We start from the raw sequence: 144,179 nt of genomic DNA on the forward strand, positions 1-144,179 counted from the left end.
TCAGTTCCCGTCTTCTATTGGGTTGATCAAGTTTTTTCAAGGGAATTTTTTAATTAAAAAAATTTTTTTTTCCATTTTAAAATTTTTTGTAGGGGTGGAATTTCACTATGTTGCCCAGCCTGGTCTCGAACTCCTGGTCTCAAGTGATCCTCCCACCTTGGCCTCTCAAGGTGCTGGAATTACAGATGAGAGCCAGTGCACCCAGCCTTAATTTTTTTTTTTTTTCAGACAGAGTCTCGCTTCCAGGCTAGCGTGCAGTGGCACAATCTTGGCTCACTGCAACCTCTGCCTCCCCGGTTCAAGTGATTCTCCTGCCTCAGCCTCCCAAGTAGCTGAGATTACAGGGACCCATCACCACACCTGGCTAGTTTTTGTATTTTTAGTAGAGATAGGGTTTCACTGTCTTGGCCAGGCTGGTCTTGAACTCCTGACCTCAAGTGATCTGCCCGCCTCAGCCTCCCAAAATGTTAGGATTATAGGCGTGAGCCACTGTGCCTGCCGGCCCTAATTTTTAAAAAGTTTTAAGCATTCCATTACACCTCTTCTTTTGCTTTTTGGCTGTAACACTTTGCATTTTTTAGATGACCACGCTAGAGAAAGCGATATGCCCTGAGCTTATCAGTTTCTCCTGCTCTGTCCTCATGACAAATCACAGTAGTTTTAAGAAACTTACAGCTCACATCCTCTGTGTGACTGTCATATATTTTACTTCTATGTGCTATACACCCTGCAATATACCAATGTTATTTTGCTTTAAGCATTCAATGGTCTTGTAAAGAACTCAAGCAAAGAAAAAAATAGTGTATTTACCTGTGGGGAACATTCCCGTGTGAGACCCCCAAAAGGCGTGGGTCTCACTATATGGTGAGTTTGGTTCCGAACACAGTTTCCTGTTGGAGGCAGTCGAGCTATTGGGAAAAAGGAACTGAAAGATGGATGATCAGTTTCTAATATCAACCACGATATCGTTTGGGCCTAAAACTATGCAGTGCTGCCAGACCAAGTGACTCCCTACCAGCAACCAGTTTCTGCTTTTAACTTTTTATGACTCTTTCTTTAAGAATAAGCCTTAAACTTTTCTTCACTTGCCTGACTGCCTTGTACCCTAGATAATGGTTTAACTGTGGGGATATTTGCAAAGCAAATGCCACCATACGGGATGGCTTTGATCCCTGACTCAGAGACTCCTGAATGCGGGAGTTGAGATAAGTTGAGTCAGGAGCAGACAAAGGAGAATCTGTTTAAGAGATATTCTGATGAGCAAAACCAGAAAACCTTTTCACATCTCAGTTCTAAAACAAGATCAAACAGAAATACCTGCAGCCATGAGGAGTAATGTCTGGATGTAAACAAGCTTTGTGATCACAGGAAATTCTGTTACTTTTTGCAACCACTGATTGTGTATCTAACTTCTCTATCATATAGGCCATATAAGGTATAGATTTGCATTTCCTCTTGCAATGACGTAAACCAGAGCAAAGAAAGTGTATTTATTCCTGGCCTTTGAAAAATAAAATTTGCTGTTTAGGCATGGCCTATCCAGCCCTCCAGACGCCTCGCTTTCTCTGTCTCTCTTATTTCTTCAAGCGCACTCTCTCTTCCAGGTATTGGGACCCTCTTGCAGGTTGAGAGACCCCCGGCAGATGTGCCGTCCCGGACCGGTCCCCGACATTTACCCACATATTTACTATTTCCAGCGTTCTTCCTTCCTCCCTGGAGGCCTGAATTTCCCCCTTTTTTTTTTTCTAGCACTTTTTTGTAGTACTTTTCTCCTACAATGAACTCTGTCAGCATTCCATGAAGTCGTTTTTATTCCAACTTTTTTTTTCAGACGGAGTTTCACTCTTGCTGTCCAGAGTGGAGTGCAGTGGCACGATTTCGGCTCACTGCAACCTCTGCCTCCCAAGTTCAAGAGATTCTCCTGTCTCAGCCTCCCGAGTAGCTGGGGTTACAGGCACCCACCACCACGCCCAGCTAATTTTTGTATTTTTAGTAGAGACAGGGTTTTGCCATGTTGGCCAGGCTGGTCTTGAACCCCTGACCTTAAGTGATTCGACCGCCTTGGCCTTCCAAAGTGCTAGGATTACAGGTGTGAGTCACCGTGCCTGGCCCCAACTTCGCTGAATATTTTTTGTGCATATAGAATGTTAGCTCTTCTCTCACCAATTTATGGCATCACTCCACCGTTCCTGATGGAAAGTCAGATGTCATTTTTGTCGTTGTTCCCCTACACATTCGGTGTTTTTGTTTTCCTGCCTACTACTTTTTCATGATTGTAGCTTTAATTTTCAGCATTTGACTATGATGCATCTAGATGTGGCCTTCTTTATATTCATCCTGCTTTTAAGAGGAGGGAGTAGTGATTCCGTGAGGCCAGATGCAGATCAAGAGAGAAATGGTACATTTGACATGCTGTACTCTGTTCCCCGAGGAGAAACGGCACACCACGGACAGCCACTCAGTGGAAGCAACCACCAGTTATGGGGCACGACGAGCAGGGGAATATGGGTAAGATCCCTTATGGTGGTTTCCCAGGAAGGAACAAGTGAGGCAGGGTCAGCAGAGTGAGACTGACTGGAATAATCTCAGCAGGCGCTGGGCCACAGTGGCTGTCGCAGGTTGTCTGGTACTGCCCGGGGGTGTCAGGGTGCTGGCCTGGAGCTTGAGCCCAGGAAGGGAGGTTGCTATGTATGTAAACTTGATTGGCTACTCCAGAGGACTGACTGGCCTCTAGCCAGGACCTCAAGGCTAGGGCCTCAAAACTGGGTCAAGACCACAATTGTTAAAAAACCAACAGAATTTTGGCCAATATTTCTCCATATCTTTTTTTCCGCCACATTTTCTCTCCCATCCTGGGATTCTAGTTGTGTAGTTGTTACACTGTCTCACAGTTACTGAGTCTCTGCTCATTTATTTATTTTACAATCTTTTCTTCCTATTTTTGAATTTAGATAATTCTTTTTAACCTGTCTTCAAGTTCGCTGACTTTTCCTCTACAAATGGGGATGCCGATCAAAGAGTATGAACTCTCAGTTTAAAGATAAGTTCCGGGGAGCTGGGCACAGTGGCTCAAGCCTGTAATCCCAGCACTTTGGGAGGCCAAGGTGGGCAGATTATCTGAGGTCAGGAGTTAGAGACCAGGCTGACCAACATGGTGAAACTCTCTCTCTACAAAAAATACAAGAATTAGCCGAGTGCAGTGGCAGGTGCCTGTAATCCCAGCTACTTGGGAGGCTGAGGCAGGAGAATTGTTTGAACCCAGGAGGCAGAGGTTGCAGTAAGGCCAGATCGAAACACTGCACTTAAGGCTGGGAAACAGAATGAGACTCCGTCTCAAAAAAAAAAAAAAAAAAAGTTCTGCAGCACGGGCGGGGATGGGTGTGCTAATTCAGTGGTGATAATCACACAATGCACATGTATAACAAATCATCACACTATATACCTTGAATATACACAATCTTTGTCAATTGAATTAAAAAATAATACACATACAGACAAATTCAGGACATTTCAAAAGGCACTAAAAAGCATCCACTTAAGTCTAAGAAAAATGTTTATAATCATTTTAACATTCTTATTGAATGATTTCAACTCCTTGGTTTTCTATGGGTGGTTTTGATTTTGTTTTTTTCTTTGTTTTTTGAGACAGGGTCTCACTCTGTTGCCCAGGCTCGAATGCAATTGCACTATCACAGCTCACTGCAGCCTCAACCTCCCAGACTCAAATGATCTTCCCACTTCAGCCTCCTGAGTAGCTGTAACTAAAGGTACACACCATCATGCCTGGCTAATTTTTTGTATTTTTTGTAGAGATGGGGTTTCACCATGTTGCCCAGGCTGGTCTTGAACTCCTGGGCTCAAGCAGTCCATCCACCTTGGCTTCTCAAAGTGCTGGGGTCACAGGTGTGTGCTACTGTGCCCATCCTGATTTTTTTTTTTTTTTTTTTTTTTGATTACATGTCATACATTCCCACTTCCTCTCATGCCTACTGATGTGATTATATACTGGCCATTCTCAGTGATATACTATAGAGACTCTGGATTCAGTCCCCCCCCACCCCCAAAAAACTGTTCTAGTAGAGTTCGGTTACTAGTGATCACCTTGAATCTGTGTAGCCTTAATTTTAGGCTGTATACGGGTAGGCCTGTTTTAGTTTTGCCCTCAGTCCTAGACCCTAGACTTGAGTTCTGTGATGTGGTCCTAATCCTAAGGCCTACACCCTGCGTTTTTAATGGAAAGCCTGAAATAGTTACCATATCCCTCTAATATGATGGAACATGAGTTATAAACTTCTCCCTAGCACCAGACATATTCTGAAATCTCCGCTCAGCTTTTCCAGCTTTCCAAGTGTTGCTTTCCACTTGGAATCCTGCCCTGTTTATGTACAATACAGGAACTCGCCAAGAACTTAACGAGACTATACAAGGCAAAATTGGGGGCTTCTGTGGTTTCCTCCTTTCTGGATGTGCCCCCATGCCCGTCTGCAGGTGCCAAGAACGTCCCGACTTGACTTGGCGCCTGGGCCTAGTCAGACCGCCACCTTTTGCTTTACTCCCTGTGAGCCACATGCGGAATAGCGACTCAGATGTGGATCTTGCCCAATGTGCCTACCTTCTCCTGAAGGCTGCTCCCCTCCCTCTCTTGCCTGTATCTCAGCAGGCTGCAGTGCATTTCCATCATTTCAATAGCGTGTGAAATGATCAGGAGTAGGCTGGTCCGATACAAGCTGCTCTGCCCTTACTGAAAGCCAGACTGTAATCAGATGTTTAAGTGTTAAACTCCAACTTCCTTTACTTTATCTGGGTGATGGATATTTAAGAGCTCTCACTTTGTGAAAATCTACCAAGGTGAGTTTATGTACTTTTCAATTTGTGCTATAGATCTCAACAAAAAGTGTATTACAAGAAAAAAACCCATTGTGTGCCAGCACCCAGTGTAAACCCCCTCTGGGGCCTTCCTGTGCCCCCAAGATCAAACCCAGTCCCCCTCTCCTGGCCGTTTGCGGGTTTCCATGCGGCTCCTTCCATGAGATACCCACTAGCTCAAGCTCCTCCCTCTCTGCCCACCCCTCGCCCACAGGGACAGCCCCTACTTAGTCTTCAGGTTTCAACCTAAGCATCAGCTCCTTGTAGCAGCTTTTCCTGACCACGAAGCCCAAGCTCCTGAACCTCAGGGCCCTCTCTCGTGCCCTCACAGGCACCAGGTGCCCCTCCCTCCACTCTCCATCGTCACACGGAGTCCATGTCCTCAATGCATATCCACTCTGGAGGAGGAGCTCAGGGAACTGGCAAAATGAAAAGTCCATTGCCACCCTCCTAAGGAACTCCGTGGCAAGGCTAGGCCCAGGGGTCTCATGACACCATTCTTGCCTTGAGGTTCCCCCTCACCTCACCTGTTATGCCTGCCTGGGGTAGCTCCCAGAGGTTGAGGACCGAGAAGTGACCTAGGTGCCATCCTCAGAATCCAAAGAACTGGATGCAACCCAAAAGCCAGCCCCAGCAGCAGACAAGACTCAGGTAAAGCCCTCCTTCTTCTGTCCCGGAGGGCAGCTTCTGCTAGATAAAGCACTTGGACTTGGCACTCTATCAGTTTGCCCTTCTGAACACAAAAGCTGAATGACTGCGCAGTTTTCAAGAAGAGAGGAAAAGTTTATTGTGTTGAGCAGACCTTATTTTCATTACAGTACCAGGAAGTTCTTTCTCAATTTCCTTCAGATGCAGAGAATCTGCGGACATTTAAAACCCCAATGCTGTTCCCAAGCACGGGGCAGCACCTGAACACACTGTTGCGTTTAATGGAGCAGAATTACAGTAAAATCAGATGTTCATGAAGAAGATTTGCAAAGTAGTTTCCTGAAAAACTCTAATTTTCCCACCTTTATCTTGTTATTACCATGAATGACTGGTTGGTTGGAAAACATGGTACTTGATGATAATCTTTGCCGTCAACCTTAGGTTCATGTATTCTGCTTTTTGTTGTTGCTGTTAAAAGGCGCTCTGCCCATTTCTCTGGAAATCTCAATGGTGACGAGTAAGGCAAGGCATACAGTACACTCCTGTCCCACCGCAACCTTCCATGGCTGGCTCTGCGCGGCTGGGTACCTGGGAAAGACTCAGGAGAGGACCTCTTGCTTGCAAATCTTGACCATGGAGCTTAACCTTTATGTGCTCTTTCTGGGGAGCATGTGGCCACTTGCCACAGACTTTGTGGTTTGTTTTTAAAAGCTGTCACTGCTCAATGACAGCCTGAGGGATGGGGCCCTCTACTCAATTCATTGACTCCCTGCCACTACTGCCTTCCGGAAGTGTCATTTCTGTATACAGAGAAATGAAAGACTAAATGACGAATGAGAAATCTGTGTCCTCCAGGTATTTCAGGTATACACCCTGAAATATCAATACCACTGAAGTTCATGACATCTCATTTGCTTGAATTCAATCAGGTAATTACCAAAATCCTGATTAAGATCTCTCCCTCACTACCTCAAGGCAGAGAAAACATGAATTTAGAAGTTATCTTACCAGACTAGACACATGACAAGCTATATTTTAACTCCAATCATCCCACAAACATGTGCCCATAAAATCAAGTACTTACAAAACTAATTATTAAAATTATACAACAATGGGCCAGGCGCGATGGCTCATGCCTGTAATTCTAGCCAGCACTTTGGGAAGCCGGGGTGGGTGGATCACCTGAGGTCAGGAGTTCGAGACTAGCCTGACCAACATGGTGAAATCCCGTCTCTACTAAAAATGCAAAAATTAGGCTGGGCATGGTGGCTCACTCCTGTAATCCTAGCACTTTCAAGAAGGGCAGATCACTTGAGGTCAGGAGTTGGAGACCACCCTGGCCAACATGGTGAAACCCTGTCTTTACTAAAAATACAAATTAGCCAGGCATAGTGGCAGGTGCCTGTAATCCCAGCTACTCGGGAGGGCGAGGCGGGAGAATCACTTGAACCTGGGATGCAGAGGTTGCAGTGAATCAAGATTGCGCCACTGCACTCCAGCCTGAGTGACAGAACGAGACTCTTAAAACACACACACACACACACACACACACACACACACACACACACACACACACAGGGGCTTAAGGAGAGCAGAGTAAATTAAGTTCCATTTCTGGAAACTGTTTCTTAACATGCATCATGCATGTAATCTTTGCCCTTCCAAGATGCATTCACCCAAGTAGACAGGCAAGCATCTATGTGTTCAATCTGAAATGCAACACTGGTAGATGCACAACTTTATCCCTCTTAGAGAAACTAACATGTCATCCATTACTCTCCATGTGGTAAACATTCAGTAAACTTCTAAAACCAAACACAGTACCCTGGCATATCCCACAGCCCCAGCAGCAGGCTGTGACAGGCTTTGATCTCAATCGCGTGCCACTGTTCACAGAACATAAAAACAGGCTGACGGTGCTGCATGTCACTCTGACATATCACATTATTTCATATTACTCTGTCTCTTATTCAGAAACAAAAGTTTCCACTATGGCATGATTAAAAAGAAAAAACAATTCATTATATATAAATGATGGCTAAGAACAACATACTGTGAACAGTTTCCAGAGTTTGAACATTGAGCAGAATCAATTCTTACTTCTTGGAAAAAAATCTCTTACCTATATTTTCCATCACAGTATGCCTTCTTACAGACAATATTTTAGTGGTAACATCATTTTTGGGAACATTTGGTTAATTTTGAAAGATGATTATGCCACATGAACCAAAAAAAGAAACTGATAGGAGGAGGAGGGTCCTAGACCATTTTGGAAGCAAGCTGGGTCTTACATTATTCAGAGTCAATGATTAAGCGGACTTATGTCAGGGTGGTGACAGGTAAGAGGCAATGAGTGACACCAGGACGTGCACATCACACAGAGAGCATGGTCTACTCCTTGCTCTACACCTTCCTTGCATAGAATAAATGTTAAGAGGCTTGGTAGAAAGACATGGGGAAGGTTCCATGGGGCCAGCATTTGGAAAGCATATATCCCAGTAAAGCCTAGATAGAGTTCAACCTTCTGGAAAAGAAACTTAGAAAAGGCACACTTCTGCCCACAGTTGTGGACAGCAGCCATCACCTCTCTGAAGGTTTCATTCAGTGTGAAGATGCAGCTTGAACACAAGTTTTTTAATCTCACTGATCCCATCTCTCCAGCTGCTCTGACCAGAGGGGTAGAGTGGGGTAAGTCATGCTACAGACTGTCAACAGCGGCCATTCTCGGGTACCTTTTCAGTCTCTCTTACCCTCTTTTGAGCTCTCCTCTCCTTAATTTTTTTTTTTTTCATTGTACCATTAATCCCCTCCTCAATTTTTAACAGAATTATAAAAGCAAAGTCAAAAGGTCCTTCGGGATGAATGGGACGCTTCCTAGGCTAACTTTTGCATTGAAAATGGAAAAAAATAAATTACGTGATATTTGTGATAAGACTATGATTTCTTTAAAAGTCTGCACATCAATATATTACCTGGCTTAGAAGGGTGAGGGTACAGCTATCCAGCTGCACCCTCTCCTCATATTTTTTAAAAACAAGGAAATTATGTAAGAAAAGGCCAGTGTGCGTTGGAAGACAGAGCGTGTGCCTGTCTATGCCAGTGCTGCTGTGTCCTGCAGGCTGGCAGATAGAGTCGGATGCCAGGGCCTCATACCTACTCAGGCCAGCAACATATCCAAGAATCTACAGCCTGTTCACCAGCACAGGCTGCCCCAAGGGGCACTAATGACTATGGAAGTGAAGACACACAAAGCAGGGACTAAAGGCTAATGGGGCTTCATGATGCAACAACATGAAGATAGAACTGCTGTGGGCACCAAAGGTAACCTACAGTGCTCAGATATAGGAAAATAGGACAGGAAGAGAGTTCCATGGGCAGAATTGTTCCTGGTCTTAGATCTGAGGGCATTTGCAGAGAAAAGTCCAAGGCCACTTCCCCTGGGTATGAGAGAAAATCCTCCACAGGAGAGGACAGAAAATGTGGTGCTCGTCTTGAGGGGGCCTGACCCCTACGGACTGGATATGAGAGGGGCTTAGTATGGCTGTATCCAATAAGGAAATTGATAACAGACTTTTTTAGAAAGTGGAAAGAAAAAGCAAAGACATTCACAAATACAAAAATTGTTTACAAAACAATTACCTAGAAAGTTCACTGCAGTTGGTTGGGGAATAAGAGTAATGTTTTCATTTCAAATGAGCCATGATGCTACTAATGGTTTATAAAAGAGAATGGCCAGTTCTTGGTCTTCCTTCCCTTCCCATAACCCCCAGAACCTTCCTACTCCTGATATTTTCCCTACCCTCACTGCAACCTACCTCCATCACGGCCCTAAATTAATTTGCCCAGCCACTGCACCGAACCAGCCTTGACACACCATGTTGGTTGTATTTCACTTAATGCACCTAATGCTTGGGAAGAGAAGGTGGGAAGGGCACAAGTAGCACGTTGGCATAAACCTGGAGGTGTGTGGGCCTTGAACAGAGCTTCTCCCGGCCAAACCCAGGGCAGGGTGGGCATCTGCAGTACAGTGCAGGCTGCAGGTAAACTGAGGTAAGGAAGAACATGGCGGCTCCAGCTGGCCTGCTTTCCGATAGTGCAGCATGTGTGTACTCTTGGGTATAGGCACCAAAAGACTCATTTTCTTCCAGTTGCTGCTGCCATTCCATCTCTGGCTAGAAGAATGCTCCTTACAGAGTCCAAAAGAACAGCCACTTGGTCTTCCTCTGAGGTACAAATCCAACAGAGCCTTAATCCCAAAGATCCAGCGCCCACTGGAGTGCAGAAGTCAGAATCAAATGCTCAGAATCAAAAGGTATGGCACTCCTGCCCAGCCAGTTTATCAGCAGTTGTATAGACAGATCAGAAAAAACTAGCATTTCGTATAAAAACTGTTTTTCAAATGGGGTAATTTCCTATCCTTCTCCAGAGATCATAATTCTTCACGTTTCTGAGGACCTAAGGAAAAGAGGAACCACAGAAAAGAAAACAGATGATCTTCAAATTATAAACACCACCAAGTGGGCATTTTTCATCACTGTAACCTATTTTTTGTACCTCCACCTCCATCTTATCTCACTTAAATCTTTGGGAGCTCAACTGGGTGTTTTTGTACTCTATTTTAAAAGCAAAAACTAAATTAAGGATTTTTAAAAACCGGAAACTATCCGTAAATCCCACTCCAAAGGAATTGTTTTCACAAATACAATATTTACTGTAAATATTTCACAAATACAATATTTACTTTCAGCAAATACGCATGTATTTTTTAGTCAGGATTTTTATTTTATCATTTAATAGCATATGGACATTATTTATCATTATAGCTCATTCTTGGATGTTTAAACTGTTTTTAATGCTTTTGGTTTAGTAATAGTAAAATAAATTTCTTCATGTATATAACTTTTTTTTCTGTTGAATTATTTCTTGAAGGTATATTTTCAAGAGAGGAATTACTGAGGGTATAAATGCCCTAAGGGATCCTACTGGCAGATATACTGCCCCCCCCTCCCTTTTTTTTTTTTGAGACGGAGTTTCGCTCTTGTTACCCAGGCTGGAGTGCAATGGCGCGATCTCGGCTCACCGCAACCTCCGCCTCCTGGGTTCAGGCAATTCTCCTGCCTCAGCCTCCTGAGTAGCTGGGATTACAGGCACGCACCACCATGCCCAGCGAATATTTTGTATTTTTAGTAGAGACGGGGTTTCACCATGTTGATCAGGATGGTCTCGATCTATTGACCTTGTGATCCACCGCACCCGGCCTGTACTGCTTTTTAACAAGGGCTATTCTAATACACAAAGCTTCATCAAGGTTCACAACAGTTTCATCACCATCTCCCAAACAAATGGCATTATCACTATGTCTATTTTTTTCCATGTAGCAGATATTAGTAACAGACTGCTTTAATTTACTGTTTCCTCAAATTCATTTGTTATTTGTGTTTCCTCGTACTTGAACGTGTGTCCACATTCTTTGTCCATTTATCTATGGAAATCCTCAAGGTTTCACTGACGAATCTGAATTAGTTACTTTTATGGTTACTATATAACCTTCCAGCTATGATATTTAATATCATGGTACAGTCTGAGGGATGTATAGGCAAATCACTCAAGATCCATGTTCTGTAACTGCTTTTTTCGGTTGATTTCGAGACAGGGTCTTGCCCTGTCACAGTCTCTCTCTGTTACCTATGCTGGAGTACAGGGGCTCACTGCAACCTTGACCTCCCAGGTTCAAGCAATCCTCCCACCTCGGCTTCCTGAGAGGCTAGGATTACAGGTAGGAGCCACTATACCCAGCCACTTTTTAAAAATTAGTCTAAAGCAGAATAAATCTTAAAAATCCAGAGCCTATGTATATACCAAAACATCACTATGTACTCCATAAATATGTACAATTATTACGTGACAATTTAAAAGTAAATTAATTTTTTTTCTAAAATTTAGAGCCCAGCTTATTGATATGTTTAAGTCACTTTAGTATTCTAATGATTTTTTTCAAGTTATCATTCAAGACACACACAATAGGGAAAACATTAAAGACTAAATTCCTATTCTTACACTAAATTAAATACAAGCATTCCATTTCCTTCCCAACATGCTTGTTTTAAAGAACACATTTTCAGCCAGGTGCAGTGGCTCACGTTTGTAATCCCAGCACTTTGGGAGGCTGAGGCAGGTGGATCGCTTGAGGTCAGGAGTTCAAGACCAGCCTGGGCAACATGGTGAAATCCCATCTCTACTAAAATTACAAAAATTAAAAATAAGTAAATAAATAAAAAATTAGCTGGGGGTGGTGGTACATGCCTGTAATTCCAGTTACTTGGGAGGTTAAGGTATGAGAATCATGTGAGCCTGGGAGGCAGAGGTTGCAGTAAGCCAAGATCATGCCACTGTACTCCAGCCTGGGCGATAAAGTAAGATTCCGTCTTAAAAAAAAAGAGGCCAGGCACAGTGGCTCACAAGGTCAGACGTTCAAGACCAGCCTGGAGAAAATGGTGAAACCCTGTCTCTACTTAAAATACAAAAATTAGCTGGGCTCAGTGGCAGGTACCTGTAATCCCTGCTACTCAGGAGGCTGAGCAGGAGAATCACTTGAACCCGGGAGGCAGAGATTACAGTGAGCCGAGATGGCGCCACTGCACTCCAGCCTGGGCAACAGAGCAAGAGTCCAACTCAAAAAAAAAGAAGACCAACATAAAAGGAAAATGAAAAACATATACTGCTGTCAGAATGGAAGGATTAATGGGAGATTTTTCTCTTCCTTTTATTCATTATTCTACTGTCTTTACAAGCAGAAATCATAAATGGAAAGAAGTACTGACCTAAAGCCAATGATTTGTGCTTACCTTCTCGGCTTGGTTCTTTTGTCTTCTCTTTATACAGCGTTCCTGTTTCTTTCTCCTTTTGAAAGCGGATCTGTAGCTGTTTGATCTCTTGATCGTAGTCCTGCCACTCTGGGACAATTCGCACAGCTGCTTCCAGTTTGGGCTCTTTGGTCATTGGATTATTACACTGTGAAAGTCAAAAGAACACACTTCAGCTGAGTTGAAGAAAGGCTACATAATGGAGAATTCAAAGGTTCTTGGGTTATAAGTCCTAACTGGACAAAAAAACAACAGTTAGGAACCAAATGATACACTACCAGAAGCTATATGGTAGTGGGCTATGTAAAGCTGTATTTATGTCTACAAAGAACCTATGAGTGGCTACTGGAAGGCAGAAAAAGTAAAAGCCCAAAATCACAGGGCACAGAAATAAACTGGAAGCCAAGGAATGACTCAGCAGATTGTAAGTTGTGAAAACAGCCCCATTAAATGCTAGGGGATTTGGTTTCCTCATATAAGTGGGACGAAAAAAACACTGAAATATTCTGTAAGTCCACAGTTTTAGGGACAGGCTGCCTGAGAAAACCCCCTCTTAACCCGGCATAAGCTGACCCCCTCTTCCCCACTCTGAGTGCTCTGTAGCTGCATTTCTGAACTTCTATCTAGGCACCACATCAAGGCTGCCAGATGCGTTAAAATTGAGTAAAGCCTGATTACAGCCATTTGGGCAGCTTGGGGGAGGACAGGGAAAACAAATGTTTGTTATCCATACTTGTAAATTCCTGTTTTATACATACTGTAAAATCTTGTCTTTTAAAACTGCCACCACAAAGTCACAGGAAGTTAAACTATCTCTGTGTCTGTTACAAGCTAATGGATTATCTGAGTCCTAAAACTCCCTATGTCCCTCTCAGCCCACATAAACCCCTTGTTTTGTAAGCTCCAGACTGTCTCCTCTGATTGTTAACAGAGCAGCCTGGCAGGTTAATAAAACTTGCTTGCCTAACTTTGGGTCTACTCCCCTTTCTCTCGACTAATCTTACATTTTGGTGCCGAAACCTGGAAAGGGGTAGGCTCTGGCCAGGTATCCTTAAGGGACTCTCTCTTTCTTTCTCTCTCCCTCTCTCTCGGCCAACCCTCCTCCTTCCCAAACCTGCTGAAGACCCTGAGGATCTCCCAGATTCTCCCATTGCTGGCGACCTCACCCACCATCGGAGCCTCAGCCGGGGTAAGAGACACTCTTGCCGTTTACCCGGAACCCTTGACCATCTCTGCCTTTCCAAAAGACCCAGCGCTGGGCCTAGGGATTCCTCCGGCCTCCAGGCCTCCAGTTCCTCCGTCTCAGGGATGCCTGACTCGGTGGCTACCTCCTCTATTCCGGACAAGACCTGTGGGACAGGGGACACCCTCTCCTGCTGCCCCTGTCACAACAAGGGGTTTCCTTCCAAGGGAACTGGATAGTCAAAGATCAAAACCTCATCCTCCCTGAGAACAAACCAAAGAAAATCTAACATCTCTTCACCAATCCTTCCATATTGGTGCACACCCCCTGTACCTTCTCCTTTGCCTTTATTTCTCTTCCCCCCACCTATTTACCCACTCAAAGACATAACCTCAAACTGTCATATATGCTCTGCCACTTCCTCCCAAGGGGCTCTCTTCTCTCCTCCTATCCCTACACATCAGCTAAGAGGAACACTCCCAGGGAAGACTAGCAAATAGACTTTACCCATATGCCTCCTGTTAAAAAGACTGTTTCTTCTTACTCTTATAGACATCTTCTCCGGGTGGGTAGAAGCGTTTCTCACCTCCTCAGAAACAGCTGCAGCAGTCTCCTAAATTCTTTTAATAGAAATCATCCCTAGATTTGGTCTCCCTCACTCCATACAATCAGACATCTGCCCTAGCTTCATCTCCCAAATCACCCAACAAATCTCTTAGTTCCTTGGTGTCCAGTGACACCTCCATACCCCATACCAACCCGTCATCAGAAAAAGTTGAGAGGGCAAATGGGATCCTTAAAACTCAGTTAACCAAACTCATTCTTGAAGTCCAGAAACCCTGGACCTCCCTTCTGCCCACAGCCCTAGACCACATCAGAGCCAGCCCAAAAGCACCCTCCTTCCTCAGCCCATTTGAGTTAATGTATGGACGCCCTCTCCTCTTACAAAACAGGCCCCCTTCTAACTCTTAGCTACGAGAATATCTCCCAATACTTTTCCTCATCCACCGTCTTCTCCATGAAGGAGAAGCAGACTAGGCTCTCCCAAAGCTCCACAAAGGCCCTACCAACCAAACCTTCCTACCAGGAGAAATGTCTTCCTAAGAACTCTTAACCCAGCAAGGCTTAAACCAAAGTGGAAAGGTCCCTTTCAAGTTCTTCTCACAATCCCCACCGCAGCTAAACTGTCAGGACATATCTCTTGGTAGCATCTTTCCAGATTAAAAAGAGCTCCTGAAGCACCCACTGACCTGCCAACTGCCATCCTCTGCTGATTCTCCAGCACCCTCCTTATTCCAACCGAACTCCACCTATGCCCGTCCCCAAGGAAGACCCTTGAGCAGTAATTCCTTCATATATCACCTATGCCCCCGCTCCAGATGCCAAGGTCCTCATGACAAGGAACAGCCCCCCACCCACTCCCGAGAGCATACTAAGTATTGGAAGTCTTCTCCTCTCTCCCCATTCCCACACATAGAAAAGTCTTAACTCGCCTACCTATTCATTGCTCATTTGCAAGGAGAATTTGACTATCCATGGGATGCTAACAGCCACCTCATATACCCTCTAGAAGAGGCCACCTCCCAATACAGCCCCTACCAACTCCTTCCCCCAGATAGAGACTCCGATTCTTCCTCAAGCTCCTAACTCTTTTAATAGTCAACCACACTGCCTCTGCTCCCTCCAAATCCCTTCTCACTTCTACATGGCTCAGATGATCTCTCAATCTCACTCACTCCTTGTTATTGTGCTCCAACTCTACACTTGCTTCCCACCGCTGGACTGTTTTTCCCTTTCTTCTACTGCCTACTCAACCATCCCAATTTCTCAGCCCTGGGACCATATTCCCATTTGCGTTTCATACACCGTCCAAAAAGGCTCTGCCTTTGTAGACAGAGTCCTCACCCTCACTGGGAACTATCCCACTGCCCTCGCTAATGGAACTACCAAAATTCTCTCCATATACACGGCCAATTACAACCATACAAAACTCCCTCACCCTGCTATCCAAGGTCCCATTCTTATCTGTTACCTCTTCCAACAGACACATACATGTAGGCACCATCCCTCCCTCTGTCTGTGGCTCAACTCAAACCATCTCTCATCCCTCTTCCTATACCTCATTCCTAGTAGATTACTCAGTTTCCCCTGAAGCTAACTGCCTCTTTACCCAGCCCCTCCGCATGACCTCCCTTCCTGCCTCTCAAACATGGAAACCACCCCCCACCAGATAAAAGTTCTCAAAGGGGTCTCTCTCTCTTCCTCACTCTGAGTTGTTGAAGCTGAACCAAGCCCCTCCAAACGAGGAACCTACACACTCCAACACCTATTCTCAATCCACTTGTCTGTTTACATTAACACCACAGGCACCTTACCTTCTTCCTCTGCGGATCCACAACCTACTTCTGTCTCCCTACCAACTGGAGAGGTACTTGCACCCTAGTCTACCTTACCCCCAACAATAACCTAGTCTCCAAACCAAGAACTCTCATCCCTGCTACATTACATGCTTGCTCAAAAAAAAGCAATATAGTTCATTCCCTTATTAGTGGCCCTTGGAGTCACAACTAGTGTCAGGTTAAAAGCAGGATGCCTAGGAACCTCATTATCACATTTCCAGTCACTCTCCCAAGACTTCCAATCGTCACTAGAAGAAATAGCACACTCTATCACTCACTGCCAAAACCAATTAATCTCTTTAGCAGCAGTCATCCTACAAAACTGCAGAGGCCCAGACCTCCTCACTGCTGAAAAAGGAGGTCTGTGCCTCTTTTTAAATAAACAATGCTGTTTCTACCTCAATCAATCTTGGCCAGTATGAGATGCTGTCAGAAAGCTCAAAGACCGAGCATAAAAACTTAAAGACAGTCAGTTCACCGGGCCCCAGTGGTTCCGTAACTCCTGGGCACCCTGACGACTGCTCCTCCTGGGTCCTGCCCATAACCCTTTCCCTCCTTCTAGCATTTGGCCCCTGCCTCTTATGACTCCCCACCCAGTTTTTACAGGACCCATGGAACAATACAAGACATGATGCTGTTCCAAGAATAGCGACAGCTCCAGGAATGACAATGCCTACAATCTGGACTCTCCCCAAACATCAACCCTATCCAGCAAGAAGCAGATGGATGACAACAGTGCCCTCTTCTATCACCTATTAAAAGGCTGGAATGGTCTACTCTCCTTTATCTCAGCTAACCTTACACACAGCCCCAACAAACTATACAATCACAGAGAAAGTCTAAATAAGAAGCTAGGAAATTCCTAAAGAATCTACGTAAAAGTCATTCATCATGATTCAGTTATACACACCCACCGGACGAACATGCAGAAGTGCACCACAGACAGCTTACCAAATCAATGGTTTTTGCCCTTTTCTTAGAGGCATCGTCACACCACGTTTCACACCAAAGCCATTCTTGAGGGAGGGATTTAATTGGCACCTGATGAATCATGTTATTGGGCAGATCCTGTTTGGTAAATAATAAAAATAATAATAATAAAACACATGTATCTAAAGTTCTGGTGGTATTTATTTATTTATTTAGAGATGGGGTCTCACTGTCACCCAGGTTGGAGTGCAGTGGTATGATCTCAGCTCACTGCAACCTCCACCTCCCAGATTCAAGAGATTCTTGTGCCTCAGCCTCCTGAGTAGCTAGCTACGTCTACAGGCGCCTACCACCACACCTGGCCAATTTTTGTATTTTTACAAAACGTGGGGTTTTGCCATGTTGCTCAGGCTGGCCTCAAACTGCTGAGCTCGGTTCACTGCCATCACTGCCTCCCAGGTTCAAGAGATTATTGTGCCTTAGCCTCCTGAGTAGCTGGGACTACAAGGGGTCACCACCACACCTGGCCAATTTTTGTATTTTTACAAAACATGGGGTTTTGCCATGTTGCCCAGGCTGGTCTCAAACTGCTGAGCTCAAGCAATCCACCCATTTCGGTCTCACAAAGTGCTGGGACACCAGGCATGAGCCACTGCTCCAAGCCAGTTGAGGGGAACTTGAACAAATGCAGCGCATCAGTGATGCAGCTGCTCATTATGAATCACATGCCAATCACAAATCTTCAGAATGGAAAAAGTCCCCACCAAAGCCTTAGAGACATTATTTAAAACTATACATTTTAGAGGATCCATAAGATATCTGCCCATAATAAGCAACTGAAAAGCTCTGGCTTAAAACTTACCAAGAGCCTGCACGTAAACCTCCCTTCATTAGGGCAATCCTAAGAAAAATACTCCTACTGACTTTTGAGAGTCAACTAAATAGAGTGGTGGTTCGTAAATTTTACAGTCTCCTGTCAAGAAAGCTTTGAATAGGGCCGGGCGCGGTGGCTCAAGCCTGTAATCCCAGCACTTTGGGAGGCCGAGGTGGGTGGATCACGAGGTCGAGAGATCGAGACCAACCTGGTCAACATGGTGAAACCCCGTCTCTACTAAAAATACAAAAAATTAGCTGGGCATGGTGGCGCATGCCTGTAATCCCAGCTACTCAGGAGGCTGAGGCAGGAGAATTGCCTGAACCCAGGAGGCGGAGGTTGCGGTGAGCCGAGATCGCGCCATTGCACTCCAGCCTGGGTAACAAGAGCGAAACTCCATCTCAAAAAAAAAAAAAAAAAAAAAAAAAAGAAAGCTTTGAATCTACCTTGTCTATTGAGACTTGATCCCAAATAGATGACATTATTTTTTCTAGCCAATTCTACTTTATACTTTAAACCTTTTTTCTGAGGAGACCGTCTGACTTTGCCACAATAAAATGTTCCATCGTCCTAAGATTTACATGGAACAGAGAAATGTACAGAAATGATTAACTGTGATGCTTGTAAAAAATGTTCCATGATGGTACAAAAATAGATAATACTTCTCTACAAAACCCTGTCAACAAACTAAGAATTTAAAATAGCTGCTGAAGTTGGTAGATCACTTGAGCCCAGGAGTTCCAAGACCAGCCAAGGCAACATGGCAAAACCCCCATCTCTATAAAACATACAAACAATTAGCCAGGCCTGGTGGTGCGAGCCTGTTGTCCTAGTTACTCGGGAGGCTGAGGTGGGAAGATCGCCTGAGCCAGGGAGTTCAAGGCTGCAGCAAGCCACGATCGATCCCATCACTACACTCTGGCCTGGGTGACAGAGTGAGATCTTTTCTCAAAAAAAAAAAAAAAAAAAAAAAAAAAAGAAAGGAAGAAAAAAGAAAAGAAAAGAAAAGAAAAAAGCTGGATTAAGGTATCAAATACTCATCTTGATTTATCTTAATTTCACTTCAAGTCTTATAAACTGTTGACCTTGTGGCACTGCTACAGAAAGCTGAATCAACACAGTATCAGTTCCAACTCTGTGCTCTGCTTGAAAAATAGTAGAACTCTACTTTCAGCATTTGGGGACTAGATAAATGAGACTAGCATGCCTCCTGAGGAAAACTGGAATAGCTGAATGAATTACAAAAAACATATACCTTTTGAAGGCACCAGAGAACTAACAAGACAATAATTACTAAACGAGGGGAGAACAAAGACCAGAAAAGATAACCCAGGAATTGGGTTTTTCCCTCTGGATCTATGCTGCTACTCAGGCCTGAGGTAACGAAGATTTGTATATAAGATCTGCGGTGGTTGAAGGGAGTTCTAGTGAAACCCTTTGCTTTGGTTTGGTGTACCAAAAGAATACATATTACGATTTAGAGTAAGCCAGAAAAGGCCTGAGAAAAATGCAGCTCAACTTCCAGTCATCGGAATCCTTAAAACGGGTTCAAATAATCCTGGATAGCCAGGGCCCCCAAGTTTCTGAAAAAAAGTATGACAAAACAAAACAAATACTGTTGGATGATATCATTTTTGAACTCAAATTATTCCCCAAAATAATTCTGCAAAAACATGCCTGACACACTACAGAAAATAAACAGATACGTGAGAGACGGTATGAACAAAAGAGTAACAGAAATAATGCAACAGAATCAGATCCACAGTAGCTCCATCAATTAGAAGATACCGGGTATCACACAAATTTTAAAGTAAGTAGAGCCGGGCACTGTGGCTCATGCCTGTAATCCCAGCACTTTGGGAGGCCAAGTGGGAGGATCCCTTGAGCCCAAGAGTTCAAGACCAGCCTGGGCAACACAGGGAGATTCTAAGTCTACAAAAAAATAAACCAAAAACTAGCCAGGCATGGTGGTGAGTGCCGGTAGTCCCAGCTACTCAGAAGCTGAGATGGGAGCAGTGCTAGAGCCTGGGAAATTGAGGCTGCAGTGAACTATGATTGTGTCACTGAACTCCAGCCTAGGTGACAGAGTGATACCCTGTCTCTGAAAAAAAGAAATAAAGCCAATCTTACACGAACCAGTTACAAGTTAATGGAAAAGAATAAAATCCAACTTATTCTATGAAGTCACCATAGCCTTGGTAACAACGTGATATGGATAATACAAGCCAATGTCATACAAAAACATCAATGAAAAAATCTTAAATACTAGCACAAAGAATCCAGCAATATATAAAACAGGTAATAAATAATGACCAAGTTGGTATATAATACATGTTTTATAATTCAGAGATTATATTTAGATATATAATTTGTCGGCAAACACAAAGAAAATAACTCAGAAAGATATAGTAAAATTAAAATGATACACTAGAAAATACTTAACACAAAACAAGGCGGTAATGAAGAAACTGAGGAACAAAAAAGATGTAACACATGGAAAACAAATAAGAAATGACAGCTGTAAATCCTCCCTCATTAGTAATTGCATTAAATGTAAATGGATTAAACTCTCCAATAAAAAGCCACAATGGGATGTCAGCTCACACCCACCAAAATAAGACTGCCAATACGTATTGGTCAAAACATGGAGCAACAGGAATTCTTACACACCTGATGGGAATATAAATTAGAACTACTTTGAAAAACTTTGGAATTAGCTAGTAAGACACATATCTGATGACCCAGCAGTTCCACTTATAGTTGTATAAACAACTGGAATAGTACACACATGCAAGAGTAGTCACAGTAGCAATAGCCATGAAAATCAAAATTGAAAACAACCCAAATGTGAATGGATAAATAAAACGTACCACTACACACAGCGACACAGATGAATCACACAACATAATGCTGAGCGAAAGTTGGACTCAGAAGAGTTCATCTGGCCAGGCACAGTGGCTCACACCTATAATCCCAGCACTTTGGGAGGCCAAAGAGGGTGGATCACTTGAAGTCAGGAGTTCAAGATCAGCCTGGCCAACATGGTGAAACCCCGTCTCTACTAAAAATACAAAATTAGCCAGGCATGGTGGTACACGCCTGTAATCCCAGTTACTCAGGAGGCTGAGGCAGGAGAATCGCTTGAACCTGGGAGGTAGATGTTGCAGTGAGTGCAACCCAGATCACGCCACTGCACCCCAACCTGGGCAACAGAGCACAGAGTGAGACTCCATCTCAAAAAAAGAAAGAAAGAAAGAAAGAAAGAGTTTATCTTTTATTATTCCACTGAGATACAGGTGAAGAAAATGAGCAAATTAAACTAGTGTTTAAGGATACATGCTTATGCTTAAACAGTAAATCTATACACAAAGAAAAGCTAATGATTACCATAAAAGTCATGATGCTAGACACTTTTGTTAGGAAGGAAGGGTGGCTTCTGGGATGTTAATAATGTTCTATTTCTTGAACTAGGTTGTGGTATATGGGTATTTGCTTCATAAGAATTCCTGGATGTATGTGAATATGTATGTATTTGTTTTATATACTTTTCTTTATGGATGCTACATATCACAATAAAGGTTTGAAAAAATTTAAGCAGACTTCAGCAAAACAAAATGCTGAAAATATGTGAAATATGCATCTAAAACCCTTCAACTATAATCTCACCTCTGAAAAATGCTTAACATTAACAAACAGTAATTTAGCTAGCCTTTAAATACACCATGGTTTCTGACATAGAAAAAGGGGAAACTGTGATACTATACTGTGATTCTATACTATGAATCCTGAGCTATTTATTTCCTACAGTAGAAAAACAAATTGACCCTAGCATAGAAACTAATCTGTGAGATTAGTTTGAGTACAAAATACAAAGACATGGTAATGGTTCAGAGACGCAGCATTCTCCTTCCATACCTCTCCCCAACCAGCATCAGATCTATGACATTTTTCATGCTGATATGTCTACTCTTGAAGGCAGATAAAAATCTCTCTCTCTCTCTCTCTCTCTCTCTCTCTCACACACACACACACACACACCATGAGAAAACAAGACACCATCCTGAGAGAGAAGTGAAGACACAAGTAATACTTCATTTTCTGATGCAACACTGTATACCTGTCACTCAAAGTTAACCATAAAAAATGGATACTTACCTGATCAAGATTTGAAAGGCTGTTAGGATCTTGACTCAGACCTTGGTACTGTCCCCTGAGCCTGTCACCAGCAGCTATTTTCCTAAACTTCTTCAGATCCACAACATATAGTGCACTGAATAAAGAAGACCCACTTGTTACAATCAACCGTGGATTATGACAGGAAAACTAAACCCACTGAATAACGGAACAGGTCACTAGCCAAATATTCTGGCTTTTCTTTGAAAAGGTATGCTGCGGCCCTACAGTGGAGTTAAAGTGTGCTACTTTAAAGATCTCTAAGAAAGTCACTGTAAAATCTATACTGTGCCATGCTTTTGTCATTGTTCCATATTTGTCATCCAAAAGAAATAATCTCTGACAAAAGATTTCTAACAAATGCAGCAGTAATAATGAAAAGCCACAGTAACCGGTAAATGAGCATTATTCAATGATATCCTGATGTTATGAGGCGGAAACCCCAGTGTTATTATAGTCCTTATAGTTCTTTTGGACCAGGAACATAAAGAAGGAAACTGCAATCACTACACCCCAGCAGTGATCTCTGCATGTGCCACTTTCTACAGGTTCCTCTTCCCTGCACATCCTCCAAATCACACTTCTCACAGAGAAAATAATGGGGTGCTCACTAGAAATCTAATGCACACACTGTTAGACCTAAAAGGGTTACTTCTAGGAATTTATCCCACAAATATATCTGAGATATGAAAAATCATTTATTTAGCAGATTATTCATTGCAACATTGTAGGTCATAGGAAAAAACTATAAATAACACTGACACATTGGAATAATATGCAGCTATGAAAAGGAATAAGGTATCTCTCAATATACTGAGAAGACGTATATGACATTAAGAAAAAAAAGCCAAGTTACAAAATGTATAAATAGGCAGCATATTTTGTGTAAAACAAGAATACACATTCACAGCTGTTTATGTAAGAACATCTGGAAGGACAGACAGTACGTAAGTTGGGAGGTTATCTGTTGTGAGAGCAGGAACTGAGTAGGAGAGAGAAAGACAAAATTAGGAATTTTTTTCACACTGTATTTTATTTATTTATTTTTTTTGAGATGGAGTCTCACTCTGTTGCCCAGGCTACAGTGCAGTGGTGATCTCAGCTCACTGCAACCTCCGCCTCCTGGGCTCAAGCGATTCTCCTGCCTTAGCCTACTGAGTAGCTGGGATTACAGGCGCCTGCCACTATGCCTGGCTACTTTTTGCATTTTTAGTAGAGAAGAGGTTTTGCCATGTTGGCCAAGCTGGTCGTGAACTCCTGACCTCAGGAGATCCACCTGCCTTGGCCTCCCAAAGTGCTTGGATTACAGGTGTGAGCCACTACACCTGGCCACTGTGTATTTTTTATAATTTTTATTTTTCAAGCATACTAATGTATTGCCTATTCACAATTTTAACTACACAAAATCAATTTTAAGGAAAACTCCGTAACAGCGTTAGGAGTGCTTCTTTTCAGTACCTGATATGATACTTTCGCCCAGCTAAATGACTGGCCCAGTACCCCGACTTCCAGAACCTGTAGCCATCCATTTCTCTTCGGCTGTCACAGAAAGGAGTGTAACCATAAGGAGCACCGTCCAAATTGAAATCTCGTAACTCTTTCAGATCTGTTCGTACAATCTGGAGAACACCAAAAGTCATCTGTTAAGCAACCATGCAGAAAGCTCTAATGCAGTTTCCTTAAGATACAGAGTGGCTCACTTAAGGCAGCATGGAGGGCTGCTCAGTGGTTAGTGGTACAGGTTCCTCCACTTACTAGCTGGTTGACCTCACTAATATATAAGACACTCGGCAAGGTGTGTGGGAGTAGAAATAAAACCAATTTTAATTGCTTAGCCTTTCTGTGCCTCAATTTCTTCATCTGTAAAATGGACATAATGATAGTACCTATGTCACAGGGTTGCTGGGAGGAGTAATATGTAAGTTAACATACGGATGGACAGATGTAGAATAATGCCTTTTCCATCCTAAGTATTCAACAAGGATTAAATGTGGCTATGTTAGAGTTAGGAAGGCAAGCTTCAGGCTGAGCCAGCGGAAAAGAATTCCAAAGAGGGGAGTGAAGCCTCTGTCCCAGTGACTTTCACACACATTACATCCTTCCATTCAGGTGACAGACTCAGGTTTCTGCCCGCTTGGGCTGAAGTGGAAGGCTGTGGGCAGAAGTACAGTTATGCTGTTTTGAGTTTGCATGCTCTAAAATCACATGTTCCCTTTCAGTAAGTCAAATCCTGACAGCTGGAAGAATATCCGGAGGTTCCCTGTTGCCAAAGCCATGCATCCACTTGAGCTTCGTTTATCACCAGTGACAATAACTCTATATTTTGGGCAGATAATTAGAAATGGTGGCAAGCACTGCTAAATGCTAATTTTCTAATTTTTAGTTTTCATGTTAAATGAATTAAGTCAGATACAAAAGTGCACACATTATGTTATCACAATGATGTTAAAAAGACACAGAAAAGACACAAAGGAGATAAACTAAATGCACATTTTAAAAGTGATCACATCTGTGCAATACATGTTTCCCTATTTTCTAAATGTAAAATAAGCATGTCCTTTGTCATAACTGAAAAGAGATCATTTAAAAAGAAATAAGCCATTTATTGTTTTTAATACAATTGTCAAAACTTGGCCTTTAAGGGCCTACCTGATCAGCATCCACAAACAGGAACTTGTCAACAACTAGTGGGAAAAGTACATCCAGGAAAAGGATCTTGTAACCCCAGATGATGCGCTGCTTTTCAGTCTGTTGATGAAGCCATCGGGGCCACTTGTACTGAACAAGCTCATACTGGAAATTGTATTCATTTGCCATGTAAGGTATGAACTCCTATTTGTAGACAGGGGGAACAACAAATCATTTCTTCTGATTGAGAAAACTGCTTTCATAATGTAAGCCAACCACCATGATACAGGACGAATAAAACACATTTACCAAAACAGTGCTCTTACAAAGACTGGCCCTGACCCCACTCATAACAATATAGAAGAGTAGATGTAAACCTCTGTCAAATCACCATTTCTTTATGATTTCTGGTCACCAGATGAAATGACAGAATGTTCAAGAGAAGGATTTTAGATTTATGTCCCTCCGTGTGTGTTTTTATAGCACATGAATTTTAAGTCCATTTGTCTAAAGTTGATTTCAGTAAAGCACTGAGCTTGAGGACAAGCCTTCCTAAAGGTTAGATCTAACCCAGGGAATAACATGGCAAAGCCAGAACTCTGGACAGATGTGTTGCCCTTAATGAGTAAGTCTTTCAGATTCTAAGTACAAGCACCTTTAGGGGGCCAGCAGTAAAGTGCTTATCAAGGAGAATGGTTAATGAATATATTAAAAGTCATTTAGTAAATTCTACAGAAAAAAAAAAAAAAAAAGGATGCAAATAAATCAACTTAGATGACAAATACTGGCCGACATAAATAATGCAGAAAACATTTCAAGTACATGTTTTGCTTTGCACAGAGGAAGCATTACTTCCATACATCATCTGGGAGTGGTTCACGCTAACACCAATCATTCTCCTCAGTGTAAACCATTGTTGTGCTTTCTACATTAAAGCAAGCACGCAGGCTTCAGAGGAAGAGAACATTATCTCAGTAAGACATTGCTCCTAACAACAAAAGACTCTCCTACTATATTATCCAAGTTTCAAACAGGTCACAATTTAACTATTTCTCTCAAATAGACCAATCTAGAAGAATAATTAAAATAGAAATATGCAACCAAATTAGGGTATCTTAGTAAATGGAAAATTTGTTAAAGTATACAAATAAAACAAAAGTCATCAAAAATATATAGTAAATATCTCCTTAATAAGAATGCTTTCCCTTTCCCTGTGAAACAAACCTTAAATGTGGGAGACAAGTAATTCTTCAAGAACCAGAATTTCACAGGTGTCTTGGTATTCTTCAGCACAGATAGCATCATTATGCTGCCAAACAAAATAGACAATAGTAACAGCTTTCCAATGTGTTTTAACCTCAACATTATGTAGAGTCAATCACATGACACCTAAATGCTCTTTATGGCAGAGCTAACTAATGGCTCAATTAGGCAGATGCTCAGTGATGGAAAAGGAAAAAATGTACTATTCCAGCTTATAAAGTTATCACTGCAGAGAAGGGGCATTCCTTACCTATAAAACTACACTTAACTGACAGAGGCAAATGTTTTAATTCTGTCACACCTCTAAATAAACTGCTTCATGAACTGATATATTAATTATGGTACGGATGAACACTGGACATTGGCGTAACTGACATCACTCTCCAAAAACCCCTGTCAAGTGAGAGCAGCAACTGGTACTGAGAGAAGAATGTGTAATCACAGCACCTCCTGGAGCCTACAAAGAGGCCCTGCTTGAGAGAGGGAGGCTATCGGCTCAGGCCTCCTTACTCAGGAAATAAAACCACATTTTGAATTGAGGAATGTAATCAAATTCGGTTGTTACTAGTGTCACTATTTTAGGTAGAATATTATTTCTTGGAAATAAAAGGGCTAAAAATAAGACAAATGACATTTTTATTTCCTATACTAGATCTGCAGTGAAAAATTTAAGAGTGAACAGAACCCTGGTCATGAGAAAAGTCACTCTCAGGCTTTCCTCACACTGTTAACAAGGCACTCCCAAGTGCCTTTGGTGACCACTACATCAACCAGCCCTAGCCCATGGCCTCTTCTGGCTCTGGCTGTGTGACCTTAGACAAGCCCCTTCACACTTGGGGCCTCGGCTTCTTTATAAAATAGAAGTGTTCATATTTAAGAACTAAGGTGTCTCCCAGCTCTAAAATGCGGTGAATCTTTTCCATGGTTCTGTTCTCATTCTATTCTCTATGTCAGCCTCCTAACCTCTGGGTTAAGCAACGTCTGGCAGGCAGTAAACAGCACAGTCCATGAATGTGTATTATTTAACAGTGATGTTAAAGGGCTACAGCCTTGTGATATCCAGAGGCACTGACTACAAAGTTCAACTTCACAGAGCTGATGGGATCAAAACAAATACATTTATAAATGGCAAGCTACTCACAATGCTCAGAGTGCTTCAAAGACACAGAAGTATAATGAGCAGAATCCCACAAAACCTTTTCGCTTTAAATAAGAACACTGACAAATTCATACATATATAGTGAAATAATCAACAAGACTGACCGAAGAAATCTTTCGTAGAGGTGACCAGATGCAACGGAGAAAATATTAATTATGTCATCTTTATCTTGCTTCACTTCCTCAGTCTTCTGTCCTCCTGTAAAGCCCCTATAACAATAAGGGTAAAAACAAGACCACTTGAAATACTGGTACGGACAGAGTCTTTTAAAGTAAGAGGAAAGAGATGGCACTTCCCATCCTTCCCTAGCAGATAAGCTGCAGCAGGAGTGGTTATGAAGCTTCCCTCACATCCTAGAGAGAGCACAAGACCGACAAAACCAACCTATGGGGAAAACAAAAAGAATATTCACTCCCCAACAGTGTCGCTTTAGGAGGAGACTGAACCAGAATGCAACTTATACAACAGGAGATAAACTGAACAAGGAGCAGTCAAATTTCCAAAGAGCCGGCACAGGCAGTGAGAGTCACAAAGTATGGAGTAGAAGTAACTGCTGCATTAGGAGAAGCTCTTTTGGGTTAATCAAGTGTAAAATACCCATCTATGCCAAATTTAAGTGCAAGATGTAGCTGCAGAAAGTAGAACGTGAAAGGCCCAGACAGGATCACAAGATGCAAAAAGGAGGGATGGGTAGTGCTTCTATCTCAGTTTTTCTTAAAAACATAACTCTTTATAATGTCAATTTACCATTTGAAGGAATCCCAAAATCCAGATTCATTCTCATTCGTTCCATCACTCAGCAAGTCTTCATTCACCATGTCTGCCTTCTTTTGAACCTGCAATTAAATATGATAAACCTTACTCCCAGTATGTCTCACAGGCATAAAACTGCCTCTCACTGGATGTACACTGTGAGCCCGCCATTAACAGAGAATGATAAATCAATTCTCTCACAAACAGGCACAACCCCACCCAGAGTCTAGAAGGATTCATTAGAAGTATCTTCATCAGGACAGTCACACCATAACCTTATGTGAGGAGAGAGCAACCTCTTTTAATTAGACCAGCCCCATTTTCAGCTTGCAACATAGGCAAAGAACCACAAATTCAACTGTGCAAGAAATACAGTCTGAGTAAAACCAGAAGCATGATTCAATGACCAACAGCTAGTTCCAGGGAAGAGTGTGGCTGCTGGGGCTCTAGCTGTTGGGAGGGAGGTATTTCACATTATGACCAGTTTTCAGGATTCACTAGCACAAACAGGGGTTGCTTCTTGGCAGCACTCTGACCATTTTTCTGCTCAACAATGCATGGCCTGTTTTAGGTTTCACTGTGTGTAATGATTATTTATTCCAGAATATACTCTACTTGAATTTAAGGCACTAAGAACTTCAAAATTCTGAGAATGGAAAGTAGAAGTCAGAAGAAATTAAATAGGACTACCATTTTATTAACACTGTTGAAAATTTTCTTTGCCATTTCCCCCAATATCTTGAGGAGAGAATCATCAACAACACTAAGAATTGTGGCCATATAAACAACATAACATCTATGAGAACATTTTATATAAAATGGGACATGTTCTGCTCACTGAGATTACCCAAAAGGTACAAGCTTTCAGTTGAGGAAAGCCACAAACTCACTTTAAGAAGACATTTTGCCTTAAAGCAGTATCCCTACAATTGCCACAGCAAATTCCAAAGAGATTCTTGGGCTGGTTCCAAGATACATATTTTTACATGACAGCTGTCTAATAACCGAATGCTACTACTTTTACCAAACTCACCTTCACTTTAATAATTTTGCTTTTGAAGTTGTTGAGGACGATAACCACCTCATCAGCGTCAGGGGGAGAATCGGTGCCATCATGGCTTTGCAAGAAAAGAAAGGCAGATATTACAAGGCACAATTCTCAAAAGGCAGCAAATGTTCTCAGAGCATCTGAGTTCATCATCTTTCTCATAAAGGAGTTTTCCAGGTCAAACTATCTTCTTGCTCCTTAAGCTCTTTCCAGCTGCACAGAAGAAAGTGTTGAAATCTTCTCTCTTTATATAGGGTGCATGCCCAAACCTCCTTCATGAGTCCTCCCTCAAATTACCCATCACACAGTGAGAGGCATCTATGTGTAGCAACCACATGGTGAGTAGTCAACAAAACCACCTGTGTTCACAAGCTCTGCGCCGAGCACAGTGCCTTTGAGTGCAGAGGGAAGAGGCCCCTCTCAACTTGAACTGCACTGGAACTGCACTGCTTCCACTGTTTGGTTTTGTTTTGTTTTGTTTTTTAAGACAGAGTCTCGCTCTGTCGCCCAGGTTCGAGTGAAGTGGTGCAATCTTGGCTCAATGCAACCTCTGCCTCCCAGGTTCAAGTGATTTTCCTGCTTCAACTTCAAATAGCTGAGTTTACAGGTGCCCACCACCACGCCTGGCTAATTTTTGTATTTTAGCAGAGACAGGGTTTCACCATATTGGCTAGGCTGGTCTCAAACTCCTGACCCCAAGTGATCCACCCGCCTCGGCCTCCGAAAGTGTTGGGATTACAGGCGTGAGCCATCACGCTCAGCCACTACTCTTTAACTAGGATAGTGTTTTAAAGGAATCTCTTTCTGCTTGGAGGCAATAATCAGTCAAGAACAGGCCCTGTACTCAACCTGGTGTCTGTACGCTAAAAGAAGAACTATAAAAAACTCTATTTGCAGGCAGACAGGAGCAGAGGAAAAAAAATTAATGTTTCCCTACTAATCAACAGCAATGCCAAAAATTTCCACCAAAGTGAAGAAAGTCATAATTATAATAGGAATTCACTGCATTTGTTGTCATCTAGCAGAGAGTAGGGTTCTCAGGCAAAGTAACATTCTGCTGGGGGAGCCCTGAACAGCTAGGAAGAGGGGGCATCACGCTCCTGAGAAGGGGAGAGCTGGCAAGAGCCAAGGCACCCAAAAGAGAAGGAATTTGGAAGTGCATCCAAAATTTTTTAAAACCCTATCTGAAGAAGATGTTATTTGGAAGAAGACCTTCTACTTCTTACAATGATGTTATTATAATACAAAATTCTTCTATTTCCTGGGTAAGAACCAGACACTGATCCACTGTTTCACATGTGTCACTATGGAGCTAAGGCAAGGACATACTACTGGGTGCTTCAAATGTACTCTAATGGAAATCATCCCCTAAACATATTAGCAGGAAGTCTTTTCACACAGCTTAAAACTAATTTAAATTGTGTTAAGCAGAACTGATACCAAACTTTTTTAAAGGCAACATTTATTTTTTTTTTTTGAAACTGAAGAGTCTCACTGTGTCATACAGGCTGGAGTGCAGCAGCACGATCTTTGCTCACTGCAACCTCTGCCACCCTGGTTCAAGCAATTCTCCTGCCTCAGTGTCCTGAGTAGCTGGGATTACAGGTGCCTGCCACCGTGCCCGACTAATTGTGGTAGTTTCATAATCTTGGCTAGGCTGGTCTTAAACTCCTGACCTTGTGATCTGCCTGCCTCGGCCTCCCAAAGTGCTGGGATTACAGGTGTGAGTCATCATAACAGGCCAACATAATTATTTTTAAACTAATAAATCTGTGCAGTAAACCTTAAGGCAAAACCTGGCTATAGAGGGAATATTTTAGGAGTACTACCATACCACCAGAGATCAAGGAGGACCTGCACTAACAGCATGGCTTCAAGACCAAAGCTTATCTGTACTGTGCATTGCCAATTACTCAGGGTCAACATGCATTCTCTCTGGGCAGAAAAGTTTGGCTGTTCTTCCCTTCTTTTCTCCTTCCTTCAAGTTTCTCAACTGCCTATCTATTAGCAGCATCACAGTGACAGAATGATCTGATTCCGGGATATTGTTAGCACAAAGGAATAGTTAAAAAATAAAGCCTCACTATACTCATTAACATCTATACCTCTTATTATCTAATTCTATTCTAACAATTCTTCCATGTTCAATTTCCTGGAAAAACCATTGTTTCATCACACACACAACTGCAAATTAAATTCATGTTGCCTGGTTAACTGCCAGGGTAGTATTCGATTAGAGCTAATGCTCATTTCTAAAGGTTCTGGGAAAATGTACCTGCAGCACTTACTCCTACCTGTAGATTCTATAAATATCTTCAGAGCGTCCCTTCCTAAGTCTGAGGATCCAGGCTCCTGGGTTGGCTTTCAGCTGAAAGTAGCCCTAGGAAAAGAAGAAAAGTCCAATGTTAGCTCCCTTCAAAACACCAAAATCCTATTTCTGAGGAATAGTTACTTCTATTTCTGAAGTATCAATCACCTATATTGTAAGATAGTAAACAAATCAGTGCAACTCTTAAACCAAAACTACACATTAAAAACTCTTAGCACAGGCCAGCCTGCAGTGGCTCACACCTGTAATCCCACCACTTTGGGAGGCCATGGTGAGTGGATCACTTGAGGTCAGGAATTTGAGACCAGCCTGGTTAACATGGTGAAACCCCATCTCTACTAAAAAGGAACAAAAATTAGCTGGCATGATGGTGGGCGCCTGTAATCCCGGCTACTCAGGAGGCTGAGGCAGGAGAATCACTTGAACCCAGGAGGCAGAGGTTGCAGTAAGCCAGTAACACACCACTGCACTCCAGCCTGGGAGTCCACCTCAAAAACAAAAACAAAGAAAAACTACTCCAATAAAGGCCAGTTATGCCAATAAATCGTCAGCTCTTTAGCTGTGCATCAGGAAAGAATCAACGTGTGACATGTGAATAAGCACCGCACTTCTAAAGGCTGTCAGCTCACGATCAATCTATTTTCAGGGGACGATTCAGTTATAGCGGAGTATTCCACCAGCACGTTTTTTCTTGACATGTAATTCTAACCTACAAATTTAGTTGAACTAATGATTTCTGTATTGACCAAATTCAGCCCATAATCAATTTTAATCTCATTCTATGGTTAAGAATGCTAATTGCGGCCGGGCGCGGTGGCTCAAGCTTGTAATCCCAGCACTTTGGGAGGCCAAGGCGGGTGGATCACAAGGTCAAGAGATCGAGACCATCCTGGTCAACATGGTGAAACCCCGTCTCTACTAAAAATACAAAAAAATTAGCTGGGCATGGTGGCACGTGCCTGTAATCCCAACTACGCAAGAGGCTGAGGCAGGAGAATTGCCTGAACCCCATAGGTGGAGGTTGCGGTGAGCCGAGATTGCGCCATTGCACTCCAGCCTGGGTAACAAGAGCAAAACTCTGTCTCCAAAAAAAAAAAGAATGCTAATTGCTCCATTATAAATTATGTGCCCAAATTAACATAACTGGTGTGAATGGATTATTTACCAGATTGGCCATAACAATGGTGTCCACAATGACCGGGTTGGCTGAAGTTCCTAAAGTAAACTGCAGTCCCCGTGGAGGTTGGCCTGTGGTGATGTCGTAGCAATGACCTTCTAGTAACAGGTACTCCAGCTCATATTCAGCAGCCACTACACTGTCCACCTGCAATGCCAAAAATCCAATCACTTGAAGGCACTCAGCAACAACATGAATACATATGAAATGCATTATGCAAAGTAAAGGAAGCAGGCAAAAAGGATTTACATAATACACAATCATATATTAAGAAATTCAAGAAAAGACGAAACTATAATGACAGAAAGCAGATTAGCTGTTGCCTAAAAACAAGGCAAGAGGAGTGTACTGCCTGCAAATGGGTACAAAAGAACTTCTGGGGGTAACAAATGTTCTGCATCTTGGCTATGGTTGTGGTTAATGACTGTATAGAATTAAAAACAGTGAGTTGGAAAGAGAAAGGAGAAAAAAACATAAGGAAGTTATTCAAAAAATATGAATTAGGATAAGACACTAAATGTTGTTGAAAAAAAGACCTAAATAAATGCAAAGACATCCTGTAGTCATGTATCAGTAGAAAAACTTGCACACAATGTTCACAGCGGCATTATTCATAATAGCCAAAAAGTAAAAACAATACAAATGTCCATTTGTGAAACAATAAATAAAATGTGGTATGTCCATAAATGAAATATCATCTGGCAATTTAAAAAGAATGAAGCCCTGATACATATTACAATATGGATGAATCTTGAAAACAATTTGATATGTGAAAGAAGCCAGTTACAAAAGACTGCATGATTCTATTCAGACAAAATGAATAGGCAAATCCATAGAGACAGAAAGTAGACTAGCAGTTTTGAGAGGCTGGGGGGAATGGAGAATGACAGCTAATGAGTATGGGGCTTTTGCTGGGGATGATGAAAACATTCTAAAATTACATAGTGGTGATGGCTGTAAAACTGTGAATACACTAAAAACTCTGAACTGCACACTTTAAAGGGGCAAATTTTATGGTATATGAATTCCATGTAAATAAATCTGTTATTTTAAAAAAATATATCATACCTGGACACTAATGTCTCAGAGGCCCACCTAGACTATAATTCAATCTGTTGCATTATACATGATTAGATATTTGGAAGCAATGATATTCTTACCTCTTCTAAATAAATATTATCAAGATCATATGGTGTTCTGACAGATTCTACCATCCAGCTCTCAGGCGTGTTCAAATTCAGAGTGAATAGTGGAGACTGAGGCATATCCAAAAATTTTGCTATTGGACCCTTAGCAAAGCTATTGTCTGAAGTAAAAGAAATCTCTGGTTCTAAGACATAACGGTAAAAGCTGAAATTGAAAAGGAAAGTGTTAGTTTTTTTTAATGTGGCAACAGTACTTGAGTGTACAAGCCCCCACACAGGTGAACAACTGGTTAAAACAAATGAGATGTGGAGGAGTATCCCTCCAGGTTGGGAAAAGTGTTTCCAAAATCATCTTTTGACCTAATGATGCCGCCTGTGGTTGCTGCAGATGCAAAAGAAGGCAAACAAGAACAGCACTGAGGAGGAGGCCACTACTTCACTCAGATGGCTGCTGTCGGTCCTGGGCATTTTCTTCCCTTGAGGGAGGATTAATTTTTCTCTTCAAAAACAACTCCTAAATGCTGACTGAGTTCTCAGGCTAGTCCCGAAAACATTAATAATCTAAACATTTCTCCTACACAAGAATAATGATGAAACAAAACAAAACAAACAAACAAAAAATAATAATGGAAGCCGGGAACCGTTTGGTTACTTGTAAATGCTGTTTCAATCCACTTAGAAGCTAACCTATAAAACACAGCACATTGACAAGTTAAGAAAAGAAAAAATATAAAGATAGTAACATAGCCACAACACGAATGGCTTTTTCTATCACTTTTTTCATAAATGGCCATTCCAAAACTCGTGACAATATACAGCTAAACAAGCTTCTTCTAACATGTATATTCCAAGTTGAAATGAATATTCTTCTCTTAAGATGAAATGCACAAATGAGGCCAGGCGTGATGGCTCACACCTGTAAACGTAGCACTTTGGGAGGTGAGGCAGGTGGATCACTTGAGGCCAAGGGTTTGAGACCATCCTGGTCAACATGGTAAAACACCAAGTCTACTAAAAATACAAAAATTAGCTGGGCGTGGTAGTGTGTGCCTATAATCCCAGCTACTGAGGAGGCAGAGGCTGCAGTGAGCCAAGATCATGCCACTGCATTCCAGCCTGGGTGACAGAGCGAGACTCCCATCTCAGCGGGGGGGAAAAAGAAGAAAAGGCACAAATACAAATAGGCTGGGTTAATGCTACCTAAATGCTCTAAACACACCGTTTTTAGAACTTCCGATTAGAGTGAAATTTGACAAAAATGAACATTTAGTAAATGACCATTTCAAATGATGTCCACCTATAAACCCATCTGATCCTCTAACATGCAGTATCAGAACTTGGATTTAGCACCATTTCTTCAATTGTTTTCTTACATAGCATGTTTTACCTTTTTAAAGGCATGTCGGAAAGTTTAGATTGGCAGTTCATAAATACTCTCAGATTCATGTTTATCAGCTGAGCCAAAACCTAAGAGGAAAACCAGATGACAAAATATTTAGAATTTTTTTCTTCAGAAATATGTTATTTGACACTGATATTAATACCTCAAGAAAAGATAAAAAGATAGTAACAGCCACAGAGTCTGCACTGGAGAAACTTCTGGAAATGACAACTCTACTGCAAAATCTAAATCACACATACATAGGACACAGCCAAAATAATGGGAGGTAGGCTGCTGCAGCTCATTGCTCTTCACACGAAGGCAGTTCCTGTGGGAAAGCAGCAGGCAGATCATGGAAAAACTACAGGCCTCATAGTGACCACTCACATGCCAGAGGATGAAAACAGAGACACCAATACTCACAAAAAAGGTCAGGGATTTATTCGGCAATGAATGCTGGAGTGGCTGTGTCTTTGTCAGAGCTCTTTTAAATGTCCTAAAATTGTAAAATACTATACATGTCTAAAAGACATGTCAAGACAAAAAAAATCCATGGTAGTTATAAAAAAGGATAAACACCAAAACATACTTGTTTTACCTCTTTGTCATTATAAATTAAAATATAGCATAACTTAATTCCAGGACATTTTACTCTGAATGAAAATGTTAATCACTTTATTACATGAGGCAGCCAACCACACTTGCACCAACTTTCTAGGGCTGTGAAGTTGTTTCAGAGCCACTGCCAATCTTCGAGAAGACTGCTCTGCCCTATAACCCCACAGCACTGTCCAGTGCCTGTTGAAGATAACTCAAGGAAAATGAAGCTCTCAGAGAATTTCAGAGCACGTGACTTCAGACAAAGGTGATATACACTGCACGCACGGCGTTCCTACCAAGAGCAAGGGAGCAAGTCTCTGTGCGTCTCTGGTGACAGGGTCAACGACAGCCACAACATCAAAGTACGTCTCCCCTTCCTTTGGCCTCAGTTTAATTGCACTAAAAGATCAAAAGGATAAAACATTAACCTGGAGGACACAGGAAACAAAAGGTGGTTGGTTTTTTTTTTTTTTTTTTTTTTTTTTGTACAATATAACCTTCAACCTTCTTAGCATTTCAAAGAACTGTAGATCTAGAATGACTAGACTATGACAGTGGCCAACTATCTAATTCTGTCCATTCCAAAGATTGCAAAACCTTAATAATGGATCTGAAATGGATTGAAAGGTCCATGTAAAGAGAGGAAAAACAGTTTAAAATTGTATTTAACCAAAAACTGTGAAAAGCTACTGAAGTTAGCTTCTGATAGTTATTGAACCTTAAGCCAATTTTTAATTCTTAGCAAGAAGAGTACAAAGAGAAAAGGAATGAATTAATTTTTAAAAAATAAGAAAAACATTCCAGAAAACCTGCAAAACAGAGAAAAAGAAAAAATATAATCACAAAATATTCACTATCCCAGCCCACTTAGCTGCACTCTACATAATCCTTTCTAGATACCTGTATAAACATTAGTTGAAGATACAGATTAATGATTTCCTTCCTTCTCCTACTACTGTAGCATAAAGATTTTCACATGTTGTTACACAAGAAGCATCCTGAATAAGAAATAATATGCCATTTACCAAATGAATCTGTCAGAGTTTACTCCAGCTATTCTTTACTGCTGGACATACAGATGGCTTTCAACCTGTAAACAATTTGTATATCCAACTTTCTCCACATTTGGAAATTTCTTTAGAGTCAAGAAAATATCAGACATGAAATTATGGAGTCAAAAGATACAAATACTTTTGTGGCTAATAAGTATTGTCAATCACATTTCCTGAAGAACTAAACCAGGCGTCCCCAAACTACTGCCCGCGGGCCGCATGTGGCCTCCTGAGGCCATTTATCCACCCGCCGCACTTCAGGAAGGGGCACCTCTTTCATTGGTGGTCAGTGAGAGGAGCACAGTATGTGGCGGCCCTCCAGCGGTCTGAGGGACAGTGAACTGGTCCCTTGTGTAAAAAGTTTGAGGATGCCTGAACTAAACAAATTTACAGGGCCAAAAAATAAATTTCACCACATCCTTCATCAGTATTAAGTTATAGAGATTTTGCCTGTTCTTTTTCTTATTTACTTTTTTAGAGACGTGGTCTCACTCCTGTCCAGGCGGGACTGCAGTGGCATGATCATGGTTCACTGAAGCCTCTAACTTCTGGGTTCAAATGATCTTCTCAACTTAGCCTCCTAAGTAGCTAGGACTACAGACACATGCCACCATACCAGGCTAATTTATTTTTTTGTAGAGATGGGGGTCTCACTATACTGACCAGGCTAGTCTCAAACTCCTGGCCTTAAGTGATCCTCCTGCTCTGGCTTCCCAAAGCGCTGGCATAAGCCACAGCACCTGGCCCTTGTCTTTTTTAAAGACAAGTCTCATCCATTCACCCAGACTGGGAGTCCAGTGGCGTGATCTCACCTTACTGCAACCTTCACCTCCTGGCTCAAGCAATCCTCCTGCCCCAGCCACCAAAGTAGCTGGGACTACAAGTGCATGCCACCATGCCCAGCTAATTTGTATATTATTATCAGAGATGGTGTTTTGCCATGTTGGCCAGGCTGGTCTTAAACTCTTGGCCTCAAGTGATCCACCTGCCTTGGCTTCCCAACATGCTGTGATTACAGGCGTGAACCATCATGCCCAGCTTCCCTGTCTATTAACTAAATGGTAACTTCCTGTTGCATGTACTCCCTGTGAAGTCATACCGACTTAGGTGTCTTAAAAGGAGCAGGGACCTCTGATGTACTTTTAAAAGGACTCAACTTTAAAGTAAATTTAAAACTATACCCAATTTCCAAAAACCATTAACTGTTTAAACCATTACTTTGTTTGCACTGAACAATACTATAATGTGGTTACTATATTTTTTTTTTTTTTTTGAGACGGAGTTTCGCTCTTGTTACCCAGGCTGGAGTGCCATGGCACGATCTCGGCTCACCGCAACCTCCGCCTCCCGGGTTCAGGCAATTCTCCTGCCTCAGCCTCCTGAGTAGCTGGGACTACAGGCACGCGCCACCATGCCCAGCTAATTTTTTTGTATTTTTAGTAGAGACGGGGTTTCACCATGTTGACCAGGATGGTCTCGATCTCTTGACCTCGTGATCCACCCGCCTCGGCCTCCCAAAGTGCTGGGATTACAGGCGTGAGCCACCGCACCAGGCCCCCACTACTTTTTTTTTAACCAAGCAACATTTACCTAAGTGGGATGAATACAAAAGAATACCACAAAACAGCATAACTAAAGAAAACTGGAAACAATTTACATGCTCATGAAGGTTATTTTACATTTTAACTGTTTTGGAAGTAACCATCAGAACACCTTTGTGACTGTGTTGAGGTAGGTGCTTTCAATCTCTGGTATTATCAACAATTTCATATTAAATCCCTTGCCAATGATGATTCTTCTCATACAACAAAACTTCTGTTACTCCAATACAATTGTCCTCAAAGTGTGGCTCCAGAGCAGTGGCATCAGCTTCCCCTGGGCATTTGTGAGAAGCAAGTCAGGATCCAACCCAGACTTACCGAATCAGAAACTCTGGGGATGGGTCCAACAATCTGCATTTTAACAAGCTCTCTAAGTAAAAGCCAAATTTTGAGAGCCACTGACCTAATATAATTTGTACCTCTGCTATTCTAAAATTCTAGAAGAAAAAACTCATTAGAAAATAGCATTCTACAAACGCTCCCAAGGGAACCAGAGAGAGCATTTCAAACAGGACTCTACACAAGAGTGTAATCTGATCATGTCTGCCCACATCAGGTTTGGCATAAGTTTCACACATGTTCATGTTCTGAGCCAGCCGTGTTCTAGGTGATCAGCAACAGGCACACCCAGAAACTGACAATGTGAGGTCCTTTATTCATCCCACATCTCTAGAAAAGAGAAAAAGGAACTAGAAAAAAAACAAGGAAAGAGGAGTATTCGTGTGGAAATGGGAACAGTATGAGCTAAAAACATCACCTTTAAGTATATTCACTATACTGGTCAGAGAAAAGACCAAAATAAAACTAAAAAGTGACAGAGACAGGAACAAAATTTGGAGATTATACACATTTGCGTAGGGTGCATAGAGTAAATGTCAAAGAATACTACGTTTACTAGCATTAACGCACATGGGACTCCCCTGGGAGCAACTTGTTAAAATGCAGATGCTGATTCCTCAGGACTGGTGTGTGTCCAAAGCCTGCATTTCCAACAAGCTCTGAGGCAATGTCTTGCTGCTGGTCCACGGACCACACTTTGAGGGCAAGAGCACATATAACGGATGGTTCAGACCTTTCTATTTCTAGCATAAATGAGAAATTTCTGATTTAAATGTAACAAATACTCGTTTAACTGACACAACTCCAGTAAGAGAAATTTCTCTAATAATTATAATTTGTCTCATAATAGAATTTACAATTAAGGTATTTTAATTACACAAAACATGGAGACCCATGGAAAAAAAGACTTCTAAAAAGGGAAGGGAGGTCTTTGCTTAGGACCTTTGCCAAGGTCCCTACCTTGGCCAAGAAGGGCAAACAAGATGGCAGGTTGATTAGGAAAGGTTTCCTCCTGCTAGTGACTAGATAATGAGTTACTTCCTGAACGTTCACAGTGTGTTGAGAAAATGGGTGCGCTCTGGGGGCCAATGGCCAAATTCAACAAGGATTATGCAGGAGCCATAAGAATCTTCACCCACTGCTGACATGAAAAATTAGGAGACACAGCCAGTGCAAACAGAGAGGACCTACACCACAATCATCAATCAATCTGATCATGAAACCTGATCCCCACAAAGATTGGTCATAAGAAAAAACAGGCCCACTAAACCAAAGTCCAATCCATGCCAGACTGGACACACACACACACACACACACACACACTCTTGCCATATAAGGCAAAGGCTGTATACATTACTGTACATGGCTCTCTCTATATACACACACACACACACACACACACACACACACACACTCTTGCCATATAAGGCAAAGGCTGTATACATTACTGTACATGGCTCTCTCCTAGAAACAACTAAATCTAATCAACAAGAAGCAACTCAGACCGTGAGACATTCCATAAGACAACTGGCCTGGACTCTTAAAAAATGTCATCATAAAAGACAAAAGACTAGACCAAAAAAAAAAAAAAAAGAAAAAAAGGCAGAGAACTCTTCCAGATGAAAAGAGACGAAAGAGACACAACTCTGTAATATGTAATCTGGACCAAAACAAATACAAAAAACGGTTGTAAAAAGGCATTACAAAGATACTAGAGACATGCGAAAAGGAATTGTGTTTTAATATTACTGTATCAAGATTACATTTCTGAGGTCAGCTAACAATACTGCAGAGAAGTCCTAGCACTCAGGAGACACATGCTGAAAATGTCAGACACATTATGTCAGGATGTCTGCAATGTATTTCCAAATGGTGCAGGAAAAAATATGACCATGTATATACAAACATAAATAAACTACTCAAGTAGTTATTATAAAGTACTACACAGACACAGACACACACACACACACACACACACACACACACACATACACACACCATGCCCACATGCACATGACAAATATAAAGCAAATGTGACATACCAACAACTGGCGAATCTAAGTGAAGGATATTCGGGTGCTCATTATACTAGTCTTTCAGCTATTTCTAGGTTATAAAGTTTTCAAAACAAAAAAGTGAAGAACAAGAAGGCAAACTCCCTCATTATGCTAAACTTACTTAAAATCAAAGTTTTTGGCCAAGCACCATGGTTCACACCTATAATCCCTCACCCTGAGGCAGGTGAATCACTTGGGCTTAGGATTTTGAAATTCACCTGGGCAACATGGTGAGATCCCATCTCTACAAAAAATACAAAAATCAGCCAGGCATGGTGGTAAGTGCCTGTGGTCCCTTCTACACAGGAGGCTGAGGTAGGAAGATCACTTGAGCCCAGGAAGCAGCAGAGGCAGTGAGCTGAGATCATGCAAATGCACTCTAGCCCAAGTGACAGTAAAACCCTGTCTTTAAAAAAAAAAAGGTTTTCAATAAAAGGTGAATGAGACAAGTACTTTAATAATCTGTTTATTTATTTATTATTATTATTTTTTGAGACAGTCTTGCTCTGTCTCCCAGGCTAGAGAACAACAACATAATCTCTGCTCACTGCAACCTCCACCTCCCAGGTTCAAGCAATTCTCCTGTCTCAGTCTCCTGAGTAGCTGGGATTACAGGCAGCTGCCACCACGCCTGGCTAATTTTTGTATTTTTGTACAAGATGGGGTTTCACCATGTTGGTCAAGTAGGTCTCAAACTCCTGACCTCAGGTGATCTGCCCACCTCAGCCTCCCAAAGTACTGAGATTACAGGCGTGAGCCACCACGCCCAGACAATCTGTTTATTTTTTTGTGAAACAGGGTCTTACTCTGTTGCCCAGGCTGCAAGTGCAGTGATGCGATCATGGCTCATTGTAGCCTCTACCTCCAGAGTAGCTGGGACAACATGCACATGCCAACACACCCAATTAATGTTTGAAAATTTTAATTTAAAAATTTTTTAATTTGAATTTTTTTTTTTTTTTGAGACAGTCTCACTCTGTCACCCAGGCTGGAGTGCAATGGCACGATCTTGGCTCATTGCAACTTACACCTCCCAGGTTCAAGTGATTCTCCTGCCTCAGCCTTCTGAGTAGCTGGGATTACAGGCACGTGCCATCACGCCCAGCTCATTTTTGTATTTTTAGGAGAGATGGGATTACAACATCTTGGCCAGGCTGGTCTTGAACTCCTGACCTTGTGATCCACCTGCCCTGGCCTCCCAAAGTGCTGGGATTACAGGCATGAGCCACCCCACCTGGCCTGAAAATTTTTTTGTAGAGACAGGGTCTCCCTTTGTTTGTTGGTCTCGAGCTTCTGGATTCAAGCAATCCTCTCATGCTGTCCTCCCAAAGTGCTGGGATTACAATGACCTGTCTTTGTTCATTCCTGAATTTAAGTACAACTGCTCTGTTTAATTAAATGCAGTCTGTTTTCTACTACAAGGGTGCACTAAGAGTTATTTCAAATTAATTTAGAAATAAATTTCAGTCAGCAACTCAGATTTGATTATGAATTTTATATATGAATACAAATATTTATGTGAAAACTACACACCAAACAAATGTTCGATTCCTATAAGAACTTACATATAAATCTTATATAGTAAAATGAAGGAGCTGAGGTAAAGACAAACTTAAGAGTTTAATATTCAAGAACACACACAAATTCAACATTATTTCTATACCTGTGTCTGTCTTCAAAAAACTGGTACTCGATTCTTGCATCTCCTTTTGGTTGTGCTGACAGGAGAGCATCCACCTTCATTACCAAGTCACTTGCCCTGAAAGAAGGGGTTAGAGAAATCTTAGCATCTTTTTAACAGAAAGTTTTCCAATTATTGCCAAACATATCATCAGCCCAAATACTGAATGCTAACAAGATGGTTTGAACAAGGTCTAAAGTCTGTATTAATAGGCATGAGAAAGACTGATTAATGTTATAAACTTGAAGAAGTGACTCATTTTCCCACATGTGAAATGGAAACAGTACCCACTCTGCATGACTCTTGTAAAACTGCACAACTCTGCAATGCACCAGCTGAGGTCCCAGCCTATCTATTACAGGCTGTATTGTGTATATTCTCCATTGTCCTTTTAAAACATTTTAAAAATAACGATTACTTTTTATGACTACTAGAGTAATAATTACTGGCAAAGCATACTGAAAAATAAATGTAAAGAAGAAAATTGAAATTACACATTACATCATCAAGAAATAAGCTCTGATCTTTTGGCTAATAATTCTGTATTTTTAAATATCTATAAACAAAAGTGGGATTATACTGACAGCCTGCATTTTTACTTAACAATATATCATAAAAATCCTTTGGTTGGTTAATAAATACAGCAGTATTTCAGTATTTTTGTTTGTTTGTTTTAGACAGGGTCTCACTCCAGTTGTCCAGGCTGTAGTCCGGTGGCTTGATCTCAGCATCCTTGACCTTCCACGCTCAGCTGACTCCCCCACCTCAGCCTCCCAAGTAGCTGGGACTACAGGTACGTAACACCAGGCCCAGCTAACTTTTTGTATTTTTAGTACAGACAGGGTTTTGCCATGTTTCCCAGGCTGGTCTTGACCTCCTGGGCTCAAGCAATCTAACTCCCAAAGTGCTGGGATAACAGGCATGAGCCACCGTGCCTAGCCTATTTCAATGCTTTTTTTTATGACTGCATAATATTATATTTATGGACACAAAATAATCTAAATATTAAACCAATCAACTACTGAACATCTATGTTGTTTCTAATTTCACTATTATAATGAACACTGCAGTAAACAACTTTAAAAAGAATTTTATTGCCCATGCCTCTTCTAAAATTGACTTCTAACAGAAAAAACTAAACCTGAAAAACATGTTCCGATTTGCTGAACCAAAGACTAAATCCTGAGTAGAAATTTAAAAAGAGTATTTGTGAAAGTATCTGAACTATAATTAAGCCTACACATTTTCTTTGAATGAAGCAAATATATCAAATTAACTATTTTGGTTCAACTTCTCAATATAAATGCAAAATATATATAATGTAGGCCATTCTCTTCCTAATGTGTCAACATGGTCAAAAAACACGTCAAGGGGTGTTTGGTTACATGGACTGGGGTGAGCAGGCCAACAAGAAACTCCCTGAAGGCTGATGAAGTACCACGATCAAAGCATCCAGAGCCAAGCTTCAGGGCAGCCTTTGGATGCAGGCTGGGCCATGAATGATAGCTGTGGCTGTCACAGGAAAGGGGACCACTCCAAGGTGGGGCAGCATATGCCTGTGGCATGGCTGCTTCGAGTCATGAGTACCTCCTGGCCTATATCAGAAGTGTTTCATAGGCCGGGACAAAGGAGCCATGGAGGTAAGAGAGACGCTCCTTATTTGTAGCCCCAATATTGGCCAAAATGAGAAAAGATTTCTTCCCACATCATTGAACAAGACATGGCAACAGCTGACATTAACGACTTTCCAAGTCAACATTTCTCTAAAACATGCCCTTGAATTCTGAAGCATGATGATGTAAGAAAAAAACCCAGCAGAACTTTTTTTTATATATATATTTATTTTGTTACTTTTTATGAGATGGAGTCTCACTCTGTCACCCAGGCTGGAGCGCAGTGGTGCAATCTCGGCTCACTGCAACTTCCCCAGAACTTTTAAATTTTATATCCTCCAACTACGCATCAAAGAACACATCTCCACAGAATGGGAGAAAATGTTTGCAAATCACGTATCTGGTAAGAAAGTGATATCTAAAATGTATAAAGAACTGCCACATCTCTACAGCAATAAAAACAACCCAGTTAAAAATGAGTAAAGGGGCCGGGCGCGGTGGCTCAAGCCTGTAATCCCAGCACTCTGGGAGGCCGAGGCGGGTGGATCACGAGGTCGAGAGATCGAGACCATCCTGGTCAACATGGTGAAACCCCGTCTCTACTAAAAATACAAAAAACTAGCTGGGCGTGGTGGCGCGTGCCTGTAATCCCAGCTACTCAGGAGGCTGAGGCAGGAGAATTGCCTGAGCCCAGGAGGCGGAGGTTGCGGTGAGCCGAGATCGTGCCATTGCACTCCAGCCTGGGTAACAAGAGCGAAACTCCGTCTCAAAAAAAAAAAAAAAAAAAAAAAAAATGAGTAAAGGAGCTCGGCATGGTGGCTCACACTTGGAATCTCAGCACTTTGGGAAGCTGAGGCAGGTAGATCACAAGGTGAGGAGTTCAAGACCAGCCTGGCCAACCCCGTCTCTACTAAAAACACACAAAAAAAATTAGCTGGGCATGGTGGTGCATGCCTGTAATCCTAGCTACTCAGGAGGCTGAGGCAGGAAAATCACTTGAACCCGGGAGGTGGAAGTTGCAGTGAGCCAACGTGGCACCACTGCACTCCAGCCCGGGTGACAGAGCGAGACTCCGTCTTGGGTCAGGGGAACACAAAGGACTTGAATAGACATTTTCCCAGAGATACATATGTAGCCAATCTGCACATGACATGATGCTCAACATTACCAATCATTAGGGAAATGCAAATCAAACCACAAAGAGACAGTACTTCATACCCACGAGGATGGCTATTATAAAAAACAAACAAAAATCCAGAAAATTACAAATGTGAGGATGTGGAGAAACTGAAATCCTTGGGCACTGTCAATGAGAACATAAAATGGTACAACCACTGTGGGAAAAGGTATTGTGGTTCCCTAGAAAATTAAACATAGAAATATATCCTCCAACTACACAGTCATCTGATATTTAATGCAGAAACTAGGTATATAGTTAGAAACATGGACTACAGGTTCCATCCAAACAATTTATTTTCTTCCATTAAGAGAAATAACACACTAAAATACATCAGCTTATAATAACACTGAAATACTTAAAATGAAAAAAACAACAACCAATCCATCATCACCTTTGAAGACACAAGGGAAACAACTCAGTAGTCTCACTGGTAAATAAAAGAAAGATTTAAACCGCCTTTCTTTGCCTGAACAAAATAAAACTGAAGGGTAACCAAATAGGTAGTGAGGGAAAGTATCATTTCACCTAAGTATTCCAGGTAATAAATAAACTAGCCTCTTTACTTCTGCATATATTTCAAACTTTTTACAACCAAAAGTTATAAAAATGAAAAGAGAGAACTAATTCAGTTCTTTAAATAGTAGACTACAAAATAAATTCTCTTGTTTCAACAGAAGCGTACATTTGAATTGCAGAGAATTATTAGATTTTAAAACTGGAAATAAAACACCGCGGGATATGTAGTGAGTGACAATACAGAATCCTAACTGACCAATGAAGAAAGTCCAATTATATAACTCCTGTAATTCCTCCTATGGCAAAACTTACACATCTTCTTCTACCCGAAGCTGTTGAATGTGAGATTTTATTTTCTGTCCTGAGGTTTTTAAGATGATATTTTCGAGGAGGTGGAAATCATCTTGATTAAAGAGCTCACTATCCTTCAGTGGCCCAATGATCTGTGAAAGAGAGAAAAGCAGGCGCTCAGAGCTGGAAGGCTGCCTGCACTCAGCAAGCTGGTAAGAAACGCTCTGGTGTCCTCAGGCTATCTCATATACCAGGTCACCTTAAAAAGCTGAGACAGGTACGTGTCTAGATAAAATCAGTGAAACAATACAAAGTGAAGCCCAAAACAAATATTTATAGCTACCCGTTTACTCATCGATTCCTCAAGGACACAGTGTAAACCTGTGTACATCACAGTATTTTACAGTAAGCAAACTCCAAAGTAAAATAAAATTGCAATGTAGTTTTCATTAATTCTCCCTGAATAAAAACAACAAAGGTCACTTTTTGTGTCAAAGGCCATACTGATTTACTGTCTGAGAGCCACCACACTCTCTCACTGCCTCACACAATGGCAGGACACAAATTGACGGCAGGAAGGCTCCACCCAGGGATATTTGCCTATGTCAAAAAGCCCAGCCCCTTGGAAATAGGAGGCAGAAACATCATTGGCACTTCATAAGCCCAATCACCTTTGAAAAAAGAGTGGCTCTGTTTGAAGAGTTTACTAGCTTCAGAGAAGAATTCTGCAAAGACTGTTCACAGAGCTAATGTGAAGTCAAGCTTGACAAATCCTCACCCTTCCATTGCTGATCACTGCCCTCTGTCCCTTCTTCAGCTTCAGAACATCCCTGCAGTACACGGCATGAGACAAAATGAAATCCATTTTGGAAGACTCAAAGACCTCTTTAAAAAGACTGAAATCCATTCCCTAGGAAAGTAATCATTATTAAGGAAAAATAGTCATTATTATGCAAACCATATAAACGAAAAAACAGTGAATAAACCATAAAATTCTCTTTTCCTGGAAAGTAATAACTAATTTTCATAATTAACATTAAACTGTGTCAATTCTTTAGCCTCCCCACCATCTCCCTACTACTTAGAGTAACTGCTATTTCCTTATCTTTTCCTGTGATTTGTTCGACTGGCAGACTATTCTTCATTCCTTTATTGTGCATTTTAAAATCTTTTTAATTTCCAGTGACAGCTTCTTTTCCTAACTGAAGTTTCAAATAATGTATACTCAACATTTGGTAAAAAATTTTAAAACTACAAAACTGTGTCAAAAAAATAAGTAACAGATAATACAAATGAACAAACACAGGCTTACTCTGGAAACACATCAAGAATCTATAAGCCTTGAACCCATAAGTGGCTCAAATCTCCATTTTTTTGCTCTATAAATAAGTCATATTGTCTCTTTTAAAAACTGTACATAACAAAATGGCCCCATACTTAACACAAAACTCAAATCACGCACCACAAGAAAGCTAGGGAAGATTAAAATAAAGGGAATGTGACAGAATTATTTCTTGGAAAGATTCTTCCAAATTAAAAAAAAATTCCGAGACTCAGGACTAAAATGACAAATCATGATCATGATCCAGACATGTAAGCCACAGGGAGTGAGCTTCTGCAGAAAGAATGCAGCCTTATGAGCGGCTCGGAGCCTTACCCCAACAGAGAACTCCGCAATGTCAGCTCCTGCGGCCAGGGCCTCTGCAGCCCCCTCCTTGGCCATTTTGGTGATGAAGTTCTTAGCAGCGTTGGAGGTCTGAGTTTGGAGAGCTGCCCAGATTGCTCTGGAAATCTGAGTGTTCTCATAGCTTATCTCTTTGGCAGGATTATTTATCATGCTTATTCTAACATTGTTACTGGATTTCTGTTCACAAAATGGGAAATGAGAGTCATATGGTAGATATTTTTGAACTTAAAAAGCAGCATTAACATCAGTCATGTTCAGTAATTAGCAAATAGAATCTCTCTTAAAAGTCTCAAGTAGTTCTCCTCTGCATTCAGAATAAAATTAAAATGCCATCATCAAGCATTCAAAAACCTTACATGAAGTGGCCTCCAGCCCACCTTTCCAATTTCATTTCTTACTACCACTGTGTGTTTGAAGAATATAAAATGTGGTATGCCTCACATTGGCATACCAACCCCAACTACATTACATCTTTACCTCCTTAAGTTCTAACCATTTTTCAGTGCTCTGCTCAAATCCATGGCCTTTCCACATTCCGAAAACAACTCAATCTCTCCCTGGGTGAAAAGACAAGAATCCAAGTGGAAGAATATACCCAGGACACACAAAGCCAAAAAATGGCTTGTACCAATAACATAAGCAACAGAAATTTATATTTGTGTGTACCAAAAGACATATAAGAATATTCACTGCAACAGTCTTATAACAACACCAAACTAAAAACCCAACTGTCCTTCAAACAGCATAAATAAAACTTTGTGGTACAGCCATATGATATAATATTACAGGATGAAAAAGGACTATATACTCCTACTTGTAACATCATGAATAAATCTCACAAAAGATTGAGCAAAGAAACCAAACACAAATGAAACTGCATATGATTTCATTTTAATAAACTAAAAGATAGGCAAACCTATTATCTAATGTGAGAAGAGGCAAGAGGGGAAGTGTCTGGGCACAAGTGTGGGAGGGCTTTTAGGAACTTAAGAATTCTTTATTTTTTGACCTGAGTGGTGGTCACAAGAGTGTGTTCTCTTTGTGACATTGTGTATCCTATGATTTGAGCACTTCCTGTGAACCTACATTTTACTTCAATTAAAACAATTATTAAAAAATGCAACTCTCCCTTCCCATTCTCCTACCCTAGTACCACTTGAAGATGTATGCATTTGTGTTAGAGTGCCTTTCACATATAACTATCACCCTTAGCTAGAACTGTCCTGATCTAACTTCGAATTGACCACAGCATTTGGTCCCCTCCTTGAACAACACCAGGACAGACAAAGCCAAAAAAGGGCTTGTACCAATAACATAAGCAACAGAAGGTCACTCAGCACATAAGTATAATTGAAACCACCTGGATATTTCCTTATTTCAGTAAGCCTTCCCAGGTACAGGGTGGGAGGACGATGAGGAGGGCTGCGAGGTATGGATGAAGATGCAAACTGAAACAGCTCAGGAAAAATAATTTTGACATCTTATCCTCTAACAATGATCCTCTCCAGAAGAATCAGCTGCTTCTCAACCACCTGCCACTGCCACTTACTCAAGCCCAGCTATTCACAGCAGCATATCTTTTCAGAGCATCTATGTGTGTTCTCTCTCAGGGCATCTGGATCTACCTCTACTAAACACACACACTACCATTCCCATGTGCCACTGCCCCCATGTCCAGACCTCTGTCATGGGAAGGACCCCATCTCCTCAATATAGTACACAACACAATCACTGGAGCAACTCTGCTGTAAGAACATGAACAGTCATGCGATAAAACTTGTCTATGATGAGGAGCTCACTATTTATTTTTGTCTCTATAAGAATCTATTCCTTTCAACAAAGCCTGGATACTGCAGTCTTAGATCTCTTTTCTTGTGAGCTGGCAGATCTCTAGAGATACGATGCTCCATTCCCTCGAGCATTAAGAAAGCAGGACTCCCAACTCCCACTGAACAATCTGAGCTGCACAGCTATGTCCATGAGGACAACTAAAGCCACAAACAAAAATATAAAATGAAGTCATAGATACTTGCCTGGTGCCTGATGGCATCATACAATAACTGCCGTCCAGAAGGACTATCAAAATCCCCAACAATCCAAAAAGTTACTGGCCTAATAAAAGAATCATCTGTAGAAAAACAAAAACGACTAATTGAGTTGGAAGAGAAAAGCATATTCTGTGTTTCAACATCTGAAAATGAAATTGACCAAATAATTTGTGAAAACCATGCAAAAAGAAGAAAATGACAAGCTTAATAAAGACAGAAGGAAAGGCAGTACAATTTACTACAAGGAAAGCAGGGGAATCTTCCACAGAGTTTAGTTACAGACTAGGAACATGCACTAATGAATTCTACTGTGGTCTGAGCATCTGTCAGCATGTAAAGTAAAAAACAGCCTTTGAACATGTGGGCAACATACTGCCATTTTTTTTAATTGATTTTTTTCTGGCAGGAACAAAGAGAAGAAGGGCATACTGTCATTTTTAATCATATTCATTTGTAATTTTCTGAAAATTCTTTAGAAATATTTATACAAAATTTATCTACATTGGCCGGGTGCAGTGGTTCATGCCTGTAATCCTAGCACTTTTGGAGGCTGAGGTAGGTGGATCACTTGAGGTCAGGAGTTCGAAACTAGTCTGGCCAACATAGTGAAACCCTGTCCCTACTAAAAATACACAAAAATTAGCTGGGTGTGGTGGCAGACGTCTGTATTCCCAGCTACTTGGGAGACTGAGGCAGGCAAATCACTTGAATCCGGAAGGCGGAGGTTGCAGTGAGCCGAGATCATGCTACTGTACATCCAGCCTAGGTAACAGAGCAAGACTCCGTCTCAAAAGAAAAAAAATTATCTACATGATATAGCCTCCTGTTACTCACAGATTCCAGAAACAGTACAATTAAGTGTTGATAAATTCTAAATTACACTGGTTGCTGAAATCACAGAAGAAAATTAAGAAATAGAACATTCTGAAGTTTTAAGTTACCATAGATTTCCTTGGAGGACATTCCTGGACAAAGGTAATGAGAAAAGAGTAGAAGAAAAGAAAATGTCATTTCTGTAATGAATGGCTATTATAAGAGTCAAAAATCAAAACAATGGCTAACATGGTCTATAGTTCTTCCTGTTGCTTAATCTCATCAGCGTCACGGTGCTGTCCTAGTACCCTGAGAAAGTTTCTTTCAAGAACCAAATGGAGTAATTGCCTCTATTCTACATACTGCTGGAAAAGCAGAACTTCTCTCAGGGAGAGACCACAGTGGAAATTTTAAAAAATGGATAAAAATAGCTGCCTTGAAAGACAGCCAGTGCTTTTTTGAAGCACTGATCAGAGGGGCACAGAACCTGTCCGCCACTAAAGGAGCATCATTTTACAAAACCTTAGCCTAAATAAACACTTCTACATAAAATCAGCTTCAAATATTATACAAGGCTTTCTAAAACCAACTTTTATAAACCCCAAAACAATATTAACCCTGTACTGTCATTTTCAATCCATTAACCCATTTTTACAACATAAATGTTTTTCCATTTGAACTATGAAATAGTTTCCTTTTGACTTAACAGGTAATACAAAATTTATAAAGATGTTTGAATTCTTCAACAAATGTATATTTTAAACAGATATACAAAGGATTAAATTTTAAATATTTTCTAGATTCAAAGCAGTATAAGAAATAAGAAAAATTATGAAGTCTCCCTTAATTTTTCTCTTAATTTGCATATTAAGATGAATATGCAAATACTTTTTTTAAAATGTTGAATGCAAGATAGGCCTCAAATGGATTACCTTTCTTTGTCAGATAGTTCATACTATTGACTACAGCAGCAGTCTTGCCTTGGGAATCCAAGGTAGTAAATCTAGCATAATCATCCACAAAGAAGTTATCTGGAAGAAAAAAGGAAATAGGTATATATTAAGTTCCAGTTCAATCTAATGTTAATATTCAACTGATAACCTGACTTGATCATAATAATAATATTTATAAAAATGCATGAGCAAAGTATATTAAGTTCCACGTTTACTGAACAAGTTCACAACATGGCCTCTATCCCTACTTAAGTCACAGATCAAAGATACAAGGTTGATGAAAACATACATATCTCATACAACTATCATATACGTATGTGTCAGTTTAATAACTGAAATTCATCCTATTCCCATTCCTGTCACTTGTTAACTGGAGAATAATCTCAAAGAGATCCCCTTAACTCATTTCTCCCTTCCCCAATCCAACCAGTAGAGTAAGCTCTTCCCATTCCTATGGAGGAAGTAGGGGAAAAAGAGAAAATATATAACAAAACTGGTTTTTATTTTGCAAGTCTAACAAAATACCACTTTTTAAACCCTTAACAGAAATAAAAGGTCTCTGTCACTTGTTTCAGATATGTACCATTTTCAATTAGTGTCGAAGGGCAATCCTCATTAGTCATTTCCCTCAGATGATTATTCCTAGAACTCCCGTTTCATCAAGTCATTCTCTTGCTCTAAACTACTTACTAGTTTCTTGCAGACTATAAAAATGGTCTCCAGCCTAGAACTTGTTCAGCCTAGTATCATAAACCCTCTGTCTCTAACAAGCTCCCCAATCCTAAACATTATTGCATCCTACACAAATGTCAGTCTTCTTATTGCTGTCATATACAGTTTGCCTGCCTACCCACCCATCTATTCATCTGTGCACATGCTCATTCATCTACGCTATCACTTGACAATGCACACCGAACACCTATTATCCATAGAATTCGATCCAGGAAAACAGCAGAAAATAAGTCAGACACGGTCCATTTTGTGAAGGAAGGGAGAGCACACCATACCAGTAAAAATTAGTATCCTACTAAAAAGGCTCCAGGACAGCCAAAGTCAAAGAAACGTGAGTGATGGTGCCATTACCACCAGGTCAGAAGGATGTCAGTGCCTCCTAATGGATGTTTGCACTGGGTTCATCTGAGAGCCGGCATCTTTGCCATTGTGGTCTAGCATTGTTTCATAATGCATTACAGCAACACTCAATGGGAAAAAAAAATTAAAAAACAGAACCGTTATTATGCTCCTTATTCATGTGTATTCCACAGACCACCTTTCAAGTTTAAATAAAAATGATGAAAACAACAAACGCTTAGGACGAAGAGTCACAATATGCTCACCTTGCTCTACTGAAACTTCAGGAAAGAAAGGAAAACCCAGCTGTGAAGAAAAAACTCACTTTCTGGGTAGTTTCTTTCTCAAATATAAGCCTATATTTACATCTTTTCCTCAGTGTGTATGCTTATGTGTGTGTGTGTGTGTGTGTGTGTGTGTGTGTGTGTGTGTGTATGTGTGTGTGTGTGTTTTTCCTCTCCCTAAAAGAAACTTTCAGTTTCAAGTGGATTAGAGATACTGCATTAACCATAGATTGCTACGTTCATTATACTCAACTATAATAATAAATAGTTGGTTATGACTTCATTACATACATCTTTCCTTCCCCAGTGAGATTTCATGGACTAGTGATGACAGTTCCATCTCATTTCCAGGTGTTTGCTGAAGTGGCCTTCAGAGTCTCGAGAAAGGCACAAAGAACAAATTGCACCTGGACTTAACATATTTTTTGGCTCTTATAAGGTATTCCAGTGGAAAGCACCCAAATGTCCCCAACCAAGGAACAGATACGTGTGGACTATCCACAAAGTGGACTATAAAAAGGAACGAAATGCTGATGTATCAACAATATGCATAAACCTTAACATGTTAAATTAAAGAAGCCAAGCACAAAAGGCTTCCAATTATATGAAATGTCTAGAATAGGCAAATCGATAGAAACAGAAAAGTAGATTAGTTGTTGCCAGGGGATGGGGAAAGGGAGGAACAGACAGTGACTACTAATAGGTACACAGAATTTTGGGGGGTGATGATAATGACATAAAATTAGACAGTGGTAATGACTGCTCAAACTTTGTGATTTTCTCATTTAAAAAAACATTAAACTGCATACTTTAAAAGGTTGAGTTTTACAGAATATACATTGTATCTTGATGAAGCTGCTAAAGGCCTTCCTAAGTTCTTATAGTGAAATTCAGTGAGATATTTCTGGACTTTATGGCTGATTCTAGAATGAGGATGAAGAAAGAGAACTGCTTTATGACTAGGGAAGCCAAAAATCCAGGTGCTTTCTCATTATCAATTGTCTGTTTAGTTGACATTTAAATGGCACTAAATATTTTTCAAAGTTTACAGGGTTTTGCCCAGGAAGATGTTTTCTTCTTTAGAAGGAAACTCTTATAAATTTAGAAGCGCATATTATGAACTAAAGGTGCAAAGAGTTTACACATAAAATTTTCTCCCAATCTTGGGCTATCTTCTGAACACTGCAGAAGTTAATCAATATTAAAATCTGAAAAAATGTAAAGATTCGGAAAATCTAGAAAAGTAAAAAAAAAAGTATCAGGTTGTTCCTGAAATGCTCCTTACTACTCGCTGTTAAATCCAAGTAGTCTCGTTCAGCTGTCAAAATCCTAGAATTGATTCGTGGAACAACATTTGGCTGATTCATGATATACTCTACCACATCTTGATCATGGGGCAGTTCACCCTGCAAGAAAAAAAAGGAGGCTGAGGGGGAAGCATAAAGCAAATTTGAACAAAAATAATTCATTAGGAACTAAAAACTTAATTAACTTTATAAACAGCTTCCTCTGTGCTAATAATAGTTAAGATAGAAGTTATCATGCTATTGGTCCCTGTCACTGCCAAGCATGCCTGGGCACATTGCCTACAGCATCTCTACATCTACCAACAATGTAAGGCAAATGTTGTTGACATTCATTGTAAAGATGAAGAAGCTAAGGCACAGAAAGGTTAAATAACTTACTCAAACTCACAAAGCCAATGCAAAGTGATTATGAAATGCAAACCCAGACCAGGAGCAGTGGCTCACACCTATAATCCCAGCACTTTGTGAGGCTGAGGCAGGGAGATTGCTTGAGGTCATGAGTTAGAGACCAGCCTGGCCAACATGGTGAAATACACTAAAAATATTCCCATATTTTTAGTATCTCTACTAAAAATACAAAAGTAGCCAGGCGTGGTGGCAGGTGCTTGTAATCCCAGCTATTTGGCAGGCTGATGCAGGAGAATCACTTGAATGTGGGAGGCAGAGGTTGCAGTGAGCCAAGATCACACCCCCGCACTGGGATAGAGTGAAACTCCATCTCAAGAGGAAAAAAAAAGAGAAAAAAATGCAAACCCATGTTTATTTGGTCTCTCCACACATCACTGTGCTTTCCCACAAGCTCAACAAATTAGTTAAGGGTTAACATAAGCAAAAATCCATCCGTAGAACTTCTCATAGTTAGCTTCCCTCTTAAGGAGAAAACCAAAGGTCTTCTCTCAAGCAGTTAATATGCTTTGTAATAAAACCACTTCCATCTTTGTTCAATCTCAGCCATCCAAGTAACCCTGTATCTCCAGAGTCAGAATTACAATGAGAGGAGGAGAAATCACCTGTCATTTATTCTTCCCTTTTCCATAGCTCATATTGCAGAAAAAGTTATACTTCTTGAAGGTGACCTCAGAGCCATGTGTCAACAACTATGCAAATGTGCAGATTTACCAAACTTAAAATATTTAACACACAAGCATATTTCAAAGTCATTTTCTTTTTTATCCTGAGACAGGGTCTTCCTCTGTCACCCAGGCTGGAGCGTATAATGAGATCCATGGCTCACTGCAGTCTCGACCTCCAAGGCTCAAGGGATTCTCCCACCTCAACCTCCCAAATAGCTGGGACTACAGGCATGTGCTATGACAACCGGCTAATTTTCGTATTTTTGTAGAGATGGGGTTTCACCATGTTGCCCAGGCTGGTCTCAGACACCTGGGCTCAAGAGCTCTCTCTCGCCAGGTCTTTGCTAAAGTCATTTTCAAGATAAAGATGTGAATCAAATATACACATTCAAGTCTAAGTAACTCCAATCAGACACTGCTTGTAGCTACTTAATAAGGAGCATATGAACCAAACCACATCAATCAAAAGACTTACAAAGGTATTAGATGGCTCACTGTACATGTTGGCCCAGGTACAAAACTTTGGTCAATACTATAAATCTACCTGATTCCAATTAGAAGCCTATCTAGTTCAAGGAGGGAAATTTGGCAAAGTCTATAGAAATTTTAAATGTAAGCTGGCAGGGTCTGGGGAAGGCGCAGCAGGTGCCATGTCCAGCTGTGAAGGTGCTGCTGAAACAGCCCAAGAAACAGGCCAAGGAGATGGATTAAGATAAGGCTTTCAAGCAGAAACAAAAAGAGGAGCAGAAGAAACAAAAATAGGAATTAAAATTGAAGGCCACAGGGAAGGGCCCCCTGGCCACAGGTGAAATTAAGAAATCTGGATCCGGCACAGTGGCTCATGCCTGTAATCCCAGCACTTTGGGAGGCCAAGGTAGGTGGATCACCTGAGGTCAGGAGTTCAAGAGCAGCCTAGCCAACATGGCAAAACCCTGTCTCTACTAAAAATACAAAAATTAGCCAGGCATGGTGGCAGGCGCCTGTAATCCCAAATACTCAGGAGGCTGAGGCAGAGGAATTGCCTGAATCTGGAATGCAGAGGTTGCAGTGAGCCGAGGTCACACCATTGCACTCTAGCCTGGGTGACGAAGCAAGGTTCCATCTAAAAAGAAATTTAAAAATCTGGCAACAAGTAAGCTGTGCCTTGTGCCTGAGGAGATGGTGACCCTTGATTTCATTTGTATTTAAACATCTGTATTCCCTACCGTAACATCTTTTGCCACCTATAGATGGAATGAAGTGTTGTCTTGAAGGCTGTTGTACATTTAAGAATAAACATTTGCAAAAAAATTTTAATTAAAAAAAAAATTTTAAATGTAGTATCTCCTTACCAGCTCTTCTATACACAAACATGTGCATGCACGCGCGCGCACACACACACACACACACACACACAGTAGTTGAGGAAGAAATCATTAGTAGTACAGGACAGTATTGTATGAGTAAAAGTTTCTCTTCACTTACATCTCTGTGTTTTGAATTTCATACCATCGGCATAGCATATGTTTTATTCTTTTTAAAGGAACAAAGTCATGGTCTGTCGTACAGGCTAGAATGCAGTGGCACGATTATTGCTCACTACCTCAACCCTCAAGCGACCCTCCTGCCTTAGCCGTCCGAAGTAGCTCAGACTACAGGTACATGCCACAATGCCTGGCTAATTTTTTTTTTTTTTTTTTGTAGAGATGGGGTCTTGTTATGCTAGCCAGGCTGGTCTCAATCTCCTGGCCTCAAGTAATCCTCCAGCATCAGCCTCGCAAAGTGCTGTATTACATGAGTCACCACAACTGGCTGATAATACAACTTTTTTTAGTGTATTTAGTTCAAATTTTCTAATACTTGGTGTTTTTCAAGGCAATGTGCAAAGACACATACATATTAGAATATTCACTGTAGCACTGTTTATAACTAGTGAAAAGATAGAAGTACTGTCCAACACTAGGAAATGAAGTCAATATTTATTTATTTATTTATTTATGAGTCGGAGTTTCACTCTTGTCCCAGGCTGGAGTGCAATGGCACAACCTTGGCTCACTGCAACCTCCACTTCCCAGGTTCAAGTGATTCTTCTGCCTCAGCCTCCTGACTAGCTCAGAGTAGAGGCATGTGCCACCACGCCCAGCTAATGATTTTTTAAATGGAATACTAGCCAGGCATGGTGGCTCATGCCTATAATTCGAGCACTTTTGGAGGCCGAGGTGGACAAACTGCTTGAGCCCAAGTGCTGGGAGACCAGCCTGAGCAATCTGGCAAAACCCCATCTCTCCAAAACAAACAAAAATTAGCTGCATGTGGTAGCACACACCTATGGTCACACCTCCTTGGGAGGCTGAGGCAGAAGGATCACTTGAGCCCAGAAGTTCAAGACTGCAGTGAGTTATGATTGCACTCCCTGCACTCCAGCCTGGATGACAGAGAGACCCTGTCTCAAAAAAAATTATGGTAAGAAAAGTGATCTTTGAGGCAATTAATTTGCCACATTATTATTTACATATCCCCAGTTGTATGAAGCCTTAAAAATCAAAGGCCCCAAAATGAAACAACTAGGACACTAGAGGATTCTCAGGGGTTCTCTTTATTTGGGCTGAACCAGACCTCACTCACTGCCAACAGCCTTTTCCCTGGTGGTATCTGTCAAAAACAATTAGGCAACTGTTTAACATCTGAGAGGCAGATAACACATGGACTAACATGAAGCTGGTCAAAAAGCAAAGAAAAGGCTGGGGAATGGGGGTGTCCATATGGGGCTTTGAAAAGCTCTGACAAATTTCTTGGAATCTGAAAGACATAAGCATCACATCCAGGGGTATGTGAATGCCCAGGGAAAATCTTAGAAGGCCTTAAACCCTTGCCTCTAACCCTGGGGCTCTGTGCAAGCAAAAATGGAAGACTAAGGCAGTTGCCAACTGTCTGGTTGAGTGTGGAAAGTGTGCCCCAATACAACACAGAGACCCTTGAGAAAAACTGGGAGACTTTTTGAATCAATGCATTGAAGAAAATTTCCTTCCCTGATCAGCTAACCAGTAAGTTAAACAGCTGAAACTTGAGAAGCCACACATGAAAAAGAATACAGATGTGAAAGAGCTGGTTCAGGGCCAGGAGTGGTGGCTCACGCCTGTAATTATAGCATTTTGGGAGGCTGAGGCAAGTGCATCACTTGAGCCCAGGAGTTCAAGACCAATGTTCTGAAATTAGAGCCTGGCCAACGTGGTGAAACCTTGTCTCTACTAAAAATACAAAAATTAGGTGGGCATGGTGACGTGCTCCTGTAATCCCAGCTACTCAGGAGACTGAGGCACAAGAATAACTTGAACCTGGGAGGTGGAGGTTGCAGTGAGCCAAGATTGCACCACTGCACTCCAGCCTAGGCAACAGAGCGAACTCTTGTCTCAAAAAAAGGGAAAGAAAAGAAAGAACTGGTTCAGAACAGTCACTAAATAAATAATTGTTACAACCATTAAAAAACAACAAAAACAAATCCTGGTACAGTGAAGAAGTATCACATTATATTATTTCAAATTTCTAGCTAACAAAAACAAAATTATTAAATATGCAGAAATGGTGGCTCATGCCTGTAATCCCAGCACTGTGGGAGGCCAAAGCAGAAAGATCGCTTGTGCCCAGGAGTTCAAGACCTGAGACCTGCCTGGGCAACACAGAAAGATCTTGTCTCCACAAAAAAGACACAAAAATTAGTCACGTATGGTGGCATGCAACTATAGTCCCAGCTAATTGGGAGGCTGAGGTAGAAAGATCATTTAAGTCCAAGAGTTGGAGGCCACAGTGAGCTAAGATCATATCACTGTGCTCTAACCCAAGTGACACAGTGAGACCCTGTACCCAAAAAAAAAAAAAAAAGACAAGCAGAAAGAAAAAAGTATGGTGTACACTCAGGAAGAGAAAGGGCCAAGACAAACTATTCTAACTACTATATAAATAAAATGTGTAATGTACATTCCTACATTATATTCATATTCTGTGTAAGCCCAAACATCGGACTTAATTAGACAAAGAATTTAAATAAATGATTTCAAATATATTCAAGAACTAAAAGAAACCATGTCTACCAAAGTAAAGTTTAAGACCAATAATATCAAACAGAAATCTGGATTTATAAAAACTGAAATGAAGCATTCACTAGAGGAGCTCAACAGCAGATTTTGGTTGACAGAAGAAAGAGTACATGAATTTGAAGACAGATAAACTGAGATTATCTAGTCTGAGGAACATAGAGAATGAGACCTGTGGGACATGAGAGAGTACAAACACATGCATACTTCCAGAAGGAGAGGAGGGAAGAGAAAAGGACAGTATGTAGTAAATAATTTGGCTGGTCCCAGTTCTTGGGATGTGAACTCTAAATCCAGTGATAGGAGTGTCCTTCTCATTCATGGTAAGCCCCTTAGATCACACATGATGGTTTCTACTATGAGGTGATGCACAGCGAGCCCCAAGAGTCTGTGCTAATGAGATGACTCAGGTTGGGGGCAACATTAGAAAGACCAACCACATGATTAGAGGGTTGGAGTTCTCAGTAACAAGGTATCTGTCCAATATCATCCTGACCTTTGCAAATTCAATCTGTATAAAATGTACAGGACAAGCAAATCCATTAAGCGGAAAGTAGGTTAGTGTTTGCCAGTGGCTGGGGGGCAGGGGAGTAGGACAAAATGGGCAAAATGGAGAGGAGTAATTGTTACTGGATATGGGGTTTCTTTTGGGGGTGAAGATAATGTTCTGAAATCAGAGGTGGTAGTTACATAACTGTATGTAGAGAGTAAAAACTACTGAATTATACACTTTAAGCCTAGGAGTTTTATGCTGTGTGAATTATATCTCAGCAACTATATATGTTTACACATAAATGAAAAATAAGATTGAGTCTCTCCAAAATGAAAATTCCCTACAAATAGAACAAATGTTTCTTAGAACTGCTCACAATTTTTAAAATAAACATTTAATCCTGAAATCAATAATACTAGTTATTTCAATTACTGTATATAGATTTATGAATATTTTCATCATAGCAGGACTTGCCAAGAGTTTGCAAACCAATTACTAGAGACACATAGAAAATAGCTTTTCTTTTCTTTTCTTTTCTTTTTCTTTTTTTAAACAGGACAGGGTCTCCATCTATCACCCAAGATGGAATATAGTGGGGCAGTCACAGCTCACTGCTACCTCGAACTCCTGGGCTCAAGTGATCTTCCCATCTCAGTTTCCTGAGTAGCTAAGACTACAGACGTGCACCACAAAGCCTGGCTAATTTATTTATTTACTTTTTTGAAAAGAGGTCTTGCCATATTGCCCAGTTTGGTCTTGGACTTCTTACCCTCAAACCATCCTCTTGCCTCAGCTTCCCAAAGAGTGATGCTAAGAATTTTATTGCCTACTACAGAGGCAACAAAAAATGTAAGCCAACTTATTCATTTATTTATTTAGTGAGACGGAGTCTCACTCTGTCACCCAGGCTGGAGTGCAGTTATGTGATCTCGGCTCACTACAACCTTTGCCTCCTAGGTTCAAGAGATTCTCCTCCTTCAGCCTCCTGAGTAGCTGTAATGACAGGCACATGCCACCACGTCCAGCTAATTTTTGTATTTTTAGTAGAGGCAGGGTTTCACCATGTTGGTCAGGCTGGTCTCAAACTCCTGATCTAGTGATCTGCCTGCCTCGGCCTCCCAAAGTGCTAGGATTACAGGCCTGAGCCATTTCGCCTGGCCTCCAACTGTTCTCTCAAAATCAGCCTTGAAGTGTGACTCACCAAGTACACTGCTCTTTGGAAGAAGGTGGTGGTCTCCAGGATTTTATGCATCGTGATGGTTTCTAACTCATCAGGGTCTAGCTGTTCCTTTTCCAAGGGCATTCCATTGAACAGCACTACAGGCAGGGGACCAACTCCAGTCTGCTCATAGTAGCCTCTTGCTTCCTGAAACAAAAGAAACCATAAAAACAACAGCATACTTTTGCCTTTTGTAAGACAAATGGAACAAAGCATATTTTTCTTACATACCTGTTCTAAGAACAAAAGAACAAAAATCAATAGAAATATGGTAAAGAAAAAATAACTCGAGATTTCTTTTTTAAAAAATGAAAAATGACATCACAGTTAATATCCTACTATGTCAATCTGAGTTTTTATAAAACCACAAAAGCTTGCAAATTATGAAGTGGGTGTGTGGGGGGGGTGTGTGTGAGGGTGTGTGTGTGGCACAGGCTATCAAAACTGAACTACATACACTACAGTCAGCACTATACAACAGAACTTTCTGCAATGAGGGAAATACCCTATCTGTGCTGCCCAATGCAGGGGCCACTAACCACATGTAACTATGGAGCACCTGAAACCTGCCAACTATGACCAAGTAACCAAATCTTTAGTTTTAATTAATTTCCATTTAAAATTATACATGTGACCACAGGCTACCACACTGGGGTGCACAGGTTTTGGTTACCATACGTTTTAAGTGCTCTGTGCAAAAAGCCTGAGGTAAATATTTATACTCAATTCTAAATAAGGGTCAATAGCACTAACAAAGAAACTGCACCTGCAGAAAACAAAACAAGGTTTGTAGGGGGGCGCTCAAAAATTGCTCTAAGACATAATACACCCAATTTTTGGGCCGGGCGCGGTGGCTCAAGCCTGTAATCCCAGCACTTTGGGAGGCCGAGGCGGGTGAATCACGAGGTCAAGAGATAGAGACCATCCTGGTCAACATGGTGAAAACCCGTCTCTACCAAAAATACAAAAAGTTAGCTGGGCATGGTGGTGCGTGCCTGTAATCCCAGCTACTCAGGAGGCTGAGACAGAAGAATTGCCTGAACCCGGGAGGCAGAGGTTGCGGTGAGCCCAGATCGCGCCATTGCACTCCAGCCTGGGTAACAAGAGCGAAACTCCGTCTCAAAAAAAAAAAAAAAAAAAAAAAAAATACACCCAATTTTTTCCCTTCTCCATGACAAAAGAGGTTCATCGGCCGGAAAATACTGGAGTAACAAAAGGCAAATGTATCTCAGATGGGCATTCTTCCTGACTGTCAACACAGGCACTCTTCCCTCAGACTAATTTTTCAGAGTAAAAATTGTATTACGACCCAAGACATAAAGTGGGCAACTTTAAACATGCCTATTACACATCTTAAAATTGTCATTTTCTGAAAGCCGCAGAGTTTAACGATTTATAACTATTTTAGACAGCACCAGTAGAAAAGTACTTCCATTAGGTACCTAATACAAGTCACAGGTAACAAACTGTTTACTTTCTTTTTTCTTTTTTTTTTTTTTTTTTTTTTGAGACGGAGTTTCGCTCTTGTTACCGAGGCTGGAGTGCAATGGCGTGATGTCGGCTCACCGCAACCTCCGCCTCCCGGGTTCAGGCAAGTCTCCTGCCTCAGCCTCCTGAGTAGCTGGGATTACAGGCACGTGCCACCATGCCCAGCTACTTTTTGTATTTTTAGTAGAGACCGGGTTTCATCATGTTGACTAGGATGGTCTCCATCTCTCGACCTCGTGATCCACCAGCCTCGGCCTCCCAAAGTGCTGGGATTACAGGCGTAAGCCACCGTGCCCGGCCCACAAACTGTTTACTTACTTTTTGTGTGTGTGTGTGTGTGTGTGTGTGTGTGTGTGTGAGACGGAGTTTCGCTCTTGTTACCCAGGCTGGAGTGCAATGGTGCGATCTCGGCTCACCGCAACCTCTGCCTCCTGGGTTCAGGCAATTCTCCTGCCTCAGCCTCCTGAGTAGCTGGGATTACAGGCACGCGCCATCATGCCCAGCTAATTTTTTGTAATTTTAGTAGAGACGGGGTTTCACCATGTTGACCAGGATGGTCTCGATCTCTTGACCTTGTGATCCGCCCGCCTCAGCCTCCCAAAGTGCTGGGATTACAGGCTTGAGCCACCGCGCCTGGCCCCCAAACTGTTTACTTTCTAATCAGACTAGCACAGTAACAGACTTCACTAACAGACTAAAACATGGCACAGCCGAAAAAGCCTTCTTGGTTGGTTTCAGCCATTTCTATACATCATAGTCTAAATGTTCTAAATACACACTCTTAAAACTCTTACCATGTTCATTCTGTTCTTTGAAATCTTAACTATTACACAGATGTCCATTAAAACTCAATTTTAACCTAATTTTAGTTTTGAAAATCACCCCCCTCAACCAAGTAAAACAAGACCAGAAAACTTACATTATAAATCCAAATGACAATAAGATAAATAACATTGGTTTTCACTGCGAACAGTAATTGAGTCAAAGTTAGGGGAGGAAGATGTTTTCACTATGTATCATCCTTTTCACCACTCGTAGTTTACAAGACCAAATAACAGAATGCTGCACAATTATCAAACAGCCAAACTGAAAATTCATATGGACAAATTTTCTATCAATAGCTAACTAAAAATGTTAAATAATAATAAATAATTAACAAACATTAATTTTTGGTAGTCTTATACTGAGCCACTCACAAATAACTGAGATTAGTAAGGACTCAAAGATAATATGCTAAAGGTAAAATGTTTCCATGTGTAAGTCAGAACTTTTCCTAATGTCATTATCTTACTGGCTTTGAAAGATATAAATATATACCTATCAGACTATATTCTCAATAGTTTAAAATTTCTACTTTAATTGCATGGCCTACTTTTTAAAATAATTATTTCTTTCAGACATAGATCTCATAGCTTCGCTGTAACAAAGGAACAGATTTACAAGTGCAATGTCATTTATTAAAAGCAGTCACTTTTCCTAAAATTAACCATTTCAAAAGAATCCATTCCATTGGGCTTTTTGTATAGGGGTAAAGCTCCTATAGTTTAAAAAATATATATATTATTAGTCATTAGATCGTTAGGACTTCTGGGATACTCTCAACATCCCTTGCCTTGAGAGTACGTCTATTCAAATAGCTAGACAATTAAATGGATGAAATATAAATAATATGACCTGTTTGTATACAAAAGAACCTCTAATCAGTACAGATGGCTGAGGCTAGGAAACTAAGGAGATTGGTGTGTAATACTCTCATTCAATTTTTCAGCACAATCAAAATTCCAATACATGTAAGGGCATAAAAATATCCCTTTCCCCTGTTTGTCTACTCTATTCAATATTTTTTAAGTAAATACTTTTGATATAGTAATCATCCACAATAAAAAGCTACTGGTACTTTTTCTTCGACAGGATAAGAATAAATGAGACTTAAAACCATTTTCCAAATATGAAATACGAAAAAATTCCACAAAGTCCCTCAAAACTTTCATATTCTCAAAGTGCCCTCCTTTTTCTTTCATTTCACTTATTCTTTTTCTAAAGAGTACTATTCTTGTTGTTTGTGTCTATCTGGAAGAAAAACAGTTACTAGGTACCCATAGCAATATTATTTTATTTAAAAATCCAGAAAAGATCAATGACTGGACAGAAGGCTGCAATAAAATAATGGTAGCCATTCTCAGGCTACACTCAGTAGGTCTCATTCCCAGCTTCAATTCCAAGCTTGACGAGATATACCTTAAAATGAGCAGATATAATACTAACACACAGAATCAAAAACAGAAAAGAGAAAGAAGAGAGGTAGACTGGGATGCTCAAAGATGTTCTAGCTCCTGGTAAGAATTTACCTTTCTAAAAGAGCTGGCACAGAGCTAGTATTTTAATCCGTCTTGTACTCAACATCAGCTTACACGTATAATAAACATGTGTCCCTCTGCGAACTTGAATTCACAGAGTAGGCAGCTGTCACTGTAACTAGGAAGCCTTCCACAATCACCTTGTCCCAAAGTAGCAGAGCTGCCCATCCCAGAACTAGGCCTCCACGTACAATGTGAAAATACTCAGAACCTCACCGTCACTAAAACCATGGTGCTCTCATTTGCTGTCTCCCCCAATGAGGCTGTGTGAACTGCCCAAGTTCATACTATATCTTGTTCACTTTCTAGTACTACAACTGGCACAGTTACACAATACTACTGTGTTTTAAAAATAAAGCTTTATTACTTATTCTAAAGTAATTCAGGAATTTCTCTAGTTGTTAAATTCTTGTGTTTTGATCTTGCTAAAAATAAAAATGATTTTTAGTCCCTCTAAAACCTGAACTGACTTACAGTAGCAGATCTCTCAACCAATCTCAATTAACTAATTTATCTGATTAACAAATACCAGCTATTAAAGTATGATGAACACTTACTTAAACTAGCGAGCAACTCTCTAGAATGCCCACAAGCTTTTTTATTTTATTTATTTTATTTTTTATTTTTTAGTAGAGATGCGGTTTCACCACGTTAGCCAGGCTGGTCTCAAACTCCTGACTACAGGTGATTCTCCTGTCTCAGCCTCCCAAAGTGATGGAATTACAGGACTGAGCCACACACCAGGCCTACAATTTGTCTTCTTTTTTATCTGTGATTTTGTTTTTAATTATCTTAAGCCTTATGATCACACATAATTTTTAACCTTTTATCTCTCTACTTAAAGCCTTCTAATGAGGTGGCGAAAGTACCATTACCAAGCACATATACACAGTAGTTTCAGAGTTTTACATGTTTTTGAACAGCAGTTTGAAGCCAATCCTAAAGTATGAACTAGTCTAACTTAGTAACTCTAAAGTTTAACTTGCTACTATTTTTGTCACACTGACCTTTAAAAGCATCTGACCTTAAAGATCACCTATAAAATGTGAGAGGTGTTCAATTTTCTTTCTTAGGTATTACACATCAACCACACTAAAATCTCTCTTAATAAATAAAAGGCAGCATTTTAAATACAGGGAATAGGAGGCCCACATCCTTCTGCTCCTCCCAGTTGAGCTATCTTCTTGCCAAGAATCAAGCTATGTCTGTTCCCAAACCAACTATTCCCATCAGTGAAATGATTTAATAGTATATAAATCAACGTATATAAAATTTGAGTACAAAAAGGTTACTCTTCCCACTAAAACAAATTGAAAGACTAGAAAACTCACAAAGATGAGAAGCTAAAACCAAGCGATGCTGTCTGTCAGACAACTATAAAAGACCTGGGAGGGAGATTAGAAAAATCTACAAGGTTCTAGTCAGCCATAAAAAAAAAAAAAGAAAAAGAAAAATCTACAAGGATTCTGTATCAAATGAAACCGGACACATACATGCAGAATATGATTTATAAAGGGATGATAGCTCAAATCTCCAAACAGGAATGAAAGGCTTTGTCTTTCATTTGGGGGGAAAAAAAAATCCTCCCTTGAAAAAGGAGAAAAAACATTGAAACACTGGTAAATAAATTTTTTTTTAATGTTTAAAATCAAAATGTTTCAGAAATATATATTAATTCCTTTAATACAGATTTTCAACAATTTGTACTTGCAATAGGTTAAGACCCTTTATTGTAAGAAAATTATCTTTACGTAAAAAAATGTTAAACTTTATTAAATCCTTATTACTATAATACTTTGCCATTCTGTTTGTTACATTTCGTAATATATTTCCATCCTTAGCCTAAATAACTAAATAAAGCCAGTATGATATATATTAAACTGTACATCATATCCTGGCTCTATACATCCAGTAGATGTTATCCAGAGCAAACTCCATGGAAATACTACCATTGCATTCTGAAAAAAAAAAAATTGTTTTTCAATTTAATCGTTAATAAGAAAGTTAAAAATCAGTGACATCTTCACAAGACTGAAGTAAAAACTTTCTCAAACACTGAGAAGTGATCTGGTTTCTAATCTTTTAAATGCTAAGTACTTAAACACTTTAATCACCATCACTATTACTAGCAAAAGCCCCAAACAGCGGGTAAGGACAGTACAATGTTGCAATCAAATGAGAGACACAAAGAAATTCTTTACCTTCCGATTCTGATCATAAGCAGAATCAATCCCCAAAATGCTATTCACTTCTACATACGGGTATTTTTTCTCCAGGACACTGACCACATGTTCAACTTTCACTTTTTCTCCAGTCCTCACCTTGTTATAGATCTGAAGAAAGATAAAACAGTTGGTTAACTACACTTTCCAGTTTAAATTTAAAAGTGTTCATTCCACATTTTTTTGAATGTAGAGGAAAATACGATTATTTTTCTTAAAAGGCCAATTGGGACATGTTAGCAATTCTTCGTTTTCCATATACCTTATTAAGATGGCTCCTCAGGTTGCAAATTTAAAAAAAAATATTTGTTTTTTGAGACAGAGTCTCACTCTGTTGCACAGGCTGGGAGTGTAGTGGCACAATTTCAGCTCACTGTAACCTCTGCCTCCCGGGTTCAAGTTAATTCTCCTGCCTCAGCCTCCTGAGTAGCTGGGATTACAGGTTTGCACCATCATGCCCAGCTAATTTTTATATTTTTTAATAGAGATGGGGTTTCACCATACTGGCCAGGTTGGTCTCGAACTCCTGACCTCGTGATCCACCTGCCTTGGCCTCCCAAAGTGCTGGGATTACAGGTGAGAGCCAACGCACCTGGTCAAAAATTAAATATTCTTAAAACGAACCAATCAGTTCAGCCAAGTTAAGTCTCAAATGCAATATATATATATATATATATATATATATAGACAGACAGACACACACACACACACACACACATTAGTTAAGAAAAATCTGAATAGGCCAAGCAGGCAGGTGGTTTATACCTATAACCCCAGCACTCTGGAAGGCTGAGGCAGGTGGATCACTTGAGGTCAAGGGTTCAAGAACAGCCTGGCCAATATGCTGAACCCCTACTAAAAATATAAAATTAGCCTGGCATGGTAGTGCACACCTGTAATTCCAGCTACACAGGAGGCTGAGGCAGGAGAATCCCTTGAACCAGGGAGGCAGAGGTTGCCATGAGCCAAGATCACTGCACTCCAGCCTGGGTGATGGAGTAAACAGTCTCAAAAAAAAAAAAAAAAGAAAAATCTGAACACTTATAAGCAGTCCTTGAAATAAAAGCTATGTCCATGATGTTTAGGAGGGATGAAGATAGGGAGAAGGGAGAGAGAGAGAAATCTAAATTGACACTAAAATTATTTGTTTGAAAAAAAAAAATTTTTTTTTTTTTTTTGAGCTAGAGTTTCACTCGTCTCCCAGGCTGGAGTGAAATAGTGCAATCTTGGCTCACTGCAACCTCTGTCTCTTTAGTTCAAGGAACTCTCCAGCCTGTCTCTTGAGTAACTTGAATTACAGGCACCTGCCGCCATACCTGGCTAATTTTTGTATTTTTTGTATAGATGAGGTTTCACCATGTTGGCCAGACTGGTCTCGAACTCCTTATCTCAAGTGATACACCCACCTTGGCCTCTCAAAGAGCTGGAATTAGAGGCCTGAACCACCACAACTGGCCAATTTTTGTATTTTCAGTAAAGACAGGGTTTCACCATGTTGGCTAGGCTGGTCTCGAACCCCTGATCTCAGGTGATTCACCCACACTGGCCTCCCAAAGTGCTGGGATAATGCGTGTGAGCCACTGTGCCCGGTCTTAATTGTTTTTACAGCAATCAGTATTACTTTACTTCTGAAATAAAAACAGAAGCCATGCATCAGTGGCTCACCCCTAAAATCCCATCCCTCTGGGAGGCTAATGCAGTTAAGAGACTGCTTAAGCCCAGGAGCTTAAGACCAGCTTGAGAAACAGTGAGACACTGTCTCTACCAAAATTTTTTTTAAAAATTAGCTGGGTATGATGGCACATGCCTGGAGTCTCAGCTACTCTGGGAAGCTGAGGCAGGAGGATCACATAAGGCTAGGTGTCTGAGGCTGTAGTAAGCCCCGACTGTGCTGCTGCACTCCAGCCTGGGCAACAGTGCGCTCCTGTCTCAAAAAAAAAAAAAAATTTTTTTTTTTTTTTTTTTTTTTTTTGAGACGGAGTTTCACTCTTGTTAGCCAGGCTGGAGTGCAATGGCGCGATCTCGGCTCACCGCAACCTCCGCCTCCTGGGTTCAGGCAATTCTCCTGCCTCAGCCTCCTGAGTAGCTGGGATTACAGGCACACGCCACCATGCCCAGCTAATTTTTTGTATTTTTAGTAGAGACGGGGTTTCACCATGTTGACCAGGATGGTCTCGATCTCTTGACCTCGTGATCCACCCGCCTCGGCCTCCCAAAATGCTGGGATTACAGGCTTGAGCCACCGCGCCCGGCCAAAAAACATTTTTTTTAATGAACAGCAGGTGGTGGGTATAGCTGGTCCTGTTGTGCTGTGGCTCTGCACAGCCTGTATTCTCAGGCCACATAGTCCACCAGACATGGAACCTGGCTTCAATGGTCATGCTGCCATAAGGAGGCCTGGTTCCATAAGATCTGCAGCTTGAGGCCCAGGGAAACCTTGTCAGTACAGATGAAGCAGCTACTCCACTGACAGCGCTCACGCTCCCAGGATATCCTTGTTTTCCACAGTAAGACCTACAGCACCAGGCCGGGTACGGTGGCTCATGCCTGTAATCCCAGCACTTTGGGAGGCTGAGGCTAGCAGATCACAAGGTCAGAAGTTCGAGATTAGCCTGGCCAGTATTGTGAAACCCTATCTCTACTAAAAATACAAAATCAAAATTAGCTGGGCATGGTGGCGCTCATTTGTAGTCCTAGCTACTCGGGAGGCTGAGGCAGAAGAAGAGCTTGAAGCCAGGAGGCAGAGGCTGCAGTAAGCCAAGATATCATACCACTGCACTCCAGCCTCCATCTCCAAAAAAAGCCAGGCATGGTGGCTCACGCCTGTAATCCCAACACTTTGGGAGGCTGAGGTGGGTGGATCACGAGGTCAAGAGATTGAGACCATCCTGGCCAACATGGTGAAACCCTGTCTTTACTAAAAATACAAAAATTAGCTGGGCGTGGTAGCACACACCTGTGGTCCCACCTACTCGGGAGGCTGAGGTGGAAGAATCACTTGAACCCAGGCGGTGGAGGTTGCAGTGAGCTGAGATTGTGCCACTGCACTGCAGCCTGGCGACAGAGCAAGATGCCATCTCAAAAAAGAAAAAGAAAAAAAGACCTATAGCAGTTTGCTGGTGTTGGATGGCATCATCCCATTTATGAACAGGGACAAGTTCTACCAGGAGATGAGAATCAACCTGCCACTGTGCAGCCACCCCATCCCACAAAAGTTGCTGATCATCGGGGACAGAGATGGTATCCTGCACAAGGTAGTGAAGCACCCCTCTGTAGTCTGTGGTCCAATGACAGACTGAAGAGGACAGCATCCAGGTCCCTAACAAGTTCCTGCTGGGTAAGGCCATTGGCTGCTCTAGCTCTAAGCTGAACCTGCATATGGGTGACAATTTTGATTTCGTGAAACAAAACCAGGATGCCTTCAATATTATGATCACTGACTCCTGGGCTCTGCTGAAAGCCTCTTCAAGGAATCCTATTACCACTTATGAAGATGGCCCTCAATGAGGAGGACACCATTCTCTGCTGCCACAGTGAGTACAGTGGCTGTACCTGGACCTCATCAAGGAGGTTGATGAGGTCACCACTCACACGGTGGTTCTGCCAGTCACTCTTCCCCATGATGGCCCATGCCTACTGTACTGTCCCTGTCTATCCCAGTGGCCAGAATGGTTTCATGTTCTGCAGCAAAATCTCGAGCACCAGCTTCCAGAAGCCCAAGTAACAAATGACACAGCAGCAAGTGGAGCAGGTGCAGCTGCTCAGATGTGTACAGTGCTGCCTTTGTACTGCCGCAGTTCGCCTGCAAGTCCCAGAATGAGGTGAGCTGAGCCTAGACACCACAACAGATGCCAGTTGGGATCTCAGATCTGGGAGCCTCCAGGGTGCCTGGGCTCCCTTTAGCCCTAGGCCAGACCCCCTGCTGACTGCTACCTACTAACCAATTGTTATAGACACCCAGAATACTGCCCAGCCTTCCCTGCTGAGCGCTGGACTACTTCTGTGTCTGTCTCGTGTGGCATTCAGCCTCCAAGCTTATACCAGCTGTGTACAATACAGTCTCTCTGCCTTTTGCGACCCCCTCAATCAAACAATTAAAAAAAAATGAACGAATAAATAAATAATTCAAAAAACAGACTTTAAAATACTTATTCTCTGGGCATGGTGATAACACAGCCGTAACCCTAGCTATTTGAGGCTGACGTGGGAGGATCCCTTGGGCGTAGGAGTTTGAGACCAGCCTGAGCAACATACCAGACCCAGTCTCAAAAAGTACACAAGTAAATAAAATTTTAAGGTAGCTGTTTTGAAAGACATATTAAAACAAACAAACAAACAAAAACAAACTTTAAGCAGAGACAAAGTGAATAAAATAATGAAGTATAAAATATTGATTATTCTGAGTGACTTCTTTTGAACCCATTTCGTTCTCCTCAGCCCTGCTGCTACCTTCCCCATTACTTCTGATGGAGATCACTGCAACAGCTCATCAACTGGCATCCCTGCCATTTTGCTTTGCCCTTCCTCAGATCCGTCTCTATACACTGCAGCAGACATGACTTTTAAATTCAGGATCCACTCCTGAGCTCTAGACACCCCAGGTGCCTGACCTACAATGGCCACACACTGTTTTTAAGAGTAAATTAGATCTGAAAAAAGAATGTGCCATTCTGAACAAAAACGTACATGTGTCAGAGTCTGGAAGGCATGATAATCATCCACGTCTTGGGCAACATAATTATATGCTCTAAGAACAGCCACTCCAGCATCTTGCATCCCATCAACATCTTCAGAGTCATTAACCACAAAGATAAAACCAATTCTGGAGGGAAAGGGAAAAGAAGAAAAAGAAACATGTCAAAGAATACAAATGGTTAAAAAGAATGACATTCTTATACCCTTCTCATACATTGTAGTAGCTAAGGGAGGAAAACTCTTTGAGTGAAAAGCATGGTTCACAGCCTACTCTAACGTGATCAACACAGAAAATTATACATACACCACTTAAAAAGTATTTTTCTTTTCTTGAGACAGAGTTTTATTCTTGTCACCCAGGCTAGAGTGCAATGGGTGCAATCTAGGCTCACTGCAACCTCTGCCTCCCAGGTTCAAGCGATTCTCCTGCCTCAGCCTCCCAAGTAGCTGGGATTACAGGCTTCTACCCCTGGCTAATTTTTTGTAGTTTTAGTAGAGATGGGGTTTCACCATGTTGGCCAGGCTGGTATCGAACTCCTTACCTCAGGTGATCCATCAGCCTCGGCCTCCCAAAGTGCTGGGATTACAGGCATGAGCTACCACACCCAGCCACTTACAAAGTATTAAAAAATCAGGCTCTCAAATGTGACTTAGACCTTTCTACAGTTAAAGCAAGTCATTTCCATGTCATGAAAAGATTCCTTTACTGACATGAAGAGTGTTGCTACAGTTGTAGGATTTTTTCTGCTTTTAAACAAAATTTAGAAGACATACAAATTTTCACACTGTAAAACTAAACAGAAAGGTGGGGATTGTAACATTTAGCATATGCAGTATCAGAATTACTGGTAAAAGAAACGCCAAAAAAGGTTTACAATTGTCCCACAACAAATAGCAATAACCAAGGTTAAAGTTTATCTGATTTTAAATTTTAAAATAAAGGAATTAACCACAGAGACACCATTATATATCTATAGATAGGCTGGCAAAAAAAAAAAATTGCACTAACTATATTGGGGCAAAAGCAGTTCAATGGACAAAGAATCAACTTTTCAACAAATGGTGCTGAACAACCGGACATGCACATGCAAATTAATCAGTCTAGACACAGACCTTATCTCTTTCACAAAAATTAATTCAAAGTGGATCATAAGTCCAAATGTAAAACACAAAAACTAAAATTCCTAGACAACAGCAAAGAGGAAAATTTAGGTGATCTCGGGATTGGCAATGATGTTAGATCCAAAAGCACAATTCATGAAAGGCAACATTTGGTTAATTTGGACTTCACTAAAATTAAAAATGTCAGCTGGGTGCCATGATTCATGCCTGTAATCCCAGCACTTTGGGAGGCTGAGGCGGGTGGATCATGAGGTCAGGTTCAAGATCAGCTGGGCCAAGATGGTAAAACCCCATCTCTACTAAAAATACAAAAAAATTAGCCGGGCATGGTGGCGTACACCTTTAATCCCAGCTATTCAGGAGGCTGAGGCAGAAAAATCACTTGAAGCCAAGAGGCAGAGGTTGCAGTGAGCCAAGATCGTGCACTCCAGGCTGGGTGACAGAGTGAGACTCCATCTCAAAACAGAAAAAAAAAAAAAAAAAAAAAAAGTCTGTCCTGTGAAAGACACTATTAAGAGAACTAAAGGGCAAGCTGTAGAGTGGCAGAAAATCTTTGCAAAACAACCATCTGATAAAGGACAGGTAAACAAAATATGCAACTCCTCTTTTTTGTTTCTCAGACAGGGTCTTGCTCTGTTGCCAAGGACAGAGTGCAGCGGCATGATCAGGTCACTGCAGCCTCAAACCTCTGGGCTCAAACAATCCTCCACTTCAGCCTCCCAAGTATCTGGGGCTACAGGCATGTGCCACCATGCCTGGCTACTATTTTTTAATTCTTTGTAGAGATGGGGTCTTCCCAGGTTGCCCACAGTGATCTCAAATCCTGGCCTCAAGCAATTCCTCCACCTTGGCCTCCCAAAGTCCTGGGATTACAGGCGTAAACCACTGCACAGGGCCTACACTCAACAGTAAGAAAACAACAGGCTGGGCGCGGTGGCTCACGCCTATAATCCCAGCACTTTGGGAGACCAAGGCAGGTGGATCACGAGGTCAAGAGATCGAGACCATCCTGGTCAACAAGGTGAAACCCGTCTCTACTAAAAATACAAAAATTAGCTGGGCATGGTGGCACGCGCCTGTAATCCCCGCTACTCGAGAGGCTGAGGCAGGAGAATTGCTTGAACCCAGGAGGCAGAGGTGAGCCGAGATCGTGCCATTGCACTCCAGCCTGGGTAACAAGAACAAAACTCCGTCTCAAAAAAAAAAAAAAAAGAAAACAACCAACCAAAGTTTTAAAAATGGACAAAAGTACAGGGGAAAAAAAAGGAAAAAAAGGACAAAGACACTTCACCAAACAAGATATACAGATAGATGATAAATATAAGTATATCCTGAACATCACATGGCATTAGGGAACGGCAAATTAAACAATGACATACCATCACACACCTATCAGAATGATCAAAATCCTAAATGCTGGCAACACCAAATGCTGGCAAGGATGTGGAGCAACAGAATCTCTCATTCACTGCTGGAGGGAATGCAAAATGATGCCACTACTTTGGAACACAGTTCCGCAGGTTCTTACAAAACTAAGCACAGTCTTAACACATGAGGCAGCAATCATGCTTTTTGGTATTTATCCAAAGAAGCTGATGGCATGTCCGCACAGATACCTGCACCCAGATGTTTATAGCAGCTTTATTCATAACTGCCAAAACTTGTAGGCAACTAAGGTATCTTTCAATTAAGTGAATGAATAAGTTAATGGGGGGACATCCATATAATGACTATTATCCAGTGATAAAAAGACACGAGATATCAAGCCATAAGAAGACACAAGAGGAAGCCTAAATGCACATTGCTAAGTGAAAGACACCAATCTAAATAAGCTATATGCTGTACAACCGCAACCATAGAATGTTCTGGAAAATGTGAAACTATAGACAGTAGAAAAATCAGCAGTGACTGCAACCACAGAACGTTCTGGAAAATGCACAACTATGAAAACAGTAGAAAGATGAGCAGTTGCCAAAGACATAGGGATAGGGAAGAAGAGATAAACAAGTGAAGCACAAGAGAGTTTTAGGGAAGTGAAACTAATCTGTATTAAACTGTATTGTAATGTGAATACTTGACATCATACATTTGTGTCATCAACACAAATAATGAATCCTAATATAAACTACGGAGTTTAGTTAATAATAATGTATCATTATTTAGTAGTCAACATGCAGGACCACATGAGCTCCTACAAAGAAGAAAAGAACAGCCTATATGCCTAGCTCTCTCCAACTACTCACAATCTCTCAGTTGCGTAGGAGTTCAAGTGCCTTATTCTTACCTACCTTTGCAACCTGAAGATCACATGCCCTCTTCTCATCCCTCAATTCAAGAAATATTGTGTAAGTGCCAACTGTGTACCATGACCTAACTTCTTCCGTGTTCTTATATTTCTCTTCTAATCAAAACATAGCTCTGGCTTTAATCCAGTAACAGGTTCTTCCATCTAACCAGATGTATTCATGCTTTATACAAAAAATGTCATTATTCAACCACAGAACCCTCTGTTTTCCTCAAAGCCTGTCTGAAATCCAACTTCTCCATAAACCTTTGTGCTTCCCAAATATCTCAATGAGTTTTTATTTCCCTGAAATTCTAATGCACTTATAACTAACCAGTAGGTTATAACTAACCTTACAGTTGATCATATATCTTCCTAAAGCATTTGAAAGTATACAGAGGATCTTTTCCAAGAAGGTAGAATAAGGCATATATATTCACAGCATTCAGCTCAGTAGTAGTCACGGAACACACAGTAATATTTATTGAATAAAGAGTTAATCTTTATTTTCACATTTTCTAAGAATTAAAATTTCACCAACACATAGAATTATTGAGAATATAGGTGAAAATATCTTAGCATTTATATGCAAAACCTTTAAAAAAAAAAAAAACTGTTCTTGAAAGGACAGTGGAAATCCAGCCATTCAGTACCCTGATGACAGGTTTGGCAACAGAAATGAAGTAACTGTTACTGTTTGCATCTACAAAAGGTTGTGTATATATTTGGTCCTTGACAGTCTAACAAGTTACTGGCAATGCTTTATATCTCTTCTGAAAGTGGAAATAGGTTTTGTGATGTGGACACTCACCTGGAAAAATTCCCTTCCATTGGGACGCAAGCTGCAGCCACAAACTATTTTTACATGGGCTATTTATTGATAATTCAATGGTGGTAAGCTTCTATTCACTGAGAAGCAAATTCTCAGTCCCAAAAGACACTGGCTTCATACTGACCAGAAGATAAAACTGCCATTAGTGATCTATACTATTAATTATCCTACAACTAAGTAGCACCAGACTTGCATTTAAAAATGACAAATAAAATCTCAGCTAAATTAGATATATCATCAAATCAGTAACAGTGTTACCTTAGTGGTATATGATTACTAAGGAACATCTCAGCTGTGTTAATCAACTCTGTTGTGGTCTCATGAGCAGGATCAACTATGAAAACCTGTTGAAGAAAAGGACAAGAACACATGAAATGACATTTATTCAAATATCTGTGGGCCAAGAAAAATGTATTAGTCACTGTACATGAAGCCAATCTTTTCTGAACTATGCTCAAACCACATAAAAGATAAATTATACAAATAGCAGCTACCTCCCTATATGTTCAAAAAAATGTGGTACTGAAAGGCTAGGTGATTTTTTCATGGACTTACACTGGTAACATGGGAACTGTACTCCAGAGTGCTGATGCCTGTTCTTTAGCTACACCAAACAAAAACCAAGTTTAGCAACTCTCTCACCTTCACAAATGGAGCCTACCTTTCTGTATACTCACTTCTGAGGATCTCTGAATTAAGAATTCACTTAGAACCTAATTATGAGACCACAGTCACATCTGTCAGGTAAGCACATAAGCACTTATTATGTGCTAGGCAACTTACACGTATTCTCTCACTTAATAAAATTCAGACATACGGTAAAACAGAACAAGATTTAAATTCTGACTAAAAGGGAGAGAAGCGTTTTCAAGAGAAAGAAAACTGGTCAGGTGTGGTGGCTCAAACCTGTAATCCCAGCACTTTGGGAGGCGAAGGTGGGTGGATCACCTGAGTTCAGGAGTTTTGAGACCACCCAGCCAACACAGTAAAACGCCATCTCTACTAAAAATATAAAAAATAAGCCGGGCGTGGTGGTGCGTGCCTGTAATCCTAGCTACTTGGGAGGCTGAGGCAGGAGAATCGCTTGAACCCTGGGGGCAGAGGTTGCAGGGAGCTGCGATCCTGCCACTGCACTCCAGCCTGGGCAAAAGAGTGAGATTCCATCTGAAAAAAAAAAAGAGAGAGAAAGAAAGAAAAGTAGAGAGGGCAATTTCCCCTGCAAGTTCTGAGGAGGCAAACCTTGGCACTAACCCTACCCTTATCTCTTTCCCAGCTGTGTCAAGGAAGGGAAAGAAATGTGAGGAAAAAAGTGGGCCAGTTAAGAACCCTCATTCTCTCTCTCGAAAGCAGTGCAAGAAGGAATAACAAGTAGGAGTTGACAAACAGCCTTATTTAAGATAATAAATTAAACTGCTGAATTTTAGGGATTAAGATATTAAAGAAAAACAGTAGCAATATGCACCTTCTTACATAAAAAAAGAGAGCTATTTTAAAACTAATAAAACAACATTGCTTATAAATCTAAAACTGCTCTAAAAAACATGAAGTCTTAAAAAGAAAAGCATCACTGAATGGTGTGAAGAGTATGAAGAGAGAAATTTTTTCATGTGGAAAAGCTGATTCAAAAAAATAAAAATTATAAAATAAAAAATGTTTTAAAATTAAAAATAAAATGTTTTAAAACTAAAAACAAACTAAAAGACTAAAACAAAGTCTAAACCTTCGTGTTAAAAATGAGCATTTCCCTACACTCCAAGCGGGGCTGAAACGCTGCTGTTACATCCCACAGCCCCGAAACTGGTCAGTACATTACAGTCCCTTCCAGCGTGAATAGAGAGAGTATTTGATGGAGGCCTGGGGAGGAAGCAGCTAGTAAAGGTGAGAAGTGACCATTCTATATATGACAAAAAAGGAGGGACCAGCCAAGGGAGAAACAGAGTTCACAGCCAGACCATAAGCTTTACTTACCATATTATGTAAGTTTTTCCTGATCTGTCGAATAACACCAGGAAAAGTGGGTCGAAGCAACTCTTGTAAACTAGAAGGCCACGAGTTATATCTGCTGTCAACCTCCAGGTTGTTGACCCACTACAAAAAATAACACAATAAGATGCATGCACATTAGTCACCAGTTAGTATTATTGCAATAACAACAGTAAGTCTTCAAATTATTTTTAAGAAGAATCACAAGACAAGACCATTTTCAAAGATAAAAATGTTGTGTGCAGTGGCTCACATCTGTAATCCTAGCACTTTGGGAGGTTAAGTAAGTCAGGACTGCTTGAACGCAGGAGTTCAAGACCAGCCTGGACAATATTATGAGACCTCCATCACTTTCAAAAATATATAAAAATTTGGCCAGGCATGGAGGCTCACGCCTGTAATCCAAGCACTTTGGAGGCCAAGGCAGGCGGATCACCTGAAGTCAGGAGTTCAAGACCAGCCTGACCAACATGGTGAAACCCCGTCTTTAAAAAATATATATATAAGCCAGGCATGGTGGCTGCTGTCCCAGCCACTCAGGAGGCTGATGCAGGAGAATCACCTGATCCCAAGGGGTTTGAGACTACAGTGAGCCATGATCGTGCACCACTGCACTCCAGCCTGAGCAACAGGGCAAGACCCTATCTCAAAAAACAAAAAAATAAAAAATAAAAAGATCGAGTAAAAAAATGAGTGACTAAAAGACGAGCCACAGAATAGATTAAGACATTTGTAAACAACAAACCCAATAAAGGACTAGTGTCAAGAATGAATAAAGGCATAAAAATAAGATAAAGAAGCAAAATAACATTTTTTGAGATGGAGTCTCTCTCTGTCAACCAGGTTAGATAGAGTACAATGGAGCAATCTTGGCTCACTGCAATCTCTGCTTCTTGGGTTCAAGCAATTCTCGTGTCTCAACCTTCCAAGTAGCTGGAACTACAGGCACTCACCACCGTAACTGGCTAATTTTTATATTTTTAGTAGAGACAGGGTTTCGCCGTGTTGGCTAGGGTCATCTCAAACTCCTGACCTCAAGTGATCCGCCCACCTCGGCCTCCCAATGTGCTCAGATTACAGGCATGAGCCACTGCGCTCAGAACTAAACTTTTTAAGAACAAAGGGGGAAAAAAAGTAAAAAACAATTTTAAAAAAATGGTACGAATAAGAAATTCACAGAGGAAACCCAAAATGGGCAATAAACATAAGAAATGTGTACACCCTCAATTGTAATCTAGGAACTATGAGCTAAGACCTCAATGAAATTTCACACTTGCTAGACAAAAAAAGTGAAAGTTTGTCAAGATCCAAGAACAGGAAAAGATATAAAGGAAAAAGAACTCTCATGCAATGCTAGTGTGTGGACAATCACTTTAGAGAACTAGATCTAATAAAGTTGAAGACTATATTGGCACTAATTTTTCTAAAATAAATCCAGTACCACTAAGTACTCTAGATCCAGGTATCTACCCCAAATAAATTCACATGTATACACAAAAAGAGAGGAAAAAAAGAACCTAACTACAGTTGTGTTTACAACAGCAAAATTAGAAACTACTCCATATCCACAAAGAGCAATGGATCAGGAGGCTGAAGCGGAAAGATGTCTGGAACACAGGAGTTCAAGGCTACAGTAAGCTATGATTGCTTCCCTACACTCCAGCAGGGTTTTGCCATGTTGGCCAGGCAGGTCTCAAACTCCTGAGCTAAAGTGATCTGCCCACCACGACCTCCCAAAGTGCTGAGATTACTGGCGTGAGCCATTGAGCCTGGCCAGATTATCAAAATTTTTAAATTATTAAATAGGAGCCAGGCATAGTTGTGCATATCTATGGTTCCAGTTACTCGGGAAGCTGAGGCAAGAGGATTGCTTGACCCCAGGAATCTGAGTCCAGCCTGGGCAAAATAGTGAGACTCGTCGCTAAAATAACAAAAGAAAGAAAAAAAAATCTGATAGGAATAAAAGGATAAAATAAGAGGCAAGGGAATGCACACCAACTTGAGAAAAGAAACAAACTGCAGGAAGGAGAGGGAGGCTGGTAAGGGACAAAGAAGGGCTTCAACTAAAACTTTTTTTTCCAAAAAAAAATTAAATCTAACACAAAATGACTAAATGTTAAGACAGTAGGCATAATGATGGGTTTTATGGTTGTTAGTCCCTTTATGTTTGTATAAATGTGTGTCATGTTGAAGTTATTATCCTTTACTCCTTATAAGTATTGTTAACAGAAAAACAAATGACATTTACAATGTCTTCATCAAAATAAGTTGTATCACCAAGTGTGAATTCAAGTAATGATCATCTACATTCTATATTATTTCTCTTAAATAAATATGCAGTACAGAAACAAAAAAAAAATCAGATCAGCTCTCCCCTTTTATTTTTACCATGACTGCCCAAGATGACACTACTCCCCACCTTCTCCCTCTCTCTTTCTCTTTTTGAGATGGAGTCTTTGCTCTGCCACCCAGGCTGGAGTGCAGTGGCATGATCTCAGCTCACTGCAACCTCCACCTGCCAGGTTCAAGTGATTCTCCTGCTTCAGCCTCCTAAGTAGCTGGAATTACAGGTGCATGCCATCACATCTGGCTAATTTTTGTATTTTGAGTAGAGATGGGGTTTCACTATTTTGGTTGGCCAAGCTAGTCCTGAACTCCTGACCTCAGGTGATCTGCCCGTGTCCAGCTTCCCAGAGTGCTGGGATTACAGGCATGAGCCACCACGCCCAGCACTATTCCCCACATTCTCTGACAGATGACAAGACAACGGCTCAGAAAGATCCCACAGCAGGCAAAAATCTATATAAATCCTTCAAATATCAAATACCAAAATCCTACTAAAGAAGGTTCTTAACTAAAAAGTGACATTTTTGATAATAGTTTTAATTTACAGATGTCACAAAATCACACAAGAACTGTATGCCATTGAGAAAATACAAATTAAACACTTTTTCAAGAGATGATCACCTGAACCCTAGGGGCATGCTGAAGTGAAAAAAAATCACCGTTTGGCGAGGCATGTTGGCTCACACCTGTAATCTGAGCACTTTGGGAAACCAAGGTGGGTGAATCACCTGAGGTCAGGAGTTCGTGACCAGCCTGACCAATATGGTGAAACCTCATCTCTACTAAAACTACAAAAATTAGTTGGGCATGGTGGCATGCACCTGTAATCCCAGTTACTCAGGAGGCTGAGGCAGAACTGCTTAAACCTGGGAGGCAAAGGTTGCAGTAAGCCAGGATCACACCACTGCACTTCAGCCTGGACGACAGAGCAAGACTGTCTCAAAAAAAAAAAAAATCACTGCCTTAACCACATTAGCAACAATAACCCAACTTTTTTGGAGCATTTAAGGGCCTAATTTATTACATACACAAAGTCCCATATAAGTGACTATAAATCTTTCACATCAACAAAAGAAATGGTGTAAGACTTCACCCTCATAGGAGACAAATTTGAAAATCATAATAAAGATTCCTGGTCAGAAAGTCCTTTGATCACCCTAAAAAAAAAAAATACTCACTGAAATAGCAGGACTCCTGATGTCTACTGCATAGTCAGTCTCAGAGGGCTGGATGTTCAGCTTCAAAACATTATGCAGAGAAAGGCCTTCTATTCCCAATCTATGCAGACCCTCCATTACCCGAGCTTCATTTCTCAACATATCAAACAAACTGGGGGAGAAACAGAAAGGTATTTAGTAGGAGAAAAATGCTTAAAAAAATTCTCACCATGAAAAAAAAAATGTATCAGTTCAATCTCAATGCCAAATCAAATTAATTGAGAAATTAAGAACTGGAACTCCTCTCTAGTTTCGTCTGCTCAAAGTATGCAGAAGAAAGCAGTTAAGACTGATTTCTTGGTTCATCTTTATTCATATTCACTGTTATATATGTAAGTTATCTCAAAGAATAAACATACAAATTGAGGATGAAATAACCCTTTAGGGTATTTTAGGGTATGCACTTTTATATCACATGATTTTAAAAACAGTACATTAATCTCTCTGTATTCTTTCTTATATCTGCATGTGAATTTATAATTATCGCAAAATAAAAATTAAAAAAAGATACTACTATATTATATATGCTTAATATATGTTTCAATGTCAGTACCAATTCACAGAGGCAAACATATGACCACAGAAAAAAGGCTGGAAGAATCCACACCCAACTTAGAAGTTTGCTGTGAGAGACAGAAAAGATAGACAGGAAGAAGAAATAAGATGATGTGACAAAAAAAATTTTGACTGTCTGAAAATAACAAACGAATAAAGTCTGAATTCTACCTGAGTGCTACCCAGCCCAGAATCATGAAGACAATAGAATGCAATGTAATCCTGAACCACATTTTAACAAGAAATGGATATTCGAATAATATATTTAGACAGAACACCTTCTGAGACACAAGAGACAGTATTTTTTTTCTTTTTTTTTTTTTTTTTTGAGATGGAGTCTTGCTCTGTGGCCCAGGCTAGAGTGTTGTGGTACAGTCTGAGCTCACTGCAACCTCAGCCTCCCAAGTAGCTGGGACTACAGGCATGCACTATCATGCATGGCTAATTTTTGTATTTTTAGTAGAGATGGTGTTTCACCACGTTGGCCAGGCTGCTCTTTTTTTTTAATCGATTGATAGCTTTTTTTTTTTTTTTTTTTTAAGACGGGGTTTCACCATGTTGGTCAGGCTGGTCTTGAACTCCCAACCTCAGGTGATCCACCTGCCTTGGCCTCCAAAGTGCTTGGATTACAGGCGTGAGCCACTGTGCCTGGCCCAGGTTGCTCTTAAACTCATGATCGAAAGTGATCTGCCTGCCCCAACCTCCCAAAGTGCTGGGATTACAGGTGTCAGCCACTGTGCCTGTCACCAGAGACGGCATTTTTTTTTTTTTTTTTTTTTTTTTTGAGACGGAGTCGCACTCGTGTTGCTCAGGCTGGAGTGCAATGGCGTAATTTCAGCTCACTACAATCTCCGCCTCCTGGGTTCAAGCAATTCTCCTGCCTCAGCCTCCCCTAGCTGGGATTACAGGCACATACCACCACACGTGGCTAAGTTTTGTTTGTTTGTTTTTTTTCTGGCCTTGTGGGGACAGAATTTTTTTTTTTTTTTTTTTTAAGATGGGGTTTCACCACGTTGGTCAGGCTGGTCTTGAACTCCCGACGTCAGGTGATCTACCAGCCTTGGCCTCCAAAGTGCTTGGATTACAGAAGTGAGCCACCATGCCCGGCGAGAAATTTTTGTATTTTTAGTAGAGACAGGGTTTCACCATGCTGGCCAGGCTGGTATCAAACTCCTGACCTCAGGTAATGCGCCGGGCTTGGCCTCTCAAAGTGTTGGGATTACAGGCGTGAGCCACCATGCCCATTCAATGATAGTATTTTTAATAAATCTACCTCACACTTTTCCAAAAGCCAAAGCACCTGTTCTTTTCTCTGTTCCCATGGTTAAGTGGAAAAGTATAGCTCTAAAAGGGCAGCCTCTGAAAACACTCAGGCCCTGAACACAAGATGGAGACATGTCATCCTGCCCATCCTAGTCACAGCATATGCCCACTGCCCATTTCCACCCAGCTGGGCCTGGTAAGCCATCAAGCTTTCCATCATGCCATATCAAGAATGAATGCCAATACGAACATGTCACAAGGAACTACACGTTACAAAAACTTTTCAGAGAATGAAAAATATTATCCATACCTGAATATATCCTGTGTATCTAAATCAATGTGAAGTCCATTGATGAAGAGAGCTGAATCTCCAGGTTGTAATCCTAAAGTTCCCTTGAAATACTGAAAAATTTTAATAATTATTAGGGAGCTGTGAGAGAATATTTTTTTTAAAATTTCAGTGTTTCTGGGCTTCACTATCTTTACAAATCTTGGCAACCTAAGGCAGAGCTAAGACTTGCTTCAAGGTGCCCTTGCAATTCAATGGCAAGCAAGACGGGGATAATACCTTAGTGTATACATATTGCAAAACACGTTGTACGCCACAAAAATATCCAAGTTTTACTTCTCGATTTTAAAAAGAAGAGAAAAAAAAGCAGATCATTGAAAGGTCTATCACTTGAAAACTGGAATTTCTTCCAAGGGAGAGAATTCATATTTACTTACACCTGGATGCATACACAGCACCCTCAGATGATAACAAAGACTGACCTGGGCCAGGCACAGTGGCTCACATCTGTAATCCTAGCACTTTGGGAGGCCAAGGCAGGTGGAGCACAGGAGGCCAGGAGATGGAGACCAGCCTGGACAACATGGCAAAACCCCATCTCTACTAAAAATAGAAAAATTAACCAGCTATGGTAGCGTGCATCTGTAGTCCCAGCTGCCTGGGAGGCTGAGGCACGAGAATCTCTTGAACCCAGGAGGTAGAGGCTACATTGAGCCGAGATCACGCCACTGCACTCCAGCTTGAGTGACAGAGCAAGGCTGTCTCAGAAGGAAAAAAAAAAAAAAAAAAAAGACTGACCCTGAGCTGCTGAATACAGTCATATCTATTTCTAGGTATGGATGATGGTAATATAGATGGGTTCGTTTTGGGAAAGTTCATCAAACTAATGACTGAGGATTTGTGTACCTCTTTGTATGCTTCATATAAAATGTATATATTTTGGGCTGGGCACGGTGGCTCTTGTCTATGATCCCAGAACTTTGGGAGTCTGAGGCAGGGGCTTACCTGAGGTCAGGAGTTTGAGATCAGCCTGGCCAACAAGGTGAAACCCCATCTCTACTAAAATTACAAAAAATTAGCTGGGTGTGGGGGCAGACACCTGTAATTCCAGCTATTCAGGAGGCTGAGGCAGGTGAATCACTTGAACCTGGGAGGCAGAGGTTGCAGTGAACCAAGATCGTGCCACTGCACTCTGGGTGACAGAGCGAGGCAAGGTCTCAAAAAGTGTGTGTGTGTGTATGTGTGTGTGTGTATACATAAAGACATTTTGGCTGGGTGTGGTGGCTCAAGCCTGTAATCCCAGCACTTTGGGAGGCTGAGGCGGGCAGATCATGAGGTCAGGAGTTCAAGACTAACCTCACCAAAATGGTGAAACTCCATCTCTACCAATAATACAAAAATTAGCCAGGCATGGTGGCGCACACATATAATCCTAGCTACTTGGGAGGCTGAGGCAGGAGAACTGCTTGAACTGGGAGGCGGAGGATGCAGTGAGCCAAGATCACGTCACTGCAGTCCAGCCTAAGGGACAGAGCAAGACTCTATCTCAAAAAAAAAAAATAAAAATATATATACACACACATTTTATGCTTTAATAAAATGTCTTACTCAAAATAAAGACTCTATGAAACAGCAATACAGTATAATTTTGTCTTCCCTAGGGGGAAAAAGGCCCTAAATTTAAGATAATGTTTGATATTTTTATTTTGGAAATTAAAAAGTAAAAACTCTCAATAAGGTTTTTCAATTTAGTAAGCATTTGAGAAACATTTATTCTTCATATGTACTTAACTAATATCTCAGATGTAAAGATTAAGGAAATCTGTGGTAAAGATAGTTAACTGAACATAAGAAATTTTTCCCTCCTGAAACTCTATTGAAATGTAAGCAGAGGGACTTTTCCAGTTATAAATCCACAAGGACAAAAAGAACAGGTAAAAAAAAAAAAAAGTCACCAAATTTTGGAAGCTGGAAGAGAGGTGGGTAAGGAGTTACTGTCCCAGCTGATCTGAGAAAGCTGAATGCTAAGCCAACAACAGGACAGGTCAACAAGAAACCTATGTCACCCTGTGGAATTCACCAAATTCACCGAAGACTGGCAGCACACAGGATATGTACAAGGGGTGATTATCAGCTAAACAACAAGTTCTGACACAAAGACAAAATCCTCCAGCCCCCCAACTGATTTCCCTCAGCCAAGTGCTGCAGTAAGTGCTCCCCCTATTCCGGCAAAATGAAGGCTCATTCCCTGGAAAAGATCGAAGCAGAACATCTGTGGACCATGGCAGATCGAGCACACATAGAAAAGGGACCCCACAAAGAAAACCAGGAATCAAAGCCCAGTCACCAAAGACTCTTCCCTCCCTACTTTTTCTACAGCTCTAGCAAACAGATTCACCCTCCAGACAGAAGACTGACAGATCCTTTTCCGGAGACTGACAAAAACTGACCAACCCAAAAGAAATGGGACAAAGATACTGTCATCCGGGTTCCCTAGGAAATGGTCACAATAGAACACCCTACAGTCACAAAGCCACATCATTAGGATTTCCAACCAGGTCCTCAGTGCCTCACTCTGAGGAAGGCCTCCACCATTAAAGAGACCAAAACCCAAAGACACAGCTTAAGAGGAAACAGATTTTGCAGACAGAAAACACAAGCACCACTTTCTTCAGAGAGACACAGGAACACCACAAAAAGAACAATAGAAACATCTGAAAATTAAATACTTGACAACTAAAGGAAAAAAAATACAAACAGGTTGAAAACTCTTCCCAGAAAGTGTTTTTTTTTTTTTTTTTTTTGAAAAAAAGAATAGGAAAGAAAAGACTTTGAAACTTAAAAGGCCAAACCAGACAGAGATGCAACATTTTAAAAAATAAAGAAATAAATATCTCTAGGAAAAGAGGAACATAAACCAGAGAAAAGAAATACAAAGAATTCAAGAAAATTTCCCAAAACTAAAGGATTTTCCAGATTTTAAGGGCCCACCAACCATCCAACAGCAGAGATTTTTGAAAAACACATATAATTATGAAATTTTAGATTACTAAAGTCAAAGAAAAGATCCTAGAGAGATCTTACACAAATGCTTCAGACTTCTCAACAGCCACAATGGAAACCGAAATTCCAAGAGGCAATGCCTTGCTTCAAATTTCAAAGTGACTTCCAACCTAGAATTGTATAACCTGCCAATATTGTACAACCAGCTATCAATAAAAACAAGTAGAAACTTGACTTTTCAGAATTTCAAATTTGCTTCCCAGGCAACTTTTCGCACAAAGAATGATGTGCTGTACCAAAATAAGGAAATAAACCCAAACCAAAGAAGACATGGAATCAAGGAACAAAGAATCCAACAAAGGAGGTTAAAGAAAGGTCCCAGGATGATGACCAGCATGCGCTAGGCATAAAGAGCAACCAGTCCATGTCAGACCACAGCAAAGCCAGATAAAATCACAATATCCAACGTGGAGAAGACAGACAGACAGAGCAGTGCCAATATGGAACAGTGGTGGGACACAGAGGGGGAGGCAGTGAAAGAAAGTTAAGCCTCATTGTTTAACTAGGAGATCAACATACACAGTCTGAACATAAAAAATAAGTATCAATGTAAGCTAGAATTCTGGAGACAAATATCAGAAGAATTGGCTAAATGTTGAAAATGAATGTCTTCAGGAACAGGGTGAGACAGGGTAGGGGCACTGCTTTCCTAAACAACACTGTAGCACCATTTCATGCTTTCAGTTAGATGCATACTGAACTTCAATTAAAAACTGAAAACACAAAGATCACAGAAATAAAAACCATATCATCCTCTTAGATAAAAGAAGACTGACACTGTTAAATGCAGCTGATTTAAACCCAGATTTCCTTATGTTTAAAGATAGAATACAAAACAGGTGTCAACATTTTCCATCTGTGAATACCTTCTGATTCTCTTCCACTTCGGTTCTAAGTTCTGAGCTCACAGCCGTTTTTGTTATTGCTCTAAGGAAATAATAACATGAGTGTTTGGCTTAATATTTGATATAAAGTCTTCAATTTCCATATTCTTAAATATGAAACACATTATTCAATAAATTAGAAAAAATTAAATGGAAAAAACCTTAAATCTTTATAATTGATAAGTACCTTTCTCAGATGTGTATATTTTTTGTAAGATACAAAATCAGGCCGGGCACGGTGGCTCAAGCCTGTAATCCCAGCACTTTGGGAGGCCAAGGCGGGTGGATCACGAGGTCGAGAGATCGAGACCATCCTGGTCAACATGGTGAAACCCCGTCTCTACTAAAAATACAAAAAACTAGCTGGGCGTGGTGGCGCGTGCCTGTAATCCCAGCTACTCAGGAGGCTGAGGCAGGAGAATTGCCTGAACCCAGGAGGCGGAGGTTGCGGTGAGCCGAGATCGCGCCATTGCACTCCAGCCTGGGTAACAAGAGCGAAACTCCCTCTCAAAAAAAAAAAAAAAAGATACAAAATCAAAGAAATGTAGCCACCATAGCATTATAAAACGAGTGCAGTTGTTTCCAAGTTCTTAAACATATGCACCCTATTTCTATATATGATCTCTACTACTCACAGACTAAAGGATAATGCTGAGTACACCATGGCGGCAGATTGCTCTTCCCACTTGAACATTTATGATGGAGGTGGAATCATTCATGTACACTTTCAAGCAGCATGCTGGACTAAATGAGAATTTACTACGTGTTGCCTAAGTCCCAAATAAACAAGCTTAGTTATAAAATACCTAACATCAGAAGTCAAAACACTTAATTCAGTGACTCAAGAAAACTGGGAACCATTTAAGTCAATAGTTTCTAAAACTTTGTTTTAAAACAATCTTGCTGGCCGGGTGCAGTGGCTCATGCCCATAATCCCAGCACTTTGGGAGGCCAAGGCAGGCGGATCAAGAAGTTAGGAGTTCGAGACCAGCCTGGTCAACATGGTGAACCCCGTCTCTACTAAAGATACAAAAATTCGCCAGGCGTGACAGCGTGCACCTATAATCCCAGCTACTCTGCAGGAGATGGAGGTTGCAGTAAGCCGAGATCGCGCCATTGCACTCCAGCCTGGGTGACGGGGCGAGACTCCATCTCAGAAAAAAGCAAAACAAAACAAACAAAAAAAGTTTTGCCTTGCATTTATGAGATGTGGAGCAGTATTACAGAATTGAAAGCAATATCAGAAAACTTACAAACAAAATATTTTTTCTTGAGATGGGAGTTTTGCTCGTTGCCCAGGCTGAAGTGCAATGGTGCGATCTTGGCTTACTGCAACCTCCACCTCCCAGGTTCAATCAATTCTCCTCCCTCAGCCGTCCACGAAACTGTGATTACAGGTCCCTGCCACCACAGCCAGCTAATTTTTCATATTTTTAGTAGAGACAGGGTTTCGTCATGTTGGCTAGGCTGGTCTCAAACTCCTGATCTCAAGTGGTCCACCCACCTCGGCCTCCCGAAGTACTGGAATTACAGGCGTGAGCCATCACGGCTGGCCCACTTCACGCTTCTGGACACCAGAAAAGGCCGGCAGATCACCTGAGGTCAGGAGTTTGAGACCAGCCTGGCCAACATGGCAAAACCCTGTCTCTACTAAAAATACAAAAATTAGCCAGAACTTGGCCTCCCAAAGTGCTGGGATTACAGGCGTGAGCCACCATGCCCAGCCCCCCAAAAAATCTTATTCTGTCACTATGAACCAGTCACTTAGCCTCTATGACTAAGTTTCTTCGAGATTCAATAAGATGACATATATAAAACCTTTCATGAAGAAAACCACTATGGTGTGGGATAGACTCTAGATTAGTTATTTACATGAGTAGGACTCATCCAATCCTGAAAGACAAGTATTTTTCTTCCCATTCCACTGCTGAAGAAAATGAGGTAAAGAGAGGTTATTTACAAAGGTCACACAACTAATAAGTGGAAGTGGCAAGAACATAACCTAAATCTGTCACTTCAACCACACAATACATGGTCTTTCCATCTTCAGGACACAGAGCACCATCTGTAGCAGTAGTGGTGGTGGTGGTCATAAAGAATCTTAATTTTCTAAGCATTTTCATATTTTTATTACCTCATTTGGCAAGTGAACATGACAATAACTGGGTATAATGTTAAGGAGAAGAGCATTATTCTGTATTACCTGGCTTTGGTAGGAAAATTTTGACTAAGATCCTTCATAACAACCAAAGCCAACTCAACAGGAGAAGCCAAGATTCGAGCAGCAGTCTGGAAACTGAGATCTGCAACGAAGTCAAATGTAATTAAAAGTGGATTAATCTAATGCAATGAGAAGCAGAAAAGAAAATCGTATTTACCTCCCACTCTTTTCTTGGTAATTAAGAATGTCTTAGAATGCAATCATTTCAGAGTGTGCCCATGATTTAATTTCAGGTTTTATTCACTTCAAAGATCCCTGAGGGTTCAATTGAGCCATTTCTGATATATCTGCAAAAAACACTATAGCACACACGAATGCATGTAGCAGTGGCTAAACCAGACCCAAGTACTTTTCTTTTTTCTAATTTGTGATGTAAATACATCACAAATACAGCGTTAAGACGCTCAGTAAACTATGTTAGGAAAAGATTTGAAAACCAGTTCTTTGGACAGAGAAATACACACACATCCTACCACACTGACATGTCTTTAATGCTCTGTAGATAAACAGCTGAAGAAATGTATATACACAGGAACTTAAAGACTAGGACCTATTTCTCCTATTACAAGTTTATGTATGGTCACACAGAAAGATTTGCAACACGTTTATATATATTACTTCCATCTAGTGTTATCTGTTTACAAAAGGACTTCCTTTCTTCCCTGATTACTCACAAGTAATCACTCTTATCTTTAAAATCTGAGGCACCCTCAGAATCAAGTACTACATACTATTAAATTCAAATTTTGCATTTTTTAAAGCCACAAAACTTAGCCAAAAAGTAGGCCAATGATCTCTCCCTGTTTTCATTACCTTGCAACTGCCAAACTTTTAATGGTGCCATTTCATTGGTGCTCTCTACAAGATGCTTTCTCAGTTCTTTCAACTGTCCCTCCAGGTCAGGGTGCAGGTCTCTAAAAGAAACATAAAAATCAGTCCTTTTCATTATTTTTTCTTTCCCAGAGCACAAGAAGAAGTAAGCCACCTTTATCTTCATGGTTTTCCTCTCCCAACCCTAGGAAAGTTTCTACACTATAGGGGAAAAAATAAAGTATAATTATTTTCTCTTTAGAAAAATACAGAAAATTAGAAGTTAGTTTAAAAATCATAAAATTTATAGAAAAATTTCTAGAATAGTGATTCCCTATGAGGTAGATAAGGAGACCGAGAGTGGTTAACAAAAGACTTTTCAGGCCAGGTATGGTGGCTCAAGCCTGGAATCCCAGCCACTGAGGAGGCCAAGGCAGGAGGAACACTTGAGCTCAGGAGTTTCAGGTTAGCCTGTGCCAAACAGCAAGACCTTATCTTTTTTTTTTCTTTTTTTCTTTTTTTGAAAAAGGAACAAAGGAGGCTTCAGCTATACCTGCAGTGTTTACTGATCTGTTTTATTTTTTGTTTTGTTTCTTTTGTTCTTAAAGTAAAACAAAGCTTATACTGGAGGAGCAGGGGAAGAAAACTATTTAATAAATAGTTCTATAGAACAGAAAAGCAAGTATGGTAACAATCTATTCTGGGTTCTAAGTATGTGGGAATATATTCTCCTCCATGCTTTTGTGAATCATTTTAATCTCTCAAAGTAAAACTGAGGGGGAAAAAACTGCTGCCAGTCCCAAAATGAATTTCTTTTAGCCTACATGCTCATAAATCTTTTAGTCACATGAATACAATTCAGGCTAATTATAGTTACTGGGTTTTATCTTTAAATATAGCATATTCCACTACAGTAAAAGAGAGGTGATCTGGGGCAGAGATATAACATTTACGTTAGACAGATAGATGGCTAGTAGATTACTTTTGTCCTTTAAATGCTATAAACTCAAAATTTCTTAATATAACATACAGAAATTAAACTTCCCTCAGACTGTTCACTGTCCAACCAACCCATTTCCAGTCTTACTACAGGTTGAGCATCCCAAATCCAAAATTCGAAATCCAAAATCCTCCAAAACCCACTAAATGTCAATATGACATTCAAAGAAAATGATCATTGGAGCATTTCAGATTTCACATTTTCAGACGTGGGGTGCCCAACTCCTAAGTATCATGTAAATATTCCAAAATTGAAATCTGAAACTCTTCCAGGGTAAGCATTTCAGAAAAAAAAGACACTCAACCTGTACAAACTCTTAAATGCCAAAAAATGAGGCCAGGCACAGTGGCTCACACCTATAATCCTAGCACTTTGGGAGGTCAAGGTGGGTGGATCCCTTGAGCCCAGAAGTTCAAGATCAGCCTGGGCAACAAGGCAAAACCTGATCTCTACTACAATTACAAAAACTGAGATGAGGGGATCACCTGAGCCTGGGGAGGTCGAGGTTGCAGCAGGCCATGATGGCGCCACTGCACTCCAGCCTCGGTGACAGACTAAGAACCTGTCTCAAACAAACAAAAAGATCCAATTACTTTGGAAGGCAACTATGCTCACCACTATACCACCAACGCACCTAAAGATCCAATTACTTTGGATAGCTAAATAACTATTCTTAATGTCTAAAAGGTAAAATAGCCTCAATATTCTATATGATACTTTTGTGCTATGAATGCATAAAATCATAATGCTACCAATATAAACATAAACAACATATATGTGAAGAAGGATTCTGAAGCTGGGAGTGCTGGTTCCCACCTGAAACCCCAACACTTTGGGAAGTCAAGGCAGGACAATCACTTGAACCCAAAGTTCAATACCACCCTGGGCCACACAGCAAGACTCTATCTCTACAAAACATTTAAAACTTAGCCAAATAATAAATAAATAAATAAAACTTAGCCCAGCATGGTGGCATACACCTGCAGTCCCAGCTATTCGAGAGGGTGAGGTGGGAAGATCCTTTGAGCCCAGGAAGTCAAGGCTGCAGTGAGCCATGATTGTGCCACTGCTCTCTAGCCTAGGTAACAGAGCAAGGCCCTGTCTCAAAAAAAATTTTTTAAAAAGGATTCTGGAAGCCTAGGTCAAATAAAAATAGAATATGATTATATCCTAATGAGGCCAAAACTGATGTTAAACAAGAAGAAATGTATGTATGTGTAGAATGAACTCAACATGTAATTCAATGTAAACTGAAATATCTCTTCTAAACTGTTAATCTGGTAGCCAAATGTCAGAGCTGAAGTATATAAAACTGAATCTAGCATATCATACACTATTTCTACATGATCACTTTCTCTCTCTCTCTCTCTCTCTCTCTCACACACACACACACACACACACACACACACACTCGCACATACACAAAGTCCTAATAAAAATTTCCAGATAAAGTAGAATTCAGGGCTCTAAACAATTATCAAGCCCTGAAGGAAACAACTACATCTTTTAGAATAACAGCTAAGAAGACTTTCCAGCTATAAAATACTACGATGCTTTCATTAAATGATTATGGAATTAGGGAATTTTAAAAAATACCATTCCCTCTCACATAAAGCAAATTCTAATAAAATGTTTTTTTCTGGGCTGGGCACCATGGCTCATGCCATGGTATTCCAGCACTCTGGGAGGGTGAGGCGGGCAGATCATTTGAGAGCAGGAGTTCAAGAGCAGCCTAGCCAACATGATGAAACCCTGTCTCTACTAAAAGTACAAAAATTAGCCGGGCATGGTGGTGGGAGCCTGTAATCCTAGCTATTCAGGAGGCTGAGGCAGAAGAATTGCTTGAACCTAGAGGATGGAGGTTGCAGTGAGCTGATATTGCATCAGTGCACTCCAGCATGGGTGACAGAGCATGACTCCATCTCAAATAATAATAATAATAATAAAATGTTTTTTCCATTGAGCATGTATAAAATTTACTACATCTATTTTTCATTTTTGCTCAGACTATGTTTGAAAAAAACTTTTAAATACATTTTTCTCCTGGAAAAATATTAAGTGAAACAATTCAATTTCTCCTATTACAGCAATAAAAAAATGGTATGTAACTTAATGCCATCAACTCAGAGGCAAGAAAAAGAAACGCACTTAAACTGTGGGCAGGTAGCCAAAGTATGAATTAAGAATAATGCGGAACTGGGCACAGAGGCTCATGTCTATAATCCCAGCACTCTGGGAGGCTGAGGCAGATGATCACAAGGTCAGGAGTTCCAGACCAGCCTGGCCAGTATGGTGAAACCCTGTTCTACTAAAAATACAAAAATTAGCCAGGCATGGTGGCAAGCACTTGCAGTCCTGTACTCGGGAGGCTGAGACAGGAAAATCACTTGAACCCGGGAGGCGGAGGTTGCAGTGAGCTAAGATAGCACCACTGCACTTCAGCCTGGGCAACACAGCAAGACTGTGTCTCAAAAAAAAAGAATAAAGTGCTTCAGAATAATATGAAATCATAAACTGTAGCATAAACTAAGTGGTTGATTCTCCACTTTAGGACTAGAGATAGGTAACTCAGACCGTAATGAGTAAGACGACGCTTAAAATAAAAGAAAGCCTGGAGGCTCAAGGAAAATGAGGGCATCTCCCAAAATACACAGAACATACGTACCTTAATTTCCCAAAGAGGAAACCCTGAACCTCATCAATAGGATCATTTTCACCAATCACTGTGGTGTTTACCTCAGTTCCTATGAAAAAAACAAAAAATATGTTATTAATAATTGCTCAGATTAGAACAAAAATGTTACTAGTCTCATGAACTTCATAAAATTGAATAATGTGAAAAAAATCGGAAACCACTGAAATTATACCATTTAAAATGCTGAGTATCACAATACCCTGTGGCAATAGTTCTTTAAACAAACAAAATAAACGCATTTTAATATCTCCCATGTTCCTGGATAAAGAATACATTTTTTCCCTTAAACTTTGGAAAATTTTATATGCTAAAAATTTCAAAATTAATAGTTTTAAACATTATGAACAAAGAATTTTCCAATTACCAAAATTCTGAAGAATTTATAATTACTCAAACTTAACGCTAAATACAATTATTGAAGAAAACAGGATGAGGTAGTAGGTTATTTTCCATCTGCTATACTACTCAGATTTATTCTTTTATCTTTAAAATGAGCTTAAAAGAAAGAAAAGATAGCACATAAAACTTGTCAACGAAATAATAAATTCAAAACCCTAGAGTATTACAACAGAAAATATCCATAGTAAAATGTTCCATGTACAGAAATAATAAGCAACATAAAATTGTTTGTTAAATATAGGATAATTTAAGATTTCATGTTGGAGTCACAAATGAATGGCTATTTGTAAACTGATAACATCAACAATAACTACTATTTAATGAACATTTTTATGCAAACCAATGTGCCAGGTTCTTTTGTTGTTATATGTTTTTTTCACTGCATGAAAAACTTCTTTACTTACACATCTTTTCCTTCCCAAATAATGCAAGAGACGTGTATCATTACCTGCATTTTATACAAGAGAAAACTGGGACCTAGAGAATTTGCTTAAGGGTCACCCACTCACATGTAACAGAACCAGGATGCAAATACAGGTTCAGCATATGCCTAAATCTATTACTTTTCATACAGAAACAAACTCCCTTTTAACTCATATTTGAAGAAAACACATTAGTCCTATTTTTACAAATTCACCTTTCACCTGAGTATCATCCTTGGCCTTGTACTCAGTGCTCTTAATGGCCAATTCCACACCATAGCCAGAGAGGTAAACAGGCTCCTTCCTGGGATTCTGCAAGAAAAGCAAGAATTCCACCATCAACACCTCACAGTGTACACAGCATGACCATGCTAATGTTGCATCTAGCAGCCATTACCTAGGATTATGCACTCGAAATATCTTTAAATTGTTTTTTCAGAATATTAAATATATGGCTAAGAAAGCCCACTAAACAAATTTTTTTAGTCCAAAACCTACCAAAAAATCAAGAGTAATAAAAGCACTTATCTACCATTAAAATATTGATTATACTTTTTAAAAATCAATTCAGACTGTGTATCTCTCTCCTTATAAAATCCTAGCCTCCTTTTACATAGGCTGCTACAACTATGAGAATGGAATTCTAAGGCAGAAGCAAAACCAGATGAATGGGCAGCTGAGAAGGCTAAGGTCCCAAACCAAAAGAAATGGAGAAAGAAGGTCCAGAACCTACAAAGCAGGGTTAAAAATTGATGAGTTCTCAATCCCAGAGGTGCATTTTGATGCCTATGGGAGTAAGGTTTTTATTAAATTTAAATGCCTTCGAGCAGAGCTTGGGCTGACCAGATGCCACAGGCTCACCAGCATCCTGACTGAAGATGGCCCTTCAGAGATTAACATCTATCCTAATAGCAACGGAGGGGATAGAGGGAGAGTTAAAAACTGGACTTCGAGAAAACTTTCTGCTTGTACAAATTTTCATGTAAAACATTATGGTCAGGCACAGTGGCTCACACCTGTAATCTCAGCACTTTGGGAGGCTGAGGTAGGCAGATCACATGAGGTTAGGGGTTCAAGACCAGTCTGGCCAACATGGTGAAACCCTGTCTCTACTAAAAATACAAAAAAATTAGCCAGATATGGTGACACATGCCTGTAAGCCCAGCTACTCAGGAGGCTGAGGCAGGAGAATCACTTGAACCCAGGAGATAGAGGTTGCAATGAGCCAAGATCAAACCATTACACTCCAGCCTGGGCGACAGAGCGAGACTCCATCTCATAAATAAATAAATAAAATATGTATTGTTTTTTTTGCATGAACTTAGTACTGAGCTTAATATGATATAGAAACTTTAAGGGCTAACAAACTTTACATTAAATATTTTAAATGACTAAATATTACACAGTCTTAAAAGCTTAATATTACATCAAGTCTACCTATGAAGACTCCGTTTAGAAAATCCTTCCAATTCAAGGTGGCAAAGAGAAAACAGAAAAAAGGCTGAAAAAGAAACTGAATTCTACAGTCAGTCCCATAGTATGATGACCATTACTAAAGGCAGAAAAGATTATTTACATGGCTCATTTTGAAATAAAATGTAAACTTTATCAAGTCACTTTTTTAGCATAACTGTTTTATTATATTTCTTCAGAATATGTACAAATAATAGACTCAATGAAACTACTGTATTTCTCAAGGAGTTCAAATAACTAAAGTATTTTATAAAAAGGGAGATTATTAGCTTATGTTCTAAGGTCATGCTGGGCAAACCGCATTCAAAACAGGTGTAAAATAAGTCAATACTTACAAATATATAATGTCTGAATACATAACTAATTTTGCCTGCATTGCTTTTTGATGTAAGTTGATGGTGAAAATTAGAAAATTCCTCAGAGCCAATCTCAGAATAGAAAATCACCACTGGGCTTTCAGGATTAGATGAGGGATATCTGTGATCTCCTTTGAACAATAAAGGTTTGGGTCTGAAAATAAATAATAAAAACTTACAATATAAATAATTGCAAAACACTAAAAAAAAAAGATAAAGTTCTGCTATGAAAATTTAAAGATTATAAGTATCAATATGAAGGGTAGCATGATCTTAAATACTTTTCACTAACTAAGATTACTATCAGGAATGAGTTTTATTTATTCATGACTAAAAATAACAAAAGTACATTATAAAAAATACTAACGATAAAATGTAAACACTGGCCAGGCCCAGTGGGTGATACATGTGATCATAACTAAGACAAACCTGGGCAACATGGCAAAACCTCGACTATACAATAAATAAAAAAAATTAGCTGGGTATGGAGGCGTGCATCTATAGTCCCAGCTACCCAGGAGGCTAAGATGGGAGGATCACCTGAGCCCAAGAGGACAAGGCTGCAGTGCTCCATGATCATGCCACTGGACTACAACTCCTAAACTACCAATTCCTAAAAAGGGACAAAAAAAGGACACATATTCAAATGACTACTAAAACTTAAGTACGACACAAATAATACGTTTGTTTGTTTGTTTGTTTGGAGATAGAGTTTCGCTCCCGTTGCCCAGGCTGGAGTGCAATGATGGTCACTGCGGCCTCCACCTCCTGGGTTCAAGCAATTCTCTGCCTCAGCCTCCTGAGTAACTGGAATTACAGGTGCCCACCACCACACCCGGCTAATTTTGTATTTTTAGTAGAGATGGTGTTTCACCGTGTTGGCCAGATTGGTCTCAAACTCCTGACCTCAGATGATCTGCCCGCCTTGGCCTCCCAAAGTGCTGGGGTAACAGGCACAAGCCACTGCACCCAGCCAATGTAATATGTTATACTATGTTGTATTTTGAGAAGTCTCAGTCTGTCACCCAGGCTGGAGACCAGTGGTGTGATCTTTCAGCTCACTGCAGCCTCGACCTCCAAGGCTCAAGGAGGGACTGCAAGTGCACACCACCATCCCCAGCTAAATTAATATCTTTTGTAGACATGAGGTTTTGTCATGTTGCCCAAGCTAGTCTCAAACCCCTGGCTCAAGCGATCCACCCATCTCAGCCTCCCAAAGTTCTGAAATTATAGGTGTGAACAACCATAGCTGGACAAATATATTTTTCTACCACATAAATAAAATATGATTACCTTTTTATTTAAAAATATAAATAATGCAAAAAGCAGAGAATGACATCAAGCATATTACCTACCAATTTACTAAGTCTATTTCCTCTACTATTTTTACTACTATGATCTTCCTAATGGATGTTTTTGTTTCTGTGTTTGTTTTGGAGTCAAGCTCTCACTCTTTGCCCAGGCTAGAATGCAGTGGCGTAAACACAGCTTACTGCAGTCTCTACCTCCTGAGCTAAAGTGATCCTCCCACTTCAGCTTCCCGAGTAGCTGGGACCAAAGGCATGTACCCAGCTACTGCCACAATACCTAGCTACTTTTTGGAGAAACAGGGTCGCACTTTGTTGCACAGGTTGGTCTGGAATTCCTGGGATTAAGCAATCCTCCTGCCTCAGTCTCCCAAAGTGCTGGGACTACAGGCTTGTGCCCCTAATGAACTAAATATTTCAGTTTTCCTCATAAATTATAGAACTCCTCTCCAAAAAATTTATCTAAGGATGGCATCAAGATATTAATAGATCTTAATAAAGAGATTTTATGATCTACCAATCTCTATTATAATAAACTATATAATTCAGCAGAAAGCAAAGATATGCATAAGGATGCTCAATATAGCCTTATTGTAACGGGGAAAAAAAGAAAATGACTTAAAATCCATGAGTAAGAGGTAAATTACCAATTATGGGACAGTCTTACATAGGTTACGCATGTGTTAAAAATAATGAGGTACACCCACTCATACTAAATGGAAAGATGCCTTTTATAAAAATAAAACTACCTACATGTATAAATTTAAAGCCATAGGAAAAAGTCTGAAGGTATATATGCCAAATCATTAAAAGCAGTTACCACCTCTCAGAGAGGAGACACCGTTGCTCTTTTCTCTATAAAGGTGTGCATTACTCTTGTAGCAAATTAAAGTTTTTTAAAAGAATTACAAAGCCACCAATTTTGTTTCCCCCAAGAGAGAGCACTACTGTATTACCATGCAGCTATTTCTGAATGTCCCTGCCTTGACCCTGAGAAAGCTGGAACACATACTATGCTTTTTGGTTGGCACTCTGAGTGAGAAGCACAAATGCCACTTGGTGGGCAGAGGATGGGTGCTAGGCAGACAATGTCACTAAAGAAGACCTACACCACTAACTACCATTAGCAGTACTGACAGGGCAGGCCAACCCCACGTAGAGATCACTGTTCTATCTATGAACAGCATTAGAGGAGGTACAGAGGGCTTGCTGCCCTAGCTAGAGAGCAAAATGATACACAGTAAAGTTGTCTACCACAGGAAACCTACCACTGGGCAAAAAAGCTGGTATGCTAGTTACCAAATTAGTATTCAAATCAAGCCTGCGATTATCTTTCAAATATCCTCCTTTGTCTAAAACTAATTATCTCCTGAGAGATCATTATCATTAATATCATTACTCCAGGCACTGGCTTTAATACACATAGTGTTCCTTACTAAGCTAATGACAAAGCCTATGTCATTGCTCAGATGCAGTCTTTACTAAATAACAACAGTTAATACCAAATACTTTTATTTCCATTTTGAAATAAAATTAGGAAAGTAATTTCTTTCACAAAACTACTTTAAGTGATAAAGCTGAGATTCAAATCTAGTCAGTCTGGTTCCAGAAGCCATACTCTAAACCACTATACCTAATAATACAAAACAGATGAGAAAATCAGAAGGTAGACTAAATACAGAAGCAGCACTGGAAATGCATATGTAAATAAACCCAAATCCATGTGTGGTGGTTCATGCCTATAATCCCAGCACTTTGGGAGGCCAAAGTAAGCAGATCTTGAGGTTAGGAGATCGAGACCAGCTTGGCCAACATGGTGAAACCCCGTCTCTACTAAAAATACAAAAATTAGCTGGGTGTACTGGTGCATGCCTGTAATCCCAGCTATTTGGGAGGGTGGGGCAGAAGAATCACTTAAACCAAGGAGTCAGAGGTTGTAGTGAGCCGAGATCGTGCCACGGCACTCCAGCCTGGCAACAGAGCGAGACTCTGTCTCAAAAAACAAAAAAAAGAAAAAGAAAAGAAACACACAATCTACCTTTCAGAGGCTGTCAGTAGAAGAGTCTCCAGAGAATCAAATTCACAAGTCTTCTTTCCATGCACTGAAAAAAATGAATTACATCCTTCTGGCGGAGGTTCATCAGCTGCTATCTGTCACATAAGACGTAATGCATACTTTTTAACTTTCTAATCAAAAATGAAATAAAGACGTGTATAATCAAAATAGGTGGTTAAAATATGACAAAACAACATCAATGAAAGTGGCTAAGTGTGGTAGCTTATGCCTGTAATCCCAGCACTTTGGGAGGCCAGAGTGGGAGGATCACTTAAGCCCAAGAGAGTAGCCTGGGCACCATAGTGAGACTGCATTTCTACAAAATAAAAACACAAAAAATTAGTTAGGCATGGTGGCATACACCTGTAGTCCCAGATACTGAGGAGGCTGAGGTAGGAGGACTGCTTGAGCCTGAAAGGTTGAGGCTGCAGTGAGCCATAATCACAGAACTGCACTTCATCCTGGGCAACAGAACAAGACCCTGCCTCAAAAAAACAAAATCGATAAATGCAAAAACAGTAATGGCTCACACCTGTAATCCCAGCACTTTGGGAAGTGGAGGTGGGTGGATTATCTGCAGTCAGGAGTTCGAGACCAATCTAGCCAACAAATCAAAGCCACAATGAAATATCAGCTCCTGCCCATTAGGAAGGCCTCTTTTTACAAATCGGAAAGTAACAAGTGCTGGAAAGGATGTGGAGCAGTAAGAACCATCACACTTTACTGGTAGGAATGGAAATGGTACAGCAACTATGAAAAAACTTGTTGGTTCCTCAAAATGTTAAACAGAATTACCATGTGATCGAAGAATTACACTTCTATGTGTATACCCAAACGAACTGAAAGCAGGGACTCAGCCAGATACTTGCATCCCAATATTCCACAGCAGCATTATTCACAATAGCCAAAAGGTGGAAACAACCCAAATGTCTATTAGGGGATGAATAAACAAAACATGGTATATACATACAATGAAATATTACTCAGCCATCAAAAGGAGTGAAATTTTGATACATGGGTTAGTCTTGAAAACACACTATGTGAAATAAGCCAAACACAAAGAAAAACACTAAGATTCCACTTATGAGGTACCAAGAATAGTGCCTAAACTCACATATTTACAAAGTAGAATGGTGGTTGCCAGGGGCTGGGGAATAGTTGGAGATGAGAGGGGAAATAAGGAGTTATAATATTATGGGACAGAGTTTCAGTTTTCTAAGATGAAAAAAGTTCTAAAGATGGAGGTGGTGATGATTGCACAACAATATGAATACATATAATACCTATAAACCATACGCTTAAAAATTGTTAAAATGGGCCAGGCACAGCAGCTATGCCTGTAACCTCGGCATTTTGACAGGCCAAGGTAGGTGGATCACCTGAGGTCGGGAGTGGCTCATGCCTGTAACCCCAGCACTTTAAGAGGCCAAGGCGGGTGGATCACCTGAGGTCGGGAGTTTGAGACCAGCCTGACCAACATGGAAAAACCCCGTCTCTACTAAAAATAAAAAATTATCCGGGCGTGGTGGCACATGCCTGCAATCCCAGGTACTCAGGAGACTGAGGCAGAAGAATCACTTGAACCTGGGAGGCGGAGGTTGCAGTGAGCCGAGACTGAACCATTGAACTCCAGCCTGGGCAATAAGAGTGAAACTCCATCTCGAAAAAAAAAAAAAATTTCTTGCCTGCTTTTAGACCTATAGCAGGCTGTGATTAGATGCTGGCTCACTAGTTTAACAAGATTACATCTCCCAGGCTGTGTTGCATAAAGTCTTGCCATCTCTTTTCTATATAGATAATTCCTTTTCTTATATATTTTTTAATCTGTGGGTTGAAGACTTAACATTGATTTTGCTTCTTATTTAAAATAAAATAAAATAAAATAAATCCTAGAAAATTTCAGGTAAAAAAAGCAATGGCTCTGTAATTCAATTCTAGGACAACTGCAATCTATCCATTCATTACAACATACGCTCTAAAATGCTGTTCTTTAAGAGCACTGGACCCACCTGCTGGAAGGCTTGGATCGTAGCTGAGTAGGAACGAAGAGACAGGCAAAATTTCAACAAATTCTGCTGGAGAGGTGACAGAAACTGAAATGCGGCTTCCAATATTGCATGATAATAGGAATAATCAGTGCCTGTCAAGGAAAAACATTAACCAAAGTAATTGCATGTGACTAGAGATATCTAAAAAAGATAGTTCATGAAGCATAAAGCTGTGTTACAAAGGTATGTGATGGAAGTTTTACGATAATATTGTCTCGAACTATCAACAAATGCTTAAAATTCCCTGGAGGACACAATGCAGCTGGACTCTTCCTCTCTTCTTCCCAACTATTCCCGCCCCTGGACCACTATTTTCCCACTTACCTGGATGACTTACTGGTATGTACTTCTTCAGAAAGAATTTAGCTGTAAAATCACCTACTCCAGGAAGTCTCCACAATCCCTACCCCATGCTTCAATGGACCAGTTAAATCTCTTCATTGATCCCAGAACACTTCTCTGCTTACCTCTTCCACTTACCATATCATTCACTAAATTATTCATTGACTGTCTGTCTACACCCCAACTAGATTTTTGGTCCCCAGAGGCAGAGACTATGAGCTATTTATCCTTATATCCGTGATGCCTAGCACACGATATCTACTCCAAAAACTAAACAAAACTGAGTAATGTGATGATGAAGTTACACACTATTAAAGAATACTGATGAAATTGTAAAGTTTGAAAAGAAGCATTTAAACAAAAAGTTGGACCAAACTATTTTGAAGAAAAAAAAAATCCATGTTCTAATGTGAAAAAATCTCCAGCATAAATGAAAAGCAAAGGCACAAAACAATGTACAAAGTAACTTATTTTTTTTAACCAGGAGAAAGAATGAGAAATAAGAGTATATATGTATATATTTGCCATTAAAAACACTGAAGGCTAAATAATTTAAAATGTTATAAAAAGCAGGAAAAACACAAAAGAAACACGTTCAAAAAGGAAACAAGATTTTTCTGTATATAACCTTTCATATAGCTTTGACTTCAGAATCACATATTATCCATGCAAAAAACGTAAACTTTCCATTTTATAAGACAAGCACAGTGATTCATCCTTGTAATCCCAGCACTTTAGGAGGCCAAGGAGGGAGGATTTCCAGAGCCCAGGAGCTCAAGAGATCAGCCTTGTTAAATAGTGAGTCTCCTTTTTAAAAAATGACAATAGGCTGGCACAATGGTTCACACCTGTAATCCCAACACTTTGGAAGGCCAAGGCAGGTAGATTACCTGAGGTCGGGAGTTCAAGACCAGCCTGACCAACATGGAGAAAGCCTGTCTCTACTAAAAATACAAAATTAGCCAGGCATGGTGGTGCATGCCTGTAATCCCAGCTACTCGGCAGGCTGAGGCAGGAGAATCACTTGAACCCAGGAGGCAGAGGTTGCAGTGGGCTGAGATCATGCCATTACACTCCAGCCTGGGCAAGAAGAGCAAAACTCTGTCTCAAAAAAATAAAGAAATAATTTTATAAAGTAAAATAAAATAAGAATAGGCTGGGCGTGGTGGCTCACACCTATAATCCTAGCACTTTGGGAGGCCAATGCAGGCGGATCACCTGAGGTCAGGAGTTCGAGATCAACCTGGCCAATATGGTGAAGCCCCATCTCTACTAAAAATACAAAAATTAGACAGGCAAGGTGGCATGCAACTGTAATCCCAGCTGAGGCAGGAAAATCACTTAAACCCAGGAGGCAGACGTTACAGTGAGCTGAGATCACACCACTGCACTCTAGCTTGAGCAACAGAGGAGACTCCATCTCAAAAAATAAATAAATAAATAAATAAAATTTTTCATCTAAAAAATAAAATATAAATATTTTATGAGGTAGACTATAAAAGGTTCTGTACTTCAATAGCATCTTCTATGTAAAAACTAGATTTTAAAAAATCTCAAAATTAGGCCGGGCACGATGGCTCACGCCTGTAATCCCAGCACTTTGGGAGGCCAAGGCAGGTGGATCACAAGGTCAAGAGATCAAGACCATCCTGGTCAACATGGTGAAACCCTGTCTCTACCAAAAATACAAAAATTAGCTGGGCATGGTGGCACGTGCCTATAATCCCAGCTACTCAGGAGGCTGAGGCGGGAGAATTGCCTGAACCCAGGAGGTAGGGGTTGCGGTGAGCCGAGATCACGCCAATGCACTCCAGCCTGGGTAACAAGAGCAAAACTCTGTTTCAAAAAAAAAAAAAAATCTCAAAATGAGGCCAAAATGTTAATGGTGTCAATCTTTGGGTGGTAGGAATATAAATATTTCAAACAAAATGTTTAACATACTTTCATGTTGTTCACTGAATTTATACTCCTATAACTTTAATGAATAGGTATTATCATTTATACTGAAATTTCATTTTAAATGTCAAAGTTCAAATTTGATTATAAACCCACTTAGATAAACCTGTTCTATGAAATCTTAAAAATAAAAGAATTTTTTCATAACTTAATTATAGTTGCCTCTAAATTAGTAAAACTTACAGATGCTTGTTTAAAATCTTTACATATCTACATTGTAAATAAATAAAAAAAAAGATTCAGGCTGGCATGGTGGCCCATACCTGTAATCCCATCACTTTAGGTAGGAGGCGGGGCAGGAGTTTCAGACCAGCCTATGCAACACAGCAAGACCCATCTTTACAAAATTTAAAAATTAGCGGCCAGATGCGGTGGCTCACGCCTGTAATCCCAGCACTTTGGGAGGCCAAGGCGGGTGGAACATGAGGTCAAGAGATCGAGACCATCCTGGCCAACATGGTGAAACCCCATCTCTACTAAAAATACAAAAAATAGCCGGGCATGGTGGCGGGTGCCTGTGGTCCCAGCTACTCGGGAGGCTGAAGCAGAAGAATCGCTTGAACCTAGGAGGCGGAGGTTGCAGTGAGTCGAGATTGCGCCACTGTACTCCAGCCTGGCGATAGAGCAAGACTCCGTCTCAAAAAAAAAAAAAAAAAATTAGCCATGCCTGGTTACAGGCACCCATGATACCAGCTACTGAGGAAGATGAAGCAGAAAGACTGCTTCAACTCAGGAGTTCAAGATTATAGTAAGCTATGATCATACCACTGCACTTCAGCCTCCAGAGTAAGACTCTTGTCTCTAAAATCAAAACTAGGCTGGGCTCGGTAATCCTAGCACTTTGGAAGGCCAAGGCGGCCGGATCACCTGAGGTCAGGAGTTTGAGACCAGCATGGCCAAAATGGTAAAACCCCATCTCTACTAAAACTACAAAATTAGCCAGGTGCAATGGTGGGCACCTATAATCCCAGCTACTCGGGAGACTGAGGCAGGAGAATCGTTTGAGCCCAGGCGGCAGAGGTTGCAGTGAGCTGAGATAGCACCACTGCACTCCAGCCTAGGTGACACAGTGAGACTCTGTGTCGAAAAAATACATAAAATTAAAAATAAAATCTAGCTGGGTGAAGTCATTCACGACTATGACCCCAGCACTTCAGAAGGTCAAAGCAGGAGGATCACTTGAGCTTTTTTGTAGAGACCCTCTTTTCATCCAGACCCTGTCTCTACAAATAAAAAAAATGTTTTTAATTAGCCCAAATAAAAAATAAGTATAAATAAAATAAAAACAATCTTTGGCTAGATTACAGAGTGAAAAAAGTGAAATAAAACAAAAAAAAGGATTCAGCCAACTTTAAAAATATGTATTATTTTAATAAAAATTAAAAAAAATTAATCCAGGCGAGGTGCAGTGGTTCATGCCTATAATCCCAGCACTTTAGGAGGCCAAGGTGGGAGCATCACTTGAGCCCAGAAGTTCGAGACCAGCCTGGACAACGCAAGACTCCCTTGTATTAAAAAAGAAAGAAAAAGCCTGGCGCGGTGGCTCACGCCTGTAATCCCAGCACTTTGGGAGGCCGAGGCGGGTGGATCACGAGGTCAAGAGATCGAGACCATCCTGGTCAACATGGTGAAACTCCGTCTCTACTAAAAATACAAAAAATTAGCTGGGCATGGTGGCGCATGCCTGTAATCCCAGCTACTCAGGAGGCTGAGGCAGGAGAATTGCCTGAACCCAGGAGGCGGAGGTGGCGGTGAGCCGAGATCACGCCATTGCACTCCAGCTTGAGTAACAAGAGCGAAACTCCATCTCAAAAAAAAAAAAAGAAAAAGAAAAAAAAAGTAAATAATTTTAAAAGAAGAAAAAAAAATCAACCCATTAACATCAACAGCAGTCACACAATTTTGAAACATTTTCTCTTCTATAAGAACCTATATCTGACCAGGGACAGTGGTTCATGCCTGTAATCCTAGCACTTTGGGAGGCTGAGGTGGGTGGATCACTTGAGGTCAAAAGTTCAAGACCAGCCTGGCCAGCATGGCAAAACCCCATCTCTACTAAAAATATAAAAATTTGGCCGGACACCAGTGGCTCATCCCTGTAATCCTGGCACTTTGGGAGGCTGAGGCAGGTGGATCATCTGAGGTCAGGAGTTTGAGACCAGCCTGGCTAACATGGTGAAACCCTATTTCTACTAAAAATACAAAAAATTAACTGGGCATGGTGGCAGGCACCTGTAATCCCAGCTACGCAGGAGGATGAGGCAGGAGAATCACTTGAACCAGGGAGGCAGAAGTTGCAGTTAGCCGAGATCACATCATCACACTCCAGCCTGGGCGACAGAGCAAGACTCTGTCTCAAAAAAAATAAATGAGCTGGGCATGGTGGCAAGTGCTTGCAGTCCCAGCTACTCAGAAGGCTGGGCCAGGAGAAATGATTGAACCCTGAAGATGGAAGCTGCAGTGAGCCCAGATTGCACCACTGCACTCCAGCCTAGGCAACAAAGACTTCTTCTCAAAAAATAAAATTTTTTTTAAAAAAAGAATATATTTCTGTCAATGTAAATTAATATTCAAGGTTCTAACTACTCACATATCAGCATCTCCAACTATTAATGTTTATACTCTATATAGCTTATATCAAGTTTTAAAAATGTGAAAGCACATCATAAAAACTGCAAATGACGTTTTACAGGATAATCATTAATTTGATACCTTACTCAAGCTGTGGGTGGCTGGCAGGCATAATGGAAAACATTCTGGATGATATCAACTTAATGATAATGAACTTAACAGACAATAGCTCAGTTTTGTAATTAGTTCATAACAACAAAAACTAGTGAATCAGATTAGATGGTTATTAATACTGAATGATTTGAAATGAAATGTACTTGCACAAAATATTCACATAGCACTTTAATAAAGGATTATGACAGAACAAAAACAAAAGGGTAAAAAACAAAGGCACCATTATAGCCAAAGTTATAAACTGCTTCAAAAATATTTGTGTTGTGTTGGCTCTTCCTGAGAGCCATCATAACTTTAGTTGTTAAAGACAACAATGTTTTCCATTAACTGCCATGCCATACATAATATAAAGAGACCGTTTTTTCCTAATACTTTCCCAGACACCAAAGTCAAAGAAGCATTTGCTTCAATTTTACCGTGATGATCTGATGATCCAACATTTTGACTGGCTTCTACAAAATTCCAAAATTTCTCTTGACTGTCTTCTGCTAAAAACTCACTGGGAGAAAAGGGGGAAATATCAGAAATAAAACAATAAAATTTGCTAATATAAACTGTATTACTAAAAAGAGTAAAAATAAGTTTTGAAGTTTCTAAATGTCCGCAGTATGAGTTTTAATCTATAACATATATTATACTCCTTTATGTATAATATATATATTTTTAATGATAAGCAAGTCCTAACAGCTTATTAGTTACTAATAGCTTATGAACTTTTTCACTTATTAGCTATTTCTTAAGAAACCTGGAATAATAAAAACATAACAGGAAAGTCCCAATATAAGAAAGCTTATGAAACCCCACTGGCAAAAATACTATGAGTAGTGAAAGCAGAATTAGGAACTGATAATTCTAGTGCTAGTTTTGCTTACTTATTTTCTGAAAGGCCTACAGAGAACAAAAAAATATTTTGCCTAAAGTTCTCCCACAGTAAAATATGAACCCTAGAAAAATTTCTGGGAGACTAAAGGCAGCATGTTGGAATCTTTTAACACCCATAAATCCAAATTTTCAAGATAACCAAATTTAGTTTAAAATTACCACTGATCTAACAAAATCAGATCTAAGAACTTAAAGCCATCTCAATTTTTTTTTTGACTTTACACTACTAAAATGATGGCCAATATAACTTTCCCTTCATTCAGGAGTCTAAAACCCCTAAAAGGAAATGCATGTAGGAATTGAATGATTCGTGTTAATTGGTTATCCTCTCCTCTGAGCCATAATACTAAATGCAGTGGTGATCTTTCACTGTCTTAAAGCAAACTACAGATCTGGATCTCAGCTTACCTAGCCAAAGGAAGACTTTCCCATTACTTGTCAACACTGGGGTGTACAATCTCACTCTACTCCACAGCTAGACACAGAAATATGGGAAAAATAAGAAACATTTCCTGGTAATGCACAGCTTCTCTAAAAATAGGTTTCTGAAAATACCCATTATCAAAATATATTAAATTTCTTAATGCCTCCTTGAAAGTAGTATTTTCTAGGCTTTCTAGTAACTGACATAGACACCACACCAAGCTTAGCATAGCTTATAATCTAAGAAAACAGGTACTAAGACAGATACATTAGGATATGCAAATAAACACTAAATTAATTAATTAAAGGCACATTCACAAGATAAGCTAGCAGAGAGGGTCAGGGTGACACACTCATCAGTATGGTGAGAAATAGGATTCACTCGAGCTAAGATTCTCCCAGTAAAGGCCATACAGAAATAAATATATGCTTTTCATACAATTACAGGGAAACTTCCTGAAACATGTGTTCTTTTTCACCCCACTGTGTACATTAAGTCTTACAAGGTCTAAACTTGGAACAGTCCTAATATTACTTACTAGATCCACTGAAACAACCCAGGAGAGAAGAACAAAATATCGCCGGGCGCGGTGGCTCAAGCCTGTAATCCCAGCACTTTGGGAGGCCGAGGCGGGTGGATCACGAGGTCAAGAGATCAAGACCATCCTGGTCAACATGGTGAAACCCCGTCTCTATTAAAAATACAAAAAATTAGCTGGGCATGGTGGCGTGTGCCTGTAATCCCAGCTACTCAGGAGGCTGAGGCAGGAGAATTGCCTGAACCCAGGAGGCGGAGGTTGCGGTGAGCCGAGATCGCGCCATTGCACTCCGGCCTGGCTAACAAGAGCGAAACTCCGTCTCAAAAAAAAAAAAAAGAACAAAATATCATTAAATAAATGCTGCTGTTTTTTCTAGTATATTTTTGTTGCTTTTTGTTTTTTTAGCTTCTAATATAGTACTTATTCCACTGAGTAAAAATTATGATTTTACAGGCCAGTCGTAGTGGCCAACACCTATAATCCCAGCACTTTGGGAGGCCGAGGTGGACGGATCACCTGAGGTCAAGACTTCAAGACCACCCTGGCCAACACGGTGAAACCCCTTCTCTACATAATGCAAAAAAATTAGCCGGACGTGGTGGTGCATGCCTGTAATCCCAGCTGCTTGGAGGCTGAGGCAGGAGACTCGCTTGAACCTAGGAGGTGGACGTTGCAGTGAGCCGTGATCACGCCACTGCACTCCAGCCTGGGCAACAAGAGTGAAACACCGACTCAAAAAAAAAAAAAAATTATGATTTTACAAATTATATGATGTCTAGGATTTGCTTTAAAATATTCCAGTGCAGGAGGAGAGAAAAATGGTGGTAATGTGGTTATTGGACTTATATTGATAATTGATAAAACAGAATGCTGGGTACAGAGAGAGTACATTATACCATTCTCTCCATATATAAATATTTTGAAATGCCATAATCTAGGACAAGTTTTTAATCTACAACACAAAAAACTACAAACAACCGAATGAATGCCCGCAAGATAATACAAATCAGGTGGCAACTTGTTCTCTTAGATTTCCAAAGCTATGGTGGGAGATCAGCACTGGCCTTCCTTCTATGCAGAACCAGAAGGAGAGAAGAAACTAATATTTAAGGAGGATCTACGGTGTGACAGTCACTATGCTTGGCATATTCACCCAAGTCCTCAAATCCACACAGCCACCCTTAGATATAACCATTTTTCAAACAAAGAAGTTGCAATTCGGAGATGCTACAACTTGCTTAGGGACATAGAGTTAGCCAATGGAAAAGCTGGAATATAAACTCATGTCTATTTAATTTATACTTGTTTCATGCTACATTCTTGGGTCATTACAAAATTTAGCACTCAATAAATGACTATTGGCTTTGATTTTAATAATACCTCCTTGTGAAATATTTCTGTAACTACAGCTGCAGAAAACATATTTAGTGTTTTACTTCAATTCAAGGTGAGTATAACTTCATGGACAACTGCAAAGCTACAACTCTGTCACAAACATCAGATCCAACCTAAAAATATACAACAGGAATATTTTTAGTCCCTAAGGGCTAGATGTAAGGAAGGCAAAAGATCTGTGGTGGCTACATGCCATAAAGTGTAGTACAGGATTCTGATCCTTCATCCTTAATCAAATGAACAAAGTGCCTCAATCTATCATCAGGGTCTCCCACAGAAATAAGAAGGAAGGGTGGTGGGCTCAACGAGCTCTGGAGGCAAACACTACATGGATTCAAATAAGCATAGCTCATTTCCGTGTGTTTCCTACATGTCCTATTACCTTGGCAAACTGTATACAAATAGCTACAGGAAAAAGAGGCCTAAAAATAGTAAACCAAAATGGCAAGTGTAGCTCTTACCTCACATGCCAAGGAAAAAATTTAATAAAAATAAGCATAGGTCGGGCGCGGTGGCTCAAGCCTGTAATCCCAGCACTTTGGGAGGCCGAGGCGGGTGGATCACAAGGTCGAGAGATCGAGACCAACCTGGTCAACATGGTGAAACCCCGTCTCTACTAAAAATACAAAAAATTAGCTGGGCATGGTGGCACGTGCCTGTAATCCCAGCTACTCAGGAGGCTGAGGCAGGAGAATTGCCTGAACCCAGGAGGTGGAGGTGGCGGTGAGCCGAGATCGCGCCATTGCACTCCAGCCTGGGTAACAAGAGCGAAACTCCGTCTCAAAAAAAAAAAAAATAAGCATAAAAGGCCAGGCGCAGTGGTTCATGCCTGTAATCCCAGCACTTTGGGAGGCCAAGGCGGGCAGATCACCTGAGGTCAGGAGTTCAAGACCACCCTGGCCAATATGGTGAAACCCCAACTCTACTAAAAAGACAAAAATTAGCCAGGCCTGCGCCAGCTACTCAGGAAGCTAAGGCAGGAGAATCAGAATGAGCTTGAACCCAGGAGGCAGAAGTTGCAGTGAGCCAAGACGGCGTCACTGCATTCCACCCCAGGTGACAAAATGAGACTCTGTCTCAAAAACAGGGGGTGGGGGAGGGGATAGTAAATCTCAGTGACAGATTTATACCAAATAAATCATCCAAAATTAAGATTAGCAAAAAGGAAAAAAAAAAACTTTAGTTTTTTTTGTTTTTTTTTTTCTAAGATGGGGTTTCACCATATTGGTCAGGCTGGTCTCGAACTCCTGACCTCAGGTGATCCGCCCACATCAGCCTCCTAAAGTGCTGGGACTACAGGCACGAGCCACTGCGCCCAGCAAAACTTTAGTTTTTAAGAGTCCAGGCTCAGGCAGTCTAGCTCAGGAGGTCTCAAAATATCTTTGGTCACTGTTTTTTGTTGGTTTTGTTAGGCTTTTGTTCCCCATAATAAGAACTCTAAAAAAAAAGAGTCACTTCATTTTTACAACTACTCCATATCTAAGTTCTGAAACTTGAGAAGCTTGACCCATTTATCAAATTAGTGATTATAATATCACTATGTATTATATACAATGGTTTTGTCTTTGTTGTGCCACTTCTGTGCTGAGAAAGAATGGCAGAGAGAGGTGATGGAAGGAAGTCTATTTAGCAAAAAGTCGGCTAGGCTCCTAAGCCAGTCAAGACTGGCTCCTGCATGCCCTTTCCCACTGGTCCTCTTAGCAACATCAAAAGAGGCTTTTTCCTTAAGAGGTGCAACCACTGGTTCACGCAATCAACACAGTAAAACTCTTCATCCACATTTTCCTAGGAATTAAGGGAAAAATGTTAGAATACAAAATTCTAGAAGCCAGGCATGGTGGTTCACGTCTGTAATCCCAGCACTTCGGGAGGCCGAGGTGGGCAGCGGGCAGATCACATAAGGCTAGGGGTTCGAGACCAGCTTGGCCAACATGGCAAAATCCCTATCTCTACTAAAAATACAAGGATTAGCTGGGCATAGTGGGGCACTTCTGTAAACCTAGCTACCTGGGAGGCAGAGGCATGAAAATCCCTTGAACCCGAGAGGCAGAGTCGTAGTGAGCTGAGATCTCACCAACGCACTCCAGCCTGGGTAACAAGAAAGACTCTATCTCAAAAACTAAACAAACACAAATCTCTCTTCCCTTGTTATGCTTTTTGGAAAGTAACATACTAACTTACCCAACACAGTTATTTGTCTAAAGTTCCTACATATCTCTATAAATCCACAGAGCCCTTGTCCTACTGAGCAATGCTGTGCCCTAACGGCCTTTGTACAACACATACCATAGTGCACAATGAAAGAGGCTCTTCATAAATGCATTTGATGATAATCTCACTCCTTAAAAAGCTCCCAAATGTTCAATGTCAGAGCCTGTATTTATACTCAAATACGTGAAGGGGAAAAAAAATGTTCTCTTACCTGGCTTCTAACAACAATGGTGTGGAAAACCATTTTGTTGTAAGAGAAGTTGTAATGGCTTTTGAGTCCGCCTTTACTGAGGAGAAAAGCCACAGAACCATGAGTACAATCAGAACTCCCATTTTATAGCAAACTCCTAAAAGGAAGAAAAGAAAAAAAGTTTTGCTTAAGGTTAATTTTTTTTTTTTTTTGGAGACGGAGTCTCGCCCTGTTACCCAGCCCAGAGTGCAATGGCGCGATCTCAACTCACTGCAACCTCTGTCTCCTAGGTTCAAGTGATTCTCCTTCATCAGCCTCCCAAGAAGCTGGGATTATAGGCACACGTCACCACGCCCAGCTAATTTTTTGTATCGTTACTAGAGACAGCGTTTCACATGTTGGCCAGGCTGGTCTCAACCTCCTGACCTCATGATCTGCCTGCCTTGGCCTCCCAAAGTGCTGAGATTACAGGCATGAGCCATCCGCCAGCCTGCTATAAGATAGTTTTAACCTCATACTTGGAGACACAAAGTAACAATCCTAATAATTGGACACACAAAATAAGTTAGTGAAACAGAAATGCTTCTGACATATAATAGCACCTAATATCTAGCTAGTCCAACAGATATTTGCTGAGTGACATGTAACTGAAGGCATTTAGGTTATTAACACTCTTTCCTGCAAAGGTTCTGCTTCATTTCCAGAGGAATCTACAACAGGGTATGAAAACCAATTGGTGGCACACCAGGTTGCACACAATCATACTTTATAAAGAATGTAAGCAAATAAAGGTGAGATAGGTGAAAATGTAAATGATGGGCATTAAGGGTTGAACTGTGCCCCACCCTGAAAAAATATGGAAATCCTAGTCCCCAGTACCTCATAATGTCAACTTATTTGTAAGTATGGTCTTTACAGAGGTCGTCAGTTAGAACAAGGTTATTAGGTGGGCCTTAATCCAATGACTGATGTTATAAAGAGAAGAAATCTGAACAGAGATAGCACAAGGGACAACTATGTAAAGACACACTGGGGACTACCAGGTGAAGACAGAGGCACACACTAAAATTATACTGTAAGCTAAGGAATGCCTGAAACTATCAGAAGCTGAAGAGTCAAAGAAAAATTCTCCTCCAAAGATTTCCGCGGCAACGGGATCCTGTGAAACCATAATCAGGACTTAATCAGGACTTTTAGCACTGTGAGACAGTAAATGTCTGTTGTTCTAAGCCACCCAGTTTGTGATACTTTGTTATGGCAGCCCTAAGAAACTAACATAATGGGTCTCAAATGTAAACTCAAGACAGGTTCTAAAATGCAGAAATGTAAGATTTTAGTGGCTTCCCAAACCATCTACAAAATGAGTAATCTGGTGTCACTGGCAAAGTGGATGGCCACAGAATGCAGGCCTCCTGACTCCCTCAGCAGCCTCTCCAAGCCTGTCAAGATCCTCACAGACAGCATCCAGAAAATTTCAGAAAAAGGTCTCCAGCTGCAGATTTCTCTGATCTGATTTTCATTGCAAAAGTCCACCTAACAGAACCCTAATCAGACCTCCCCTGAGCTATATAAAAGTCAGTATCCAAGCTCCACCCATAAGAATGAACTAAAAGGGGGTATGAACACATGGAAAACACTAACCTATCCTTGGGCTTCAGAATGTTAGCTCTGGTAAGGCTCACTTCCATCTCATTCCAGTTCCTTAATACTGGTTATATCTATACTGGTAATACTATCACTGAGGGAGGCTGTCCACATTAAGGACCAGTCAACAGCTTCTTTTTATAAAAAGCATCATTTGCATTAACATCCTGTTTCATATAACATACAGTATCCCCGAAGAACGATCATCAAAAGCAAAATAAATTATACCAAATAGAAGAGTGGCTTTTAGAAGCATTCTAAGTTCAAGGCACTGCCAGCTTCTTTTGAGAAAAAAAAAATTAATAAATTAGCCAGGCTTCGTGGCACACACCTGTGGTCCCAGCTACTTGGGAGGCTGAAGTGGGAAGAGAATTTGGGCCCAGGAAGTCCATGCTGCAGTGAACAATGATGGCACCACTGCATTCTAGCCTGGGCGACAGGTCAAGACCTGTCTCAAAATCTAATAATAACATGAACATCTCACTTATAAATAAAAACACTCAGGAGTGCTTTTCAAAATCAACATTTGTAAAAACTGCTATAAAGACCACAAAAACTAACGAATACACACACAAAAATGGAACCTACTGAAATCAGAGATAACCAAACTAGATTTTATATAATGAAACCTGCTAGCAGTGATTCCTGGCTGGGTCAGGGAAGAGGATGTAGGCCTTCTTTGGAATCTAGTAAAGTTACTGACACTTCTCACAGAGGAACAAACTTTTTTTTTTTTTTTTTTTTTTTGAGACTGAGTATCACACTGTCACCCCAGCTGGAGTGCAGTAATACAATCTCGGCTTACTACAACCTCTACTTCCTGGGTTCAAGCGATTCACCTGCCTCAGCCTCCCAAGTAGCTGGGATTACAGGCAGCCACCAGCATGCCAGGCTGATTTTTGTATTTTTAGTAGAGATGGGGTTTCACCATGTTGGCCATGCTGGTCTCAAACTCTTGACCTTATGATTTGCCTGCCTCGCCCTCCCAAAGTGCTGGGTTTACAGGTGTGAGCCACCATGCCCAGTTGCAAGACCCAAACTTTTATGTACAACTTCAGATCACCCAAGAATTCTCTTAGGACTGGCTGGGTGCAGTGGCTCACACCTGTAATCCCAGCACTTTGGGAGGCTGTGGCGGGCAGATCACTAGGTCAGATCAAGACCATCCTGGCTAACATGGTGAAACGTTGTCTCTACTAAAAATACAAAAAATTAGTCTGGCATGGTGGCATGTGCCTATAGTCCCAGCTACTTGGGAGACTGAGGCAGGGATTGCAGTGAGCTGAGATCCTGCCACCATACTCCAGCCTGGGCGACAGAGTGAGACTCCATCTCGGGAAAAAAAAACATTCTCTTAGGTCTAACCATAGACACCCTTTCAGACAGGCCCACAGACTGCAACCTCAAAAACCTGTTCTACAGTACACAATAAACACGGTTTGTTTTAAAAAAAAAAAAAAAAGAAAGAAAGAAAAGAAAAAAAGAAGAACCTTTTAGCATCAGGGCAGCTGTGATCAATTCTTTAGTTTGCTACTTACTATCACTTTAACCATATGTATGTTACCTAACTTCTCTGGCCCTTAGTCTCCAAGACTATTAAAGTAGGACTAACAGTATCTGCCTCACAGGGTCAATATGAAAATGAACAGGCTGACCCAGCACAGTAGCTCATGCCTGTAATCCCAGCACTTTGGGAGGCCGAGGTGGGCGGATCACTGAGGTCAGGAGTTGGAGACCAGCCTGGCCAACATGGTGAAACCCTGTCAAAAAAAAAAAAGAAGAAAGAAAGAGAGAAAAAGAGAAAAGAAAGAAAGAAAATGAACAGGCAATAAAAAAATCACTTTGTAAAGTGGCAAGTACTATATTGGAATTGACTGTTGCAGTAAAACATTTTATCGTAAGAAAAAACTATCTTCTAGATTATAGAGTACATCATTGTTATTAAATAACCTCAAAAATACACACATTGAGAATACATCCTCTGTGGCTGAGAGAAAAAAATTCTCCCCCAAAGTTACTGAGTTTTTCTTCTTTTTTTTAATCTGGCCTTACTGAGTCACTAAGTTTCTAAACTGGAGACAGAGCATCATATGAAGAGGGTTCTAGCAGTGTAACGCTATTAGCTATATTACAATTTGTCCTGAAGGAGCCTAGATGTGTAAGCCTCAGAAAGTGGTGATTCCCTAATGACAAATTGGACGCCACTGCACGGTAACCCCAGGTAGACAGCATGTAGAGTGGGGAGGAAACTGGGAGTATGACAAAGCCCCCGGAGGAAACCTTAGCACTTAACAAGCAAGGACTCTGGGCTGTGCTTTATATACACAATGTTATCTAATCCTTATATACAACAACCCAGGGCATGAAAGTTCTCTAAGGGCAGCAACCATGTCTACTTTGTTCACCAAAGTGCCAGATGCCTGGCACTCAGAAGAAATTCCACGAATATGCTACATGCATGGATGAAATATATCATCTCCACTTTAAAAATAAGAAAAGTGCCAGGCACAGTGGCTCACGCCTGTAATCCCAACTTTGGGAGGCTGAGGCAGGTGGATCACCTGAGACCAAAGGAGTTCAAGACCAGTCTGGCCAATGTGGTAAAACCTCGTTTCTACTAAAAATACAAAAATTAGCTGGGTGTGGTAGCAGGTGCCTGTAGTACCAGCTACTCGGGAGGCTGAGGCAGGAGAATTACTTGAACGCGGGAGGCAGAGGTTGCAGTGAGCTGAGACTGCACCACTGCACTCCAGCCTGGGCAACAGAGCTAGACTCCATTTCAAAAAAATAAAATAAAATAGAAGAAAAAAGAAAAGTGAAAGCTCAAAGACACTAAGTTCACCTTGCCTAACTAATAAACAGCAGTGCTTAGAACCCACACCTTCCTGGCCGAGCTCAGTGGCTCCAGCCTGTTCCCAGCACTGTGGGAGGCCATGCAGATCACCTGAGGTTGGGAGTTCAAGAACAGCCTGACCAACATGGAGAAACCCTGTCTCTACAAAAAATACAAAATTCGCCAGGCAAGGTAGCACATGCCTGTAATCCTAGCTACTCGGGAGGCTGAGGCAAGAGAATCGCTTGAACCGGGGAGGAGGAGGCTGCATTGAGCCGAGATCTCGCCATTGTACTCCAGCCTGGATGACAAGAGCCAAACTCCATCTCAAAAACAAAAGAAAATGATCACATCACCTTGTGTTGTTACAGGGAAACTCATGGACAGCTGCAGGGAAGTTTGAAAGAATTTTCTTCATAGTTTAATATATTCCCCTGAAGTTCAATACATATTATAAATGTGCCATGGTACTGTACGAAGTATTATGCTTACTTCCTTTAATAAGTTTCATGTGACCAGGAGTTCAAGATCAGACTGGGAAACGAAACAAGACCTTACCTCTACAAAATAAATAAATAAATAAATATGAGAGTTTTAAATTTTTATTTAAAATTCTCATAAATAAAAAACGAGAATTTTTAAAAAATAAACTCCAGCTAAGTTTATCAAAAGCAAGTCAAGTGTTGCTAAATTCGACCCCCTTTATTAAATAAAATTTAAAAAAAGCAAGCCAAGTGCAAAGGCTACAATCATTCCAAGTTTTGTAGTGTTGTTAAATAGCTATTTAAAATGTCCTCAAAGGCTTGCAAATGTAAGATTCTTGAAAGGAGGGCACTTTACACTAAAATTGGCTGGCAAGTGCACCAATGAATGTTTCCAAAACAGTGTAGCACAGTGAGGCAAAAGACCCCAGGACTTCAAACGAACAAAATATGCTCCTTCTCAAATCTGCCAAGAAACGCAGAACAAGCTGCCGATTCTGGCCAAGGAACAAACACGGTTCACATCTATAAATTATTGGCAACGGACGTAGACCTCATTCTGGCAGATCCCACATTAAAAGTGAAACCGGATCGTCCCATTTCCAGCCAAGAGATCACAGTATTAAAGGAAAACAGCAACCAACACGCATCAACCCGAATTCGTTTCAGGAAAAACACAAATCTATTTTTAAAAGCACGTCGTTCTGCAGTCAGGGACCTGCAAAGTCCTGGTTCTCAACTCACGGAGGCTCAAGCTTGGTCTAAATTCATGGTAGGACACTTCCCCCGCTTCCCTCTGCATTTGGGCACAAGGACCCAAAGCTCTTCAAGGAAGGTTCAAGACCGCTGAGCGGAGCCCGCCGCCACCCCCGCGGAAGCGATACCTTGCCAAGAAGACCACTGAGGGCAACTCGGGGCGCTAGAAAATAGGGGAAGCGTTGGGACACCGGAAGGGAAACTGAGTCACGGGAGAGGCGGAAGCTCAATGTGACGGGGGCACAGGGTCGCCTCGCGCCTCAAACCCTCTCTCCGTCCATGAGGCCTCCTCACGCCACCCCTGGGTACCTGTCACCGGCAGCGCAGCCGCAGCACACGCACCGCTCGCGTCTCCCTTGCTGCCCATGCCTGGGCCGCGGTTAGTCCGCTACAGCGCCAGAGACAAGGCCGGGGCGGGGCGGGGCGGAGCGGCAGCGGCGGTGCAGGCTGCGCCAGTGAGAAGCCGACACGCGCCTTTCCCGCGGCTCGCTCTACAGCCTGCCCCGCAGACAAACTGCCCAGCGGCCGGCCGCCCTTTTACTTCCGCTTCCTAAAGACGAACGCTGGAGGACTTCCGGCTACCGAGTCGCGACCTGGCAACCCAGAGCGTCGCGCGGTGGCCATCTTGTCTCCGAAGAAGTCCCGCCTCTGTCCTCACTTCCGCCTTTCAGGGTGGCGGGGCAGCTGCCAGTCTTCAAGGTCCTGGGAGGGTGCGTGGGACCGACACCTGAGACCCGAAAGCTTTAACAGTCGGTGAAGTTCCAATTTGGACTGTGGGACTTAGTCCCTTAAACCTTTGTTAAAGTCTTCGGTGGCACAGTAAGGACAATTGTCTTAATGTTTCTAAGCATCTTAGACTTTACACTAAACCCTAAAGTTTTGATAGCTGCTTTCCAGGAGGCACGATGAAAGGAAGACTTTTAAATTTTAGGAGCCGGTTTAGCTTATCTTAATCGGGCAGCGGCAGCTTAGTCTGTAGTGACTCGTTTGTCCTTTCATTTTTTTTTTTTTTGTTTTGAACAATCAGGACACTGATTTTTTTTTTTTTTTTTTTTTTACTAATATAAAGCAGTTTAAAATTGTTCTGGAATAGGTAGCATTTCACCCACCTAGAAATGAATACCTCTTTGGAGGGTGTATTTTTTAACTGTATTAAGTCAAAGTGTTCCTGCTGACAGGCGGTGGTTAAAAAAATAGAGAAGTCAAAGTGAATGAAGAGACGAAAATACTTTTTCATTTTTGATTTGGAGTCTTGCTCTGTCGCCCAGGCTGGAATAAGGCGCCGCCATCTCAGCTCACTGCAGCCTCTGCCGCGGCCCCCTCCCGCCCCCACCCCCACAACCGATTCTCCCACTTCTCCCACCTCTGCCTCGCGAGTAGCTGGGATTACAGGCGTAAGCCACCATGCCTGGCAAATTTTTGTACTTTTAGTAGAGGCGGGAATTTCACCATCTTGGCGAAGCTGGTCTTGAACTCCTGACGTCGTGATCCACCCTCCTGGGCCTCCCAAAGTGCTGGAATTAACAGGCTGGAGCCACTGTGCCCGACTAATTTTTGTATTTTTAGTAGAGATGGGGTTTCACCATCTTGGCCAGGCTGATCTCGAACTGCTGACCTCAGGTGATCCACCCACCTCGGCCTCCCCAATGCTGGGATTACAGGCATGAGCCACCGCGCCCGGCCCAAAATAATTTTAAGAAGTAAGCATGAGCCAAGATGATGATGAAGGGGAGGAAGGAGAGGAGAATGAAGGAGATGACTAATAGAACACTAATGGATTCCAATCTTCCTTTTTTTTTTTTTACGTTTTCTCCAGTTCCTGGGAGCAAGTTACAGTCTTTTTTTTTCTTTTTATTTATTTATTTATTTTTAAAGATAGGATTTCACCATGATGGCCAGGCTGGTCTTGAACTCCCGACCTCAGGTCATCCACCCACCTCAGCCTCCCAAAGTGCTAGGATTACAGGCGTGAACCACTGAGCCTGGCCTAATTTTTTTTTTTTTTTTTTTTTTTTTTTTTTTTTTTTTTTTTTTTTTGAAACGGAGTTTTGCTCGTTACCCATGCTGGAGTGCAATGGTGCTATCTCGGCTCACCGCAACCTCCGCCTCCTGGGTTAAAGCAATTCTCCTGCCTCAGCCTCCCGAGTAGCTGGGACTACAGGCACACGCCACCATGCCCAGCTAATTTTTGTATTTTTAGTAGGGACAGGGTTTCACCTTGTTGACCAGGATGGTGTCGATCTCTTGACCTCGTGATCCACGCGCCTCAGCCTCCCAAAGTGCTGGGATTATAGGCGTGAGTCACCGCGCCCAGCCGTGAAACTCCATTTCTACTAAAAATAAAAATACAAAACTTAGCTGGGCATGGTAGCGGGTGCCTGTAGTCCCAGCTACTACTCAGGAGAATTGCTTGAACCCAGGAGGTGGAGGTGGTAGTTAGCCAAGATTGTGCCACTGCACTCCAGCCTGGGCAACAGAGCAAAACTCTGTCTGAAGAAGAAAAAAAAAAAGATACTAAGATATTTTCTGATGCTATTTTTCTCACTGTAGAAAGATACATGAGTCCATCCATGCTGCCATTTAAGCCACATGTACAAGAAATGTGGGTTCTTTTCTCTAAGGCAGATTTCTCTCTTGATATTCATTTTTATTGCTAGCCTTTGTCTAGCAATAAAATTCTTGTGGTCAACTGACTGTTGACTGGGAAGATGCTCTCCTTTTGAAAGAATGTTAGAAAAATGCAATTTGGGCCAGGTACAGTGGCTCACACCTGTAATCCCAGCATTTGGGAGGCTGAGGCAGGTGGATCGCTTGAGGTCAGAAGTTCAAGACCAGCCTGGCCAACATGTCGAAACCCTGTCTCTACTAAAATACAAAAAAGTTAGCTGGGCATGGTGGCAGGTGCTGTAATCCCAGGTACTCAGGAGGCTGAGGCAGGGGGAATTGCTTGAACCTGGGATGTGGAGGTTGCAGTGAGACGGAATTGAGCCACTGCACTCCAGCCTGCTGGGCAACAGAGCAAGACTGTGTGAAAGGAAAAATAAAAAGGAAAGGAAGAAGGAAGGAATTTGAAGTTATCATCATATCCAAGAGGATTTACTTTGAGCAGGAGTTAGGTAATTGGTGGGATAGGAAAGATCATAGGTTAGGAAGCAAAACACATCACAATAAATTTCTCTATGCTGCCTGTGCAGCTTTTCTCAGCTGAAACAATCAGAAATGGGCAGTTACACTGAAACTACCTTTGCAAAAATTAAAACGGTGATCACATTTCAACTTGAGATTTAAAAAAATTAAAACAGAAAATTATGGTACTGAGGAAGATCTGATCTAGCCAGCCCGCCTCTTGCCTTTAGCTTTCAAGCTGCCAAACTACTTTTGGAAGACATTTAGTTTATAGTTTAAGTGGTAATAGACCTTCTCCAAAACGTAGCCACCTTCGTAAAGCTAATGAAAGGCCACCAGGCTAGGAGGAGGACAGAGCCTGAACTCTAAGGTATAAACTGGCAGCCATAATTCCGGAGGACACAAGATATGCAACTTCATAATTACTCCTGCAGATAACATCGCAATTGTTGATTAGCTTTTAAAGAAACATTTTCAGGTTTGGAGGGGTTTGTTTTGTTTTGTTTAAGATGGAGTTTCGCTCTTGTTGCCAGGCTGGAGTGCAATGGTGTGATCTTGGCTCACTGCAACCTCAGCCTCCCGGGTTCAAGTGATTCTCCTGCCTCACCCTCCTGAGTAGCTGGGATTACAGGTGTCCACCACACCCAGCTGATTTTTGTAATTTTAGTAGAGACAGGGTTTCTCCATGTTAGTGAGGCTGATCTCAAACTCCTTACCTCAGGTGATCTGCCCACCTCAGCCTCCCAAAGTGCTGGGATTACAGGCATGAGCCACCATGCTTGGCCTATTTTCAGGATTTTTGCATGTCTGACATCCATGGCTCAACCTGAACCCACCAATGGCTCCTGTGGCCCCATCCAGAAGCAACTCAACACAAGAGGACAGCTTCAGCTCCCTATGATTTTCTCTCTCAGGCAACCAATAAGCAGTAACACTCATTACTCACTCCCACCCCTTTCCCCAAACTACCTTTGAAAAACCCTTAATCAATGACCTTCAAGGAGACTCTGCTAACCACTGCACCCTTCATCTAAAATAATAATAAGGCCAGGTGTGGTGGCTCAAGCTTGTAATCCCAACACTTTGGAATGCTGAGGCAGGTGGATCACCTGAGGTTGGGAGTTCGAGATCAGCGTGACCAGCATGGAGAAACCCCGTCTCTACTAAAAATACAAAATTAGCTGGGCACGGTGGCGCATGCCTGTAATCCCAGCTACTCAGGAGGCTGAGGCAGGAGAATCACTTGAACTTGAGGGGCGCAGGTTGCAGTTAACTGAGATGGTGCCACTGCACTCCAACCTGGGCAACAGAGCAAGACTCCCTCAAAAACAACAACAAAAAAGGAGCTTTCCTGACTTTTTGAAGTTCACTCCTCAAACTATTACTGTATCTCCTCCACCTTTTCTATTTTTTTCCATTCTACATATGTTGATAATTTGCATCGCCCACTAGGTGTCACTCCACGAGGACAGGGACATCATTTAATTCAGGGCTACATCCTTAGCCCCTAGGACATTGCTCAACCAATACTGGATGAATAGCCCTCTCTTCACCTCCCTTCTCTACCCGTGAAGATACACTCAGCTGAGATGACCAGCTATTGCTGTTCACATCCAGGTGGCTGGTGGGCACAGGACACACCTTGAAATCATTAAATGCCACTTGAGCTGCTGGAGACACAGCATAGAATCCTCTAGGTTTGTAAGCTCCCACCCAAATCTCATGTTGAATTATAATCCCCAATACTGGAGGTGGGGCCTTGTGGGAGGTGTAATGATGATGGCAGATCCTTCAAGGCTTGGTGCTATCTTCGTGGTAGTGAGTTCTCTCGAGATCTGGTAATTAAAAGTGTGTGGCACCTCCCTCCTCCCCACTCTCTTACTTGCTCCTGCTTTCACCATGTGATGTGCCTGTTCCTTCTTCGCCTTCTGTCATGATTGCAAGCTTCTGAGGCCTCCCTAGAAGCCAAGCAGATGCCTGCATCATGTTCCCTGTAAAGCCTGCAGAACTGTGAGCCAATTAAACCTGTTTTCTTTATCAATTACCCAGTCTCAGTATTTCTTCATAGCGATGCAAGAGTGGCCTAATGCAATAGCCAAATAAGTTGATTGTGGAAAGCAAAATTGGCATTTATTTATTTGTTTTTTAAATATCTTTTTTCTTTTCTTTTTTTTTTTTCAAGATGGGGTTTCACCATGATGGCCAGGCTGGTCTTGAACTCCTGACCTTAGGTGATCCACCCACCTTGGCCTCCCAAAGTGCTAGGATTACAGGTGTGAGCCACCGTGCCCAGCTGCAAAGTTGACATTTAATATTTAATGGAAAAGGAGTGCAACTCAATGAGATTTATAGTGATGAGACCAGGTGCTGTGGCTCACACCTGTAATCCTAGCACTTTGGGAAGCTGAGGCGGGTGGATCACAAGGTCATGAGTTCGAGACTAGCCTGGTCAATATGGTGAAACGCCGTCTCTACTAAAAATACAAAAATTAGCTGGGCGTGGTGGCGCACACCTGTAATCTCAGCTACTCAGGAGGCTGAGGGAGGAGCATTGCTTGAACTCAGGAGGTGAAGTGTAGCGAGCTGAGATCTCACCACTGCACTCCATCCTGGGCAACAGAGCGAGACTCTGTCTCAAAAAAAAAAAAAAAAAAAAGATTTATATTGATAGACTGCATATGTAAAAAAGGTGACACATGAGAAGGCCATCACTTGCACTCCAATTTGGTGAAACAGAATACAGAAAAAGTGTTGTGGTCACTAAAACGGTACTTTCCATACACTGCCCATCCCAGAGGAAACTTGTTCAGCCATGAAAAACAGAGGGTAACCCAGAGGGAGAAGATGAGGTTCAAGAAATCACTGAGAGCAAGATTTGGGGGCTGGGAAAGGTGGTTCATAGCTGTGATATCAGCATGAATGCCTCCTGACTGGGGCATTGGGAGACAAGGCAGGAGGATCGCTTGAGCCCAGTTGATGAGGAGCCTGGGCAACATGGTGAACCGCCCCCCACCACAAAAATATTCAAAAAAAATTAGCCAGGCATGGTGGCTCGTGTCTGTAGTCGTAGCTACGTAGGAGGTTCAGATGGGAGGATCACCTGAGCCTGAAGAGGTTGAGGCTGCAGTGAGCCGTGATCACACCACTGCCCTCCAGCTGGGCAACAGAGCAAGACCCTATCTCAAAAAAAAAAAAAAAAAGATAAAAAGATTTGGCAGTTGTTTTCTTCTAATGCCTAGGTTTGGGGCAGGAGGGAGAAAAGTATGGCCAAACAGGCTGTCTTACTGAGTGAAGTCCCTTAGAAGAGCTGAATGCTTTCTAGCAAATAGGATAACCTCCCAGAAAATCTCACTTGCTGTCCCAAAGCCCTCATACTCCCATTGTCAGATACTCTGTATGTTTAGTCCTGGGCTAGAGATTAGCAACATCCATTTTGTGGGTTGTGGCCTCCATAAATCATGCCTCTCTATTGTATGATGTTGCAATTCCTGCCATCCAGAAGTGGAGTCTGTTTCCTCACCCCTTGAATCTGGAGTAACCTTGTGACTTGCTTTCACCCAAGCAATGCAGTAGATGTGTCATTCTAGGACTTCCAAGATCTATCTGGCAGCTTCCACTTTTGCCCTCAGAGCTCAGCCTCCAGGTAGAAAAGCCCAAAGCTACCCTGCTGGAGAAAGAGATCACTTTTTTTTTTCTTTTCTTTTCTTTTTTTGAGAGATGGGGTTTCACCATGTTGGCCAGGCTGGTCTCGAACTCCTGACCTCAGGTGATCCACCCACCTCGGCCTCCCAAAGTGCTGGAATTACAGGCATGAGCCACCACGCCCAGCCAGGGATCACATTTTGTTTAAGAACATGTTGTTAGGCCGGGCATGGTGGTTCATGTCTGTAATCCCAGCACTTTGGAAGGTCAAGGCGGGTGGATCACCTGAGGTCAGGAATTCAAGACCAGCCTGGCCAACATGGTGAAACCACATCTCTACCAAAAATGCAAAAATTAGCCAGGCATGGTGGCGTGCCACTGTATTCCCAGCTACTTGGGAAGCTGAAGTGGGAGAATTGCTTGAACCCAGGAGGCAGAGGCTGCAGTGAGCCAAGACTGCATCACTGCGCTCCAGTCTGGGTGATAGAGTGAGACCCTGTCTCAAAAATAAAAAAAAATTGTTATTACATACTTAACCAATCTTGAAAGGGAATGAAGTATTTCACTCTATCTTTCCTAGCCTTTACATTTTAAAACATGCAAATGTCACCTGTATAAAAAATGGGAATGGGCCAGGCACGGTGTGTCATGCCTCTAATTCCAGCACTTTGGAAGGCCAAGGTAGGAGGAACACTTGAGGTCAGGAGTTCAAGACCAGCCTGGGCAACATAGTGAGACCCTGTCTCTAGCTCTAAAAAAAAAAAAAAAAATGGAGATGACTTATTTTAAAAATAGATTTCAAACATGGTCCAAAAATGAAGTAGAAAGGAGAAGAGGCAGAAGGAATGCAGATGGAGGCTGCAAGGGAAAGGGAAGGCAACACCTTGCAATCCCCACCAGTGGGACCAGAGCACTGGTTTGACTGGTCTGTGTTGAGCAGGGAGTTCCACATGTACCTGCCTTCTCCCCTGCACAAGAAGCCCTGATTCTACAGTCTAACCAACCATGGCCCCTCAGGGCTTAAAATAAAGCTGGACCTTTAAGGTAATGATGGTGCTGGGGTGGGCCAGCTGTACCATCTGCCAGGGCTCCCAGATCAGCCCCACTGCTCACCAGCTTATTTCATGCCCATATTCCTGAGTGAGCAAGCTCTCCAGGCATAGCTCTGACTCTCCTCATTACCATTTCTTCCCCAACCCTCTTGAGGGAAGGCCCAGGGGAGCCCTACCCAAATTGAGAGGATACTAATGTGTAGTTCCCAGAAGTCATCACCTGCCTTCAGTCCATCTTAGATCACCCCTATCATCTGCACACATTGTAATCACCTGACTACAGGGTTCTTCCTGCCTGCTGCACACACAAAATTAGTTTAATGTGTCTGTGGCATTGTAGTAGACAAAGAGTTTAACTCAAGGCCAGCCCACACAGGGAAACTGGAGCTCTCACTCAAATCAGTCTCCCTAAAGGCTCAGAAACCCGGGGAATTGTATGGACAATTTGGTGACTAGGGGAACTATGGAATGGGTGCTACCAATTGGTTGGGGATGAAATTATAGGAGTGTGGGGCCGGGCATGGTAGCTCACTCCTGTAATCCTAGTACTTTGGGAGGCTGAGGCAGGCATATTGCCTGAACTCAGGAGTTTGAGACCGGCCTGGGCAATGTAGTAAAACCCCATGTCTACTAAAAATACAAAACATTAGCTGGGCATGGCAGCATGCATCTGTAGTCCCAACTACTCAGGAGGCTGAGGCAGGAGAACTGCTTGAACCAGGGAGGTGGAGGTTGCAGTGAGCCGAGATTGTGCCACTGTACTCCAGCCTGGGCAAAAGAGCAAGACTTCGTCTCCAAAAAAAGAAACTTTAGGAGTGTGGAAATGGTCCTTGTGCACCGAGTCCACCTCCAGGTGGGGGCCACAGAATCAACTGAGTCATGAGTCACGAGTCCAGGCCTACCTGGGTCTATCTGAAAAATATTCTCAAAAAATAGTTTCTACAATATTGATGTTATCTGTAGGACCAACTGGGAAAGTCACAAATCTTGTGAGCTCTGGCCACATGACTCCTGAGCAGTAAGGGATTAAAGAAACTACACCTGTCTTATGACCTCTCATTCATGCTACAAAGGCAATTTCAGCCCTGGAACAGGAAAGGGGTTAGTTTTAGCAACAGACAATTATTCTTGTTTTTTTTTTTGTTTGTTTGTTTGTTTTTTTTGTTTGTTTTTTTAAAGATGGGGTTTCACTGTGCTGGTCAGGCTGGTCTTGAACTCCCGATCTCAGGTGATCCACCCACCTTGGCCTCCAAAGTGCTTGGATTACAGGCATGAGCCACCACGCCCGGCCAATTATTCTTGTTCTAAAGTAAAACTATAAATTCCTCCCAAAGTTAGCTTGGCCAAGGACATGAACGAGGACAACTTGGAGGTCAGAAGCAAGATGTTTTCAACTATGTGAAACTTCTCTTTCTGTCATAATTTTGCAAGGGCAGTTTTAACATGTACAACAGTCAAACTCAGAGGTCATCGGTCACAGGAAGTAGTGGCATCACACGATATGTTTTCAGATGGCAACTGGACATACAATTGCCAACTATTGTCCCCCCCAAAAAACTTTCAAATTTGGAATGGGAAGATTGATTTCCAAGTCTTAATGTTAAGTACTTCTATATCCTAAGATTCTTTGTTTAGTAAGGCATTCAATTCATAACAGTTTCCTACCATTCTTGCAATATGGGTTCAGTAGTCAGGCATCCTCTCATTCCTAGGCTGACATCACTTACATTTTTGCAGAACCTTGAACTATCATTTAGATCTACCTTATATGCCAGATTGTTTCAGGAGGTAATGGGGAGGCTTGGAGATGAAAAACTGGGCATAAAACAACTGCCCTGTATCTCAACAGTACATAAAAGACATAGTAGCAAGCCAGGCATGGTGGCTTATGCCTGTAATCCCAGCACTTTGGAAGGCCAAGGCAGGTGAATCACCTGAGGTCAAGAGCTCAAGACCAGCTTGAACCACAGTGAAACCCTGTCTCTACTAAAAGTACAAAAATACTAGCCATAATCCCAGCTACTCAGGAGGCTGAGGCAGGAGAATCGCTTAGAACCTGTGATGTGGAGGTTGCAGTGAGCTGAGATTGCACCACTGCACTCCAGCCTAAGTGACAGAGAAAGATTCCATCTTTAAAAAATAAGACTCAGTAGCAAAGGAATTAATATTAATTAGGTCTTATTAAATCTAGTTGTTAGGCACATGCATATCTATTATATTTATCTTTCCATTTCTCTGTCCAATATTGTATAATTTATACACACACACAAACCCAGAGTGGAGGGTGATCCTCTCAGCCCTGCCAACCCACCAGCTTACCCTCTGACCTGGCAGTTACAAAACGAGTTGAGCAGAGTACTTGCAGAAGCAGCCTGCAAGGAGGAGTGATACGTGCACTTAACAAGGGCTGATATGGACAAAGGAAGCCAAGTGGGTCAGCCAAGGAAGAGAGAGATAGAACAGTTCCCATTTCACCCCTGCGTCCACCATATTCTGCACAGGTTAAGTGATCATTTTTTCGTGGGCATCTCCGTATTGCTGCCTATGATGGCCATCCTTCAAGGTGACCTCCAAAGATGCTTGCCTCCTGGTATTCACACCCTTGTGTCGTCCCCTCCCATGCTGGGCACAGATGAGCTGGAAAACTGATAGGATATCATGGAAATTACATAATCCTTTTTTTTTTTTTTTTTTTTTTTTTGAGACGGAGTTTCGCTCTTGTTACCCAGGCTAGAGTGCAATGGCGCGATCTCGGCTTACCGCAACTTCCGCCTCCTGGGTTCAGGCAATTCTCCTGCTTCAGCCTCCTGAGTAGCTGGGATTACAGGCACGCACCACCATGCCCAGCTAATTTTTTGTATTTTTAGTAGAGATGGGGTTTCACCATGTTGACCAGGTTGGTCTCGATCTCTTGACCTCGTGATCCACCCGCCTGGGCCTCCCGAAGGGGTTGAGTCATGAAAAGCGGTGCTGCTCCATCTTTTGCTCTTTTGCACCACTCGCTCTGGGGTATGCTCATTGCACCAACTGCCATGTTGGTGTTGAGACTCACACAGTCCCACATAGAAGCCCGTGTGAACCAGAGAAGAGGCTTCTGGCACCAACTTTATGGCCAAGTGAGTGAGCCATGTTGGGACTGGATTCTCGCCTTCAGATGACTGCCATTCCCGCCCGTATCTTAACTGCAACTGTTACCAAAACACCAGAGGTTTGGTCTAGGTCCTGCTCCTTGCTGCGTAGAAAGCCAATCACTGAGACAACAAACATTGCCAGGGAAAAAGGCTTTTTATATGGGAATGTCAGCCAGAGAGATGGAAGAAAAACCTATCTGTCTCTCCTGACTGACCGAAATTGGAGGTTTATATGTGTGGGAAGGAGTAAGTGAGAGGTCATGAAGGAATCATAATGGATGAGGGGTCTCGATCGCATTATCTAGATGCTGTGACTTGATAAGTTCCAGTCCCTTGTCTGAGGATTGGTTTCCTGAGGAAGGAACCCAGGTAAGACAAATCTAAGTATCAAGTTTTAAGACCAGCGAGGGTCAATTTTTGCATTTATTTTATTTATTTATTTTTTTTTTTTTGAGACGGAGTTTCGCTCTTGTTACCCAGGCTGGAGTGCAATGGCACGGTCTCGGCTCACCGCAACCTCCGCCTCCTGGGTTCAGGCAATTCTCCTGCCTCAGCCTCCTGAGTAGCTGGGATTACAGACACACGCCACCACGCCCAGCTAGTTTTTTGTATTTTTAGTAGAGACAGGGTTTCACCATGTTGACCAGGATGGTCTTGATCTCTCGACCTTGTGATCCACCCGCCTCAGCCTCCCAAAGTGCTGGGATTACAGGCTTGAGCCACCGCGCCCGGCTGCATTTATTTTTTTTAAATGGTAAACATTAGTTCTATGGGGCAATTGAGCCAGTTTCGCAACCTCATGAGAGACCCCAAGGCAAACCACTCAATTTTAGCCACTCATAGATGGCCAACTTATAGAAACTATGTGAGATCATGTGTCTTCTTGTTTAATGTCACTGTGTTTCCGCAAAATTTGTTAACACAACCCAAGGCCACAGAGAAGTGTGGCCCTGTGCTGGTGCACACAGTGTGGCCTGGACACACAGCTCAGGCAGAACTGAAGTCAGGTGGCAGTCGGGGAGGTCACAAATTTTGTGGTCACTGGCCACATGACTCCTGAGCAGTAAGAGATTATAGAAACTATACCTGGCCTGGTGTGGTGGCTCACACTTGTAATTCCAGCACGCTGGGAGGCGAGGCTGGTGGATTTGAGGTGTACCTGGGCAAACGTGGCGAAACCTTGTCTCTACAAAAATTTAAATAAATTATCTGGCGCCGGGCGCGGTGGCTCAAGCCTGTAATCCCAGCACTTTGGGAGGCCGAGGCGGGTGGATCACGAGGTCGAGAGATCGAGACCATCCTGGTCAACATGGTGAAACCCCGTCTCTACTAAAAGTGCAAAAAATTAGCTGGGCATGGTGGCACGTGCCTGTAATCCCAGCTACTCAGGAGGCTGAGGCAGGAGAATTGCCTGAGCCCAGGAGGCGGAGGTTGCGGTGACCCGAGATCGCGCCATTGCACTCCAGCCTGGGTAACAAGGGCAAAACTCCGTCTCAAATAAATAAATAAATAAATAAATAAATAAATAAATAATCTGGGTGTGGTGGTGTGTGTGTTTCCAGCTACTTAGGAGACTGAGGTGGGAGGATGGTTTGAGCCCAGGAGGCAGAGGTTGCAGTGAGCCAAGATCATGCCATGACTCCACCCTGGGTGACAGAGCCAGACCTTGGTTTTGCTTTTTTTGTTTTTTGAAAAAACAGAAAGAAAGAAGGAGAGAGAGAAAGCGAGAGAGAGAGAAAGAAAAGAAAAGAAAAAAGGAAGAAACTACACCTACATTTTAGCAGAATTCAAGCTCCTTCCTAGTTCTCGGCATTTCATTAGTTTCACAAAGGTGGTTTCAATCCCCAAATAAGGAAGGGGTCGGTTTTAGGGAGTTGCTATTATCATCCTTGCTTCAAAGTTAAACTATCAACTGAATTCCTCCCACGGTTAGCTTGGCCTACAGCCAGAAAACAGCAAGGACAGCCAGCCCAAGACCAGAAGCAAGATGGAATCAGCAGTACTAGATTCTCTCTCTGTCAAAATCTTTGCAAAGGCACTTTTACTAAGAATCCTTCTCCCCTTTTTTGTCTTTTGAGACAGGATCTTGCTCTCTCACCCATGCTGACATGCAGTGGTGTGATCATAGCTCACCAGAGCCTCAAACTCCTGGGCTCATGGAATCCTTGTGCCTCAGCCTCCAGAGCAGCTGAGACTATAGGCATGAACAGCCATGCATAGTTAATTTTTGTAATTTATCGTAAACACAGAGCCTCCCTTTTTTGCCCAGGCTGATCTCAAACTCCTGTCCTCAAGCAGTTCTCCTCCTGTCTTAGCCTCTTAAAGTGCTGAGGTTACAGGTGTGAGCCAGCCAGAAGTTTGAGTTTTTGTTGGGCGATAGTGGGTTTTTTTTTTTTTTGAGACAGAGTCTTGCTCTGTTGTCCAGGCTGGAGTGTAGTGGCATGATCTGAGCTCACTGCCACCTCTACCTCCCAGGTTCAAGTGATTCTCTTGCCTCAGCCTACCCATGTTTGAGTTAGTTTTTCCCACCAGACACACAAGTAAGAGAAATGCTGAATTTATTTTCATTCTCTAAAGGAACTACCACAGGGTTATTTATGCACTTAGGAGGTAATTAGTAACTATCTACTCAGCTAAATGTTTTGCAATTTTGTAATGTTTGAAAAAATGGCTGAGTATTTTCTGAATTCACACTTAGGATGTCAGCATAGACAGCATAGTCTATAATATACTTACAGTTTATGATTCAAATGCAGTCAAAGATGGTTCTTATTACTGTAAAAGGTCTGCATCAATGGATGCTATTATGACTTGGCATATTTGATCCTATTCCCTGGGGAAAAAAAGACTCTGGAGATGAAAAGTTTGGGGGATCAGCACCTGGGGAAATGAAGAAGAGGGAAACGAACTACAGTGCAGGTGCAGCAGAGGGCTCGGGTTATCTCACAGGGAGCTCTGGAGCCGGAATCATCCACCATGACATAGGGCTCCAGGCTTTTCTAGTGCTGCGTCTACGACAGATAAATGCAGACTGTCTCTGAGGAGGAGGTATGACATTGAATGAGATGGTTGAGTTGCCCTCTAGTTGAGGGTAACTTTCAGAGAGCAACTCAGTAGAGAGCTTTTAGCCTCCGATAAGCCCCAGAAATGAGAAACAAGTACCCTCACCCTAAAGGGGATCCATGGGTGGCATACTGCAACATCCACCAGTGTACCCCTTTTTCCACTTAGATGTAATAAGTTTTGGAATCAGCTCTTCCAGGATTCTGATGTGTCTCTCTTCTAGGACAAGCTTTCAAGAGAAGACTAGCAGAATGAGATACAGCCCCATCGTTGTAACTAGTCTCAAGGTCACAAGCGACACTCATGTTTTCCTGCTTTCCTTCTGGACATCCTCAGCCTGAGCTAGCGCCTCTGCTGGTCTAAGTGACTTACCTTATGGGCGATGCAGAACCCTCTCTCTAAGGGGTCTGAACCTCTGTCATCATCATTCTCTTCTCAGAGATGGCCGTTGGATTTGTCCATTCACCATCAAAATTGGGCGGAGAGTACAAAGAGAAACACAGTAGGTGACCTAACTGCAAACGTAGTCTTCCTTCCCCCATCACGTGACAACAGCCCTCATAAACAGCCCTCGTGATGATCAGAGTCAAGCGCTTGTGCCAGGATAGTGACTCCAATCCTTGCCTGCTGGTCGCTTGACAGGAAGGGCTTGAAGTGAGTGGGTGGCAGTCACTGCTTAAAGGTTAATCTCACAGAGAATTCTGTGATTCTCCTGCCTCACCCTCCTGAGTAGCTGGGATTACAGGTACCTGCCACCACCCCTGGCTAATTTTTGGGGTTTTTTGTTTTTGTTTTTGTTTTTTGAGATGGAGTTTCGCTCTTGCTACCCAGGCTAGAGTGCAATGGCGCGATCTCGGCTCACAGCAACCTCCGCCTCCTGGGTTCAGGCAATTCTCCTGCCTCAGCCTCCTGAATAGCTGGGATTACAGGCACACGCCACCATGCCCAGCTAATTTTTTGTATTTTTAGTAGAGACGGGGTTTGACCATGTTGACCAGGATGGTCTCGATCTCTTGACCTCGTGATCCACCTGCCTCGGCCTCCCAAAGTGCTGGTATTACAGGCTTGAGCCACCACGCCCGGCCTCTAATTTTTGTATTTTTAGTAGAGACGGAGTTTCATCATGTTGGCCAGGCTGATCTTGACCTCCTGATCTCGTGATCTGCCCACCCCGGCCTCCCAAAGTGCTGGGATTACAGGTATGAGCCACCGAGCCCAGCCAATAGACAGTTTTTAAACAAAAATACAACACACAAAGAAATAGGAAAATATGACCTATACAATGGAAAAAAATTAATTAAAAGAAATCGTCGTTGTGGAAGACGAAATGGCAGACTTACTAGACCAGGGGTGTCCAATGTTTTGGCTTCCCTGGGCCACACTGGAAGAAGAAAAATTATCTTGAGCCACACATAAAATACACTAAAACTAATGATAGCTGATGAGCTTACAAAAAAAAAAAAAAAACCTCTAACAAAAAAAAAGAAAACAATACCTTGTAATGTTTTAAGAATATTTATGAATTTGTGTTGGGTCTCATTCAGAGCCATTCTGGGCCACAGGTTGGACAAGCTTGTACTAGACAAAGTCTTTAAAACAATTGTTGCAGGCTGGTTCACCTTCCCTACTGCCTAGACAGAGTCAATTTATCAAGTGTGGGAAGCAGAAAAGTTCCTTTTTAAAGTTTCCCTTCTTGTTAAAGAATAAGTGTGCTAATAACTTTGTTAAGCCCTATCCTATGCAGCTGTTAGACATGCCACTCTTACAGGCACGCAGTATATTCTATGTCCTTGTACTTTAACCAAGATATCTGTGCTGAACATGCTCACAGGATGTCCCAGCTCTCCATTGCTTTTATCTGCTTAGAAAAGTTTTAAGTTGTTGGCCATCGGGTTTTAGTTTAGATTGTGAGGTCTGGCTCCAGCCAATGGAGATCAGACACAGCAGTAAGGACAACCCCAAATGCGTAAGGAATACATTTGTGTGTTTTCCTTTGTTCATTGTACTGTCGGGGCAAGATGGCTAGTGAGAGTGCCATTCCTGCAGCCTGGGAAGTAAAAATTGCATTGCTGAAAGATCCTTTGTCTCACTGTTAATTTTTCTTTGCGGCACCGGGCATCTATTTCCAACATGAAGACGGGAATTGCAATAGAGAAAGAGTAATTCACACAGTGCTGGCTGTGCAGGGGACCACAGTTTTATTATTACTCAAATCAGTCTCCCCGAGCATTCAGAAATCAGAGTTTTTAAGGATTATTTGGTGAGGGGGGCGCCAGTGAGTCAGAAGTGCTGATTGGTCAGGTCAGAGATTAAATCACAGGGAGTCAAACTTGTCCTCTTGAGATGAATCAGTTCTTGGGTGGGGGCCTCAAGATCAGACGAGCCAGTTTATTGATCTGGGTGGTGCTGATTCACCAGGTGCAGGGTCTGCAAGACATCCCAAGCACTGACTTAGGCTTTACAATAGTGATGTTATCCCGAGGAGCAATTTGTGGGGGGAGTCAGAATCTTGTAGCCTCCAGCTTCATGACTCCAAAACCGTATTTTCTAATCTTCTGGCTAATTTGTTAGTCCTACAAAGGCAGTCTAGTCTCCAGGCAAGAAAGGGGTTTGTTTTGGGAAAGGGCTGTCACTGTCTTCGTTTTAAACTATACACAAAGTTCCCCCCAAAGTTACTGCCTACACCCAGGAATGAACAAAAACAGGTTGGAGGTTAGAAGCAAGATGGAGTTGGTTAGGTCAGATCTCTTTTGCTGTCTGATTTATAATTTCAGTATGGTGGTTTCACATAAAATACTCTTTCCATGAATGTGAATTCCCATGGCAACCAATAGAATACAACAAAGACATGTCATATTCTAACGACATAAAAGGATGGCACCCTAGTGTTGAGGTTACAAGAGACTGTGATTTCCTGCTTGCTGACAGACTCTCTCTATGGCCTTCTCTGTCTGCAGGTGTTCATGAAGCTAGCAGCCATGTTGGAAAGGTTCCCACAGCATGGAACTGAGGGTGGCCTCCAGCCCAACAGCCAGCCGGAACCTGGGCCCTCACTCCAACAGACCACAAGAGGCTGAATTCTACCCCAGTAACCTTCAAAGCTGGAAGTGGATCCTTCCCCAAGCAAGGCTTCAGATGAAACCCCCACCCTGACAAACAACTTGATTATAACCTTGTGAGAGATGCTTAAGCAGAGGATCCAGCTAAGCGACCAGATTCCTGACATGAAACTGTGAGCTATTAAATGTGGTTTACTTAAGCTGTAAGTTCTGGTGATTTGTTATGCATAATAGATAACTAATATGACAACGATTAGAAGGCTCAAAGAGTGAATGTCCAGGAGGCAGTTACTATCTTAGCTACCTACAGCACCAAAGGGCTTAAGAACTTACCACCTGGCTGGGCGTGGTGGCTCACACCTGTAATCCCAACACTTTGGGCAGCCGAGGCACGTGGATCAGCTGAGGTCAGGAGTTCAAGACCAGCCTGACCAATATGGTAAAACCCTGTCTCTACTAAAAATACAAAAATTAGCCAGGCGTGGTGGCGTCTGACTGTAGCCCCAGCTACTCAAGAAGCTGAGACAGGGAAATTGCTTGAACCTGGGAGGTGGAGCCTGCAGTGAGCCAAGATTGTGCCACTGCATTCCAGCCTGGATGACAGAGCAAGACTCCATCTCAAAAAAAAAAAAAAAAAAAAAAAAAAGAACCTACCGCTGGCCATGTATTTGCCTGAAATTGCCACCATAGATTCTCTTCTGCCTTAAAACCGAATGCAGGCCAGGCTCAGTGGCTCACGCCTGTAATTCCAGCACTTTGGGAGGCCTTGGTGGGCAGATCACTTGAGCCCAGGAGCTTGAGACCACCCTGGGCAACATGGCAAAACCCTGACTCTACTAAAAATACAAAAATTAGCCAGGCATGTTGGTTTGTGCCTATAGGCACAGCTACTTGAGAGGCTGAGATGAGGATCGCTTGAAGCTGAGAGTCTGAGGCTTCAGTGAGCCATGATCCTGCCACAGCACTCCAGCCTGGGTGACAAAGCAATAAAAACACCTAATACAAGGGAAAAGAAAAGACGAGTCATCAATGTTTAGTGATGCCATAAAATAAAGTAGTGCATGAAGAAATATGGGAGAATCTCAAAGGACACAGAGCTAACCAAGGTAGTACTCAACACCCAAATCAAGACCAATCCAAGAAATGAACTAAACAATGAGAGTAATGGATAACAACACATATGATTTTTTAAAGTCCATGATTACATGCTGATATGAATAAATCATTGAATAAATAAATTAATAGGAGGAAAGAAACAGCCCTGCCTTACAGAAGAATACCAATTATAAACGTAGAAGGGGCCAAGCGTGGTGGCTTACACCTATAATCCCAGCACTTTGGGAGGCCAAGATGGGTGGATCACCTAAGGTCAGGAGTTCAAGACCAGCCTGGCCAACATGACAAAACCCTGTCTCTATTAAAAATACAAAAATGCCGGGCGCGGTGGCTCGAGCCTGTAATCCCAGCACTTTGGGAGGCCGAGGCGGGTGGATCACAAGGTCGAGAGATCGAGACCATCCTGGTCAACATGGTGAAACCCCGTCTCTACTAAAAATACAAAAAAATTAGCTGGGCATGGTGGCATGTGCCTGTAATCCCAGCTACTCAGGAGGCTGAGGCAGGAGAATTGCTTGAACCCAGGAGGCGGAGGTTGCGGTGAGCCGAGATCGCGCCATTGCACTCCAGCCTGGGTAACAAGAGCGAAACTCCATCTCAAAAAAAAAAAAAAAAATACAAAAATTAGCCAGGCATGGTGGTGCATGCCTGTCATCCCCGCTGCTTGGGAGGCTGAGACAGGAGAATTTCTTGAACTCAGGAGGTGGAGGTTGCACTGAGCCAGGAAAAAAAATGTAGAAGGAATAAGAGAAATGTAAAATGTAAAATAACCATCAGGCAAACAGTATAGTAGTAATTGTTCCAGGCAAGATTCACAATGGAGTGCTAAAATCAGTAGGCAAAACAGGATATTCCCATAATCTCAAGTATCTCCCACAAGACAGTTGTTTATCTAAGATAGTTCCCCAATTATAAAGTGGAAAAATAGTAATTGTTTTTCTTTTTTAGAGACAGGTTCTCACTCTGTCACCCAGGCTAAAGGGCAGTGGTGCCTTGAACTCCTGGGCCCAAGAGAGCCTCCCACCTCCATCTCTGGAGTAGCCGGGATTACAGGTGTGCACCACCATACCCAACATTTTTTCATTTTTGTATTTTTAGCAGAGACGGGGTTTCAACATGTTGGCCAGGATGGTCTTGATCTCCTGACCTTGTGATTCGCCCACCTCAGCCTCCCAAAGTGCTGTGATTACAGGCATGAGCCATCACACCCAGCCTACAGTTTAACTTTCAAACAAAAATGATAACAGCCCATTCCCCAAACATACCTCCTTCTTGCCTGGGGACCAGATGGTCTTTGTAGAACTAACAAATTAGCCACAAGATTTGCAACTTCCTCAGGAGGCGGAGGTGAGAGGATCATTTGAGCCCAGGAGGTCAAGGCTATAGCGAGCTATGATTGTGCCACTGCACTCCAGCCTGGACAACAGAGTGAGACCCTGTCTCAAAAAAAAAAAAAAAAAAAGAGAGAGAGATTTGCAACTTTCTCAATTACTTCCGCAGAAAACATCACTATTCTAGAACCTAAGGTTGACCTTTTGGGATGTCTTTTCAGGTTTTTCCATTTCTAAAGACCAATGGCTCTACCCAGACCCACAAATGACTGGTCCGGTGGCCGCACCCAGAAGTGGACTCTGAGCAAGAGGACCATTTTCCACACTCATATGATTTCACCCCAAGCCAATCAGCAGCACCTCTCCTCCCCCAAAACTATGAAAATATTCCAGTCTCCCATGGAGCCAGCTCTGTGTGAATTAAACTCTTTCTCTACTGCAATTCCGCTGTCTTGATAAATCAGCTCTATCTGGGCAGCAGGCAAGGAGAACCCACTGAGTGGTTACAGAATCAGAGGGTAAGAGCAAGAAAAATGGGTGAACAGCACCAATTAGGAATATGCCACTAATCAAGGTTTACCCTGCAGAGAAATGCTGAAGTATCAGGCAAGGTTAAAATTCCAAAGTTGACATGGATGGGTTTTGGAATATTTAAGGCAAGGTAAATTTGTTTTATTTTTTTATTTTTGAAGCAGGGTCTAGCTCTGCCACCCAGGCTGGAGTGCAGTGGCATGATTATGGCTCGCTGTAGCCTCAACCTCCTGAAGCAGTCCTCCTGCTCAGCCACTCGAGTAGCTGGGATCACAGGTGTGCACCACCATGCCTGGCTAATTTTTTTTTTTTTTTTTTTTTTGGTAGAAATGAAGTCTTATCATATTGCCCAGGTTTAAAAAACATAAATTTTAGGCCAGGCATGGTGGCTCACACCTGTAATCCCAGCACTTTGGGGGGCCGAGGCAGGCCGAGGTAGGACCCTCTATATCACAGAGAGGGAGCCCAGTATTATACCCTGGATGTCTTTCTAAATAAGATATATTCATGACTGAGGATGGGCAATAAACCTCATAAAAATCCAAAAGTTCGCCATAGTGTCGAAGTTTCCAGATATTCTTTGATGCGGAGTATGTTGAGATATCCCCACTCAAATGAAAGGTGAGTTAATGCATCTTGCATTCCTGCCACTTATAATGAGGAATGGCATTTGGCGGGCCAGTGTAGATTCTGGAGGCAATGTATTCAACTGAGTGTGTTTCCTGACCCATTTACTGACTAACCTATAATGTTTCGGTTTTGAATAAAAACTAGAGCACGACAAGACACCACTGCAGCTGACTCAAACTTTATTGCTAGCTGTTCTGCTACTTGAGCCTGATCCAGCAGATTCGATAGTTACCATGGTATATCTGGCAGATGTGATAGAGCCTCTGAAAAAACCCAATCAAGAATGAAGGCTCAGACTTGTAGAATTTGCTAGCAAAATCATGCCATCTTGGGGAGACAACTAATCTTTTTTTGAGAAAGAGCTCTTGGTTTATTCCTGCGCCCTGGTAGAGATCACAGAGAAACTAGTTATCCTCTGACCTCAGTTGCTTATCATGATGTGAGTGTTAGTGAATCCATGAAGCCAATAAGTTGATGATGCATATCAACAATTCAGCATCCAGTGGAAACTGTATATTTCAGATTATGCCTATGCATGTTCTGAAGGCAGAAGGCAGTTGCATGAGCAAATGGCTTAGATTTCCTTGGTAGCTACTACCGCTGTACTGACACCTCCCTCTCAACCCACATTATGAGTTCATGGGAAATTCTCTATTACCAATTGGTGGAGAAAGATTGGTTTCTTTCTCAGGCCTGGCTTATACATACTTCTTTTTATTCCCACCCATTCCAGATACTTCTGCATGCTATAGTAGTATGCTAGTACTGATTTTAAGGTATATTTGTTAATGCTAACCTTATAATTTGAGCTTTATTTTTTTCTTTTTTTTGAGACAGTCTTACTGTGTAGCCCAGGCTGGGATGCAATGGCGTGATCTTAGCCCACTGCAACTTCCACCTCCTGGGCCCAAACAATTCTGCCTCAGCCTCCCAAGTAGCTGGGACTACAAGTACATACCACCACATCTGGCTAATGTTTCGTATTTTTATTTGTTTTTTTTTGGAGGGGGTGGACAAAGTCTTGCTCTAGTGCAGTGGTGTGATCATGGCTCACTGCAATCTCCCCTTCTGAGTTCAAACAATTCTTGTGCCTCGGCCTCCCAAGTAGCTGGGATTACAGATATACGCCATCATGTCCAGATAACTTATTTTTGTATTTTTAGTAGAGACGGGGTTTTACCATGTTGCCCAGGCTGGTCTCGAACTCCTGAGCTCAGGCAATCTGCCCACCTTGACCTCCCAAAGTGTCAGGATTACAGGCGTGAGCCACCATGCCCCGCCTCAAAATTTTTTTTTTTTTTAGAGATGGTGTCTCACTATGTTACCCAGGCTGGTCTTGAACTCCTGGACTCAAGTGATCCTCCAGCCTCAGCCTCCCAAGGAAACTGGGTTTATAGGTTCAAGCCACTGAGCCCAGTTTCGTATTTTTGGTAGAGATGAGGTTTCACTATGTTGCTCAGGCTGGTCTCGAACTCCTGGGTTCAAGCAATCCTCCTGCTTCTGCCTCCCAAAGTGCTGGGATTACTGGCATGAGCCACTGAGCCTGGCCAGCTTTTTTTTTTTTTTAAGCTCTATTGGACTTGATAATTTAGTCTTTAGATGACTGTATATCAGAAGTGGACTGTAATTGAGCTAGAAAAGGAATGAACATCACCTAGAGAGAGGTTAACAGTGACTAATAGGATTTGAGGTTTCTCCTTCTCAGGGAGAGAATGACAGCATCTCTAATGGCATGACGGCTAGTAACAGGATGTTAGGCCGGACCTGGATGATGGGGTTACAGTTGTTTGTTGGCATATTAAATATAAGTAAATTAAAAATTCTCTATTGAGGGCAAGCAGAGTGGCTCATGTCTATAATCCCAGCACTTTGGGAGGCAGGAGGATCACTTGAGGCTAGGAGTTCGAGCCTGGCCAACATAGTGAAGCACCATCTCTGCTAAAAATACAATAATTAGCCAGGTGTGGTGGTGCGTACCTGTAGCCCCAACTACTCAGGAGTCTAAGGCATGAGAATTCCTTGAGCCCAGGAGGCTGAGGTTGCCATGAGCAGAGATTGTACCACTGAAGTCCAGCCTGGGCAACAGAGTGAGACCTTGACTCAAAAAAAAAAAAAATTATCTATTGGGTAACTGGGACTACAGTCACATGCCACCATGCCTGGCCAATTTTGTTTTTATTTTTTATGGAGATGAGGTCTCACTACATTGTTCAGGCTGGTCTTGAACTCTCGGGCTCAAGCGATCCTCCTGTCTCGATCTCTGGAAGTACTGGAATTACAGGCATGAGCCACCACGCCCAGCCCATATGCTCAATTCAGTATTAGGTTGGTGCAAAAGTTATTGTGGTTTTTGACATGATTTTCAATGGCAGATCAGAATGATGACTTAATTTTAAAAGATTAAGTTTCTTGCAGACTAGATTGTAACATATAGCCGAAGATCTAACATAGACCTGAAGAAAGATGGTGAAGGTATGCCACTATTCTTTCTGGGTGAAAATAAATAACACCTTACAGTTTTTCTTAATTGGTTGTTAGAAAAAAGGATTTTCAGCCGGGGATGGTGGCTCACCAATTGGTGAGTGCTCAATTCAGTATCCCAGCACTTTGGGAGGCTGAGTCAGGCAGTTCACCTGAGGTCAGGAGTTCGAGACCAGCCTGGCCAACATGGTGAAACCCTGTCTTCACTAAAAATACAAAAAATGAGCCGGGCATGGTAGCGGGTACCTGTAATCCCAGCTACTTGGGAGGCTGAGGCATGAGAATCACTTGAACCCAGGAGATGGAAGTTGCAGTGAGCCAAGATTGCACCACTCCACTCCAGCCTGGGTGACAGAATGAGACCTTGTTTCCAATAAATAAATAAATAAAAATACAGAAATAAGCCAGGCACAGAGACACATGCCTGTAATCACAGCTACTCAGGAGTCTAAGGCAGGAGAATCTTTTGAACCCAGGAGGTAGAGGTTGCAGTGATCCAAGATCGAGCCACTACACTCTAGCCTGGGCAACAGAGCAAGACTCAGTCTCAAAAAAAAAAAAAAAAAAAAGAAAGACAAAGAAAGAAAAGAAAAAGGCATTTGCCAGGTCAATTGCTCTGAACCAGGTACTAAGGGGCATATTAATTTGCTCCAGTAAAGAGGCAATATTAGGCCCAGCACAGTGACTTATACCTATAAACTCAGTGCTTTGGGAAGCCAAGACAGGTGGGACCCTTGAGACCAGGAGTTCAAGACCAGCCTAGGCAACATAGTGAGACCCTTATCTCTACAAAAAAAAATAATAATAATAAATTAAAAAATTAGTTGGGTTGGATAAGCAGAGGATGTGACAAAAGAAAAACTGGTCAGGCCTGGTGGCTCACACCTGTAATCCCAGCACTTTGGAAGGCCTAGGCAGGCAGATCACCTGAGGTCAGGAGTTCGAGACCAGCCTGGCCAACAGTGTGAAACCCTATCTCTACTAAAAATACAAAAATTAGCCAGGCATGGTGGCTCATGCCCATAGTCCCAGCTATTAGGGAGGCTGAGGCGGAAGGATAGCTTGAACCCAGGAGGCGGAGGTTGCAGTGAGCTGAGATCATGTCACTGCACTCCAGCCCAGGCAACAGAGCGATACTTTGTCTCAAAAAAGGAAAAAAAAAAATTAACTAGGCATAGTGACACACACATGTAGTCGGCTACTCAGGAGGTTGAGGTGGGAGGATAACTTGAGCCCAGGAGGTCAAAACTTCAGTGAGCCATGATTGTGCTATTGCACTCCAGCCTTGGTGACAGAGAGACCCTCAGCCTCCCAAAGTCCCGGCATTACAGTTATAAGCCACCGCACCTGGCCAGAGATCCGATCTTTTTTTTTAAAAAAAGGAAACATTAGAAAATCAGATATAGGCAGGACGTGGTGTGGCTCACGCTTGTAATCCCAGCACTTTGGAAGGCTGAGTGAGGCAGATCACCTGAGGTCAGGAGTTCGAGACCAGCCTGGCCAACAGGGTGAAACTCCGTCTGTACTAAAAATACAAAAATTAGCCAGGTGTGAGGACATACACCTGTAATCCCAGCTACTTGGGAGCCTGAGGCAGGAGAATCACTTGAACCCAGGAGGCGGAGGTTGCAGTGAGCCAAGATTGTGCCAATGCATTCCAGCCTGGGGTAACAGCAAGACTGTCTCAAAAAAACAAAAAATCAGATACAATTGGAATTTAAGTTTACAATAATTCATTGTCCTCCTTCAAAATCACTTTTTTTTCATAAAACAGGCAAATTAAGTGGGAATCACTAACTCCACATCTTCGTGTGTGTGTTTTGTTTTTGTTTTTGTTTTTGAGATGGATTTTCACTCTTCTTACCCAGGCTGGAGTGCAATGGTGCGATCCAGGCTCACTGCAACCTCCATCTTCCAGGTTCAAGTGATTCTCCTGCCTCAGCCTCCCAAGTGGCTGGGATTACAGGCAAGTGCCACCATGCCCGGCTACTTTTTTGGTATTTTCAGTGAGATGGGGTTTTGCCAAGTGGTGGGATTATAGGAGTTGAGCCACTGCACCTGGCCCTTTGTGTTATTTAATGGTGACATTCATCTCTGAAATTTCCCGAAAGATGCTATATTGTTTTTGAAGGGGTGTGGGAGCAATTTCAGGGCTTCCACTTGGCAATTCCCACCATAATAGCAGCTCTCATTCCATAGGTTAGAGAGCCAGTGTGGGTATTTTACCAGTTATTAAGCATAGAGAAAAAGTACAGAGTGCGTTCACAGACCACTAGACTTACCATGGGATGAACTTAGACAATAACTCCTTTATCATGACTCCAAAAGTCCCACTTTGACTAGTGTGCAGACAATGGTGACTCCATCTTGGACACTAATCTGCCATGTTGACTTCTGATCGACCTACATCCGGCGAATGCCTCCTGGATTTCCACTTTATTTACTGTCCTTAGTGTAAGAGCATG

General features: G+C 41.6%; 1 protein-coding gene across 5 annotated transcripts; it reads right to left on the reverse strand.

Annotated features, from left to right (window-relative positions):
* Positions 1 to 5,628: 5,628 nt before the first annotated feature.
* UGGT1 (UDP-glucose glycoprotein glucosyltransferase 1) lies at positions 5,629 to 119,070 on the reverse strand. Of its 5 annotated transcripts, none has more exons than XM_010342230.3 (41): positions 118,895 to 119,070; positions 112,859 to 112,994; positions 107,614 to 107,696; positions 102,116 to 102,246; positions 100,089 to 100,201; positions 96,723 to 96,897; positions 95,130 to 95,226; positions 94,064 to 94,142; positions 90,402 to 90,502; positions 89,571 to 89,670; positions 87,350 to 87,410; positions 83,442 to 83,533; positions 81,275 to 81,425; positions 77,736 to 77,855; positions 76,026 to 76,111; positions 71,521 to 71,656; positions 66,814 to 66,945; positions 60,750 to 60,914; positions 53,891 to 54,011; positions 51,230 to 51,328; positions 50,426 to 50,449; positions 49,470 to 49,564; positions 47,407 to 47,613; positions 46,528 to 46,659; positions 45,771 to 45,901; positions 42,132 to 42,227; positions 35,716 to 35,818; positions 34,826 to 34,905; positions 33,454 to 33,643; positions 32,282 to 32,440; positions 31,082 to 31,167; positions 28,773 to 28,857; positions 27,734 to 27,822; positions 27,091 to 27,195; positions 25,789 to 25,873; positions 24,586 to 24,768; positions 23,395 to 23,555; positions 21,919 to 22,033; positions 16,911 to 17,027; positions 12,360 to 12,525; positions 5,629 to 9,969 (listed from the first exon to the last, which is right to left on the reverse strand). In XM_010342230.3, the coding sequence occupies exons 1-41, from the start codon at positions 118,917 to 118,919 to the stop codon at positions 9,944 to 9,946; spliced, it is 4,638 nt and encodes a 1,545-aa protein (XP_010340532.1). In that variant the 5' UTR covers positions 118,920 to 119,070; the 3' UTR covers positions 5,629 to 9,943. The 5 variants fall into 5 exon arrangements, with proteins under 5 accessions (XP_010340532.1, XP_003931652.1, XP_074255902.1 ...); XM_003931603.4 differs by having other exon boundaries at positions 118,862 to 119,070; XM_074399801.1 differs by lacking the exon at positions 118,895 to 119,070 and adding an exon at positions 118,681 to 118,826.
* Positions 119,071 to 144,179: the final 25,109 nt, after the last annotated feature.

Source organism: Saimiri boliviensis, chromosome 5, assembly GCF_048565385.1.
Source record: "Saimiri boliviensis isolate mSaiBol1 chromosome 5, mSaiBol1.pri, whole genome shotgun sequence".
In the NCBI taxonomy this organism is placed as follows: domain Eukaryota; kingdom Metazoa; phylum Chordata; class Mammalia; order Primates; family Cebidae; genus Saimiri; species Saimiri boliviensis.

Coding starts and splice junctions, on each gene's coding strand:
- UGGT1 (XM_003931603.4), bottom strand. CDS start 118,919: ATGGGCAGCAAGGGAGACGCGAGCGGTGCGTGTGCTGCGGCTGCGCTG. Junction 94,143..95,129: donor GGATGATACTCAGGTGAAAG/GTGAATTTGTAA, acceptor TTTTTTTCATAG/GAACTGAGGTAAACACCACA. Junction 83,534..87,349: donor AAGTGGAAGAGAATCAGAAG/GTATTCACAGAT, acceptor AAAATTTTTCAG/TATTTCAAGGGAACTTTAGG.